The sequence below is a fragment of the Stylophora pistillata genome, chromosome 11, assembly GCF_964205215.1.
Source record: "Stylophora pistillata chromosome 11, jaStyPist1.2, whole genome shotgun sequence".
Classification (NCBI taxonomy): domain Eukaryota; kingdom Metazoa; phylum Cnidaria; class Anthozoa; order Scleractinia; family Pocilloporidae; genus Stylophora; species Stylophora pistillata.
Window position 1 is genome coordinate 30,156,754 of NC_142529.1, and position 141,488 is coordinate 30,298,241.

Below are 141,488 nucleotides of genomic sequence, written 5' to 3' on the forward strand. Positions count from 1 at the left end.
TCTTTCATATTCAGATGCCCTTCAGACAAATTTAATTTGAATTACTTAAAAAGTCTGAACTAAAAGAAAGAGATTTGCCTTTGAACCCCTCCCAAGCAACATCTACCAGGGTGCTGTCTTTGAGCAAAGCATAGTCACGGCTGCTTAGATTTCCCGTCCATCTTTCTCTGTTTTTTTTTTTTTTTTTTTTCTTTTACTTCTTTTTCTATAGATAAACCCTAACAATTATTTTAAAGGCAATCGGTACATGTACTAATAATCGATCACAAATATCATTTCATGACAAATTGGGGCAAGGAAAACTCGTGGACATATGAATATTTAACATTACTAATGATTGGCTAAAAAGGATGTGCCGCTAGACAGGGTCGCATTTTCACGACTAGATCGCAAATAATGGGGCTGCATTTTAAACAGGTTTACTAGAATGGGGTTGCACATTTTAAAGATTTTGGGGATAAAAAATTTCTGGTAAATAGGGATCTAAACAATTCAAAGTGTCTGCGAGCCACTCAACTCAGAAGAAGAATTGTGAAAATGTAATGAGGTGGGCGATGCAATTGAGTTCGTTTGGTTCAATTGGTAACTGAGTTCAGCGCTGGAAGTTATTTTCCCCTTAATTAATATGTACATGCACATTCTTGTTAAAGCGGAGAGCGTTTTAGTTCTTTCTGGTTTTGTGATACTGTGGTGCAAATTGGGGAGTTCAGGCACAAACCCAACACCGTGAATCGCTTCGATTATTTACGACCTGATGTGAAACGAGAAATGTGGGAACAGTTAAAGTTTTTGGCTGATTGATTTAATTCGAGTATCTTATGTGAACATTGGCGGCTAGATCCGTCAATAAAACTTTTGCGTTCGAAAATGATTCTGGGCTTTTCGGAGATGAAAGAAAACTCGTTGAATTCACTGCCTCGTATCAGTCAAAAACTTTTGTGTTCACATAAAAAAAAAAGGTTTCTGAGGTACATAGTTCCGAGGCAGAAAACTGATGGTAGTTTGTTATCACGTGTAAGCGAGAGATACGATCATCGCATTACAGTGAAAATGTTATTTAGCGAATGTGACATAGGAAGACGAAGAAAGATTTGGATCGCAGCGTCGTATAAATTTGAAGATTTTTCAAACCTGTGTACTGTGTATAACCTTCCATAGACCAAGTGAGAGCTTAAAGTTATAAAAGTGAAACCCCACATACACACGAAAACTACCACTTTAAAAGCCCTTATGCACAGGTCTGATTATTCATTGAGAAAATTAACATGAAGTAGTGGATGGAGTGACATTCAAAGTCCCAGGGTGGGAGAATGGCTCTGGAAAGCCCTATGGGGGAGTGGTCATATAACCTACGTGGTTATCCCTGATAACTGACAAGCCGAAGGTAGCCTACCAGACCATAGATCCTATTTTTTTCTTCCAATGTCTTGTTCACTAAAGACGAGAAAAACTCTCGTATTAGGTAAACTTTCACGCGAAAGGAAAGTTATTGAAATTTTTTCGTTTGGTAATGCCGACAGTTATTTTCTAGTATTTAAGTAAACATGACAACTTATTGATCGACATGGAAAATAAAGGGATGGTTGTTTTTTTACTTGTGTATGTTGAGTCTGTTAATTGGAGACCATTCCTGTAGTTGGTACGACTAGTTTAGAGTCATCTTCCCAAACGACCGCCGCATACGGGAAAAAGTTTCTAAGATTCTGTTTCTTAACCTCTGTGTGTCTTCATTCACAGGATTGGACCCAGAACTCTTTATTTACGTTCTAATTTGCGGCGCTTAAACGAACTTCGCCATCATCTGTCCTGGTGTTAGCTATCATGAGGCTCTTGTCATTATAAACTTTAAGAAATTAGGCGCGCGTGACCTTTTAACATACCGCGTTTTAAAATCGACCGTTTTGAGAATAGCTTTTCTATCTCTTCATGTCTCAAAGCAAATAGTTTAAAGTTTAGGGTATTACGAACTTCGCAGCTTGTATTATTATAACTTCTTTTAGCTATAGAACATCTTATCTCCCATTAACCCTTTTTATCCTTCAAGTAAGATAGATTAGTTAATGATTAGATTTCTAAATTATATCAATCCAGTTTTCGAACTGCTGTGGTGTATTTATAAATTAACATACTTCAACAAAAACTTCAAACTTCAAACTTATTTTCTCCTGAAATACCTTTAAGTAAAAAACCGACACAACTTGATGTGTCGGGACCGCTCAGGAAATCCAACTACTAAGGTAAAAATTTAGAACCTTCGGAGTAAACCTGATAGTTTGCTGTGGAGTCGGCGGCAGCAAACAAACAGAATACAGACCGTAGAGAGTTAGAAATTTTGGATGGGAAAATCTGCCACCATTTTCAAATTAAGTCGTTCCGATCCAAGTCAGCCTTGAAGTTCCAAAAATGACGATTCCTAACGTCATATTGATTTAAATAAAACTATATATGACTTCCAATCCCGCCCGACGCGACCGAAATGGAACAATATCTAGTCATAATTCGAGAGATATTACCAAAACAAAAAAAAACCTACAAATACTTAAGCGAAAACGAATTCAGGTGTTCACTCCTGCTCTATGTGGCACAATCAGTGCATGATCTCTACCTGCGTTGTTCAAAAATATCATCGAAAATATTCTACGTTTGGAACCAGTCATTATTTCCGCCTGAGAGGGAACACACATGAATTTTAGGGGGAAACGGAGGGGGATCAATCGTCGCCAACAGAATATAAATGGGGGAGACTATTAAACATTGACTCCCAATTAATAGCAAATAAGCGACGATCATAAGAATATTTCAGGGCCTAGGGAGGAGGGGTATCTTATCATAGCGCAACCAAAATCCTCTTTCCCCCTCTTTCCAGTCAATAAATTAATAGACGGTCCCTAATGCATTGTAACGATGACAATGATTAGAGAAGGAATTTCATTCTAAATGAAAGAACCTGCATGTTACTTAGGTAAGTGTCTACGAGAATACGTTTTACAAAATGGCTCGCTTTAAAAAACTGTCTTAGCACTCGTACAAATTCATGTGCGAACACGCTCACACAAATTCGTGAGCGAAAACGAAGTAAGTGTTCCTTTCTAGAGCTTTCATCACGAACAAGACTTCGGGCGAGCTCGGATTTCATAATCAGAAATCGACCCGAGATGATCTCGTTCTAATCGGCTGCGAAGGGCACGCTTTATTCTCTTTGGCTTTGCATACCACGTATGACAAAATAGACGTCAAACATTCATCAATTTTCCAGCTGTCCCACATTAAATCTCTGACGTTATGCTGATATTACTGTGGAGATAACTTTGAGGCAGTTGGACTTAACGAAAAAAGAGAGTGTATCCATCACATAGGTGAAATGTCAGCGAAAAAGGTCGTTATCGTCGTTATCTTAGGGTTAGCTGTATCAACACAGGGTAAGTGGTACTTTTTTGCAACTACTGACTGTACGAGAGCTCTTTAATGATTTCTCCCATGGGTGATCAATATTCGCGTTCTGATCAGTTGCCCAAAATTGAAAAATTTCTTATTGAAAACAGAAAAGACGAGTCATACGGTTAATGAAAGTGAGATAAAATGTGAAATTAAATGTTTCGTTTCAAAATAGACCCTTTGGAATCATGTTAGGCTGGTGTTGACGCTATCATAGAAACAACGATAAACAATATTGCTCAGTAGATTGTAAATGATCACGATTGTGTTAATTTTTAAATTTCCGCTCATATTATGTAATCCTTCCACGTCATAATATTCATACTTCGTAATATAAGAACAGGTTGTCGGTAGGTTCTCTTTACATCTTAGCATGGACCGAATGTTACATGCGAATTTATCAGAAAATTTCCTTTTCTTTCAAATGGCACGGCCACGTTGACTCGACACGGCGTTTAATTCGAAAGGTTACTATAAGCGATGAAGGTATCAACTTCTTTCATCAACTTTTCAGCTTGTGAATTTGCTCATTCAACCAACGGATGTGGTCACAGGTTTGTTCTTAAAGTATGTTTAGAAAACCCTACAATGCACTAAACTGAGACAGGTTATAGCTTTTGTTTCAAGATAATTGAGACACCTTGGCGTTTTATTGATTGACATGGAAAATAAAGGGATGGTTGTTTTTTTTCTTGTGTATGTTGAGTCTGTTAATTGGAGACCACTCCAGTAGTTGGTACGACTAGTTTAGAGACATCTTCCCAAACGACCGTCGCATACGGGAAAAAGTTTCTAAGATTCTGTTCCTTAACCTCTGTGTGTCTTCATTCATAGAATTGGACACAGAACTCTTTATTTACGTTCTAATTTGCGGCGCTTAAACGAACTTCGCCATCATCTGTCCTGGTGTTAGCTATCATGAGGCTCTTGTTATTATGAACTTTAAGAAATTAGGCGCGCGTGACCTTTTAACATACCGCGTTTTAAAATCGACCGTTTTGAGAATAGCTTTTCTATCTCTTCATGTCTCAAAGCAAATAGTTTAAAGTTTAGGGTATTACGAACTTCGCAGCTTGTATTATTATAACTTCTTTTAGCTATAGAGCATCTTATCTCCCATTAACCCTTTTTATCCTTCAAGTAAGATAGATTAGTTAATGATTAGATTTCTAAATTATATCAATCCAGTTTTCGAACTGCTATAGTGTATTTATAAATTAACATTCTTCAACAAAAACTTCAAACTTCAAACTTATTTTCTCCTGAAATACCTTTAAGTAAGAAACCGACACAACTTGATGTCGGGCCCGCTCAGGAAATCCAACTACTAAAGTAAAAATTTAGAACCTTCGGAGTAAACCTGTTAGTTTGCTGTGGAGTCGGCGGCAGCAAACAAACAGAATACAGACCGTAGAGAGTTAGAAATTTTGGATGGGAAAATCTGCCACCATTTTCAAATTAAGTCGTTCCGATCCAAGTCAGCCTTGAAGTTCAAAAATGACGATTCCGAACGTCATATCGATTTAAATAAAACTATATATGAGTTCCATTCCCGCCCGACGCGACCGAAATGGAACAATATCTTGTCATAATTCGAGAGATATTACCAAAAATGTAAAAACGTACAAATGCTTAAGCGAAAACGAATTCAGGTGTTCACTCCTGCTCTATGTGGCACAATCAGTGCATGATCTCTACCTGCGTCGTTTAACAATATCATCGAAAATATTCGACATTTGGAACCAGTCATTATATCCGCCTGAGAGGGAACACACATGAATTTTAGGGGGAAACGGAGGGGGATCAATCGTCGCCAAAAGAATATAAATGGGGGAGACTATCAAACATTGACTCCCAATTAATAGCAAATAGGCGACGATCATAAGAATATTTCAGGGCCTAGGGAGGAGGGGTATCTTATCATAGCACAACCAAAATCCTCCTTCCCCCCTTTCCAGTCAATAAATAATAGACGGTCCCTAATGCTTTGTAACAATGACAATGATTAGAAAAGAAATCTAATTCTAAATGAAAGAACGTGCATGTTACTTAGGTAAGTGTCTACGAGAATACGTTTTACAAAATGGTTCACTTTAAAAAAACTATCTTAGCACTCGTACAAATTTGTGTGCGAAAAGGCTCTCACACAAATTCGTGAGCGAAAACGAAGTAAGTGTTCCTTTCTAGAGCTTTCATCACGAACAAGACCTCGGGCGAGCTCAGATTTCATAATCGGAAATCGACCCGAGATGATCTCGTTTAGTTCTAATCGGCTGCGAAGGGCACGCTTCATTCTCATTGGCCTTGCATACCATGTATGACAAAATAGACGTCAATCATTCATTAATTTTTCCAGCTGTCCCACATTAAATCACCGACGTTATGCTGATATTACTGTAGGGATAACTTTGAGGCAGGTGGACTTAACGAAAAACGAGAGTGTATCCGTCACACAGGTGAAATGTCTGCGAAAAAGGTCGTTATAGTCCCATTCTTAATGCTAGCTGCATCAACACGGGGTAAGTGGCACTTTTTTGCACCTACTGACTGTACGAGAGCTCTTTAATGATTTCTCGCATGGGTGATCAATATTCGCGTTCTGATCAGTTGCCCAAAATTGAAAAATTCCTTATAGAATACAGAAAAGAAGCGTCATACGGTTAAATGAAAGTGAGATAAAATGTGAAATTAAATGTTTCGTTTCAAAATAGACCCTTTGGAATCATGTTAGGCTAGTGTTGACGCTATCATAGAAACAAAGATAAATAATATTGCTCATTAGATTGTAAATGATCATGATTGTGTTAATTTTTAAATTTCCGCTCATATTATGTAATCCTTCCACGTCACAATATTCATACTTCGTAATATAAGAACAGGTTGTCGGTAGGTTCTCTTTACATCTTAGCGTGGACCGAATGTTACATGCGAATTTATCAGACAATTTCCTTTTCTTTCAAATGGCAAGGCCACGTTGACTCGACACGGCGTTTAATTCGAAAGCTTACTAAAAGCGATGAAGGTATCAACTTCCTTCATCAACTTTTCAGCTTGTGAATTTGCTCATTCAACCAACGGATGTGGTCACAGCTTTCTTCTTAAAGTATGTTTAGAAAACCCTACAATGCACTAAACTGAGACAGGTTATAGCTTTTGTTTCAAGATAATTGAGACACCTTGGCGTTTTATTGATTGACATGGAAAATAAAGGGATGGTTGTTTTTTTTCTTGTGTATGTTGAGTCTGTTAATTGGAGACCATTCCTGTAGTTGGTACGACTAGTTTAGAGTCATCTTCCCAAACGACCGCCGCATACGGGAAAAAGTTTCTAAGATTCTGTTTCTTAACCTCTGTGTGTCTTCATTCACAGGATTGGACACAGAACTCTTTATTTACGTTCTAATTTGCGGCGCTTAAACGAACTTCGCCATCATCTGTCCTGGTGTTAGATATTAAGAGGCTCTTGTTATTATGAACTTTAAGAAATTAGGCGCGCGTGACCTTTTAACATACCGCGTTTTAAAATCGACCGTTTTGAGAATAGCTTTTCTATCTCTTCATGTCTCAAAGCAAATAGTTTAAAGTTTAGGGTTTTACGAACTTCGCAGCTTGTATTATTATAACTTCTTTTAGCTATAGAGCATCTTATCTCCCATTAACCCTTTTTATCCTTAAAAAACTGTCTTAGCACTCGTACAAATTTATGTGCGAAAACGCTCACACAAATTCGTGAGCGAAAACGAAGGAAGTGTTTCTTTCTAGAGCTTTCATCACGAACAAGACTTCGGGCGAACTCGAATTTCATAATCAGAAATCGACCCGAGATGATCTCGTTCTAATCGGCTGCGAAGGGCACGCTTCATTCTCATTGGCCTTGCATACCATGTATGACAAAATAGACGTCAATCATTCATCAATTTTCCAGCTATCGCACATTAAATCTCTGACGTTATGCTGATATTACTGTGGGGATAACTTTGAGGCAGTTGGACTTAACGAAAAACGAGAGTGTATCCATCACATAGGTGAAATGTCGGCGAAAAAGGTCGTTATCGTCCTTATCTTAGGGTTAGCTGTAGCAACACGGGGTAAGTGGCACTTTTTTGCACCTACTGACTGCACGAGAGCTCTTTAATGATTTCTCGCATGGGTGATCAATATTCGCGTTCTGATCAGTTGCCCAAAATTGAAAAATTCCTTATAGAATACAGAAAAGATGAGTCATACAGTTAAATGCAAGTGAGATAAAATGTGAAATTAAATGTTTCGTTTCAAAATAGACCCTTTGGAATCATGTTAGGCTGGTGTTGACGCTATCATAGAAACAAAGATAAACAATATTGCTCATTAGATTGCAAATGATCATGATTGTGTTTATTTTTAAATTTCCGCTCATATTATATAATCCTTCCACGACACAACATTCATACTTCGTAAAAAAGGAACAGGTTGTCGGTAGGTTCTCTTTACATCTTGGCGTGGACCGAATGTTACATACGAATTTATCCGACAATTTCTTTTTCTTTCAAATGGCAAGGCCACGTTGACTCGACACGGCGTTTAATTCGAAAGGTTACTATAAGCGATGAAAATATCAACGTCTTTGCCGAACTTTCTAGCTTGTGAATTTGCTCATTCAACAAAAGGATGTGGTCGCAGGTTTCTTCTTAAAGTATGTTTAGAAAACCCTACAATGCACCAAACTGAGACAGGTTATAGCTTTTGTTTCAAGACAATTGAAACACCTTGGCGTTTTAGGAGCATGTGATACAGATTTCCTGTCCGGTTTGAAAATAACTAGAGCAATTGCATCGTCTCGTGCTTAGTTAATTTCATCAGCATTCTGGTTGTCAACGAGTGGGTAAATAATGCATTGTTTGTAGTTGCGGGTCAGCTTCCGTCATATTGCGACAGCAAATTATTTAAATTTCCATTTGGAACTCAACGGCTCCTTTATACGTCATGCTGAAGTTGAGCTGTGGCGCTGTATGAGACAGTAAGCTCCTGCAGCCATTTTTGAAATTCTAACTAAGAGTAGAACTCATTTTTTTATCGTAGTCTTCCTTGGCGTCGCCGTCGTGGTTTCTTAAGGTACCTATTATTCATCGCCTGAGGGGAGGAGGAGTTTTGGGGTGATCACACGCCTTTCAGGGGGAACGGAGGGGGAGCAGTCGTCACCAACAGAGTATAAAGAGGGAATATAGAAAATTGACTGCCAATTTATTGGCAGGAGGGAGTCAGATAAACGTTACGAAGGGGGTATCAGGTAAATTTTATCGAGACACAAGCGACATCATCCGACCCTCCCTCCAGCGATGAATATTGATCGATTACCTATTGACGACTCTTGATATAACACCCACGAGGTCGCTATTTCTGGGCGAAATGTTTTAGGTTAAGGAGTTTAACTGCAGTTTTGAGACCCAAATACTGCGTTGTATTGGCGGCCAGTACGGAGCGTGGGTTAATTGTCATCCACCGATGCACTTGCGTAAAAGCATTTATCAATAGTCATAAATTTAATTTGTCAAAATCAACGCTTGAGGAAAGTAGTGTGATTTGGTGGCTACCAGCGAACTTTCAGTTAGATATAACGAATAGCTAGCTAGTGGCAATACTTTCATGTGACGAATGATGCGGAACTCGCGAGATAAACACCGGTTAGATGGACCTCTAAGCTTTTAGATAACATTAAATCACCTTCATTCAAATATTGCAGGATTGCTTTTTAACCGTGAGCCCAAAGAGGTCACTTATGGAAAGTACGGCACATTCAAGGAACAACCAAATGTTCGATGGAGCATCTTCATTCGCCGCCCAAGTTTACCAGAATCTCCATCCACTGTTGGCACAACATTTCACTTGTTTACTCGAGGTGGCTCTTTGACAGTTGATGATGAAGATTATACGAACCTAATGGGCTCAGACTTCGACATCTCACGACGCACGATATTTATAATTCACGGTTTCAATGGTGAGTACCCTTACTGCCTGCAGTACAAGGACTTATATATTGGCCGTGCTTTGTACAGCATAAATTGACCAAATTCTAGCATACATGCATATAAAAGCCAATACGTAAGGCACAAACGAGCTATAGTGACAAAAAAATAATTCAATATCTGATTTTAGTATTTATTCTCTTCTTTACAGGTCTCTGGATATTTTTCGTTTATGTTTTACTTTTTTTCTGGTTTTGTTTCTCATGTGTTTCCGTTTCGTTTCGCTTCGCTGTTTGTTTTGCTTTTAAATTCTATCTGTTTTCAAAGTTTACATAAGTATTCATAACGACATGTTATTATCCAACTATGCTTCAAAGGGTACAAATAACGCCCAGAACGAGTAAAAATATCTCGCTCTATTTCTACTCCAGAGAATATCACGCACCCCTCGTAAATCAAATATCCGCGAAATTCGCTCACACTGAAATAACAATTTGGTGTGTTGAATGATAAATCTCTTATTAAACGTCTTGTTGTGTAGTATCGCTGAGTATTTTTACTCGTTGTTTGTATTTTGACTGGCCTCACTGGCTCGTCAAAATACGGCACAACTCGTAAAAATACTCAGCGATACTACACAGCAAAACGTTTCAAGAGATATCAGTTATTTACATATAATATCATTTTTCAAATATTTCTTTTTTAATTTTTTTTGTAAATTACTGTATATATAGAAGGTAAAGATACCTGGGCAGTGAGAATGAAAGACGCCCTTCTAAATCAGGAAGATTGCAATGTGATTTTGGTGGATTGGTCTGAAGGAGCAAAAAACCAACCAAACATTGATCTCTTAAAGAGCTATCTACAGGCTGCTGGAAACACTCGACTGGTAGGGGCTCAGGTAGCAGAGCTGATAAGGTTCCTGATTTCTAGCGATGCTAGATCACATGAACCGGAGTTCTATATTGTGGGATTTAGCCTCGGTGCCCAGACAGCGGGGTATGCAGGGAGCTACTTAAGGAATAAAGCCGAGATGACACTTAGTCGTATTACAGGTAGGTTTCTGGGAAAAAACTGTTTCAGACTGTGACAGATACTAAAATCCTAATGGAAAACTTCTCTGCTGAGATAAGTTGCCATTAATTAAAACATAGAAACCGTCGTTTTAACCTGTGTTTTCCAGATCTGATTAACATTAACAAACTTGCGCTTAGTTAAGTGATTTTGGCCTTTGCATTCAGCACTTGTCGCTGTTTTGGATGCTCAAGAGAAAGCGGTCACCCTTGCAATCCTCTATTTTACTGACCTGAGCCCGTGGTGAATATCTCTCTTCACAGGATTAGATCCAGCTAATCCTTTTTTTAGGAACGCCGATGTTAACTACCGATTGGACCCAAGTGACGCTGAGTATGTTGACGTCATACACACAGACATGGATGTCGCTGGGACGGACAAAGCGACAGGTCATACGGACTTTTATCCAAATGGGGGAAAAAGTCAGCCTGGTTGTAAATCCGATCGGCTAGGGCTAGGTATGTGAATGAGTTATAACAAGAAATCATAACCTGCGATCAAATGTGGTAAGACATGTTGTATTTACTCTTACTATAAAAAGGCAACAGTCATTATTTGTCGCCTAAGAGGGGGAACAATTCACCTAAGTGGAAAAATTCGGCCACGATTTACCTTCATACGCCGTGCAAAGTGTAAAAAAAATTATGAGAGTGTAAACTAACAAAAACTGAGTAAAGTTTAGAACAACAATGCGCGTAAATCTCGACCTTAAAAACTTATACTGAACTTAAAATTCTCCCTGTTTACAATAACGAATTATCCATCTAAGTGCGCATGTGCAGTCATTTGACCGCTTTGTTTCCGAACCGGCACCAGGCGGTGAGAAATGAACAGTCCCTAAGCCTAATAGCGGAGTTTATTCAAGTAACATAATTAATTTTTCGCTATGGGCATAGAGTACTGAGTTCAATATGGCTAAAAATGTGCGGTTTTTCTAGTTAATAATCACATTGCGATATTCATTAAAACTCAAACAGTTATGCCTGACTGTTCTCCAGACTCCTTGAAGAATCTCGCCTGTGACCACATGAGGGCTACAGAATACTACATTGCAACAATTGAACCAAAGAAAGACGAACCAGATTGTTCCTGGAAAGCGTATCCGTGTGGAAGATACTCTGACTTTGAGAAACGAAGGTGTATGACCTGCAATGGGGAATGTCCCACTATGGGGTACCTTGCCGACAAAACCAAACGAACTGGAGAATTTTATCTGGACACAAACCACCAAGCTCCGTTCTGTGGTATGTGGGTCTCACTCGTTCCTTTTCGTGTTTCGCCATAGAAAACTGTTTAGCATTTGATCATCCTTGATTTATGGTTCAACCGTATCACTTATATTTCCGAAATTTAAAGTATGTTTCAGTTAATGACACTGGCATGTGCAGTTTGCAGAACAACCGCACGTGGACGAATTTTTTTGATTAATTTGTGTCATAATCTTCTGTGGTCCGTAGGGTCGCTTCCATGGTAAAAAAAATGCTGTCTGATTCGCTGGTGAAGAAATTCTGCTTTTACTACTTTGGTGAATAGAGAATTATGATTACGGTGTTGTAGTAGTTTAGTTCTGTTTTTAGTTTTACTTTAACGAAGCCCAAGTCGTGCACAATGTGCCTCTGTTTTCGACAGGGACATTTTTTAGTCTTTTGTAACTGCAAATGAAAAATGCGATAGTTTGTTTGTTTGTTTATTGGATAAGTAGGCATTCAAAATGAATAAAAACTGGAGGGTTGGCTGAGAGACTCTCTTTGATGGAAACTTTAGGTGAACAACACTGGTCTGGGCGGATCTTTTAAGTAAACCCTGCGCGATGGTACAGACCATTGAAACCTAACGTCCAATAGCCCATTTCCGAACTACACTTGGCCTCTTTTTCAAAACGAGGCCTGGTGCTCAACCATTCTTGTGAAAATGAGTTTAATTTGGATGTGAATGAAAGCTTATTATCATATGAAAGGATGAGCACCGGGACTCGTTTTGAAAATGAGGCCAAGGGTAATTCGGAAATGGGCTATTGTGGAAAGGGGGAGGGGCAGACATAAAGATCGCAAAACACTTCGCTGCGACAGACAATTCTCGACCTTTAAAATTCTGCCAACTATCTATTATCTGATGCAAAGAGCCTATCATTAAAAATACTGACCACAGAAAACAAACTTAAGACAACAAAAGCTTCTATAGCTATCATAAGCAGTTCTTCACGGTACTGATGCATTTGCATTAACGTTACTATTCGCCTAGATTTTTCCTAGTGGAAAATAAAGGTAAACAACAAAATAAGAAAAAAAAACGCAGATAAATGTCTGGCTCATAAAATTTTGACTCGCAAACAAGAAGAATAATAATAAAAATAGTTTCATCATACTAAGTGTTAGACAATTTCAATTCTGGGCCAACACGAGGAAACTGATTGCTCAGCTGTTTCGTGTCTTTAATGAAGTAAGTCGCGCTTTGCGAATGCGTATTGATATATTTAGCTTGGTTTACTTTCTATCCGATCAAAACGTCTTGGTGTTCACCTGATAATTATAGATTGCCTCAACCCAGAAGATAAAGAAATAAGATTATTTCCAGTTGCTTGTAGAATAAATTATCCCATTAAAGGTAAAACCGATACATTACACAGCCTCTCTAAAAAAAATATTTTTGAAATGTTCTTTTGTCATTTCTGAGTGTTTACGTTTCCTAGGCTGATCAAATAGATTACACGATGAAGTTTGATTTTGAATTCGGTATTGATTTCCCCGACTGAAAATTAAACTCTCTCCAAATCGACAGTAAACAGAAATACGATTTAGTCGGACTGAGGAGGCGGCTACATAAAAGTAGAATCATATTGAAATCCATGAAGCGTCAAATAATCAACTGAAATATCACAAATACAACTTTAAAAAGCAATGATATGAAGGGATCTTTGGTTCCAGCATTAAGACGAAAATTTAGGCATAAAAAATTACTCAAAAGGCTTTTGAAAATTTTATCTCTATTTTTCTTTTGTAATCATTGGAATAAAAAAGATATTGTGTTGAAAACCGTCTCACAACCAGTGATGTAACGGAAACGAAAATCAAACAATATCTCCTACTGAGTTAAGAATAAGCTTTTTATTTTTAAAACAATCGATTTGGTTTGTTTGCACAGCTGAGGTCTTTCTTTGATAAAGTACTGAGTTCAAAATAAGATTACTTACCCAGCAGACTTCATCTCTAAATCGCAATAAGTCAATCAGGAACCACTACTATACATTAAGGCTATTGTGGGGCCAAAAACATGAGCGCTTTTGCATTTATAATAGCTTTCATAGTAGCAGGGTTGACGAGCGGTGAGTATCAAGTGTAAAATTTAAAACTTAGGTTTCTTTTCCTTTTTTTTAATCATTTGCACAAAGCTAAATGACGCAGCTAAAGGTAAGTGTACATACTTTCCCATAACAATCCCATTCTTCTATTCTTTGAGTAGCTAACGTTGCATTCGGACGAGATAAATTAGTCCTCGTTTAAAACATGGCTGCAGAAGTATATTTCGACCAGCGTCTTCATTTATCTGCTAGAACTAAAGTATTAAACTCATGATCGTTGCTTTGATGTTTAAAAATTCGTCGATGAGACCTCACCCCTGTGTAAATATGTTTATTTGGAAGTAAGATATCCACAACTACAATTGAAGACACAGATGTCTTTTGAAAACAATGTTTTGTGACACAAGGGAATTTTTGAAAAACAAAACGGCCTCTTTAAGATCGAAAAAACTTAGATATGTATTCAAGTCAAAGAGAATCATAACTTTTGACTGCGCATTTCTAAATATCTTAGCGCTTTATAAAGAGGTTCGTCTTTAGTTTTATTTATTAATTTACAAAACCGATATTTCGGTTTTGCTGATCATGGCCACGAGAAAGACTAGTGTCACATACTCACTTGATAAATGGCTAAGTTTTCGTAGCTTTCTTCAGCTCTTTGTAGTGAAGGAGTGTAGAAATGGGTAGAAAACCTATTTTCCTCCTCCCACTTTCTTGACATTACGAACAACATCTTTATATCCTTTTATATTGTACCCGGATCAGCTGAAAGTTCAAGGTGCTATGGAAAGTACGGATGCTTCAGCAACAAAGCACCATTCAACAGAATCGTTCTACTTCCTCTCCCCCCCTGGATAGTGAGTCCCAAATTTCGCCTTTACACCAGATCTCATCTAGATACTCCACAATTTATCGATGATAACGATTTGACCAAACTTCATCAGTCGAACTACAACGGGACGAAAAAGACCGTCTTAATAGTCCATGGATATGTTGGTGAGCTCGCTACGGTGAATTTATAATAAATTGTTTAAATGTGCATCAAGAAATTGTATTTGTTGGAAGCATACTCGTGGATAAAAATTGGAGAATCTTGCAAGTGAAAGTCGCAGTGACATGGCTTTTAATAAACCAGTCATTATTTATAATAATTTTTTTTTGGGGGGGGGGAGATCACATGGTTTTAAGGGGGAACGAAGGGTAGATCAGTAATCAACAAAAGGGTAAACTATAAAAAGTTGACTGCCAATTAACTGCCAGTGAGGGGGAATCATAAGAATCTTACAGACCTCCTCTCCCTACATCGTCGATAAGTAACGACAGGTCCCTATGGGAAGCTTTAGAGCTACAAGTAAAATAAGAAGGTCATGCTATGGTTCGCAGAAAGGATAAGGGGAGTGGGGGTTGGGCAGGGGATATCAAATTGGAGGGAAGATTATTAAGGTTCAACAATAAATGGTGAGAAATGAAAGCTGCTGTTTATGAAGCTCCGAGAAAGAATTGAAAAAAGAAAAAGCTCGCCATTTGGATTAGTGCAGATTTATCTCTTTCTGATTTTTAATTTTTCATCGCTATTATTATAATTCTTGGCCAAATTTTTAGAGATCAGGCCTAAATGGATGGAATACATAAGGGATGGCTTGCTAAGGAACTTCGACTGCAATGTAATATTAGTAGACTGGTACACTGGTAGCCTTCCTCCCTATTTGCAAGCAGCAGGGAACACACGACTGGTGGGGGCCATGATAGCAGAGCTGATTAAGTTCCTCATTTCTGAGACCCATAGCTCCGTGGACCTATTTCACGTTGTGGGCTTCAGCCTTGGTTCTCATATCGCTGGGTATTGTGGGAGAAGACTAAAACAAGAGGGGCTAATACTGCCAAGAATAACAGGTAAGTTCCGAATAGAATGCGCATGCTCAAATCGCCTTTCAATGGAAAAAAACTACTTGCGTTTCATCGTGTTTGTAACGATTACCAATCGTACTGTTAAAATGTGAAACTGTGTTCAGTATCGTATCTAGCCGAGGGATCGTACAAAACTGTATTACAGTTACAATTAGGGACTTTAAGCAAACCACGACTGCTACGGCAACGAGAACGTGGAAAAACAATAAATTTAATTGGCAGAACAATAGCCCATCACGTGCGTATTAAAACTTTGTACATTTCTAAGCCGTCTTTTACAAAACAACAACGTGAAATCACCAAAATTTGCGTCGTCTGCGAAGCGAAACCGCGGCGGCAAATTATTTTAATTTACATTTGGATCTCAACGCTACTTTTATGCGTTATGTTGAGTTTGAGGTCTGGCGCCCTATGAGACGGTAAACACATGCAGCCATTTTCGAAATTCTAACTAAAAGTAGAAACTCATTTTTTAATCGACGTCTTCCGTGGCGTTTCCGTACTGACTGCTTAAAGTCCCTATTGAGAAAGTTGATACGTGAGAACTTTATGGCCACTTCTGAACAACTGAGGTATATCATATACGGACAAAGCACAGAATATTATCATTTCCTTATCTCAAACCATATCAATACTTTCTAGCTGTTTGTAATGATGCATCATTTTATTTATTCATATATTTATTTGATATTCACCTCTTCTACATGCAAAACCCACGAAGGCCTGGACCCTGCTGGGCCACTATTTTCAACAACACTCCCCGCGGTAAGACTGGACCCCACCGATGCTCATTTTGTCGACGCCATCCATACAGACGGTGACCGCTTTGGTTTGTATCAAACTTCCGGTCATTTGGACTTTTATCCTAATGGCGGATTGGACCAAACAGGCTGTTCAAGTTTCAGTAATGGTAAACGATTATGATTTTGCATGATACAATCATTAATTATCCAAGGAAGAGCGGCCTGCAACAACGTTGTTGTTGTTTTTTTTGTTTGGCACTGATATCGGTCCTTAAACTGTCGGATTATACAGACTATATCATTGTGTGCTGTTTCTCACGGGTTGAATTTCTTTCCTTGGCGAATACTTTATAATTTATCATATATTTTCCTTTCAGGTATCCTGAGTCCCCTTTTGTGCGATCATTTTCGAGCCACAGATTACTTCATCTATTCACTGTCCCAGCAGTGCATGCATTCCATGAAAGGATTCCCTTGTAGTGATTCCAACGGATTTGATCGCGCTCGCTGTCTCCAGTGCAAAAATGGAAACTGTCCCGAAATGGGTTATTACGCTGAAGAGTACAGTGCTGGTGGTAAAATACTGGGAAGACATTTCTTATATACTACAAAAAGTGCACCATTTTGCGGTAAATATCGTGTTTATCGTCTTCTGCTCGGGCCTGAAAATCTAGGCTCCATCATACACAAGAATGATCATCGAAGAGCAGCTACGAAACGTTTGAGGCCAAGCCGGAGAAGAATGTTCTGAAATTAATTTTACACCCTGGAAAACCATCACCGTTTCAGTGTTGGTCATGCATGTTTTCCTAATTTTGGTGTTTTTCCAATTGATAAGCTATACTAAGTGGTTTATACGGAAAACGATTTAATCTGTTCCAGATCAGCTCGTCAGAATTAAAAAACAGTCGGCCTCGCTTTAATTTGTGTAGAAATTGAATTTTACAAGGCTACCAACTAAACGACTACTACGTAACTGTTCGTCGTGCTATTCATATTCGCCTCCCAATTTTTTTAAAAGAAATTTTAAAATAGTTTCTTTAATTTTCTCATTGTAGTTCCTTATTACACCGTAATCACATTCAAGACGTCTTGGTCCTGGCCTGTGGGGCTATTTCGGGCTCGCATTGTGGTCAAATTAATTGGATCAAATGGAGAATCAGATTTCGTGCTGCTCCAAAGGTATTAGAACTCAGTTTAAAAAGTATGACTTTAGTACATTATAACAACGACAACTTTATTGATATTCCCGAAGATGGAAGTACATTTGTTTGTAAAGATTAGTTTGTTTTCTTTTTCAATTGACAGTCGCAGTCTGAAGCGCGGAAGTGATGAAACCTTCGTAATGCCTGGATTAAATAATCTGGGAGCCTTGCAGAAAATTCAAGTACAACAGAAGTATTTATCATGGTTGTTAAAATGGAAACTCGTCAAAATAACTGTGATGAAGCCTGGATGGACTGGAACTCAATCAGACAAAAGCAACACACAGTCGTGAGTTCATTTCAGATTGAATTTTTTACAACGTGAAGGTGTTATAACACAGATTAGTTGCAAATCTCTTGTCCACTCTTCGTCCGCTAATGACTCGTTTGAAAATGGCCCTGCCATGTTCTTCCCTGTCCTCCATCTCACCGCTTTGAGTTGCAATTTCGGCTTCAATCGCCACGTATCCCGGAATACATGCCAAATAAACTCCGAATCATCGGAGGAGAAAATTTCCGTAGAACAACACGAAATATCAGACATAGTTACATGAAAATATCACTGAAATAGCCAGGGAAATTACAGAGTGCATACACCACTTTCATAAATGGCTGCCGGATTAATATTCTTTTGTTTAAATTTAAATTTGCCTGGGTGGCCTCGCTTGAGATAATGTATTCTTTTGAATTTTGTACTGGAGAACGAGGCCACCTAGGCAAATTTAAATTTAAACAAAAGAATATTGATCCAGCAGCCATTTATGAAAGTGGTCTCTTGGCGCGCTCGTTTTTATGATAAGAACACATGCTCGTTACCGTGAAGTAACGGTGCCCAGTCCCTCATTGCTGGGCCCGACATTTTAGCTGCGGATTATAGAGCTTCATAAAAAAAGTTAAGAAAAGGGTAAAATAACGCAATTGTTGCGAAAACATGTTTTAGAGCATTAAATTTTTTAAGTAAAATAGATAAAAAATAAGCGTCATGGGGACTTTAACCAATTTTTGTCCCATCCATCAATTCATCGATGTATCCATCCATATATCCATCCATTCATTCAACTGTCCATTCATTCATCCATTCATTCATTCGTTCAACCATTCATCTATTCATTCATCCATCCATCCATCCATCCATCCATTCATCCATTCACCTATCCAGCCATCCATTCATCCATCTAACTATTCACCCATTCACCCATCCATCCATTCGTCCAAACAGTTGATGTTTAAGCGAGATTGGTTAAAAAGGAAAGCAACCAAAACCGGTATGCTAGAAGATTGGACGGCTTATAGAACTTGAAGAAATTTAGTCAACAAAGAGATTAGACTAGCAAAGACAAGATTTTATCAGTCACGCTAAACGAGGCATCTGGTCATCAAAAGGGACGTGGAAAGTGCTTAATGATCTCTTAGGAAAAAAGTCGTGCGCAACAAAGATAAGTGAATTGAAAAGTGACCGTTGTGTGACAATCACAAATCCTGAGGACATCACAGATTACATGAACAAACACTTCGCAGCGATCGGCCCAAATTTAGCTTCAAAGATTCAAGTCAATGAAGATGATATTACTCCTACAGAATTCTTGACTAAAAAAGATTCTAATTTGAAAAAAGTGGAAGCTTCCAGTGTGCTAAAATTATTGAATGGGGTAAAAATTAACAAGGTAACTTGAATCGATAAAATATCAAATATAATTTTAAAAATAGCTGCTCCTGTTATCTATAAGAACTTAACAGACTTATTTAATTTATCTATCCCCTCTGGTGTATTTCCATCTGATTGGAAAATAGCAAAGGTCTCTCCACTCTTTAAATCGGGTGAACGCAAATAATTACAGACCAATTTCTGTTTTAAACAACAAACATATGAAAATACATATATATGAACTGCGGTTATGAAACGTATATGTGCACGATCCTTCGCAGTAAAGCACTATTTAAGCAATAGTGAAAATCAGACCTGAAAAAAATTCAGGCCTGTACGGGATTCGAACCACTGACCTCTGCGATACTAGTGCAGCGCTCTACCAATTGAGCTAACAAGCCAACTGGGAGCAGGCCATCAAATTAATTCGACATAAACCCGTAGATGATAAATCAAACAACAAACGTATGAAAATACATATATATGAACTGCGGTTATGAAACGTATATGTGCACGATCCTTCGCAGTAAAGCACTATTTAAGCAATAGTGAAAATCAGACCTGAAAAAAAAATTCAGGCTGGTGCTTCCTATTTGCAAAGATCTAGTGATATTCTTTGTAAATTAGGCTGGATGACATTAGAACCAATGAGAAAACGTCAAAAAGCCATTTTGATGTTTAAAATACTGAATGGTCTCACTCCCCCGTACCTGTCTGAAATGTTTACCCATAGCGCCTCTTTTCATGATTATGGACTGCGATCTTCCAGAATGAATCTTGCGCTCCCTAAAAGTCGCACAGACTTTTACAAAAACAGTTTTGCATTTACGGGAGCAAGAATCTGGAATGATTTGCCAAACAGTTTAAAGGAAGAAACTTCGCTAAAAAAGTTTATGGGTAAGCTGGACTATTACTATCAGCACCAGCAAAACTAGTTCTAGAACATTAAGCTTTCTAATAGTAAATATATAACTTGTATTGCGTACGGATTTTATGTAAACCAAATTTTAATATCGCTATATATTTTAATTTGATAAAATGCCGTATTTAAATAAAGGGTTCCATCCATCCATCCATCCATACATCCATCCATTCGTTCATCCATCCATATATCCATCCATTTATTCATCTATCCATCCATCTATCCATCCATCCATTCATCCATTCATTCATTCAACCATCCCTCCATCCATCCATCCATCCATCCATCCACCCATCCACCCATCCATCCATCCATTCATCCATCCATCCATTCATCCATTCATCCATATATCCATCCATTTATACATTTATCTATCCATCTATCCATCCATCCATTCATCCATCCATTCATCCATTCATCCATATATCCATCCATTTATACATTTATCCATCCATCTATCCATCCATCCATTCGTCCATTCAGCCATCCCTCCATCCATCCATCCATCCATTCATCCATCCATCCATTCATCCATTCATCCATATATCCATCCATTTATACATTTATCCACTCATTCTCCATGCGTTATTCATTTTTAATTAATTTGTCATCTCTTCTTTCCTTTTCCATATCCATGTCGTTTACTTAACGTTGATTCATTACACGTTCTTCCCCTTTCCATCCACGCATTCCCCTTCCTTTTAACATTCGTGTTTCGTTATTTGTTGTCCAGTCAAGTTTATAATTCAATCTGTGGCTACTTCTTTCAGACGTTCCTTTATTCGTTCGTACGTCCATCCGTCATTTTATCAATCACTATTTGTATCTAACTTTCCTGATAGATATTCAGCTTGTTTCAACGCCTATATCGGAAGTAGAGGAGTTGTACGGGATCTACAGCAAGGAGATGTATCTTGTTGAGTGTTGTATCTATTGAATGGAGTCTTCCGAATAATCATCTTTGATTCATGATGTGTTTTTGGTAATAAACGGATATAAAGAGGGGAGAATGAAAGAGAAAATGTATGAATAAACAGAAATAAAAATAGACTTGATATGAGTGCTACAAATCTTATACCTGAGTTTCAGAACGATACTTGGTTGGAGTAAAATTGATAAAAGTCATTCCAAGAGGTCAACTTTTTTAGATAAGTCGTTGTTTCCTCATCGTGTCTTTCATGAACGTTGAGCACGTGAGGTTTGCGTCTCTAAAAGATCAATCATTTTCCCGTTCAAAATTCCTTCTTATAATAATGAACAATGAAAGATAGATCTCCGCATGGTTAGGTTGTAATGCCCCTCTTTCTGCCCCCCTACTGAGTGTGGGAAGCAGAGGAATTTTTTTGACGACATATCCTTTTGTTAGGAGCAGCTACGTCACTGATCGTGCACTGATCTTGAAAAAAAGGGCTTCTATCAATATCTCGAGTTGGGGTTTGGAATTCGTAAAACTCTTTTTAATTCCTCAACAACCCTGTTTCTTTTCTGTTAATCATCCTGTTTTGATGTTTTTGTACCCGACTAAACATTTATTTTGTGATTTTTTGAAGGCGTAACCTCTTGACGTAACCTCTTTTCGACTATGTATTTATAGATTGATGACACACAATTGTGTTAACTGAGTCGAAAAGTTCGCAGCCGTAGGAGAGCCAGGGAACCTTTGGCAACGCGCTGTTTGCCCGTAATCTCATTAGTGACCAATCGTTTAGTTAACCTTTCTTACAAGGATGGAATTAGAGCCAAAGCCGCGCTTTCTAAGCTTTCAAGACCCAGTCCAATCAGGTTCAGAGGATGATAACGCCTCACGTACTTCGGCGAGACGTTTGTCAGCGATGTCCGAGGCAAGCACAACATCGTCCTCGCGACGGATTTCGGTAATTCAGCCGGGACGGAAAACTTCCAAGTCGACCTCGTATGTTTCGCCTTATCGCCTATGGCGGAGAATGTCTGATTCCATACGCGATCAGGCTGGGAATATGTTTCAAGGAGACGAAAAGAAACAAGAAGTCGAAAACACCTATCGAATGGAGCCAAAGAGAAAGTTTCCTGAGCGAGAAGTAAGGGAGATTATCAAAAACAGTTTGGAGGCGTTGCTAGGCGAACTGACTTATTCAGGCTCGGAGTTTGGCTTCTTGACGAAGCTTCTGAGTTCAAGAATTATGGAGCAAGTGAAAAGTCTTAATATTGAGCGATATAAGCTTGTCTGTGTTGTCAACGTGGGGTCGAAGCATAATCAAGGTCTGAGAGTTGTGAGTAGATGTTTGTGGAACCCGAATTCAGACACGCATGCCACAGCAAGTATCGAAAATGGCACGTTATTCGCTGTGGCTACTGTATACGGCATTTATTTCGAGTAACTGAACGAAAATAATTGAGAAGTAAGGGATCAACAGCGCCATGCCATTTAAGACTTCAAATTGAAGACACAAAAGAACAGCACGCTACGTCCAGAGTCTAATTAATCATGACTTAAGTCAGTATGTCACCCTGATTCTTGTTAACTGATATTAAGTTCTGAACGATTTAAATGGATCATACTTCTTTTATCGACCCTTCTTAGCGCAACAGCGTTCACAAACACCGCGCTAGAAAAATATTTTTTATCAGAAAAGCTATAAACTAATATAAATGTAAACCAGCAAAACATTGTTTCAAATACAGTGTTTATCTTTGTTACTATGCACGCGAGATATTACAGTCTCAGCAATATGAATGATTATTTAATTTATATTCGCGAAAAAGATAAAAAAGAAACAAACTAACAAACGCCAAAAGAAACTCAAAAGTCTGAAAAGAAGACGAAATATCAATTTTTTGAATGATCAGAATAGAATTTTGACGTGACCAAAAAATCCGCTATGTAAATTTTTTTTGCCACAGTTCGCTTCACTGACCCGGATAAATAAGATTTGCAAACCACAAATTAAACTAGCGACATCAGAGATTTTGCATCAATAAACTTAGAACTACTTCTTCTCGAGAAGTATTTGGTGGAAAAAATAATAATTATAGAGAAAAGAAAACTGACCCACTATGTTTTATAACTAGTATCAATGCCCCTCTATTTTGATGTTTAAAGCTAATGCTCATAATTCATGAATTCAAGAAAACATGAATTAGAAAAAATTTATACATCGCATACCCAGGCCAAATGAAATGAGCAATATTTTTCTGTGAGTTTTCTTGAAATTTTTTATCTAATCCGAGCTCATCAGGCGAGAGAAGTGCCAAAACGGCGAGAGAAGTGCCAAAACGGCGAGAGAAGTACCAAAACGGCGAGAGAAGTACCAAAACGGCGAGAGAAGTACTAAAACGGCGAGAGAAGTATCAAAACGTACAACTGTTAATGTGGGTAAAGTTAGTTTCGTCGATTTGGGAACTTTTGATCATATATGAACTAATTAGTTCAACTAGGAATGGCAGGGTCGAAGTTAAGGTGCCCTGTGTTTTTTGAACAAAACACGTCTCTGAATTCACATTGAACGAGTAATTGAAATGAGTTAATCGCTTTTTCGTTCATGTAGCCGTCTTCTCTGTTTCTGTGGGTTCTAAAGGAAGAGGAAAAAACGAGCATATATTTGATTTTCCAAACAAAGGTACTCGTAACGTCAAACTCGATCGAGTTAGTTATTGCTTCTAAGTTGTCTTAAACAAAAAGTGCTGTTTTTCTCCTTGTAAGTCTGTCAGTACGTATGACTGAATGTGTCATGATTGCTAATAGACGTGTATAATTTTGACATAGTTCCTAATATCATACACTCAATTTTCCATTTTGAATGATTTTTTTACTAGCCAAACAGTAAAAGCTTAGAAAGGACACTATGGAAAGCACCCGTCGTTTCAATTAATCTAAACTCTAAGGGAGCAAAATGATGTTAATGATAATAAATATTTACGGAGCCTTTTCGTCGTCCTTCATACTATCCCATGTGTGTGTGAAAAAACCGTGAAGGCTTTGCGTGAAACAAAATGATCGTAATTGTAAACTTCCCAGATGCTCCAGAACAGAATGTTCCCACGGTAATCAACTGCGTAATTACATTTTGTTTGGTTTCATTTGCAACAAACTTAAACAGACATTCAACACTTCACAAACTACTTTGATCCCTTAGAAAGAGGAGTCCTTTTAATTAATTCTGCTTCTCTTCCTATTTTAGGTTTTTGGGGATTAAAGTCGTGACATGAAAGAAAATTGTAGATAAAATTGGCTTTGTTTCAGGATTCTATCGGATACCAATTTTTTTATTCAGTTTTATCTTTTCTTTTAGCCTAAAGTTACAATAGGTTTTCAACCTTTTTGATATGGTTTTTAATTGTTCTATTTAGAATCAACCACTTTGAATGGATAACAAAAGGTACTCAAAAGGTTCTGATACGCTTCGAATGATATCCCTTTTTGAAATTTTAGAGTACAAGTTTTAGGAGTGCAATCCTTGCGAATTGTTAAACGTTGTTTTAAACGAGATCGAAGGAGGCTTTAAATAGATAAAAGACAAACATTTTCACAATCAACTGATTAGAGAATGAGAGAGACCAGGGAAATCACGAAATGAGGCAAAATATTAAAGATATTTTTGAGATATCAACTTAAAAGAAAGCCTTTTTACAATTTTTTTTAAAGAAAAGAACAAAGAAGTCATACTGGTTTAACAAAACGTGCCACGAGACCAAAGAGACAACTACGCACAAAAAACATGGTATAACTGGTTTAGTTTTGTTGATTTTCAATATTATCAACTGCTGGCATCGGATTGCTTGTTCGAAGTTCTTAATTGAATAAAGAGGTTTCCACGATTGTAGAGATACTCCATTAATTGAGAGGCTTTCAATGAATTTCCTCAGCTAATTGCGTTCAAAGCCTGTTAATGGACCCCGCAGGCAAGAGGATCAAATATCAAAGAGAGCTTGTTTCCCAAAGGATTTCCTGGGTGTCTTCTCGCCACCGCTAAATAGACATATAAAAACAGAGTTTACGAAGTGATTTCCATCTTATGATTCGGGGTTTCCTCAGATTTGATTCTGTTCAAGGCCTTGACCGCAGAGAAGAAGAAATGAGTCGATTTTTCCATCTTGTTGTAATTCTAGTCTCCTTCCTGTATCAAGTGAGTAGGGTGTAAATACAACCATTTTAACGAACGTACTTTCGACAAAAGAAATCAGTTCCTTGAAAAGCGGTGTACCTTAAAGGGACCTTACAGAGACCTACTAAGATAAACTGGTTTTCCCTTTAAAGGTAGATCTTTTGGGAAACTATTCCGTTGGAAGTAAGACAATCCAGTAGAGTTTTGTCATTTAAGAAAAAACTCAAGACCTTTTCACTAAATTTATTAAGAGTAACCCTTTATCATATTTTTAACTTTTTAGCCTCTAGTTTCTAGAAATATCGCTAGTTTTTTATTTTCTATTTTTTTCCGAGTAAACTTGATGATTTTAGGATCAGTTTTGTAAAGCACCTCGAGCAAGAAGTGGATATGTGCGCCATATAAATGAACTGTCGTCATTATTATTATTATTATTATTATTATTATTGTTGTTATTATTTTCCTAATAAGAGCTGTCCCAAAATAAGGTTTCACTATACTTTACCTTCGAACAAACACCTTAAAAGTAACACCGAATTGGCGTATAGCTAAGCTTTCCTTGGTAGGCCGAAAGACAATTTTTTTTTCAGACTGAAAAGTTTTTTCTTGTTCTATTTAACTCTAAATAGCTGTAACTATTTCAGAATCCCATTTCTGACTTTGAAAATGGGCAGTTCGACTTATACACGAGTAAATGCGGTATTATTTTCGCTGTTAATGGGTGCACAAGAATGCATTTGAAAAGTGTTGATTTGATAGGTATAATTTATGTTTACAGAGCATAGCCACTGCCAGACAAGACCTCCACACTTTTCTATCAAAGGATGAGTTGAGAAGATATTTACAAACAGATTCCTACGAAACAGGTCAGGTGGCTCACTTGTTGCTTCCCTCTTTCCCAACCAGCGATTGTCGACGCTAGTAAAGCAACCATTTTAACATTAATGTTTATCCTTAGTTCCAGAATACGATGTCGTTAAAGTCCATAATCACAGAAGTAAGCGAAATGAATTTTCCACAAAGCAGGACTACAGGCTGTCAGCATTTGGAAAAGACTTTGCACTGACGCTGCAACCGAATGATGACGTCATTCCTGACACGGGACTGCCAATAGAGAGGCGAAAAAGAGACGGTGTGGTTGTCAAAGAGATCCATCATCCACATGGAAGATTTTATGAAGGCCAATTGACTTCGGATCCAAATTCCCATGTTACTGTGCGGGAGACTGATAAAAAGGGCCAACTGGTAAGTATATGTAAATCTGTAAATGCTTCACCTTAACAAGAAATAAGATATTTACTTTTTTAGAGATAGCGCTTCCTAGCATGAGAGAATGAAGGTAAGAGACTGTAGGCTTAAAATAGTTTTTTCTGTTAATGGCAAGGAGAGTTAGGTTACTTTTAGACTCACGGTATCCAGTCCCCAGGAATAATCATCTGAGAGTGAGCTATTTGGTGATTGCCTTATGGAAGAAAGAATAAAGGCCGCATGTGATATCCACGTGAGCAGAATTTGCGTCGTGGGATTAGCTTCTTCTTGATAATACTAGGAATGGCGCTGTATGAAAGATTAAAAGAGGAGCAAGGCTTATCTAAAGATTAAACCTTGCAGAGCGGTGCTATAGTGAGTGATGGCCATCTGTACCACTTAGAACCTCTGCCAGATCATCTTCACCGACGAGCGGCATTACAAGGACCTGGGTACCATGTTATTTCCAAAAGAAGCGCTCGAGATCTGCCAAACCAAAAATTTATGTCGACTCATAACAAAGGTATTTACATTTTCTTTCACATACTGATCTAGCTTAACTTACATCATAATACTAACTTCACCTAGAATATCGGAAGCTTCCTGTTTTCCATTTTTATTTCTTTCTTTCCCTTTTCTTTATTGTGATCACAAAGTCGCGGTGAATTTGCGGGAGGGAGGGGAGGGGATGTATTTCTGGGTTAATGTCAATCTTTTGAAACTGAATTTTCTCTCCATCCAAGTCGATCGCATGTCCTCTCCGGTCCTTTATCTCGTGCATTCAGTTATTTTAAGATCTACAGGACAAATTATAAAATTTCTTTGGGTGCTTTATTTTCCCTATTTTCTAGAGGGGACACAAGAACACGAGGAAGTCCAAGATGATCAGAGTGAGACGGAAAAGACCAGGATGAAACGTGACGACGTTTATAAAGGCAACATATACATTGAGGCCATGCTTACCGCTGACAAAACAACCTGTGATTTCTATGGCAACGAGACACTTGACTACCTCCTGAATATTGCTAACCTGGTAATGATGAGATAAACTTTCAGTTACTAAGGAAACACAAAAACAAATAAAATGGTTTTCACTTCTGCTCTTATGCTGGTGGTCGATCTTAGCTCGAGTCTAATGGCTTACTGCGCAAACTCTGAATAAAGTCTTCCAAATTGATTTTTTCTGATTTCTAATTGAATTAGGTTATACTATAATCGAAACCACGTTTATCGACGCAAGTCATAGACCCGATCGGGATCAGCGCCCTCGATCCTTTCCGCCGGCCAAAAAGATCAAGTTGGGAAGACGCAAAGTCGTTTGTCTTTCCATTTCCATTTCTATTTTTCTTGCCTTAATTTTTCTGTAGGTCAGTCGGCTTTACAAGGATAAGTCCATTGGAATGCCAGTGTCATGGGTGCTCACGAAAGTCTTCCTTATTGAAGGGTTTGACGTAAGTGGGAGCTATCAAAATCTTCGTTTTATACATCACTACATTTTATATTATTTTTGTTTGGTTTTGATCGTTTGCTTGTTTGTTTGTTTGTTTGTTTTATCTTCATGATCAGCCAGACTTGGACTTTGCAGCAAACAATATACGTTCTGCAGGATCGTACTTTTGGAAATACAAAAGTTGGACCTTGAATAGGAACACTGCAAATGGTAAACAAGAACATTATGATATTGCTGCCTTGCTTACAAGGTAGGTATCATCATGAGCATTTTTAATTGAACACTTAGAGGTAACCTGGTTTGAATTATTTTACTTATGTGCGCTATGTGATTGGTCCATAAAGCGCGCGACACCCCCTCAACCAATTAGGAGTAAGGCTAAAAAGAAAACTAACTGCGCGCTTTTGTTTCTATCGGCTGTTTTCGGTTTCGTTGCACCATGGTAAGGCTGGCACACATAACTAAAAAACATGATAACACGTGCAAGTATGTTAGAGCAAACACTAACTATATGTTCTTTTTTGACAAAGTAATCTTATCTTTTGTTGGAAACAGGAGCGTATGTGGTCTGAACAGCTGCTCTATCAATGGTAAGGATGAGTTTAAAACTGCCTCACGTGAACTTATCAGATAACTAATTTACTTGTGTTTTTAATTTTTTTTTTCCATTCAAATATATACTTGCTTCGTTGGTATCCTATAGAGACCCAGTGGCGGATCCAGACCTTGAGTTAAGAGGGGCGGTGGGCAGTTTTTTAGTGTGTGTTCACCTGTCGGCTTTTCTTCCTTCTGCAATTTCTTTTTACCCAAAATAAGAGGGGGCCCGGGCCACCCAGGCCCTTCCCTAAATCCGCCTCTGAGACCTCACAGGCGCATCAAAGAAATTTCTCCCCACTGCTGTTGTCCATGTTCAACTATCGAACCAAGTAGAGGACATAGAGTTAATCTGTAGTCGATGTCACTGCCTCAACTATTTAAATTTTCTTTGACCTTTGTGGTTTTCTTACCTATGTGCGCATGCAAAACGCCAAATCCCAGTGCGACCAGGAAACGTTGAACTAAGAAGCACCTTGTGAATAAAAAGCACTGATATTTGCATTTTGATTTTAATTTTGTGATAGTTTTTAACGTATTTATCCTCCAATAGGGGTCGCAAACAAGGGGCTTTGTGGCAAATACCCTGGCGTTAGCATAAACGTGGCTATTGGACTCGGTGCAGCGTACACTGTGACACACGAGATGGCTCACAAGTAATTCTTATTTCTAGTACTGTTGGCACCCTTTTAATTTCTTCCCTCTCAACTTTGTCAGAAAACATTACTTGAACAAGCACCCTCATAACGAATATTTTCCTAATGATACTACTAATAATCTGAGATCTCAAGATTATCCGTAAAAAATCAATGGGATAACCTAGATTGATTCTGTTTTTATCTCCCATAGTATCGGCTTAGGGCATGATACTGGAGACTGCCACAAGATGGGAGCGATCATGCACAGGCAACAAGCCTATGGCCCCAACGCATTCCACTGGTCCCCTTGCAGCATGAATGAACTGAAACAGAGGTTTACGTAAGTATATTCATTAATTTTCTTCAGTGCTGTTCCTTGTCTCTAGATCTGCTCACAAAGAGCAAATGTATTTCGTATTCAATTTGGGAGACATGGAAGATTTGTTTCTTTCTTTTTAGTTTGAGAGTCTGTCTTGTATGCGGAAAAGCTCAAGGAAAAATATATTATTACAAATTATTCGGAAAGAACTAGATTAGGAATCTTGTGTAGTGTAAATTTTAATTTCAGTAATTAACTTTGCATTTTTACTTCCAGTTTACATAAATGCTTGCACAACCAGCCATCTGTACAGATCCCTCTGCCCAGTCTTCCTCCCCTCTTTTCAGCTGACGAACAGTGTCAAATGGCTTATGGGAAAGACTATACTGCGTGCGGTGCAACACTTAGAGTAAGTACGTCGCAGAAATAGACAACCCATATTATAATTTTAGAATGGAGAAGTGTATATCGTATTTCAACAGTTTTGATGGATGTAGCCATTGTAAAGCCGATCCTACAGTCGTTCATCCTGTTTTAGTTCGCACTAAGTGTGATATGAGGAATAAGCTATAGCGACTTTCTAGCTGAGTTTCTCTCGGTGACGCCACGGTTCGCGGAAGTTACTAGCGTTGATCCATTCAGGAACGCTGAGGAATTATAGATCAAGTTATGAGTTCTTGGTTGGCTTCGATGGCATATTCAGCGACTATTCGACTTTTATTATAGAAGTGTAGCCATCTGGAATAAACTTGACTCAAGATTGAAACTATGTGAAAAACCAGCTTCTTTTAAGAGAGCTTTGAATAGGCATCTCCTGAATGACTTTTTATTTAAATTACCATTCTATTCTTAAAGTTATAAGTAACTTATATTATATTAAACGTGTTATTAGTTAGTTTTGTATGTATAGTTATTAATGTTATTAGTTAGCTTTGTATGTATAGTATCAAGTATTTAAATTATGTAATTGTTCATTGAAAAGCCCCAGACGAGGATGTGTTCAATAAAATGTATGTGTGTATGTATGTATTTCATGCGCGTACGTTGGATTTGAGATGGTAATTTGTTAATTACATATACTTGTCAAAATCAGTAAAAATATGACTAACACATTGTATATGAGCTCAGATATCAAAGCTTGTGAGGTACTACACATTTATAACGGTTTTCATTGTTTCAGGTGAGATATGTTTGTCCGTGAATTTGACCAACCACTGTCAAACATTAAAGGTCGTTGATAAATATTTTTTTAGGGAAGCTGCGGAGCTCTTTTCTGTGAAAGAAAAGGAGGCAGCTGTTTCAGTAGGTCTTCACCGATCGCCGAGGGAACGTTATGTGGCGTCAAGAAGGTAAAACTTCTCTTAAAATACGATTTTAGAAATCTTTGATATTTCTCAATAAAGAGTAAGCGGTTCAATTGAGATTTGAAATTTCGTGTTTCTTTAGATTTGCCTAGCCGGACATTGCAGACATGAACCAAGAGTACCACTGCCTATTGACGGGGGGTGGGGCTCTTGGGGACCGTATGAAGTTTGTACACGAACTTGTGGGGGAGGGGTGAGATACCGCAGTCGACAGTGCAACAATCCTGTGTAAGTATAAATACTTATTTGAAGACCAATGTTGGCATAAAATCCAGAATTATAAACTTAGTGAACACACCTATCTTTCTTTCTTTTTCTTCAGACCTAAATTCTATGGAGAAGTGTGCGAGGGATCTACCAAAGGTCACTTCGAACTGTGTAACACTCAGGTTCGTTGATCAGTTTAAAAATCATCCGTAACTGTAATGTGGACCTTTACAATTTCTCTAATCCTGATAATAAAAAGATACAACGTATGGGAGTGTTCTCACCTCGGTTTCAAGATTCTTGGAAGATCTTACCACTGAGCCAAACTCGTCAGTTTTGAAAGGTTTACCAAATACAAGCTAGCTAAATCGTTGATAGACTCAAATAGGAAAGCATGAATTTACAATTACTTTGTTTCTTTTTCCCCTCAGGAGTGCAGTGTTGATCGTTTTCGTCATCAGCAATGCGAAGCACACAACACGGATAGTACAAAATACCATCCTCACTTTTTAGGAGGTATTGACATTTTATTTGCTTGGGGAACCTTAAACTGACAGTAAACTACAAGGTTCTTACTTGAAATAGCGAATTCTATCTAGGAAACCTGGATCTGAGTTGACGCCGCTGAGTCAAGCGCGTCCCTTGGACTTGGAGGGCACACCACGCTAATCGTGTTAAAAAAAAAATAATAATAATAATAATAATAATAATAATAATAACAGTTGCAAAAACCGCTGATCCAGACTCCATATTTTGAGATGACCTTAATTTATCATTATAACCAAGATGGACATATCTTATACAGCACTACCTATATACTGTATTTCTATAGAAGTTCAAAATTGTAAGGAACTACAGTAATAAAAACTAAAAACGAAAAACGATATTTCTATTCTTTCCAATCAGGAAGTAGCAAGTGTACTTTGGCTTGCGTGACTGGGAGTCGAGGACATTATTTTGGTGACGTCAAGGATGGGACGCGATGTGAAGGGAATAAAAATGTGTTTGATGTCTGCATTGGAGGAAAATGTGTGGTAAGTACATTGTTGAGGTATCGATTGATTTTTGGATTGATCGTGCTATGAATGAAAAACTTGCCGACTCCGTCCCGCTCGATTGTGAGCTGCGTCACTGACCCAGAGACATAATTACTAACAGCTGGTTGATCACTGACTGACCGACTTATGGACTGGTTGAATTACTGACTGAGCTGACTGACTGACCGACCGACAACAGACTCTTTGACTGATTGAGTGGCTGACTGTGCTAACTGACTGACGGACTGTCTGGCTGGCTGTTTGACTGACTAACTGATTGTCTAACTAACTAAGTGACCAACTGACTTTTCACCTAAATGTTTCTCTAAATGAATTAGTAGATGAATGAATGAACGCAAACAGCAAGCATTTATATTGGTTTCCCCAACTATCTTGTAAGTCAGATGAAATGATTTCTTTTCTTTTTTTTTCAGCCGGTCGGTTGCGACAAGAAACTAAGATCAGGAAACGTATTCGATCGATGTTTGAATTGTGGAGGGAACGGTGGAACGTGTGTTCTGGTGACGGGGACGTACACAAAGAACTATCGAGTATATGGTAATTAATGATGTCAGATTTTCTAACTAATTTACAATATTTTAACTAATAATGAAAATGAAAACTATGTCATAGATTTGAACACATTTTCCTCCCTTCTATTTTTCATCTCAATACCTTGGAAATATGAATTGAAGCACTAGGGAAACTGTTTTTTTACATTTTGGAATAAAAAATTTGATTATTACGGAAAAATTTCAAAAGTGTGCGTCACACTTTGATTACATTGTGTCTTTAAATGGTTCTTCTTTTCTTCCTTATCGGTGGGACATGTGCATCTGTGATGGAAGCAAGAGAAGGATAGAAGGGTTGCAGTGTTTGCAAAAGAAATCTCTCTCATATTGAGAGGAGTACATAATGTTAATAGTCAGACAGATTTTAAATATTCTCTTTCTTTCGATATCTTTCGCTAGGTCGCAACAACGGAGACATCATGTTCACCATTCCAAAAGGAGCGACAAATGTCCAGATTCAGGAGAGGAACAAATCTCTCAACTTCCTGAGTACGTAAAATAATATCTTCTCGCCCCTCCCCGGTAGAGAGGGGATGGGTAAGGCTCAGTAAAGTGTTAGAGGGAGTTGGTCCACCCTGACCTACATCTATCATTTCTTATACTTTTCAAAATCCGTTGAGAACCTTCTGTCAGTTCATTTCATTTTTTTGTCATTGATTTTGCTTGTGTTAGCTTTCTGTTAGGGCTTTGTAACACCAACCAGTACTTACAAGTCTTCTGCTTAGTTTGGATATCAAGCTTAAAATCCTGCCAAAAGCCAAAAGAGGTAACCAGGCAGAAATTTTTCATCTTTGAGCTCTGCGATTGGTTGGGAAATCACAGCGTCCTCTTAATCAGTCGGCGTAAAGCCAAAACCAATATTGCGGCTTAGTCTTTGCTCTTCTCCTTTTCGTTGTTTACATCAATTTACTTGAGTTCTACGAGAATCCCTTTAATGTTTTCCTTTATTCTAATGACTTTTGCGACTACTTTTTCTTAAATGTTTGCTAAATGTTTTTACGAAGCTCATTCTCTTAGTTCCCTGGATCACAACATTCACAATTTGTCAGTAACTCGTATTTTCAGGTATAAAGTCAACTAAAGCAGTCAAGGCGGTCGATTATTATGTCCCAGTCCCCAGCTGGACGAATACTTACGCGGCTGCGGGCACTTCCATCTACCATTACATGAAGGGGTATATTGATGCTGAGCTAATAACCATCCGAGGACCAACAAATGAAGACCTGGATGCTATGGTAATTATTTGATTTTACGACTTTTTTTATATCATTTCTTTTTTTGAAAAGGTGTTTAGCAAAAAAAATGAAGTACCTTACTGTCTACAGCGTTGAACTCTGGACTGGGGGATCTAGGTTCGAGAGTCGGTTCGAAAGTTGGTTGTCTGTTATTTAATGTCGAAAACGTGGGAAGTGCTTGCGCAATATTCCGAGCCAGAGGCTCATGTTCGACGTAATCTAGCATAAGCAGGAGGGAAAGCAAATCAAATATTAAGCAAGGAATTATTTCTGTATGTACGCTGTGTAGTTTTAGATCATGATCAACAACAATTAAGAAAAGTCAACTTTGACATGCTATTTCACATCCAAACGTTTACCTGACTGCCTTCAGCCGGGATTTTTTTGCACTACACATATGGACGACTAGCTGTTTTCTTCGATTTTCCCATAGTACGTTTATTCTGGAAGACATGGCAATCCGGGTATATCTTACAGTTACTATGTCCCTGGAAATGGGAAAAGTACAACCTTCAAATGGAACCAAACGATCGACAGCGAATGCAGTACCACATGTGCCGGAGGTAAACATGTTTTTATTGAAACTTTTATTTCGCTTTTGAAGGGCAGCCGTGTGGCTTAGACGACTCTCAACTTGGTAAAGCGTTGTTATGTACGTGTCTATTGGCTAGGGCTGCTAAGGCAGAAGGTGTTGGCTTACGTAGCTGAAAGAAAGAACAAAACGCGTGTCGTTTTCAAATTTTATTCCGAGTGCCATTTTGGTAAATGAAATTAGTTGAAAATTGACAGAGGTAATTTTTCATTTTGAAAAGAACCACTTCAACTTCACGCCTCTAAGTGGAAACACGCACGTCCCGACGACGACTGGAGCTTAGTCTTCCTACACCGAAAAGAGCCAGTTCTTTCAAAGTGGCTCAACTGCGCATGCGGGGATAAATTAAAAGCGCCCAAAATGAAATCGAGCCATTAACAAATAAGTAGAGCTTTGGTAATGTATCAATTGTGTAGAACGCCAGTTCCATTTGCTGCTAGGTGTTCAGTTCATCAAAGCCACGTGCCACCGTGAGGATGACGCAAGTGAGGTGTCTGCTGTTTACTGTGACAACAACACTAAGCCAGCGGAGTCTAAGCCATGCAACCTGGCCCCTTGTCCGAAGGAGTAAGTATTAGCTTAAAACATACTTTGACGCGCATAGCTTGGCGGGAAACCATGTTGGATAGGAGATAAGCACCCCACCCTCTTACGTTTCTGTGATATCAAAGTTGCTGTTTTCCTTAATTCATGGAACTTGCCGACCCAAGCATCCACCAAACTAGTTCTCGAGATTAACACTTAAAGAAGATATCAAAGAAAATATGATAAAATGCTTCAAATTTTAATGGAGTTAACGTCTTAAAAAAAAGAAAAATAGTTATTTGCTTCCTTTCAGTCGCCTCAATTGTTTGGTAAAAATCATTTCAAGAAAATGAACTTATTTTAGCCCATAATTTACCAGCCAAAGTTTTTGGTTGAAATGATAAAGCTTTGCAAATAAAGAAAGAAAAAGAAATCACCAAATCGTGCTTCTATTTCACGTCTAGTGTTTCTTGTAGTTTTTTTCTTTTCTCATATTCACACAGATATAAGTTGGGGGCTTGGAGTCCATGTTCTGAATTTTGTGGAGGTGGTCAACAGCAAAGAAATATTACATGCGTACAAGTCATAACACAGAAGTACACCAAAATTTTACCAGCTCCTAGTTGTAACCATTTGTCAAAACCGGGCAGTTCGAAAAATTGCAACAATATAGATTGCATGCCTCAATGGGTTACTGGTGAATGGACACAGGTAAGAATCAACGCACGCGCATATTTTTAAAATCTTTCGATTTCCACGCGATATGTCATTATCATCACTATTTTTTCAGTGCTCGGTTCCTTGTGGTGGTGGTGGCACCAAAACACGTCGGGTGGAATGTAAGAGAAAGCTTAGTGATGGTTCCTGGATTGCTCTGCCAGATGATCAATGCACTGAGAAGCCATCTTCTCAAATATCATGCAATCATGTGCCTTGTTACAAGTGGCGAGTTCAGTATCCGTGTGCCAGCTGCGGAGGTAGGCATCTTCGTTTGGTTGGACGATTGAGATTGAGATGGGGAAATGGGGTAGAAGGGGAGAGATAATGGAGAGGAGGGAATTGAAAAAAGAGAAAGTGGTTAGAGCAGAATGGAAAATGTGATGAAAAAATAGGAGTAATAGGTTAGAGGGGACCGGGAAAGGAGGAAAGGAAGGGGAGCAAGAGAAGAGGTGAGCGAAGTCAGGAAATGAGTAGGAATAGGAAAAAGATGTGGAGGAGATCTAAAAGGAAAAGAGGAAAGAAAAAGAAGGTAAGGAAGCGGGGGTGAAAAAGGAAGAGGTAGGAAAAGGAGTAAGAAGAGGAGCAGGTGGAAGTAGAAGTATAGGATAGGTGACATGGGAGGAATAAGGAGGAGAGGGAAGATACAGGAAGAGGATCAAGCAGAGCCAGGAGGTACAGGAGACAGGGAGAGACAAAGGAAGAAGAGGAGGAGCTGGGGGGGAGCTTGAGGAGGTTGTAGGGATAGGAGGAAAGGGGGGACTAAGGAGGAAGGGAAGGGACCTATACAAGGGAAGCTTGAGGAGGAGTGGAAGAAAAGTCCTAAATTCAGACACTTTTCTGGTCAGCATGAAACCTTTTTGAGACTGACACCAATTCAAGTACAAATCCAACCTTGGTGTTTCTCTAGGTTTACATGGAGTAGGCTAAAACTATGTACGTTTGTAAAGTAAAATGCTCAAATGCAACTTCTGATATAAATGATATTCAATAGCAAATTGTATTTACCTTATTCTCGACCTTTCAGGTTCGAATATGAGTTACTTTCCGATTGGCTGTTTCAAGGACAAACACAGCAGTGAACGACCGTTAGAGAAACTGGTTGCAAATCTTCGTGGGGGCATTGACTGGTATCACATGGAGAAAACAATAAGGAAATGTGCCAAGGATGCTTGGAGTAAACACTATGATGTCTTTGGAATCCAGTTCTACGGAGAATGTTGGTCGGGTGCCGAAGGCTATAAAACCTACGATAAGGATGGTTTTAATTTGCAAGGTTGTTGGGAAGGAGTGGGGAAGTCAAGTAATAACTATGTATACGCCTTCACTAGTAAGTGATTCTGTCATCATCATCATTACTATTATTGTTGTCACCATCATTATCGCCATTATCAATATTTATTCTCATCTTTATTAATATTATCAACTGTCTATCTCTTTGTAGCGCTGTCGGTCTGCACATGAGCCTCAAAATCGTCAAAGGATGAATATTCACTCGGTTTAACGAAATTTCGTCAAATCTGTCATTTTTGTTGTTAAGTACATTTCTGAACATAAGTGGAGATATGTGCTAATTTAAGCACTTTGCTAGTATGAACTAACTATTAAAAAATATACTTACCTAAGAATATTTATTCCCAGGCATGGTTACCCAGCCACGTGTTGATTGCATCTACACAGCAAATGGACAGATTGTCCCGGATGACAAATGCACTGCCTCAAGGCCTTCACCTAAAATGAAACGTTGCTCTGATGCGTGCAGGACTTAGGGAAAATACGAAAAAACAGTTCTCTTAAAGGAATAAGGTATGATAATCCAAAATACTCTAAGAGATAAAATGGTGCATGCATTGTTAGTAGATTTACTCGAAGTTCACGGAAAAAATGGAAAACATTCAATAAGAATGACTTCAAGAGACGTTCTAATATTGTGATCAACATTATTCTTTTTGCTGCAGGTCGTTCCCGATGATAGAAGAATCCTAGAGGCCGCAAAGACAAGTTTGATCCAGTTCCATAATGATTGTTTCTTCAATGATATAATATTTTTTTTAGTTTTGTAAAATGGGAAATAACTGATAATAAACTGCGAAGTAAGGTGTAACATTTCTGTGCCGGTCTTCGACTATTGATTACACCGTATGTCTTTTACTACGCTTTGTGATGGATCAGGCCGCTTTTCTTCTCCAATCAGATGCAAAACTTACATCAGTCAAGAGTTTGTCTCTAGCGTTTAAACTCGATCATTTATATCGAATTGTCGCGATAATGCATGAACTTTGGTAGGGTCCACCTCGATGAAATAAGCAGCGAAATGAAAGGGTTAGTTGTAAAAAAATTTAACCGTCCAAATTTTCCTTTTGACCACAATGAAAAGATATTAAGATATTAAAGATATTAGCCGTAAATTAGCCATAATTTTAACTGTTTAACCACGCAAAACGTCCTGCGGGCAATATCACAACGAAGACTGCTTTTGCGTAAGCCTGCATCAGCTGTTCCCAGGCCATCTCAACTGCGCAACCCTTGCAAGTTAAACATTATAAAGGCTTTAAGAGAATTCAAATAATTACAAGAAAACAATAGGGATATAACAGGTGTGTCTAAAATGACACATGTTGGAACGTTAATCTAGTGTGGATGAGTTTTTTTCGGTTGAGTTGATACGTCCTTCGGTTTGGGTTTCACAAAACTCTTTCCTTGCCTTATTCGTACTTGTCGCTTGCCGGATTAAAGAGAACTCGTGGTTACGAGACTTAAAATGTTAAAAGTTGTTAGCAACTGGTCATGGATGACTTGCAAACCGTTATGAAAACCTCTAAAAATTCGGCGATTATTTCAAACAGCACTCAACCCTGACTGAACCCTAGAGCTTTGGCTGTTAAGTGGGCTCTTCTCTCAGGAGAAACTTCATGGCAATAAACTAAGATCATCCCGTTACCCGCTTATGTAATAGCACTATTTATAAACCATTACCGCTGTCAAACAAAAGGCTGATAGAAGGTTTTGACGACTAAAATAACTAATCAATGTGCTTACAGGTAATTTAGCGCTTGAGTAATCAATTACCTGCTGCCTAAGCAGTGCGTGCCAGATTTAACCAATGAGAAGCACGATTAGATCAAACACGCCATGAATTCACGCCACTTTGTCCAATACCAACTAATTCAAGCCCCTTTTTACACCACTGTCACTGACTCTTGTTAATCAGTGATGACGAAATCTAGGAAATTTGACTACTTCAATTCAAGAGCTTGGTAGCTCTGAAGAAATTATCTGCAAAACGAAACAATGAATGCTGCAAATATTCGTTCAACGACATGCCCAGGACAAAAAAAATTGTTGACAAAGCATGTTTTCCAAATGTTCTCCGCAACTGTTCGTTGACTTCGTTAAAAAGGGTTTTTGACTTCTTCGTTGTCATGGTTTTAGTTATGGTGTCATTAACTTTGATCTACAGACCCGCCAAGATATTTCGCCGTCATAAAAGAACGTTCGCTTACCAAGACCCTGTTGCAGACATCGTACTGTCCAGCGATTTCTCGGACGATGGATTTTTTTTCGTTCCATTCGAAGAGAAGGAAAAATACCTGTCGTATGAGGCACCAGTAGGCAGTTGGAGTAAACAGCTTCAAGCCTTCGAGAACGCCGTCATAATATCGAAAATGCTTAACAGAACTTTACTCGCTAAACCTTTGGCCAGTGAATTAGAAATCAAGCGACTTTCGCAAGTAGTGAAACGCACTTTTCAGCCCCACTCAAAGGTCTATGACATTTTGGACACAAAATTCACCGTTCCAGTTTCCTCCATACTGGATTTGAATCACTTATCCAAGCTGATCAGAGTTCAAAGTGTACCTCATCAACAGTTTATAAACAATTTTGAAAACTTGTCACGGTTCGATGTTTGTCATCGCGACTCGGTGGGCTTCTGGGTCGATTTTGTACCAGCGGCAACTAATAAGAACGCATGGAAAGTCCTCGAAGCGCAAAACTTTGCTCCTTTGTCATTCTCTATTTCTGCAGTAGACCCAGCTTGTGATTCTGGACTAGAGGTCAAAAGTGATTCTCACCAGCCCAAACCTGTCATTAGAGGTATCCTCTCCGAGTTAAGTCGCGTTAAGGAGGATTTGTTATATTTCCGGGCGGGATCCATGGCAACCACTGAAATACGATTTCTGTCCAAAAGACGGACAGCACTAGCGCAAGAATGGACGGATAACTACATTCGTTTCACTCGATATGTTCAGGAAAAGTTTCTGAGAATCATGGCTAAAATAAAACAGCCGTACAATGCAATGATGATATCTCGAAACGAGGAAGGAAATCTGAATAATACAATTTATTACAGATTAAGACAAATGGAAAAGATGAAGTTTCGTAACATAACAAATGTCTTGTATATAATTACTCATGTAAATAACCTGACACATTTTGAACCATTGAGAACGCTGGGATATGAGATGTACTTATCTAGGGACTTAGTCCCTTCAGGGATAAGTTCATTCGTACGGCACGATGTGATAGAACTCTTTGGATTAGTAATTTGTAAATATGCTAGGCTATACGCAGGCTCGACGGAGCCGTATCTCATTCGACGAGGTCGCATTCATGAGGCCGAAAGGAAAGATGGTCTACTTGTTGATCACGTGACTGTCAAGTGGGCGGGGCACACTGTCAAGAGAAGACATCGTATCTTGCCGCCTCGCAACGTGACAAGCTACGGGCAGCTAAATTTGAGAACTCACAAGCCAAATTACATTTCTTGTACAGTTTGTAAATTCATGCACAATACGCTCAGACACAAAATTTGCGTTCCAATAATGAGTGAATGTTCTAAGTTAAGACTTATTTAGAATAAAATTGTTTAATAAAGATATAAACCGACGTTTCGGTGTCATCATGACGCCATTGTCAAGGAGAAATAAAAATAAAGTTTGTGGCAAGGTGTAACACTAAATTAGCATAAATATGTTACGAGCTAATTAAACAAATACTTTTGCGCGAATTGAATCGCTTTGCACGTTCAGAGTGGGTTTTAAGTCTCTGATGAAAAGTATTTCGTTCACCAAACAATCGAACTTGTTACTACACTTTTTCAGAATGCTAAAACGTTTCAGTAGGTCTTTCGGGACTTCGCTGTGCCGTTCGTGGTAGTGTTTAGATATTGAAGATGCCTTTCGTTTATGTCCATCCACGCGTGTGTGTAAGTGTCCGCGTGTATAGCCCACATAACCCGCATCACACAGGTCACATTGAAATTGATAAACGACGCGTTGTTGGTTGACAATCTGTGGCTTGATTTCTCGTACTTTAAGATCTTGGCCAACTTTGCGGCTAACAAATACTGGCTGGACAGTTGTCTGCACCTTCATGCTAAGATTCTTGAGCTCTTCCTTAACATATTTGCTGATTCCTGATCTTTGAAAGGTATGACCACACGAACAATGGATATTGGTTCTTTGGGCGTCTGTGTGGGCTGCGTACCAACAATTCTTGATTGTAAGAAGGTGTTAATGGTAGAATTTACCAGGCGTTCCGGGTATTTAAGCCGTGCGAAAACTTTCTTTAGGCGATCACACTCATCAGAGAAATGGGCCCAGGAGGAAGATAATCGGTGTGCACACTTATCGTTCACGATTGTTTGGTGAACGAAATGCTTTTCATCAGAGACTTAAAACCCACTCTGAACGTGCAAAGCGATTCAATTCGCGCAAAAGTATTTAATTAGCACGTAACATATTTATGCTAATTTAGTGTTACACCTTGCCACAAACTTTATTTTTATTTCTCCTTGACAATGGCGTCATGATGACACCGAAACGTCGGTTTTTATCGTTAGTTTTTGCTAGTCTTTGCATTTCTAAATCTTTATTGATAATAAAGAGATGTTTTTCTAAGTTGGTTGAAGCGCCACGCTGTCATACAATGGAAGGATATTCTTTATAATCTGTGAGATCTTAACTTTCTTTTTATTTTAAAACAGGAATTCTTTCGTGGAGAAAATTTGTTAAGCGAGATGACAATTGTACAAAATTATTGCTTTATTAATAACAATCTAGAAAACTCTGGTGACTATCTAATCCTCAAAGGATACTGAACATTTGAAGTGTTTTCCTCTTACCCATCCCCCTACCCCCCCGGCTCGTGCTTCATACATAGTTCAAGGCTCGCATAGCCAAATTTTGAGTAGGGAGGGGACGGGGTTTAAGGACGAACACGTAAGCTTCAACAAAGGGAGAGAAAGGTGTGCCAAATATTGGTTACCTTGGTGTGATCTTCAGGCTCTATTTGCATCCAATGTGCACTGATTTTCTTTGTACTAACAAAAGTTTCATGAAACTATTGTTTTCCAGGCTGACAGACTGAACCTTTCACGATCCTCATGCATGATTAGGGTGATCCTTCAGTGATCTAAGATAATATCCAATAACGTGCTTCGAATTTGGTCATGTGACTTGGACGTCGCAGGTGGCATCCCGCCGTTCTCTACCAAAACATTTGGTCAACATTTTTTGGGGCACGTGACATTAATCTAGGGAGCCCAGATAACTTAAATCAAGAAATCACTTGAGATGAACCCAGTTCAGCCAAAGGCTCATACACGTGAGTTTCAGTCTCCTAGCTCAACTTTCTCGTAAATACGTGATATTGACCATAGGGGCATTTCAAAGTGGCTAATGATGAAAATAACATGCACTTGATCAACCTTGGTTCTTTGAACAGATTTTACGATTCTATATCAAAAAGGGAAGTACGTAAGGCGACTGTTCCACTTTATCTCTGCACTCTTCCACTCTAAGTGAATTTTGTCAAAATATATTTCCGCTGCATTCGAAATCATTCCTATTTGATCTAGTAAAATGAGACCCACATTCCAAACTCCGTTAAACGAACTTTTCCAGACAAAAATATCTTAGAAATGAAAACCGGGAACAAAACATCCCACCACGGTAAAAATTAAAAAGACTCTTGAAATTATGAAATAAATTGATTCTGAGGTCGATATCCTACTACTGTGCGCATTGTTTCTGTGGGTCGGTCTTTCTCCCTCAACAAACGCGATCCCTTCGGAAGAACTCCTCAATTCCTGTGGGCAGCCCTTATGGGTGCCGCAGAATTCTTCACAAGAAGGACAAATCAGTGATCCGTTTATCTTCCAGTCGTTCAGGGAGCCGACGATTTCAAGAAGTTGTCCCTTGCGATGACAGGTGTAAAACTCGCCCCCAACCTCCACCTGTAATCCTCCATCGCAATGGAACCTATAGCATCCGCTTCCCCAGTCAACCATTGTTCTCGTTAAAAATCCTTTCTTGGCCAACCATGCGCGACCTTGCTCGACGCACTTCGCGTCTGAACCGTAATGCTCTAAAGCGTAGTTATCAAGGCGGGCCGGTGCGTTCTCTGGTACCGTGCACGTCGTTTCACGTTTCGCGCCATCCGTTTCAGTTAGAGTAAATTTCTGATAGAACGGGCAGTAGTCTGCTAATGGAACAGCGCCACCGTACCATGCCGTGTCTCGAATAACCACGCCGCGCGCGCTGCCGAGTTCTCCCCAGCCTGCGTTTGTTTCGCTGATTGGTAGATGATTAAAATACTGATATTCCTCTGGTATGGCCCGGCTGTACTTACGAAGGTTACACAAAGCTACCGACAGCTTGCTGTGGGTACACCTCATGTGCAGTGGAGTTTTCTTGATGGTGTAGCAGAAAGGCACCGCATGCTGCTTTTCTCGCAAATGTTTCTCCATCCATGTTTTACAGCTCGCTTTGGTAAAAAGACAACCAAGTCCCTTTCCCCAATCGAGCTCATCCGCCAGGCTGTAATTTGGTTTGTACCAGCCTGTATCTTCCATAAGAGCAAAGGTTATCCTCGAGAAAACAGGATTTTGCGTGTAAGTCCCTGTCATGGCTTCATTCTCAAATAAACGCTTTTCCCAGTGAGTGTATTCTGTTCCTATACCACCCTGGTTCTCAATTTCGGCTCCTTCTAAACTCGGGCAGTTAAAATGCCTTCGTACCTCTCGCTTTACTCGTGGCGTCACAATCATGTGTACCTGATGAGAAACGTCTCCATGCCGCGTCGCCCAATGCGTTCTTTCCATCCTTTGGACTATTTTGGAGCTCCATTGATACAAACCGAATTTCTCGTTATACGGAGGTAGACCGTGTTTTTCTCTCGGCGTGTATGGCACACCGTTCTCATTTCTGTAAAACGCGAAAAGTCCCGCGCTAAATCCCAGGGCGTGGAATATTTCATGCTTTACGGTGGACAGCAAATTTGGGTAGTGTCTGGGATCCGTGTCTAAGCGTTTAGGGCAAATATTTGCAAACCCAGCAACAGGTCTGTCTAGTGCATGCTCCTGCTGACAGTAAGACGCGTATGCTACCGCGTTTGCCGCATTGCAGTGGTCCGTTTGGATGCAAGACACATACAGTATAAAATCACGTGACTCTACACCCATTCCAGACTCCCACTCCTCACCCGGGACATTGAAACATTTGACGCCATCCTCGTCACACACGCGACATTGATCAAGGTGGTCAGCAGGCACATTCACAGGCCCGCACTGCGTGTTAACACAATTTAGCTTACAAAACTGAATATCGCCCGCAGAGTCTCCTTTGTGGTTCTTAAGGAAGTAAGCATTATTTTGACACGTCCGCTGTAATTTTATAGCTTGTTTAGTCGGCTTTACGCTGAAAGCTTCATGGAAATAATCCACTGCCTCAGGGATGAGTTTTCCTGTAATTAAACCGTACTTTTCTTCATCCAAATCCCCAATGCTGTCGTCATATACAACTTCGAAGCGCATTTTCTGCGAAAATGCTTGTCGTTTTACAATGTGTGCTGGTCCAACGTGGACAAAGTGGTTCATTTCGTGTCTCTTTGGTATCCAATGATGCGCATGCGCCACAGGTTTCATTAAGCATAGGGCATATAAAGTACAAAGGATCAGCAGTCTATCAAATGATATCCTTTTCTTGTTCTGCCTCGACCTGTGTGTTACTCCAGTTCTCGCGCTAAAACAGTGGACGCAATCTACATTTAAAAATAACACATACAAAAGCTTTTAGTGTATGAAACCCTCAGCGAAACCGTTTCAGTCTGTTCAAATTTTGTGTGATTTTAAAGTATCATTTAGTATTCATTTGCATATTGTTAACTTTTTCCCGTGCCATAAAGAACCATCATCTTCAAGATAGCTCATTTTTTAGAAAACTGCGTTTGATTTTACTTTTAAAAGACATCGTTTGTATCAAGAGAACTTAAAAGATAGACGTATGTTGTAGTGAAAAAAATAACAAAAGAAAAAGAAAATCACATGATATATCGTTTTTAAATTCAACTAACCACAATGCATGGTATAGACCGTGGACACAACATCTCTTTACTCATGAGTTATTGTCGCTCATAAACCGTGAATAAAAAAGGATAAGGAAAAAAATGAACGAAAGTAACTATTGCTAAAACTTAAACATTGATCTTATATGTAAACAACGTATGAACACACAAAGCTTAAATCCGTCGCTTAACAAATTAAAGTGAACAATACGTTGTTATTATGAGTACATTTTACTGACAATAGAGATGTTTCAGTATTTTCTTTGCTTGTTGAGGTAGACAGATTGTAACGAATTGACTTTGACCGAAAATGAAGAATTTTCATCTAAAACTTAATAAAAGATGCAGAAATAATGTTGTGATAACTTAAGAGTCGACACCTGAATGAGCGGGCCAGGGCTAAAATTAATTAAGTCCAGCCTGACTGATTGTTCCATAAAACCACATGTAAACTATTGTACTAACAACCACGAAAGCGACACAAATCACCGTAGATAACACACCTTTTTTCGCCATCATTTTCGGTGGTAATTTCGATCGTTAAAAGCATGGAAACTTAAATGATCTTTTGTTATTTCCATTAGAGCAATTGTTCCCCTGTTTTAAGGTACGTGGATACGAGCGAAGCCTTAACAGGTGGTGTCAGTGTGTCTCGATAGGTGGTCACAATGTTTCCAATCTCAGAAATGATGAAATAAATTAAATATTCTACAAATATAAATTTTCATTTTAGGATCTCTTTGTATGAAATTTTTAAACAAAGCAATCTTACTTTCAGAATCTCGCCACTAAACTCACTCTTTCTGCAAATATTTCACTTAAGAGGGAGGATCAGTCTTATTACTGAGACGACAGCTCCTGCTACCAAGATCTCGGTAACCATGCAAGCTAAAAGTGCTCCCGTATGATAACTCTGATTCAGCCAAACTGAATTCCCAGGATATGTATCGTTCAACTCTTTAAGTGAGCTTTGATATTTTATTCTAACCTTGTAATGATTTGGCTGAAATATTAGCTGAGTAGCCATGGAAGAATTATCTTAGCCTGATAGTAAATGAAACAAAATTAGTTCCTTAACAAGGCCATGTTGCCTGGTTACCTCGCTCGAATACGTTGTTCCTTAAATGTAATGCTTTCTTTTACCTCGTTCAGGATATTTTTTCAACTTCGATGCGATAAGAAAGAAAAAAACGCTCACCACTAAACTGTAGCTTCTATTTAATCGATCATAAACCATATGCATTGACTTTGCTTAATCGACCTTGTTTAGGACTAAAGTAAACATGACCTGTTTCTTTCAACGAACAATTGAAAACACTGGAAAATTAGATCTATTTCCTATTCAAGAGGCTATTCTGTAAAACAAACGTGCAACTCTTGGATTCCAAACTTGGCATCGTATCATTTGCATTTTCCCTGTTGACATACAACTGCTTTCTTAGTTATGCTCCCTACTGCCCCCAGTGTAATCCTCAAACACATGCATGTCAGTGTCATTTGCCCCCTAGATTGCTGCAGCGCCAGCAGTATACGCCGATTGGCTAAGATCCCTCGATGGTCCGTTTGAGATCCATCAAGATCCACTAAAGACAAAGCTAGGAGAACGGGTCCAAACCCTATATAAATCCTTTCTGAGGGTATCGCAGTCAAGTTATATTTAGATAACACCCCTTCCTTAAAATACGGGGAAGATCAAGAAAAAAATTAAAAAGCAAGTTTATGTGTACATCGAGCTCTGCTGGCGGATGAATAGAGAGTCTTTCAGGGAATTTCTTTGACAGGTGAGTTTCTTTTGATGTTTTGGCCATTTTGTATCTCACGAGCATATAGCTTCTCTATTATTATTAAATGCGGTTCTATTTTCATCAAATGCGAACAATTTTTCGAAACAAGTTTAAGCCTTTCGAGGGAATTTGAAGCAACTTCTGCAAATTTCCCTCCCGTTCAACTATAAAAATTATCGATAAGTGCCACCTTGTTTATAGGAATCGCTTATTGCCCCGAGAAACAATAAAATTTAAAAGACGCAGCAAACTGACAACAGGAAAAATGTGTCTCCAAGATTGAAAATAGCAGGTTGCAAGACAAGGACGTTACCTTCTCTTCATTTCATTGGTTCAATCGATTACAGGTAATGATTCTGTCAGCATCCGTGGTTATTCACCCATGAAAAGTACAGAGATCCTAGCATCCTTACTATTTCGTTAATTTGTAAAATATTGGTACCTTACTCAACAATGTGGATACCACAAAAACCTCACTGACTTTAGAAACTTTCCAACCCTAGTGTTAAGATGACCTGTGCGTCACCATTATCGAACAAAATATAATTTCCGTGACCTCACAATGTTGAGCGGTGCAAGCATATTTCTATTATTACCTGCTTATAATATCCTTGTCTTCCTCGTAACGCTGGTTAATCGTTTTGTTCACTTGGAAATTGGTTTCACGTTGTCGTCTTCAATCCGAATCTGACTGTTAAGACATAAAGCGCACTGTTAACTTCATGTGCTATTATGAATCCGAGAAATCCACAAAGACCATGGTTCAAGGTTATGTTTGTGATGGAGTTCGCGTTGCTTACCAATTATCTTTTTCTTTGCTTCTTTCCACGACCGTCATAGAGTAATAATCAAACCAGCAGGAGCAGCATCCTAAAGTGATGATAATTGTAAAAAATAACACAAAAAGTGCAAAACAGAGATTTAGCGAGGCGCAAAAGACCATCTCTTTGCGCCGTTCTCATGTTCCCAGGCTATGAGATCATGGGAACACCACCTCACATGTTTACATTCAATGACGTAATTAACAGAATAACCCGCTATCTCTGGATGGCAGACAAGCTGACTACCGCTGGCATGGTTTTATGAGGGTGCCAAAGGTGACAAAAATGTCGTTTAGCAATTTTTCTTTCCAATTACAGAAATATGTTCTAAACTCAAGATTTTTGTCCTCAGTTTACATATTAGATGCTAACTTAGTGAAATATTTATGCTCTTTTTGGCATTTATTTTCTAAACTCTTCAGTTGCATTCTAATTGCAAAGAAAATGCGTTACAAGTACAGAAAAAAATTATTCTAATTGAAATGTGTTTGAGATGTCCTAATGTTCTTATTACCTTCTATTTTAAAAAAATAAAGTATTCTAATAATGTTCTTTTCATGCCAAATTTGAAAAAAAAACGCTGCTCATAGGAATGAAAAATTATCCTATTCTCAGTTAGAAAATACATTGTATTTGCAAAAAATACGTTCTAATTAGTATGCGAATTATTCTCAGTTGAATTTTTTCGTGCTAATTAAAACACGTTTCTAATTAACATGCAAATTTATGCTACACAAAGCGGTGTTGGGTAAGGGTATCGCGGACGCCGATGTAATTGACATTTCCTCCTTTTTGCGCTAATTTTAAAGCTTTGAATTGAAGAATATCTAGAAAAGGTACGATATGCCTTTATACCGTCGAGGAAGAGGCGACATGGAGATAGCTAGAGAGATTCTTAGAAAATACTCAAGCAGTTCTCGTTCAAATTGCTAGCTTCAGTCAACTATGAGAGACCCAGAATACAAACCTGGACGACTTAGAAAATGTTGTTGATTGAATGACCGAGATCTGTACAACGTTTAGCGCTTTTCATCAGAGTGTACCCACTAACAGCGCTGTAAATAATTCAGTCTATTTTCCTCATCATTTCGCGAACCCTCCAGTGCTGCACGTGTAGACCTCTGCTCCTCAATGCACCTAGCATGCGACTCTGGCTAATATTGGGAGTAAGCAATTTCACTGATTGAACGACAGCTGCATTTTCTTTGCAATTAGAATGCAACTGAAGAGTTTAGAAAATAAATGCAAGAAAGGGCATAAATATTTCACTAAGTTAGCATCTAATATTTAAACTGAAGACAAAAATCTTGAGTTTAGAACATATGTATGCAATTTGAAAGAAAAATTGCTAAACGGCATTTTTGTCCACTTTGGCGCCTCATATGGTTTTAATGATCATTTCAACGTAAAAATAAATGTTAAGTTTTGCGAAATGCGAATAAACAGACTGTAACACATGAAAGTACAGCTCTGTAGCTTCGCTTAAAAAGTAAACCAAAAAAAGATTTCTTTGCGACTGAACTTATATTGCAAACGACCTCGTTACAACATAAATATCACAGTACCACATGAAAGGAATGCTTAGAAGGTTTCAATTGAAAGGTTCAACTAGTGTCTCATTGGCAGACAAAGGCTCCTTCTAGCTACCTCATGGTATGTCTTCATTCCTCAATTAAGTGTTTAGATCTTTAACCCTTTGCCATCTCCTTCCAATATTGCGTGACCGTGATCCGTGACCCTGAATCTTTACAAATAAACCATATAGTTACGTGACGACAACAGGTACAAGTTTTGGCCATCCAGTAAACATTTCAGACAATAATTGGCAAATCGATGCTGAAAATTCAATCTTTGTCCAACAAAGTTATAAATTTTGGATATTAGTGTCCGATTTTAGACTCTAGTGTCCAACTTTTATAGTAGATACAAGTGCCCGATTTTAAACACTTACGTTCTATTTTAGCCATGCCGTTGTGTTCAGCTTTAGTTGAATGGAATTGTACGGCTATGATGGGTGCATCTTTGGATTGGGTTTCCTCTGCAGTCCGCTCCCGCATATCTCTACTGCTGTTGTGTTTCTTGAACGTTAGCATCCAGGCCTCTGGAATTTCTATTTTACTGTCCCTGTTGATGCTGTTGGGGTAAAGTTTTACGTGAATTGCTTCTTTCACCCTTCGTGTGTAGAAATAGAGGTGGCGATCAATAATTAAACTTTACTTCGTTCCAGAGCGGGCGATGTCCGGTGTTGTGGGCGTGCTCTGAGATGGTGGAGGTCTGCCTTTTAGCCAATCAGACATCCCTTTCGTCCTTCTCGGTGGTGATTTTAGACACTAGTGTCCGATTTTAGAAACTAGTGTCCGATTTTGAACACTGGTGTGCGATTTTGGACTCGAGTGTCATTCTTTTTTTGACACTAGTTGCGATTTTGAATTGATGCGTATTATTTTTACCCGAGATTACCATTGAGGGCAAGAAGTTTAAAATTTTGCATGCCGTAAGACATGATTAAATTCCCTTAAAAACTGGCTCAGTTTTTTTTTTTCAGGCTTTGCTTGTTGCAAGTTAACAACAGAGGATAAATTCATTTTTCATCATCCGCAGTTCAAATACAATTTGCAACACCTCAAAACATGTATCTTCATAGATCAATGCCCGGCAAAACTCAAACAGTATCAGAATTAAAGGAGCAGTCCCTTCAAAGTAGATCTGCATTAATTACCTCTGAATCTACCCCAAATGCATTTTTTTTGGGAGGATTGATTGGTCACCAAACTTGATTTTTTCACGAGCTGCTGTAGACAGAATTTGACCTAATGATTCAGGAAAAGTAAATATCGCCACCAGAAGTAGGTGGCAAAAAGGCAACCGTCTGTGAAATGAGGTCATTGTTCGATAACTCTTATTTGCTTGTATCTCTCGAGAATCACAAAGCAATTCAAATGGAGAGGAAACAAACAAGGCCTGTTTATTTACCGTTGCTCACAAACCAAAATGTTTTGGTTCGTTCGTTCAGGAAGGTAAACAGGTGTTATCTCGCTTGGTTTGTTGCCATACTTCGCTACGTGATGCGTAAACTGAAAATTTTGTTCTTTAAAGATCAACATACTGTGCTGGGAATGAATCTGAGGGTTAAGTTCCTGTGTTTTGTTTTTGTTGGTCTAATTTTCGTCACGATTATGATAATGAAATTTGGACCCGCTACTTCAGGTCAGTGGAAAAGATCTTTAGACTACGAGATTATGTGTTTACCTAAACAACAAGTTTATATCAATGGGCGATTCGTATGTGGAAATAGCCTTGGAGTGAAATATTTGTCTTATCAACCTCCCGGCGGGGGATGGAATAACCAGCGCGTTGCTTTCGAAAATGCAGTAATTTTAGCCAAGTTGTTAAACAGAACTCTTATAGTTCATCCATTAGCACCACACCAGGAAATACTTCGTTTGAAGAGAAGTCGAAAGATGTCTGCTGGCTATGAAATATACAACATGTTACCCGCAGACAAGTTGCTGCCACTGTCTAGAGTCATTGACCTGAAGGAGCTGTCTAAACTACTTCCAGTCAAGGAAGTCATTTCTAGTCATCAACAGTTTGTAAAAGACTATCAACATTTAACTTGGAGGCAAGTTTGTCACAACAGTCTTGTAGGGATATGGGTTGACGCGATTCCAGAAAAAAAGGATAAAGAAAAATGGAGACTTCTTCGACAGTACATGGACTCGAATTTGCCAAGTCCTGGTGAGTTACCCCTCTATCGTCGAATCTGCACAAAAGAATTGAAACAGTTCGACAATTCAAGCTTTCGACCTGTGTGGGGAATCTGGGATGAGCTGTTGGACAAAACAGAAGAAATGCTGTATTTTTCCGAAGGATCCTTGTACAATAGGGAATTGTTATTTTTCGATAAGAAAACTGTTTTAAGCATTCATGATTGGACCATGAGATTCGTTCATTTTGCGCCTGACATTCGCAAAAGGGTCATGGCCGTTTTGCGAACAATAGGTCTTCCTTTCAGTGCAATCCACGTTCGAAGGACAGATCATCCCTCCAGCTCTGGCGTGGGGCAGGAGTTCTGGTTAAAACGTTTAAAGGTGCGCGATGCTCTGAACTTAACAAAAACACTTTATATTGCAACTGATGAACAAAACAAGACTTGGTTTAAGCCCTTCACTGACGAAGGATACAGCTTATTTTTCCCTGAAGATTTTCACGCTCATCTACGCTTTGAAAGTGAAAATTTGGCTTTCGTTCAAGACTTATTGGGCTTGTGTGAGCAGTTAATTTGCGCCTATGCAGATCATTTCGTAGGATCATATTATTCCACGTTTACTATGTATATTAAGCGATTAAGGAAACAATTCTCGTGGAAGAGTAGAATGTTAAGGAAGCCTTACACCACAATAGTGTGGATTGGAGCAACTGATAACAAAACATAATTTTTACCTTTTGAAATACTGGAGAGGGTTTTGTGGCCGCCATCTTGGATAGCATTAGTCTAGTGCCAGGCCTCCCACGTCAGCTTTTTCTTGGTAATTGCAGTTAAACTGCATGCATAGCTTGACGTACAAAACAATTAAAGAAAGAAAGAAAACTGCCCCTTGCAAGTCTACCGTATCATTGAGGCGTTTCGGTGAAAAATACCCAGGCTCTCTCTGAGATTCATGGAGCTAGGGCCCAGTCTTAGGATGAACTTTGGAAAATTGTTTTATGATTTAGAAAATTAACTAGCGTTTTATACATTGAATTGAGTTTTGGGAAACTGATTTGTGTTTAGGTAAATGGTTTTCTGTTTGACCTTTTTGGGCCATCATAATATGTGTTGAAGTGAGAACTTATATCCGAGAGGCAAATTGAAAATATCATTTTTCAAGCCTAAGTTCAAACTATAAAAATCCAAAAGGAATCTAAACAAATACAAATGTAATAACAAGAGCCAAAGTTTAACCAATTCCTCTGAGATGATACTCTCGTCAGCTTTCGAGTCACGTCGTAGTTCAAAAAAGACATCAAAAGCGCAACGACCTAGGTCTTATCACTTATAAATTTACATGACAGTATGAAAATAAAAGATCACAAGCCTAAACATCCTTAATGCAAACTTCCAAGGCTAAAGGAAAACAACTTCTCTCATGTTTAGTGGCAGGGCGCTCATAATTGAGAGAATAGGACAAACAACCACATGAACCCAACTTTTTCACTGCTTGTATTATTCCTCGCGCCTATGTGGTTTGGAAAAACAATACGCAACTCGCAAAATATCCGCGCGTATTATATATTAAACCACCGAAAAAGTTGTATGTAATGATTCTTTCACTCCCACAATAGAATTAGTGTTTGACTTCTCCTAACTAAAGGAGTTGATGAAAATACATAACGAGAGAGTATTAACTTCATAGAAAGTTTCACTACTTTAAACAGAAATTTACCACAGCTACAACAAAGAATTATCAACAAGATTTTGGTTGCTAAATGAGTACTCTATGGCAAATGAAAAACTTCACTCTTGAATGAGGCTTTTTTAATTACAAAACAAAGTTAGAACTATTAGCTGATTATAAGTTAGTTAAACAACATAGAAGATACAACGGTCAACAAGATGAATACTGCTTAGACTTTAAGTCACAGTAGTCACCACAACAAGAAGGTGTTTGGGAACGCATTCAAAGCCTTGTCCGTCACAATACACTCTACCATTCGGTCTATTTTTGAAAACCATACCCTCAAGTTTCGGACAACTAACGAGACACGCACAAGACAAATATTTTAGTTTGCACTGTGTTACCAAGTCATCCATGAATTTGTTTGGACGTGTATCGAATACTTCGTGTATGCTCAACGAATCCGTACACTTATGCTCATAACCTCGGCGAATGGGCATTAAGGAAGGTTAGTGGGGTGTCACATAAATGCACAAAAACAACATGCAGCTTTGCTATGGTACAGATGAAAACCTGCGTACGGATCACATCTCTGACATATACCAAGAGATCGTGTATACATTTTGAGTTACATTTACCATGCAGTTATGCGTCGGGCAATTCGAACCTTCAACGTTCTTCTTCCCTGGCAACCTACATATTGTCCAAGCATAAAACGTAGAACTCGTTGACCTTTTCTTCTGAGCCAATTGCGCGTGAAATTAACTGTTTACCTTTAAAAACCTCCATAGTGATAGAATTTCAAATCTGACCCCCCTCACCTCTTGCAACCATTAGCTGAGCCTTTGGCTCGCAGTCCTTATGGCTCTGTCCCCTTCAAGGCTGCATCGTCTTTCAATAAAACCTCGTATCTTACGTTTGTGTTTATCGCGTCTGTGAAGCGAACACGTTCGTTTTAACTTTCCTCTCCGCGTCAAAACTTGCCTGAATCCCGCTGACCGCATAGGATCGCTGTAGTTCGTAAAATGTGGCGCCATATGCTGCTGCGATTCAAACTCAGAACCGGTCAAACTTGGTATACCGGACTGTAGATCGCTATCGGTAATGTTGGACAGCGACTTCCTAATCTGACGCATGCGTTTCACAGACGGGGTTGCGAGGTACTTTTTCCGTTGTTTTTCAGCGCATTCGGGTTTCGAATCGAAGGAAACTGTGGCGCCCTCGTGAACCCTTTTCTTAACTGTCGGTGCATCCTCTTGTTTTCGTAGCGTAGAATGTCTCCGAATGGGAGAAACTTCGGTGGTTATCGGCCGCTTTTTCGGCTTTGCAGCTTTTTGTGGTCGCGATACGTTATCGATTTCAACACTTATGGTAATATTTGTAGATAACCCTGCAAAACGGACAAATCTCTCTCGGCCTCCTCCATTGAGATAATCGCCAACAGACAGTTCATCGCATGAGTGTTGAAACCGCTGAATCAGTACAAATGGATCCGTGTAAAGTCCAACGCGGTTAGAACCTTCACCCAATTGCCGTTGCCGAAGAGATTTTTTCCGGCGTGGATTTTGGAGCACAAATTTTTTCTGATAGCAGCAACACTTCAAAGCTCGTCGGATATCCTTGTTTGTAAAGCCATAGAGGATCGGAGTTAATGCACAGTACGCTTGTGCAAAGCAGTTTACCGAATATTTAATGACTTTGGACATAGCAAGAGAAAGAAAGGACGTTAACAGACTCTCCACAGTAATGGGGACAAGGCAAACAAAAAAGACAAAGACTTGTATAATGATTACCAGTTTCGTTTCACCATCTCGTCTTCTTAAGTTAACCTGCGCCTTTGCCGCGCGAAACCTGTTAGGTTCTGTATCTCTTCTTGCACGCTGCTCGTAGCTTCGAACACGAGAAAATATCTTGTAATTTGTACCGCAAATAAAGACTACAGGTACTACAGTCAAGACGAATCCTGCAAAAGTCGAATGTGATAATGAAACAGTTGTTGGAAGTTTGTTGAACCACAGGAGCGACCCCCATCCGAGAAATGGGGGTATTGCCACGCCCACTCCTGTACACAACACTGTTATCAAGAGGACGTAAGATAAAATTCCTGTCATACAAATTATGTACCGGTGAGCCCACTGAGATTTTAATAAAGCTACACTCGAGATCACGGGAATGCATAGCGCTGAACAACTAAATGATACATTGATAATGCGTAGAAAAGCATCTTCATGTTCTCCCGAAGAAAATAATATAATCGATGCCAGCGTTTGAAAGGTGTTTGCAAGGCAGTGAGTGATCAAGAAGATGTTGCTGAGACGACGCACTCGTCTGCAACAAGCGTGAAGGACACACAATGAGGAGTTCATGAGAAAAGCTGTGACAGCAATGGCTAGGCAGACCATCTGGTACCAAGGGATAATCGAATTGTCTCCTCTTTCTTTGCTCCCGGTTTCAAGTGCAGTGAGTAGCAATTGATTGTTAGATTTGTTCATCGTCAGACACACTCTTCAGTAGAGCAACTAGACGGGATATTACTGAATTCTTTTTAGCGAACAAAGCGGAGATGCTTGAAAGAAAGGTTTACTCTGCTGCGCATGCCCTGTGAAATGAACATTGAAGAATAGCTTTTAATAAGCACGGACGTTACTTTCATTACGTAATTATTATCATTATTATGATCCATTCATCATCATATCATCCCCATGACTGTTATCATCATCATCGTTACTAATCATTCCCAAGTAATTGCATCGCTTTTAATCAGGTCATGTCTGTCACTTGCACTGGTGAAAGTCGTAGAAAGGGAAAATGCAATGTGTTGATTCTTTTTTTTTTGGCTAAGTCTGTCTAGATTTCGTTGTCTTGCTTTAATTGAGCCTGTAGCAGTTGATTTTTAGCACTTTGTGTCGGACGGTACGATACACAATTTCACTGCATACCTATGATCATAACATTCTACCGTTTTGTTAACGAATTGCCAGGCCTTAGGACCCTCGCCTTTAAAATGCTGATACGAGTATGTGATGAAACTGTGAAATATATGTTATTAACCAAGCGCGTGGGCCGTACTGGGAGAATATCGGCCCGAGATCTTGACAGTACGGACCGAGCGCAGCGAGCTCCGTACAAAAAAGACCGAGGACCGATATTCTTCCAGTACGGTCCCGAGCAAGCTTGGTTAATAAGAGATTTATTATACGACTGAAGTTCAAAGGGACACAAGTGCGGTATCATTCGGGACAGTGCCCGGTCCAATACTGAGAGAATATTAGCCGGCAATAGAGCATTTTGATTGGTTGATTTTAGTTATTGGCCCTCTGACTGCCCGAGTCGTGTAATAAAAACAACTATTTCCTGGTCAGTTGGACACGTGAAACTCAACCTAAAACTAAGACCAGAAATTACTTCGTTAAAATTTCCCCTCCGACATTGGGAACAAGTCTCCGGTTCACGGTTCCCCTCAGGAAGGAAAGTTAAACAACAATTTCTTGCAATTACGAGACACCCTCTAAATGACAAATGACGTCCCCTGTACCGTACGCCATTCAAATAACAAGCTTTCAAGGAAATATAGTTTCACGCGAAATCGTAGCTAATAAATTCTTGAGTGTTACCTCTTCGTTTTTCAAATAGTGTGCCTCTTCCCCGTGCGATGGAAATGTTATTTTTTACTTTTTGTAAGTTAGTTGGATTAATTTTTGCAGGCTTTTAGTTCAGGCCACTGAGTATTACATCAACCAGCTTGCTTCCTCTTTTTTCAAAACCTCACACGATTTAATGACTAAATCATCTTTTTCTTTTTTTTTTTAAATAAACAGGTGCCATATGTCAAAAATTACATAATAAACATTACAAAGATTAACTGGAACTACAAATGAAATCATAAAAAAAGACAGGCACTATAATTCATTTGCATTTCAGTCTGTGTGGATGACAAATAACCAATTCTTCAACCTCGTCCAAATCGTATGCTCAGGTGTGTTCTGATTTCTCGATGTCTCGGTGATTTAGAAATTACACGTTGACCCGAATAAACTATTTGCGGCAAAACACAATTTTGCGATTCCTTTAAATGGGCAAATTGTGCATTAATGAAATTGTAATTACAAATCTGTTAAATTGAGTTTTAAACATGTCCAATTAAAAGTGGCAAATTTCCATTCTCTCAGAAAAATCAAGAATTTCTGTGATCAAATTGGAATAGATTTTTTCCACATTACAATATTTTACACCTGTGAAACAACTCATCGAATTTAAAGCAGTATTTAAATTCATGCCGCCATGAAATACCTCAGTCAGGACCAATTAACATTCGTTGAGTAGCAATAACATGAAAGACAAACATGCACTATGCATTTCCCGTAATAATATCACGACATAACCAAAATATTTCAGACTGATATCTTCCGCATTCGGTAAGAGCTTAAACTGCTCGCAAACAAACACCCCATAACCGTAATTTTCGCTGCTGCATCACGGCTGTCGAAATACAAACCGACTGGAAATGGATTATCAGCGATGAAAGCTTGCTGACTACATCATTCAAGTTATCCCGATGAAATTCTTCTATCATCGACATAACAAATACTATTTCGAATGGCAATGTTACCACAGAAAAATTGATTTCCAGCGAACATCGATTTGGAAGAATGAGTAGTTGTAAAATGAGCTGTAATCAAATGAGATTTTAGAACAGCTTATGGCCTTACCTTTTGCCCTGCATCATACACCAAGTAAAAATCAAAATTATCTTGCACAAGCAATTGACTTATTTTAGTGTAGCAAATAAAGCTGATAGAGGGTAACTTTTTCGCTCTTTGATAAGCGAAGGTTGGATCCCATTGATTAGGTGATTTCATCGTCTAATGACAATAAATACATCACAAAGTGACGTCAGAAACAGGTAACCTCGTTCCCAAGCCCTTTTTTTTTTTGCATCGGCTGTCATTAGACTTAAGAAAGAGACTCCTCTAAACAATTATTTCCTGATTTAAAAAAGTAATCATAAGGCACTATAAACAAAACCAACGTAACGCACACTGAGTACTCAGAGAGGCAAAAATGTGTTGGGAACAAAAGTTCTTTCATAAGTGCATTACATTATAACTATGACAAATTATTGCACGAAATTCAACTTGCAAGCAAAAATCAGCGATGGGGCGCTTGTTATAGAAAGTAAAAAAAAAAACCAGTGACTTGTTTCCTTTTTAATGTTTAATATTTTCTATCCTTTTTCCAGTGCTGAAAAACTTCCAAAGATTTCTCGAAAACTCCTGGTAAACTAAAACTTATCAGGGAACAAATATATATATCTCTGCTTTCCTGGCTTTACATATGTAATCTCCACAATGAATTGGATTGAACTGGAAACAACTTCCCATTGCAATCATTGTGGTTTGGAAGCTGTTACACAATTTTGTGACTTTGCAAGAGATATCTCCTGAGATATCAGCCCACTGTGACGAAGAAAACTTGCTTGAGTCTAGCGCGCAAAACCAAAAGGCTGTCTTGGGTCCCAGTCTCCCTCGGCGCTTCTTGGCTTGCCTCGTCATAAATAGTAGTCGTCCGCGTGATATAACTCGCTCACGAGGCGGTAGACATAGGACGGCGAATAGCCACCGCTAATAAAAAAAAAAAAAAAAAAATTAAGTTTATTATCATCATAACTTATGCGAGACGCTGTGGGCTCATGGTTTTTACCCTGGACTCCGGGTAGAGGCTTCTGGGTTGGAGACCTTGAGCCCATTTCTCGAAAGTCCCGGTATCTTAAGGGGGCCATAAAGCTGTTCTGTTTTCATTCAGGATAGAGATTTCTAAAGTTTTGAAAATGATACAATAAAACCAACAGGTAGAGAAACAAAATGGACTGGTTTGGGGGACAAAACCTGCTTTTCTATCCTTTAAATTTTGATTTTAAAACATAGCTTCGGGCCCGTTAAGTCACAGGGACTTTACAGAAACGGGCCCTTAGTCGGGTTATGGTGTTGTGTTCTTGCGCAAATCTCTTTACTCTCACGGTGCCCCTCTCTAACCAGGAGTGTAAATGGGCACTGGTGAATTTTCAGGGAAGCTTGATAAAATGCTGCGGGAGTAACCAAATGGTGAAATACATGGCACCCTATCCAGTCCGGGAGATTCTAACAAACTAACGGAAGCAAACATAGACTTACATATTTGAAATGCAGAGGTTCACTAAATCTGGCGGTATGTAGTCGAACACTGGATTGTGGACGTCAATTTTGGACAGGATATTTCCTGAAAAGGAAATCAGGTCAATGGTCATTCTACAACATTAGAAAGTCTCTAAACATTTCGATGATTTAAGGAGGAATTTTCGTCCGGTTTGATCCGTACCTTCAGAGAACTTCATGACTTCGTGAGGAACGACGAATTTATTACAGCTGTCCTGCAAAATGAGCGATGATGTATGGTAACCAATAAAGATTTTTTAAACCTATACTAAGCACTCAGCTATACTGACCTATACTAAGCGTTATGGTCAATTAGTGGAGTTAGCGCTGTATAAATTATGTTAAATTAAATTAAATCACTGACTTCACAATCAGGAGCGGGAGCAGACCACAAATTAGCAATAAACAGATATTCCATTATAGAAATTCAGCGGGGTCGAGCGGTCATAGCGTCGGACTAGTCACCTGGTGGACACAAATTCAAGACCATCCTCTTTCCACTAACTGCCTAGTAGTTGCTTGACCCGAGTTGAAATGGCTATGAAAACAGCCAGATCATTTTAGGCATGGTGCTTTTAATCAAACAGGCATTTCGGAGTATGTTTCGTAGTTATGTTGAATCTACTCACTAGTGCAAGGCTGAATTTCATATAGATATGTAGACCGACGTTTGGCGAGATGCAGCGGTGAGAAGTCTAGAGTTACCTGATCATACGCGACAATGTACTGAGGTGTCAGTTTGTACATGGCTGCACACACAATAAGCTGTAAAATGAAACAATTGAGTTAGTTCGGTCTGAGTCGATATCGACGACCCCTGAAGTAAGTATCCTGGGCGGAATTTTGACGAGCGAGTGTTGAGAGTGCTGAGAATTCTCTTAGTGAAAATCATGGTTTCTATGTTTGACTCTCACGGAAGTGAAAGGCTGGGGAGAGAAACAAATTCCTACCATGGGGGTGGGGGACAGTCAAAAAGGAGAAGGGAAGGAGTGGGGTGATGGCAAAAGTCCGCAACTACAGAAAATAGTGAAAGCCTCGAGAAGGTTTAGGCATTGATCACACAAGCCTGGTTTCCAGGAATGTTGCGGAAATAACATTGGTTTTCGGTTGCGGGGTGTTCTAAGGCTGATTAGTCTTTTTATTTTTTTTCATTTGAAGTGAACTTGTAGTGGTGAGAGAGTGGAGGGATGGGGAGGCAAACTGGGACTGGGGCGAAATCTTACACAGCTACTATTACATCGCGTACACTCGAGTACCTATTTGTTGTACACATAGTCTTACCGGAACTGAATGGTGCTTGGCAGCAAGTGCGAGGGCATGGGAACCAACGATGGAGCGCAACCTAAAGAAATATGTGAGTCCCAGGTCACACTGTCACTTACTCACGAGCCGTTCTAGACACTGGCGAGAGGAAATTAGCGCCTTCACACACGAGGAAAATAATTTCTTCAAAATCTTGACTCAAATTTTTTTAAATAGAACATCGCTGGTCTCCAAAGGAAAACGGGCTGAGAACTACCAATGACGGATTTTGGAGAAGTTTTGCCGGAAATTAAAGAGCCGAATGGTTGCGTTATTCTGAGATTGCGATTCTTTAACATTTGAGAGGGAAGGGGGGAAGGGGGGGACGTAGGGGACGTGGGGGTGGGGCAACAGGGGCAAAATTATTCCCCAAAACTAAAAGAAACAGATCAGATAACTCACCCACCATCCGCCATTACAGCATGAGTGCCAATAATAACCTAAACAAAGACGACATCATTTTTACTATGATAACTGGCAATACAGCTGTACGTCAAGGCCTTCACCTCGACGTAGAGAAATGATCCTTGCAGGTGAGCCGCTATCATAGAAATTGCAGACAAGAAGCCTGAAGGTCCTTTTGGGTAATTTACTGCCTTATTGGTTTTTGTTTTTGTTGTTTTGTTTTCTTTTTTGTTTTGTTTTATTTCTAGTTTACGAAGCTTTAACATAAAGTTTTCCTTTTAAACGACAATTTTCGGTGACTCAAAATATCACGAACTACTCCTTGAGGAAGATACAAGCCCCGCGCGAGTGTTCAGAAATTACGACTGAAAGGTTGACGATTAACCTCCAACATACATGATTTTTCGATTGAAAATTAGTCACATTTATGTCCCCTCGCAACCGCCAGGCACCCCAAAAAGTATATGTGCAATTGAGGCAAGTTTTAACTCCAAAAATGATAAATTACCTTATTTACTCTTGACATAATGGCGAAAACAGCTGAGTCTGTAATAACAGTTGTTTCAATTCCATCTTGAGCTAGACTTTTAGCAAGCTCTTGGCCCTGTTCAAATAATCAATACAATTTAAACAACTTAATTAAAAGGATGAAAGAAGTACTTCAAATCGGAAGTAAAATAAGTAGGCCGTTTCATGTACGGTAACATGAATAATTGCGGACGTTCGTGACAGAAATAAGAATAGCTTTGAAGAAGCACTTACCTTATAGAATGGAGCTCCCTCTGCGACAATCACGCTGAATGTCCGCCTTCTTGCTGCATTCTTGACAACGAAAGAAAATCATGTACTTCATTTAACGCTATAAACGGCAATCTTACTCTGTTGCCGAAAACTCACGACATATTACCGACACATATCCGACTGTCCACCATCCTGCGAATTTTGATCGACAACTGGCCGATAATCAGCCGAGAGTCGACCGAAAGAAGACAAGGAAGTTTTTCTCTTAGCTCGGTTTTCGACCCTGAGGTGGGTTTCTATTAAGATCCCAAAACTTTTCGGGCCAGAAACAGTTCCATAGAGCCTCTTAATAAAATCTTATCGAGTTTGTTGAAGCATACCGCCATCAGCTGTAGCTGAAAACTCTTTCAAAATATAACTCACCTTGAGAAATTGTTCTACAGTTCGGGATTTTCCAATTGTCATTATTACTTCGTTAGAGTGTATATGCTCCAGAGCTTGAGTGGCAATGTTATCAGTACTATAACAAAGAAACAAATTAAATTTGATTTAAACAAAAATTAAATGCGTGCAAGGGTTTAAACGAAAATTTGCGTATGCGTCTTTTGTCATTCACAGCTCGTAAATGCGTGTACTCTTTCACACGGATGCGACCGCTGAGGGAATTTTTATTTCAATCGACTTGACGATTCTCAAATGTGTTCCAGGTGCTACAGAAAAAAATGCGAAGTTGATCATTGACACATGTAAAGATGTAAAGATAAAATAAAATACTCATAAAATAAAGTGTACCTGGACTCAATCTCTGACAAGAGTTCATTTAAAGCATCAATGACAGTTGCCTGTAGAGAAAATGGCAAAATCAAAGCAAAATCACTTCTCGCTCGTTTTGAACTGAAAGGGTACATGAAAGAATGCTGACTTTCCTTTCCAATTTTTCTTGTAATTCTTGGTGAAAAGAAAAGACTCCATACAATAATTGAACGCATAGTGTATGAGTAACAGCACTGAGTTTCTTGTTTCTTATGTCAACGACTTCATAGTACACATACCTTGAGTCCATGAGCAGGTTTATTGAAGTCACTTGTGGAGGGTCCACCAGCCATTAACAGTTTCTAAAGAAAATAATATTCAAAGTATCTACGTCAACTATACATCTACATATTTTTAGCTTCTTAGACATTATGATTTCCAGATAATAACTCACATTTAAAAAAAAAATGTTGTTTGTCATGGTCTTATTGATAAATGAATAATAATTTAATAACTCACATGTAAAGATTCTTCTGTTTCCCCTTCTTCTGTTTTACCACTAACAGAACTAAACCAAGATAAAATGGTAAATTGGCCACCGTAATGATTACAAAAGCTGACGTTTCGAGCGTTAGCCCTTCGTCGGAGCGAATAGAGGAATTGTGGGTTGTGTGTGCTTTTAAAGGCAGAAAATGGAGCTACGTTATTGGTGGGTGCATGGCAACGAGAAAAACATGAATAAATTAGTGGAATGAAAAGCGTTCATTGATCCCTGTAGGATTAAGATAAAATTAACAGCCAACAAAAATTCATGTCACAAACAATATGCAAACTGCTATGATAGCTGTACATTTCACAAATAGATTCCATTTTGCCAGGCATCTCTCAGTCATAGATCCCAGATAATGTCAAAAAATTTAAATGTTGAAGAACAAAAACATGGCACACAACGACCGGCAGCCAAGTGTGTCACTATAGCCTGAAGAGCAGGGATAGTTTGGTTGAGTGAGTGCTCCATATTTTCTTTGGAAAAAATGGCTACCATCTTTGCTTTTTAATGGCAGTGGAAGGTTAGGGAGAGAAAGTCCAAATCAAACATGGCATTTGGATGAACAATCCAGAACTTATAACCTGAACTCACCCTAATAACACGCCTGCACTACAGGCTAGTGCCACTAATGACCTAATCACATTTTTACATCTTCTGTGATCCACATGTATTACTGAACAGACCCATAGCAAAGTGGAATCTATTGGTTTTCATATTAAGAGAGAAGCAAAAAGCTGTGTGTAATTAAGCTTATTGTGAATGTGAATATTTGAAAATCATAAATGCGAACTGAGGTTTAAGAAATTAATATGAAAGTCATCTTCACAGGAATGAAGACCACTAAAGCAGTACTGAAAATAAGGCCTGAAAAAAAAATTCAGGCCTGTATGAATTTCTTTTCCACTACTGCTCAAGCAGTGTTTATTACTGTAAAGATTGCTTTCATATTCATCAGCTCTTCACATAATTCAATATATTCAATCTCATAGAAGTTACAAAATTTCACAGACTGAGGAAAGTATAGCATGTGCTTCTTAAAAGAAAAAAAAAATTAAAGAAAAATTCATACCCTGCATATTCTTCTCTTATGATCTTCAAACCTGAAAGGAAAACAACTCATTTAATATTTTATTTAAGCTATAATACATAATTAAACATCAAAAACTCTTATATACTTGATTAATTCCCAATAAGTGTCGATCAATTTCACTTGTGCACAGAAATGTTGAAGTGTGTACAGAAGTTTAATAAAACAAACACATTATTTAAAATGACTGTACTTATAAAACAGGTATTAAAATTTTAATCATGAACACACCTCTCCGTACCATATTTCCAACCACAGAATCTATAAGGATGAAAAAATACAGTCACTGCAATAAATCATGAATATTAGCTTACTTTGCTTTGGTATTCAGGTGGAGTATAACCACATATAACTGAACAAATAATCAGAAATTTTAAATAATCTGACCTGTTGGCTGAGCACTTGCCATTTTCTTTCCCTCTGTTTTCATATACTGCATCAATTCACTGCACAAAAACATTCAGCAATTAAACCTTTACACCCTAACATCAGTATGCATATTCTCCATACTTTTCTCTTTACATTTCCTAAGGTGCTGACAAGGAGAATTTGTTTAACAATCAAGAGCTTCTTTAGTTGGTGATCATTTCCTGTATTCTCCTGACCTTAATGAATGTGTGATTCAGGGGTGATATTGTAAGGAGAAATTAGATTCCAGTCACTCTTATGGGTGAAAGGTTTAAGAATATCACAGGAAACTGTTCAAAATTCCCAGTTGGGAAATAACTGGGAACATTCCCAATGATTGGGGAAAAATTGAGACATAGAATTCCACATTTGGGATATTTTTGGGGAGCTGTAGACACCCAAGATGTAATAATGGGGTTTTTCTCGGGAAAAAGTGTTGCTTTCTTCCTAATACCAACATTGTGAATATCATGGGAACATTTTCCCATAAGACTCCCAAAATTCAGAACAATATGGGAATATTTCCCCATAACATTCCCAACATTGAGAATAATATGGAAATGTTTTCCATGTTATTCCCAAAGTTGAGGATAATTTGGGAATATTTTCCCATGTTATCCCCAATGTTGAGAATAAAATGGGAATATTTCCCCATAACATTCCCAACATTGAGACAAAGGTGGGAATATTTTCCCTGTGATTCCCAAAGTTGAGAATAGTATGGGAATATTTTCTAATATTATTCCCAATGTTGAGAATAATATGGGAATATTTCCCTGAAACATTCCCAACATTGAGAATGTAATAGGAATATTTCCCATAATATTCCCAAAGTTGAGAACAAAATGGGAATGTTTTCTCGTAACATACCTAAAGTAGTGTGAAAACACTACTTAATTACCGGTAGTTGTTAGTCCTAGCCTTGAAGCTTAACTATTATGTTGTGTTAATAAAATAATGAAAACAAGTTTTTTGTATATGGGTTTATTTAAAATCAAAAAGGAAAGAGATTTTCCATGTTCTTTTAAGACTTGGGAAAGCAATACCCAGGCGTGCAGGTATATTCAAGATACACAGAAACAGTCGAGACAGTGAAAGCCCAATAATGGGAAAAAATGGGGACAACAAAATCACAGCATTGTAGATTATTTGACACAATAAAATCCCACTACTGGGAATAACTTGTGTCTGAAAAATACCATTGTTGGGTATATTTTGGGTTCTTCTTGTCCCAGGAATGGGAATTGTTGCATTTTCCCAAAGTGGGATATTCCTGTAAAAGTCCAGTGAAATCCCATTTATTCCACATGTTTTCCCCTTTTTTTTTTCAACTGGCAATTTTGAAAAGTTTCCAGTGTATGAAATAAACTTCAGAAGGAGGCTTCAAGCTGGACATGTTTGATATCTCAAATGACATCAGATTTCTGTTCGGTTTGGAACCTGAAGTCAGCACTACTAAGTTTAAAATTAGAAAAAAAGAGTTATTTGCTGCAATCTGCTGCATCACATAGTTGATTGGGTAAAAATCTAGTTTGAAGAGTTCTGTAAAACCTTTTTTACATATTGTTCTTATGTTACCCTGCAGTGCTCCAGCGAGTCTGGGAAACGATCCTTCTTAAAAGCTGCAGTGTCTGAAATGCCACATCATATGATCCATGAAGTTGACTGAAAGAAAACCGATAAAGAAGTATAAAATAATATACGAAATGTATACCAAAGTAATTTTTCAGTAAGCTTACATGTCCAGGGAGAGTGGAAAATTTCCATTGAATTTCATATGTTCATCACACTTTCAGAAACACTAACCCTTGCTTGAGGTAAGAAACGAAGCTTCCAATTCTTTCGTGTAAATCATCTCCTTTGGACTCGGGAGGAGGCATTTCATTGAAAAATCCCAGTCAAAACTGATTAATTGTTTAGCCAAATGGAATATTCGATTTTCTTGGAGACGAGTGTCAAATCGGTGACAAAAGCGGCTACTTTCAGCAACTGATGCTCGCGCACAATTTTCGCGTGTTTTTGTCAAGCGAGCGTGGGCTCACTATCAAACGCGGGTTTTACAAAATGAAGAATGAAAATATTGTAGCAAAACTTGCATTACGCGAAGTAAGTATAAACTTGTTCATCCAATACAATGCTTTTCGTTTGCACGATAATCATTTTTTACCACTTCGTAGACGAGAGGATGTTTGCAGCCGCATTTACGTGGAAACCGAGCTCGTTTCTTCAAGAAATGCCCTAGACGGTTTTGCATTCCGTTGGACAGCATATTAGATGTGAATGGTGTTATCAGAAAAGGGTAAAATTTTCCTTCAATCAGTTTAGATGTTTGATTTTAAAAGAGCCTATCCACAATCTTATAATGCAACCAATAAACGGTATCATCGTATGTGGTTTTTTGGCTATTTTTCAGTGTTCAAATAGGATGGTGTGTGAAAATGTTTTCCTTTCTCCAAACAGACATATTATTCTTGGTTTTAGTAAGAATGGCAGATACTTGATATCATATTGTCTTCATATTGACAATGATGACACAAGTCCAATGCCAAGGTATATATACTCTCTTCACTGGTGGAATTTCAATCTAGGGAAGCCCTTGGTTCAGGTTTGTACTGAGATAATTTCCTTCTTTTTTTTTTTAAATAATTTTGTTCTATTATGAAAGTGCCGGAAAAGTGAATTGATTTACTTAATGTGGTAGTCCAATAAAATATGCAATTTGGGTAAGAATCTTTGGAAGGGCAATGATTACAATGCTGTATATACAAACAGTATGTTCACTGACAAGAGCTTTAGTACCTTTTTTGCCAAGAAGTCAAGGGGACATAGCTGGGGAGTCCCTAGGCTATCCCTGACCCTACCCCCTCCAATTCAGGTTTGTTAAAATGCATCAATTTGAAGAATGGTCATGATGGCATAAACCTCTCTTGCAGTTACTGAAGGTAATTTATTTGTTGGTCCTTTTTGGAGTGTGATAGTGACACCTGCCAAAAGACTAGTAAATGTTATAGAGCAGGGGGATATTGACCTCTTCACTCTTGGATTGAAAAGGCACAAGTAGTTATATGTAGACTGCATGACCCAGGGCTGTGGTCTAGCAGCGTCTGGTGGCCCCTGGCACCTTACTTCAGCTCTTGGGTGACTCAGGAATCTTAGTTTTTTCATAATAAGCATATGCTGGGCAACCTGGATTTCACAGTTTCAGAGCACTGGTCTCCCTTCAATTTTTCTTAGAGCACAGCCTTGTGAACATATGAAGACTTAACCCAATGGACATGTGGCTTACAGTCGTTGAATTAATGCGCACTCAGTCCATTTTGCAGTTGCATGCTTAGTTGACAAGCCTTTGAACAGGAGTGAGGCTAAGGGTTACCTTGTTATGATGCAAAGGTTGCTGCTTTTCAAATGTAAATTACTTTGTTATCATGCTAACTAGATACTGGTCTCTATCACAACAAGGTCACCTTAAGCCTAACTCCAAATCAAAGGCTTAGCAACTAAGTACACAATTATAAAATGGCCTATTAACACTGATACCTATCTGACTTACTATATTATTCTTCAAGGTCTTTTCAGTGACATTGTTTCAAGGAGAGGAAATTCATGAAGATTTACATTTAATGGTGGCACAGAGCCCAGATGAGGCACATGTGGTGGTTTATGGTGAAGTGTAAGTGAAAAACTATATTTTTAGCTTTCCCCTAGAGTTTTTAGTGACCTAATGATATATTCCAATTTTTTCAAGGCATGATTGTATTGAGGTCAAACATTTTTTGAGTGCATGTTTGTTTGTAAGTTTTAAATTGCATAGACAGTTTGCAAGAGGCAATCAGAGTCAACAATGAAGTCTCCAAGTCTTTAATTACATGGATTTCATTTGTTTGCACATCATTGACAGTCAAGTCATATGTTGTTGTTTGCTTGTTTGTTTAAATCACACAGACGCTCTTCAAGAGGAGATCAGAGTCATCAGTGTTATGTTACAGTTTGTGCTGGACCCACCAGGCACCCATGTGCAATTTGCAAGAACTCTTCCCTTGGTGAAAGAGCAGAGCCATGTTTGGAACATTCTTTTGTTGTTCACTTTAAGTATGACCTTTTGCACCCATTTCCCTTATTCAACCCTTCAATAAATCTGAAGATTAAAGATACAGTTCTTTTCAACACTGGAGACTACTTGATGGCATTACAAATGTTTACCTCCAAGAGCACAATCAAGAATAAACAGGAAATTCTCAACAATCTATTTGCTCATGAAAAAGACCATGCTTCAAAGTTGTGCACTTTTGTACCTAGTGATATTGTACAGGATACATCAAACACAAGCAGTGATAGAGGAGAATATTCCAAGTCATGTTTGGTAGCAAGGAAAGTGCAGGTAGGTACCCAGTCTACTAAGGACGAGAAAGTGAAATATATTCAAGAAGTTAACTTTGCAGCAAGCTCTGGAACAGACTGTGGTGCCAAAGCTGAGGTAATGAGCTTAAATTGCACCATGCAAAATAATGTTGAAAGGTGCAAGATTGTATCTGCCTTTACTAATGAGCTGGAGGGAATACATGATGAACAGATTAAAGTCGGTGTAAGTGGAGATTTTTCACCTACTCATTGTTCAATGGGTGTGAAAAATTGTCATGACCTGTGCAACAAAGTGCATGGTGCTCAAGGGGATTTTTTTGGTGAAGGAAGTAACCAAATGAAGTGTAATGAGTCTCCTAGTACTGCTAACCTATCTTTCAACTCAACTCGAGCTTTGGGAAACATAGGTTCTGTGAATTCATCTCAAAGCTTGACTAAGACAGAAGGCTCAAGCACATGCACCAACGTTTCTGGTGATTCATCTACTACTAGTCGTGTCTGGAAAGAAAATTCATTTCATCAAAATTCTGAGCCTGGAAAGTCTGATAATACACATTGTGACTTTGCATTCTCACGTTCATACAGTTCTTTTGAGTACAATAGTGTTACAGCTACACCAGTTATGAACAACAACAATCTCACCTCATCTGTTTTCAAAGTGTATGAAGAAAGTAGCAATGATTCCCGTGACAATGAACTTCCTGATCTGGCAAATGAGTTTGACATGTATGATGGCTCCCTGGCACTCACTGTTAAAAAGCATCATGGTAGAGCCCCCTTAAAACAAGTGGCCAAAATAAACCAAAGCAACCCAAATGTAGAAATGTTTTCAGTCTTCAAAACAACTCTTAGAAGTAAAAAGCAAGTAATGGCTATTCAACAGACAACACTTGACATAGAGCAATGTATCAGTGAATTAATTCAGTCTCATGAAGACCTGCGGCAAAGCTACAAGTCCCTGAAGGACTATGATGTGCAGGTGATCACCATGTGTCCGGACAGTGGAGATGTCATCACACTTGCCAGGCTGCTGGTGTTCACACGCGTTAAGCAAGAATCAGCAACCTGTGGTCTGTCTGTAAGTCCAAGGTGGGTAAACTGAAATGATAATTGTACTTGTTTAACCTTTTTTTCGTCTCCACCTGCTTCAATTCTAATTTGTTGGTCTTGTGTGGGTTAGGTAACTGGAGAGGCGTCATTTTTTGGGTCTTTAGGCGGCCGGAAGAGAAGGCGAGGGACTGGACACGTGCAAGTCAAGGAGCGCGATAAAATTGAAAAGAATTAACGCTTTCCTTTTTATTTTTTCACGCTCCACCATCTGCACTTGTCTCACCCTTTGCGGTTACCTTGCGCTTGTCTGGCACCAGAGAAGGGGTGCGAGAAAAAATGGCGCTTAGTTTTTTCGCACTCCTCCTCTTGCGCCCCTCTCCTCCCTCGTTGTTGCTTTGCGTTCGTGTCACGCGAGAGTAGGAGTGTGACGTAACCGACTCAATTTTCGCCCTCCTCCTCTTGCTCGTGTCTGGCGGTTACCTTACGCTCGCCTTGCACGAGATGAAGAGCGACTCAGTCTTCCACTTGAGTGGGTATGAGTCCTCGCGCTTTCCTCCTGCTTCCCTTTTCTCGCTTAAAAAGGCTACTGCATAGCAAATAACCCCTGTTTCGTGACCTGTCGTAGTCCTTTTACGTCCATTTTACATAACTGTGCAGACCAGCCTTTTAAAACTCTTCTGGTGTTTTATGACAGTCTTTTCAAGCCCTTAAACTGTTATAAATAGCTAACCCGTCGTACCTCCAGAAGTGATTACATATTACTTCCCTAGCAATAATAAGAAGAGATAAACTTATCATTTGGAGGATTTGTTTTCGGGATGTAAAACCCAATTCTTACAATTAATTTTTCTAGGGAAGTGTAGAAAAGCTGCACGTACAGTAAGAAGTACCAATTAGAGTTTAGACCGGAACACCAATATAGCGTTCAGTAATTACCCTTTTTGATTTTATCTCACCTTCCCTGTGGCCCTTCTTTTCTAGCCCTGTATTACAGAAGGTAGGATTCATATTTTCCTGGAATGTATGGAGTGGTGACGTGAAGATTCTTCAAACTCTTGAGCTGGAAACCTGCCCTGAGCGAACTCGATACACCAAGTTTAACATGGCTGCTAAAGAGGCTTCTGAGCTTCGGGCGAAATTTTCCATCCCTCATAGCATTCCTTCGCTTGTGCTGGCGTTTTCTAATCACACTGTATTTACTGGAAAGTCTCTGAAGTATCTTGGGCATCCATTCCTCCCACTGGTTTTGGTGCTGTGAAATGTTGGTTAGTTACATGTTTCTTCATTTAGTTTTCCCCGGCTAATGCTGTGACAATTTGTTATCAAACGTTCTCCAACTATTTTGCACGTTACAGGCCTTCAATCGCGCGATTGATGTGACTGAACACTGTGATTTAGTTACAAAACGCGCGTCACGCGACACAAATGAGCCAATCATGTGGCAGGATAGGCATCTAAGATGGCGTTTAGATATCACGTCATAGGATCAGTTTATCTGTACCGCGTGATACACAATACTTTACTTCGTATAGAACTTTTGTGCCCTGAATACTGGTTTAACCAAGAATTAATCAAACCTCGACTCGGTTAATTGAGTTTTCCCGCCCTTACGGTAGTATGTTTGTGTTAACCTCGAGTTTTCTTTAGCTCCATGTGGTACTTGCCAACGTGTGGAGTGGACGTTGCGATTACCCAGCCCATACTTGCTTCCTGTTGCTTTGCTTCACCACTGCAATCGCGCCATTCGTTTATTTCGCTCCGCTTTACTAACTTAACACTTGGAACAGGTCAAGATGTGTCGTTGATTTCCATCTAGTAGTTGTTTAGTTTCAGCTGTAGTTGTTTTAAACCCGGCTTTACCCGGCCGTAGTAAATTGAAAGGGTTCAAAAAAAATATAATAATTTCCTTGATTTTGGTGATATTTCGGGGTTTTTTTGTTTTGATTTGTTTTGTTTTTCATGTCCTTCATGCTTTCTAGAAGCTAAACAAGCAGAGGAGTGTAGGCCAATTTCCAATCAAGTGTCAAAAATCATCTGGCATCGCATTAGTTTTGCGTTATTTCGCTGATTGATTGCCTCTCAACCAATCAAATGCGGAACTAAAGCAAATCCTGACCAGGTCATGTGCGTTTGTGATCCGCCCTTGGCGGGGAGGGTGACGGGAAGGCGGCACTCTCTTTAGATTCATCTGGGGACATGTCGCGTTCAGAGGAAACAAACAAGAAGACTATTTAGTACCATAACTTCAACAAAAAGAACGATAGCTCCAAAACATTTGACATTGATAATATTTAGGGAGTACAAAATGTACTCATTAGTCAAGTTACTACAAGTACATTTTCAATTTAACTTTATCGTTTCAACAAAACGTGTTCTTCCACATTTCGTAGTTGCTACGTACATAAAATCTTCCCTCCGGAAATTCCATCGTTATAATTAAATACCAAATATACATGTGATAATTCATTAGAGCGGACCCATTGGTAATCGACAAATACTGGCGGCAAAGCGTTGAAGAAAAGTTGTTCCCTTTAAGAATATAAAAAGTTTACTTGTGCATGAAGAATATGGCGAACCGCTTGAACTATATCGCATTAAAAAAATGCTCTGAAGTTAATGTACTTTTCCGCATGGCTTTCCGCTCCCACAAAATTGCGCTTTGCACCGGTTCGAGCTTCCCGTGCTTAACACAAATGTTTTGTTTTCTCTCACTTGATACAAGCTGGCGTTTTCCGTGCTTTGCACAAGCTGGCGTTTCCCCTGGCATTTTCCACACTTGATAGCTCAGCATTTGATAGTTTTACCAGCATCGGCTGTGTTATTAGAAAATGTCTCAACTACACTGAGTTTATGTTATCTTATAAATGCATTTGAGTCTTAGAGAAACGTATCTCTAAAGAGGAGAGGGTATACAAAGTTTTAAAAGATGGTGAAATAACTACAAGAGCGACTCCTAAATTACTGCTCTTACAGCTGTTTGAATGGGTTCGCCCTTTGGTAACCTCTTAACATGCATGACATGATCGCGTGACGCGATGGTTAATTAGTCAGGAAAGCTGAAATTCTCAAACGAGGCTTTTCCAAATGGACTTAGCTAACCTACAGCTCATGGTAGCAAGTACTCCATAATTCAAAGTAACATCACATCCGCTTATTTAGTTTTACACAATTGAACTGAACAATTAGATTTACATCTGTAACAAATCTTTATAATATTTGACAATGATAGTGAGTAATTTCTGCCGTCGAGAAGCAGTTCCCTCGGATATATCTTCCCTCGCAATAAACTTAAATTGTCTTCAATAACACTGTTTGCCTTAAAAGTCTAAGAGAAGAGAAAGATATTCCTATCGTATCCTTGCTTACGACGCAGGAGACCTGGGTCTGTTGTCTGGATGACGTAATTTTGTCTTTGACTGGGGCTGCGTCTTTTCGTACCAGTCCACCGCGTACTTGGCAATGTCGGACGAAAATTTCATGAATTCGTTGAATTCGATGCGTCGACCTTCGAGTTTTTGTTTTTGTCCAAATATTGTTAGTTCTAAAGCAGTGTCCAAGTAAGTCTGTTCAAGATTGGCTGATGTGACATTCGTTTTGAACGAAATGGAGTGGAGTTGTAGCAGTTCGCTGTACATACGTCGGTCAGCTTGCTTGACCCATCTCAGTCCCCTCTCCAGGTCTTTTTGAGACTTTGCCGCACCACGGTAAGCTGCGCATGTCTCGTTCAATTTTCCTCTAACGAATCTGCAAACATTATGGTACCTGGGGTCGACTAGGCAGCGTTTCATCACAACCTGCTGACAAAGGTCAAGCGGTGAGCCGATTCTTTGTGTATCTTGCTTCTTCTGCGTGGAATTTTTTGCACCCGAGAAGGAACTTGCGCAGACTCCGAGGTTCATGCACTTGGAGCATTCTCGTTTGATTGTTTTGTTACATTCTCGTCTGAGGCGTTGTACTTCACCTTTGGCTGATTTGAGTCTCGACATCTCTGATTCAAGCATGGATACCACGTGATCTGAAGCCATACGTGTCAACTGAGAAGAAAATATACTAGATCAATAATGAAGCTTTCAAGGATACGAATAGTTTTGAAAGCGAATTCCAGAGTTTCTCTGCAGTTCAGGTAAAAAGGAAGGTAGTTGGGTAGTAGATCTGATGGAAAGATTATTTGGATCTATGCCAGTAGGTGAGCAATTGCGTACCCATCCCCTCCCGAACACGATATAAACTCCAACTTGTTGTCAGTTGACTGTTGTTGGGTTTATAGGGGTAAGGAAAGGTGAGGTAAGGTAAGCCTAAGAAATAACAGAAGATGAGGCGGATGGAGCTGGAAAATTAACAATCTTGAAAAAAATAGTGACGTTCTCTTTAACTTGAAAGAAAACTGAAGAGGACATTTTTAAGATTACGCTAAAAAAAAAGCTTCAATTTTTATTCCTCTTTTAAGCGCCCTCTTACCTTGGACAAACCATTGTCGAAGACAACCATGGCATTAAACTGGGTGTCGTTGCGATTCGCGCTGTAGTTAGTTACTAGGTGAACATCGATTTTGTAGGACTTGTTAATGTCACTGGCGAGATGAATCTGCAAAGAATCACGGGTAGCAAGCATCTGTACGTCCTTGAATATACCAAACAGCCGAGGAAACCCGTCAACGTGTGCCTATAGAGAAATTAAAAACGTCACTATGCGTCGAACTGAACGCAGCACTCCCACAAAACCCGCGCATTGCGATCTGAGAATTGAGAGACGCCTAGAGACGAGGAAAGCTTAAACCTGCTTAGCGAGGCTATATTTTGTGTTCAGCGGTGCTTCTTCAAGGAGACAAATAATAAAAATGTTTCCGCGGAGTGACCTCATAAATGTTTTAATAAATCTCTTCAGTTAATTTCATCTTTTCTTCACCGGTTGGTTAGAGAACCAGGTGGTATGGACGGTCGACATCTAATTGAAGCCTTCGGTTGTCTCCCGCTTGCTGCTGAGCAGTTACAGTTACACTTAACAGTTTCGTAAAGGTGCATTACTGCTTTTAATTACCTTCACGAATGGAGCTGAATCCATTCGAGCTTTCAGGAAAAGCTTAGGATTGGGATTGGAACCCGACGTCGAGGAAGATAATGGAGTGATATCGTCCATTGTGGCAGAATCTTCATCTGATTTGATTTTAGCATCTATTACAAACTGGAGTAATGAGAAAAACTGATTTTAGAAACGAAACGATTTCTGATGACAAAGCACTTCAAGAAATAACCGAGTAAGCACTTGTTCAGTCAAATCAGTGTTCAAAAAATGGCACTCATAGGAACGGAACAAACTGTGAGAACAGGCTAGCAAGTTTCCGCGCAAACTCACAAATGTCTTAAAAGCTTTGCGAAAATACCTCTTCGGGTAACAGCGAAATTGCTCCCGTGGTCTCAATTCCAAATAAACTCATCTTGCCAGACAGAATGAACCCTGGTTTTATGGTTGGTCCTCCAAGGGCGCTAAGGTCGTGCGCTCCTTTTGCGACAGAGATCTAGAGAGAAAAGAGATATAGTCAGGGCTTGCAAAACCATTTTAAATACTTGGGTAGCACTGGAGTGCTTATTCCAGTCAATGTGCTGGACTTGTATCGAAAGATCCGTGCAAACGCTTTCGCCAGGTTAGTGCGTTGCGTTTTGGAGCAAGGCACTCTGCTCCCCAGTGATTTTCTCCATCCAAGGGTATGACAGGAAAACTTTGAGGGACGCTGGAAGTAACATGCTGTGAACCAGCTTCGAGTCAAGGAGAAAAGTACTGCCGAGTACTTCTGCCAAACTCTGAAATACTTGGGCCACAAGCGGTCTTGTGCTGTTTTAAATAAAGTAGTTGTGTTTTTACCTGTAGACCTGCAGGAAATCCTATCGTTGCCAGGGCGCCAGGTAACTTATGTTTGATGTTACACACTTCAAGTAGCTTTTGAAGACTAACAGGAGACAGCGAACCGTAGAAGAACTGTTCAGCGGATTTATCAGACAATCCCAAGGACAAATGTCCAGTGACACAGCTTTGCTGAATAGAAAGTGATCGAAACGATGCATCATGGATGATCAAAATACTTTGATGTTTTGCACGAAATTATTTTTAGTCCCTGTCTAGTTTATGTAACATCCGTAGGGGCATATCTCTTTAAAAGAGAACACGCACTTCAAAACTGCAGAGGGGACGCTATCTCGTTAATAGTCTCTAAGTACGAACAGAGCAAGAATCGTAACATGAGTACAAGGTTTACTTCGGGAAAGGAATACAGAATTGTAAGTACAATTAAAACATATTTGCTGTTTGAATTAGTTCAGGGACATTACGGCGCAGTGCCTGAAAGTGATTGTAATTTGTCCATTTCGGTTTGACTCTATAGTGCTTCTAGAAAGAAAGAGTGCAGAAATAAATTTCACATATTTCCTAAGCTGCTGAGGTCTAATACAAGTTCAAAACACTTTGATGTTACACCTTTTTTTCAATTTATCTTTCTTTCATCAATGTATGCTTTACACACCTTGATAGATTCGTTTTCTCGATTGCGCGCTGCGTCGCACAGGGAACCCAGCTCAAGGTCAGCTTGACCAGTAGCGCTGCTCTTTTGTGATTGGCCAATAGGTACTGATAATCTGAAATAAGAAGAAAAAGTACTTGCAATTATTAACCTTTCCCCTCCAATAATCTCACCTATCGCGGGATGTTGTATATCCGGAATTATGTTAGTATGTAGCCTTCAGAGCAGGCCTAATTTGGCGAGTGAATGCTCAGAGTTTTCTTTGTAAAAATTAGAGTTGCCATCTTTGTTTTTATGGCAGTAAAGGCAGGTGAAGGGAGTGGGTGGAGCAAAAAGGCTCTTGAGCATGACAAGGTGGCTTTTAATTAACACAGAGAAAACAATTCCGTGTTAGTCAACTCACTGACTGTCCTCCGTTACATGTACACCACGCCTCTTTAAACTTTTCCTTAACTAATCCGAGTTAATCTTCCCCAAACATTCTCAATCCTCATATTTCCCTTTTTTTTTGTTATGTTTTTTTTTTGTTTTTTGTTTTTGTTTTATTTTGTTTGTTTTTTTTTGTTGTTTGTTTGTTTGTTTGTTTTTTTTATCTTTGGTGACTGGATACTATGTAAACTAATCATTTTACGTTTTGTTTCTATTTGATCATGGATGTCCACTTTTTTTTTCTACTACGAAATTACGGCGAAATCCCGTGACACCTATAGATCCTTTACATCCAAGTTAGTTCTATCCGTCCTTACCCTAACTGCAGATTCTTTAAAGACAAGTACTCTATTCCAAAGGCTCTTCTCCAAACAGATCGGGTTTCAAAGTTTGCTTCAAGGTTTGCCTTGAGCCCTCTGTATGTTAACTGACCGCTGAACTCCCACCTGTCCAAACGCTGACCTTTCTTGTAAAGAATTCCATTAAGAGGGATGTTCATTTGGTGCAAAGGCTTCACCTTTAGTAACCCGGTGTCTTTGATCTTTAAAGAAAAAAATAAAAAGAATGACTAAAAAGTTATTTAAAATATTATGCAAAGGAGCTAAGTGTAAGCTCGATTCACCGCCATAATTGGAGCCTGGTTGCGAACACCGAATTCAGCGACAACAAAAACAAAACAAAAAAAACATAAACAAAAAAAAAAAAAAGAAAAAAAAGAAAAGCTGTGTTAGAATTGAGTGTACTTTCTCTACGTCTATTACTTTACTGCTTTCTGTTCTTGAAGTTCTTTCTTTTCTTTCTGTTTTTTCTGTAAATGTTGTTAAAAACAGCTTTTTATCGCTGCAGCTGATAAAAGACATTAAGTAAGGAGAAATAAAAAAAAAGCCTGTGAAGTAAACTAACTGGCTTAAAAATTAAAGACTATTAATGAATGGAGCACCGCTGGAGATCCCTTTTTTCATCGCGTAACGTGAGGCAGAATTGATTTGAGGAAATTTGAATCATTATCGACGACAGTGTATTTTAGTTGTGAGATCGAAATCTGGCACTCTTGATAGTACCTTCATTTTCATCTCCACTTGGTCAAACGGTGATACTGCTCCTTCTGCAAGATTGTGAAAATGCCAGTCGAGACTGATGGATGCCCAGTTTGTTGATGCCTTTAGTGTAAACTCACTTCCACGGCCAAAAATAGTCTAAATGAGTGAAAAGAATAAAGAAATTTTCAAATGTGTTTCGTAAATAAGTTGGCATCATGACTTTGCTTTAGCTTCAATATTCCCCGTGATTGGTTCAGAAAATTCGCGCTCATTTCTCAGCCGATCAGATGCAAAACTTAAGTCAATCGTGACTTGGCGTTTTCCCGCGCTTCGAGCAGTTTACTGGTTTTGACTTGGACTTTTCGCTGGGTCCATGCCATATCTTGTTTTGCTTTGACTGGCTGCTGTTGATACTTCTTCTGGCGCAACGTTCACCATGTACAAAGCCAATCCATTCCAACACAAAGAAATGCAGTATGGTATACAGTTTCTTTCCGTTACTTTAACATATTCTAATTTTTCTTTTATTTTAATGACGAGGAACCCCTTAAGAATTTTATTTAGAAATAATCCCTCCACCTGGAAAAGCTGGCACATTTGGTTATCCTTGTGCGTTTCCACGGGAATTGATCCTCTAGTTACCAGGCTTAAACCCTTGGGGACAGTGTCTGTAAATGCATGCGCCAGTGGCTCTCCTTTGAATATTTCAAATAGACTTTTGCTAAGGTCTAGAGCATGTGCAGAGAGCACTATTCCAACCTGTAAAATTCAAGAAAAGTGTCAGAATGTTGCTTGCAATTTCTGGAAAAGCTTTTGATTCAAAACTCAATAACCCGTAAGATTTCGTGTAATACTTACTCTTGATTCGTTGGAAGCATGCATGTCCAAATAAGGAAGTGATAGGTCCGTGAACAAACGCAAAGCTTGGTTCATTGTGACCCGACTGCTGGTAATTCCCGCCATAAGTACGTCTTCTCTTCCCCACTTTCCGCCAAAAATTTCCAAAGTGATAGGAACAGCCTTGACTCCAGTGTCTAAATATAAGTATGACTCTCCAGAAAATTTCACGATCAGGTCTTTATTTATATAAGCTTCCATAGAGGGTCTCATCAAACGAAGCACAAATAAGTTTATTTTTTCGATCGCTCTGACCAACATAGAAGACGGACTCGCGGATACGAAGGCCGTCTCGATGGTGCTGGCATCAACAGGTGTTTCTGAGTTACCGCTGAGCTTGACATTCCCATCCGGAAGTGATTCCACAGTCATATCAAAAACAGTATCACAGATGTTGTACTTCCCTTTAGCGATAAAGGATCCGTGTCCAGATTGGTGTCGATAAAAGAAGGTCACGTTTCGCAAGGTGATTTTCCTGTGTACTGTGTATATTGCTGCGTAGCCGAGAGGAACCCATATTGTGTCAACGCTCGAATTAACTGTAACAATTTTCAATCCAGGAACTGTCAAGTTGTATGGCCGTGGGAAGTTGGGGAGAAGCGGTGTCCTGAAGTAAGCTGTCCAATCATGCACCAGTTTTGTCACAGGAAGAGAAGCAGTAAAGCAATACGTGGATAGCTCCATAGACTGTGAATCTAGTGCCATTTTACCATTACGTAACTCTGCCTTTACGTCTTTAACAAGACTGAATACTTCCTTGTTGTAAATTTTAACGTTTCGGCTTAATCTTTGATTGCATAACGAAAAGGTCCTCTTCCATGGCTTGATATCTACTTGAAATGGATCTGCATTATAAAGAAATATTTTTAACGTTTTTTTTCCAGTTTTACATCATCATCAGTAACGTTTGGTCGCTTTCAACTGGGTTTCCTAACCGATCACCTTCACAATCAACATCTCATGTGTCTTCTGGGCATCTTACAAAAAAGATATAAAAACGATTCCATTTTTCTCCTGGCTCACCTTTCGAAGTCTCACACGATTGCTTTTTGTTTCCTTGAAAATAAAAATAAAAAGGTCAAATCAAAATGTTAGATAACAAACCTGAAAGTGCGGTTAACCCAAACAGTATGCTTCTGGTTAAGTACACCCCCACACAAACAGCCGCCCACCCAACCTTTTCACGTACACATGAGCAAATTGATAGAGATTATTCCATAGAAAGTGGGCACGAACAATTTTTATTCACGAGTTGCTATGCATAAAAAAAACACGCGATCGCTGCGCTCACTTGTTTGTTTTGTGATGCATCACAATAAATGAATAAAAATCGTTCAAGCACTTTCGATGATATGATGGTTTTGTTTTTTTGTTTTTTTTTTTTTTTCTTACTGACCAACACATTTCAAAGGCTGGAAACGAGCAACTGGGAAAATACATCATTCATCCAATCAGAGACAAGAACGATGGTACTTAACAGCGTAAATCTCAAAATTTATGAAATGAAGGAGTTATCTCAAATTTTCACCAAAAAAGATTCATGTAATAGAGAAATTTATTACATCGCTCGCAGCGCCCGTAGGCAAGATGAAGCGAATCCTCAGGGGTTTCATTAAGGGGCCTGGGCACCGGGCAAATTGACCGGTTGTGAGGACGGCTTTGCCCACCTGATTTGACAGTCTGGAGGAAAGTTTATCTTATAAAGATCAGTTCAAAGAGTTTTGCCCGCCTGTGAAAACCAGTTGCCCTCCTGCAGAAAACATTAATGAAGCCCCTGGAATCCTGTGTTCTAATTGGCTACCCGAGCAGGCAAGATGGGCCCATCTTGGCCGCTCAGGATGCCCGCACTGATACCGCGTATGAAAAAAAAATTGAATTGAACTACGTTCGTAATTCTTGGGCAATTTCGGTGATGGAAACGCAAAAGGTGGCGATGTTAGCAAGATTGAGACCAATCTGTTATCTATATTAGATAGTGTTACTCAGTGGCTGAGTGCTAATTATATAATACTCAACTCCACCAAATCTAAAGTAATGCCTGTGGGTACCCATCAAAGGCTTGCCTCTAAGTCGTTCTCCATATCATGTAACGACCGTGACTTAGAGGGATTAGGGTATCATTTTGTACAACGCAATGATACTCCTCCTTTTTGACTATTACTCAGTTGTATGGGATAGTTGTGGGGCTGTATCTAAAGGGTACCTTGATAAGCTTAATAGGCGTGCGGCGAGTATCATCTTGAATAGGGCTTTGACTGAAACAGATATTGTTCGTATTCTTGGTTGGCCTAGCCTTCAGTCTCGTAGAGACTATCTTAAATGCATGCTGGCCTTCAAATCTATGAACGGCATGGCACCTTCCTACTTATTTACTGATTTTACTCAAGCTAAGAAATATCATACATATAATACCAGGCATAGCGATTTGATTCGTCTTCCTTTGGCCAAAAGCAGTAAATATCAAGGCAGTTTTAGATATAATGGTGGGTGCACTTTTAATAATCTGCCCAAAGCAATAAGGTCGCCGGAAAGCCTTGAAACTTTTAGTTATGTAGACTTTGTATATATTTTGTTCAATGAGTTTTACCTTTTGTCTGTCAATTTTTTGTGTAAACTTTGTACGGTCAAATTTTTTTTCGTAGGGCTCTCTTTAAACTAGCTATGCTAAATGTGATGTCCCTGTTTAAATATTGATTAAATAAATAAATAAATAAATAAAAATAGGTCAATAAATAAAGCGGCAGAAGATAGCCAAAACAAAGAAAACAGAAACGACTCTCGTGAGTTTGTTGTGCTACAAACACAGCTGGCTTTCTTTCCTGGCTCTCAAGTAAACAAGTCATTACTAATTCTCAATAAAGTTAAATCTTTTTGCGACATTATAAATACTTTATTAACCAAGTTTGTTCGGTCAAGATGGCTGGATATCAGCCTCGTTCTTTTTTTCGCATTTTTATAGACCTCAACTTCGTCTCGGTCCATAAAAATACAAAAAAAAAACTCTGCCAGTATCCAGCGATATTGACCTCGCGCTTGGTTAATAACGCTTATATAACACCTAGATTCATGAATCGCATTTATAACTTACATACATACATACGTACGTACGTACGTACATACATACATACATACATACATACATAACAAATGGTAAACAACACAGCGTACACTATTGAGTTATGGATGCACGCGGGAGGTTGCTAAGCACGAAAGAAGTGTAAGAGTAGCGCGAGGCGATAGCCGAGAGCGACTCTAGCTTCTTGAGTGCTTAGCAAACCTCCCAAGTGCATCCATAACTCAATAGTGTACGCTGTGGTGTTTACCATTTGTTTTATAACATAACATTGATACATTGTAGCTAAAGAGTTCCCTTTTATTTAACAAATCGTACGTGACCAGAAAAAACAAGCGCGCGCGAAAAAATAGTCTTTGCATTTGCTCACGTCAGTAGCGTACACCCGTGGGCAAATGGGGGACACTAAATTGACCAATCAGAGTGCGCGCTTTACTTTGGTTATGTTATAAATGTTAGTTGACCACTCTCCATGGGGGCTTTTCAGGGCCAATTCCCACCCATCCCACCCCAGGGGAAGACATCCACAACACAGTAATCTCGTGCGTGGGAAATTAACGTCTGCTGCCCCTTACCCTGCGGGAGACGGGGCCTACGATGTATTCGTCCTTATCCGAGAAGACTAGAATATTCATCCATTTCTTGATTATAGAAAGGTAGCAAATTCTCCCCACTTATTTTAAGACCATGAGTACCGGTCCGGCCGGGGCTTGAACCCTCGATCTCCCGCACAACACTATCCGGCGCTCTAACCAATTGAGCTAACCGGGAGGCGATTTTAATGATAATCACTTTAAACGCTTATATTTCAATCGAGTTATCTTCGATCGAGTGTCGTTACACCGATCAAGGTAATAAAAAAAATAATAAAACTTAGCCCTCCACACCCTAACAATAATATCCATATTCCCCAAATTGTTCTACAGTAACTACACATTTCCCATAATGCTGATAGGGAGAGTTTCTTTAACAATCAGGGGTAAACGAGTAAAGGTAGCTCTGTTCCTTTAACAAACTGATCAGTGTGAATGGTCGAGGAACGTATGCGAATTACAAATAATCATCAACCCAGAGCAAGCTACCAAGATATGGCTTCAGACTATTGAATCAACCATGCTTCATATCACCTTTCCCTATTTTTTCGCCAGTCAAACACAACTGCAAGCTATGAAAGTCTTAAAAAAGTTCTAATCACTAAGCATTGCTGAATACTTACTTATCGGTAAACAATTCTTGGCCTCAACCGTGCTCTGAAACGGTAGCAAGGAACAGTTGGGAACAATTTCTTCGACATTTTCACCAAGCCTTTCGTTAAGCAATTCAATTTCTTTTGAACAGGCTCTGCCTTGAATAACTTCACAGTCGTCCTTGCAAAGACGTCTAGGAGACCTTTTATGCTTTCCGCCTTGGCACGGTGCGAAGAGGTTATAACAAAGGGCTTGTAGAAGCGAATCTTTGCATTGAGGACTCATGTAGTCCGTTAGGACTGAAGCGGCATGAACGATTTTCTTTTCTGATTCGTGTTGGGGTCTGAGTTGTTTAACAAACACTTTGGTGTCCTTGGAGATGTATCTTGAGCAAATGGATCCGTTGTATGGCCTGCACGTCCCATCACTTCAAAAAAAAAGAATGTCAAGGCCTGTTTAAGACATTTGGCCAGTTCTCGCGGATCAAAAGGGTACATACTGGATGTTTTTCCTTTATTAATTTCAGCATGCTTTGCATTTTAAGGTACGTCCTTAACAGAAGTGTCAATAGTGTGTGCATGTTCTGAGATTAAGTTCGTGATTAATTAAAACGTAAGGGTACTATAATCCAAACAGACTACTGGCGGAACAGATCTAAATCAATTTTGAATTGGATTTAAAAATAATTTTTAAGAATGAATATCCTTCAATGCTCAACCCCTCCCCTTGCGTGGAAGAATACCTAACCCTTACCCTTGCGGGAAAGAATGCCTAACCCCTCCCCTTGCGGGAAAGAATGCCTAACCCCTCCCCTTGCGTGGAAGAATGCCTAACCCCTCCCCTTGCGGGAAAGAATGCCTAACCCCTCCCCTTGCGGGAAAGAATGCCTAACCCCTCCCCTTGCGGGAAAGAATGCCTAACCCCTCCCCTTGCGTGGAAGAATGCCTAGCCCCTCCCCTTGCGGGAAAGAATGCCTAACCCCTCCCCTTGCGGGAAAGAATGCCTAACCCCTTCCCTTGCGTGGAAGAATGCCTAACCCTCCGGGGATCTCTCGACCTCACAGGCAATTTAGTTCTTACGGATTAATACCAATGCTTGTTTTTACTTTGTATTGTGATTGATGAGTGAAAGCAACTTAGCTGAGCGACTCTAAAATTATTCAAGGACTATGCATATCAAAGGTATAGCAAATTGGAAGTTAAAGTGCGCATCGAATCGTGTGCCAAACTGATATTTTTCCCGCATGTCAAAGGCACGCCAAATTGCATGTTAAATTAATTGCGTATCGAATCGTGTACCAAATTGATTGCTTTATGCATGTCAAAGGGCATACTAAATTGCAAGTTTCCGAAAAAAAAAATGAAAATCTGCGAAAGCGTCCGAGTTATTAAGAAAACCGTATTTTCAATTAAACGTTAATAAATCAGGAAGGTGTCATAATCTCGACCCTGGGCGAGTCCCTTGGGGCCAAATTGATAGCTTTTGTGCCTGTCAAAGGGCGTACCAAAGAGCATATTAGAATACGCACCGAATCGAGTGCCAAATTGCTTGCGAAATTGAAATTGATAAGCTTTCTTACATTATCAACGCACCTTATGACTGTCACCTTTGCTTTTCCACTGTTAACCTGTCCGTGACGGTTCTTGGCGAAACAATGATAGATACCACTGTCTTGAGGACCCGCATTTTTTATCCTCAGTCGAGTTTTGTGTCGAATCATAACTCTCTTATCATCGGTTGAAATGGACCGGCCATCTTTTCTCCATTTGATTCGAGGCTTGGGTTTCCCTGTTGCTTCACAAATAAGGGAGAGTCCTTTGCCCTCTCTGATCGTTTTATTTACGGGGGACCTGACAAATATCGGAGATCCTAGAAACAAACAATTATTCATTAATTTCAAGTGCATTAAGTCAAATTTTTCTTGTCACGGGGTGTAGAAATAAAAAAGAGGTGTCGACACAGTAAGGCATTTTGAAACAATTTAGATGGATCCTTTTCAAGTTTATTACTTGTTATCGGATTTCTTGTCCATTGTGGTCTTCTATCGTACCGAGAAAGTATGATGTTATAGTCTTGTTCATTTTCGGAGTAGCTTTTTAAAGGCAACAAAGTAATGAAATAAAAGCAATCGGAGTTCTTTTCTTTGGGTTAAAAACGTTTCTTTCTCCTTTGAATCATCGTTCTTTTGTTTTTGTACCGTCCGTTTTCCTAATTCCTCGCTCCCGCCGAAAAAACAAAGAACTGGACTAACATCCACTGACAGCTTTAAAGATTGATAAATTTCTATAGTACAGACGAAGCCAATCACTTTTTTTATGTGACTTGGCAAACTGTGATGTTCATTTGAACTATTCTGAGACTGTCGTAAACAAACAATCAACCGGACATGGAAGAATTCGGCTGGAGTGTAAAAATGTCCACCATTCTTGGACCTTGGATGGATCCGTGTTATTTTCTTAACAACATCAGCACACATTACTCGTCAGCTCTCAAGGGTTGAATAAACTGACAGACATATTCCGATATAAGCTAAACCACAAATGATCCCGGGTCAAATCGTGGGATTTGTGCGTGGGGTGGGAAGAGGTCATTGGGAGTAGAGAGTAGAGAGAGAACTCCAGCTTCCATAGTTTAAATGACTTAAACAGACCTATGCTGATATGACTTTGCAGCATAGCAAAAGATCCTAGGTTAAGTTTAGGGGAAGGGAAAATATTTCATGAAAATCGAAGTGGACACAGCTTGAGTATGTTGATCACGATTGGGGAGGAATGAGGAACTTTTTTCTTCAAGATCAGCACTTCAAGAAGACGTTTTCGTTGGATGCAAGATTTGCTGATCCAAATCCATGATATTAATTCGTTGTAAGGATTTCTTGTGTGAAAACTGTCTTTGGAATCTTTAAATTCACAGCTGATCCTTAAGCTAAACTCAGTTTGCATAGCACGAACAATTAATCTTGTTCGAAGCAAGCCCCCAAAATAGTCATCTCTTTAATCTTCTTTAGATATCTAATAAATCCGTATTATCGCAAAATTAAGTAAAGCCAAGGGCGACGGAAGTCTGAGAGCAGCAAATTCAATTTTCAGGAATGACTCTACATGTTTAGTGTTTGTGTTTGTGGTTATTTTGTTGTTGTTGTTTTGTTTTGCTTGCCCTAGGCTCGCTTCGTACTTTATCCGGACGCTGTATAAGTTCGCGTGGTTGATGATCCAGTTGCTTTCGAAGTTCACTGTTTGAACACAAGCATGGCGAACTTTATAAAATCCGATATAGATTATGTTGAACTATTTTTGTCCTATTTCATTTTCCGAAAATAGAGTTTTGTATTTAAGTGTAGCGATCTCAACCAAATGCTGGCAAGTGAGCATCACCGCAAAACGATTATACGTAATATTTGTACCGAAAAATGACAGCATGTTACATGAGATTTTACACATATGACGTTTAATATGAACTATTGAACTTACCTTTATTGTCATGATGAACAAACTGCAAAAAAAGAAAACACTGATCAGTGATAGGACTTAACAGGACTTATCTTCAACGCCAGTATATATATATATATATATATATATATATATATATATATATATATATATATAATTAGAAACACACATGATTCCCTGTTACTCTGAGTTTCGTGCTTTCGCACTCGTCTGACATATTTCTCGAGTGCGAAAGCACAAAACTCAGAGTAACAGAGAATCATGTGTGTTTCATTTTAGCCAGATCAAATTGTATTTCGCTCTACATTCATGTGTATTGAGCACTTTCTAGCAGCATTTACGACAATTTCCCACAATTATATATATAGTCGTTAATGAAACTCTCAGGCCAACAAAGGTGCACCGCGCCAGGAGGATCAATAAAGATTCGCAGTAGCAAAATTTTTTATATTTTTTTACGTCAGAAGTTGTCCATCCTCGCAATTTTTTAAACTTTGTATATATATATATATATATACAATACAATACAACATTCTTTCTTTAACGAAGGTGAGGTACATATAATATATATATACAACAATCTTAAAAATGAAGAAAACAGAATTCGATCGACTGGGTAGCTATAGTTACTATGGTTTGTCATCTGCAGAATGTATTTTCTCCCATCCTCGAGTAAACTTCGTTTTTTTGTGGTTAATTCAAGTTTTTATTCGACAGTTTTAAAGCGATCACTCTATTCCTAGCACTGGAATGAACCAACTCGGAAACATCGTAAATTAAAATCTTCGCAAGGGTGGTTACTCTGAGAACAGATCTTTGGTATCTGCTTCAGTGATCATGAAGAGTAACCCCTATATAACTAAGAGTTATTCAATGTATAAGTTCATTAACAAACTGTGATAATGCATTAGTGCCGGTGGGTATCTGCTCCGTTGAAGGTCCTAACCCTTGAAACGACAGTTTTAGGAACTCTTTACGATAGCCACTCAATCTACTATTATTAACTCTGGTAGTGGAGCCAAATTATATCACGAGAAAGCCCCAAGAAGGATAGCTCTATCCTTTTCAGTCTATCCTTGAACCCTATGTGATTGCTATCATGAAATCTAAAGCCCTCTAAACATACGCGACAACTCGATTTTTAAAATATATTTTTCGATGACTGAGTTTCATTTCAAGCTCTATGTGTGCTTCCCAACAACTGGTTGGAACCTATTTTGTCTTTCGGAAAAATCCAAGCCAAGGTCGAGAAGCTCTGTCATCCACGTAGGAATTACCGCTCATTTCTCTACATTGTCTTCGGTTTTAATTTGGAAACTTCAATTCACCAAATGGAATTAAAGATCTGACCTCGAGCAATCAACACGTAATGGACTACATTGTTTATTCAGTGTATAGCCTGAATTCCCAGTCACATTACAAGTACCACAAGTATCCAAAACTATTCTGTCATTGTGGTTTCCGTTCCTTCCTGTTCCACACAAACTACTCTTTTGAATTACTATAAAAATATCGTTACATAACGTGTTTGTCTTTCAAGATACTTCCCAAGGTGCACGTGTCTGGAGGTTTTGTCGGTTTGTTTGTTTTTCTTTGCAGAGTTTGTCTGCGCTCATTGTTTGGTAGAAAAGCAGTGGGATATTGTAAAATAATGGACTTTATGATAATGACTCCTTGGTGCGTTATCCGGTCTGAGGAAGAGAGCTTTCGAGAGCATGTACAACAAAAAATCCTCTTATCTCCTTAGGAAATAGCAGAGCGAAAAGATTCAGTCGACTGTTTTTCTGAAGGACATCTACTACGAGAAGATGATTAGGGCAAAGACGAGCTAATGTCTGTTCTTATTGGGAGGTGTATGTCTGCTACAGTTGACCCTAAAAAGCGTTGGCAGTTGAACTGAGCGAAGTGTTTGTGCAATGACTGTCATTAATGTTAATTTTTATTAGATGCGTGCTAATTTACACGGTTTTATTCCCTAAAACTGCGAAAGGCAAATAAAAACGGATGTGGCGAAGTCTGTGATAATCAACGACCTCTGCATGTTTGAACCTCCGGTTCATAAAACACTCTCAACTTTCTAAAAATGTTGGCGGCGTGGTTTCCGTAATAGACTTAAGCGATGGGGGTAGTGTCCCTGGCACTATGTTTTGTGTTTTCTTTATTATTTCTTCAATCTCACGTCCGCACTAGTACCAGGCGAAAGCGATTTAATATCAGAGTAATACTTCTGATGCCGTATCCGAACCTTACGAAAAGAGGTAGTGTTTTTCATGGAAATAAGAAAGAAAATGATCCAACGCTTCTGAATGGTACGGTTAATTTAATACATGAGATCAGAGTGAAGAGGCAGGAATTACGTGATAAATTATTAACTTAAGAATTTCCTTTCTTTTAGCGGAAGGGGTCCCCTATTGTCTGAAAAAAATACAAATAAACTGTCACCTTGCTGTTTGTCGTATTTCAGGTCATTTGAGACACGAAAGAAGAAAACAGGAAATAATCGCAAGTGTCAGTACAAGGATGACTTCCTGTCTTATCGGCAAATTACATGCACATGTTTCATGGTGCATGTCTTACACCCCACGCACGAGTTGCAATGCAAGGCCTGAAAGATGAAGTTCACCACGGCAATCGCGGCTCTTTAACAAATTATTCTGTCGTCATTCAGGGGAACAGTTTACCACAGTAGGCTAGAAATCCTTAGATATTAACGTTAGAGACAACGCAGATAAAAACGTCCGCCCCAAAAATGTTATCCGACCGAAGGCACTAATCCTCCAGTACAGCCATTGACGAACGTATCGCGTTTCTGATCTAATTTCCGTAATAGCGATAATGAGCGAGAAAACATGACATAATTTGGTTTAAATGCTTGGTCGCCAATATTCTATGTGGGGAGTAACGAGGTCTCAGCAAAAAAGCTACTAAAAATTTGGGCTAATTTTTCAGACGTTAATTAAATGATGAACCTCGCGTCATCAATCTTATTTAGGGGGAAGTGTCTCGCCAAATACCATCGACCAAACAAAATGATTGGTTTAAATTTTCGCAAAAGACATTTCAAAGTTTTGTTCAGTTTTAAAGTATGTTTTTGATGTAGAAGCACTTTCAAATAACTGATATTTTGAGATGGCTTTGGGACAGTTAGGAAAGGTCACTCGCAACAGTGGAAATTGAATAAAAGTTTTAAAATGAGAACAAATTGATAAATTAGCACCATGGGCGTAGTAAGTAATGAACAAACTTGGAATTAGCAACTCTAAACTTGTGAATAAAAAGGTGTCATCGTCCCCATGCTATGTCTAAGTGAGTTTGGACCACAAATATCCCCATCGCAGTCTCGTGAATTGGAACCCGCTGTTTACGATGTAAACACTTCTAACGCTTGTGTTTAATCTTTCATTAACTTAGCAGTAATCCTTGCGATGTCGCTGTCAGCCATTCAGCACAAAATTGTAACCTTTTGCACTTACTTTGAGCTCACAGCTTGGCGACAAGAAACACGTTTTGTTTTCGGAGTATTTCATCGTAGAGACAAAATAGACAGTAATTCACGGAAATTATCTGATTTCGTGTTTGTCCTTTGACTCAGATATAAGAGTAACCTTGGCTGCTTAGAACACCAGTTTAAGATTATGAAGCGTAAACATCCTTCCAAATTTAACTGTCACCAATGTTCGGGGATGTTTTCACAAATTTCACCAGAGTTTTGGAATGAACGCGAACAGGCGTTGAGTCGTGCTGGGAAAATATGGGAAAGTATGCACTTCCCAGCAAAGAATTTGATATTGATTTCTGCCCTGCGGCGTTTTTTCATCCAAAAAGGATAAAAACGGAAGAAAAACATATTTTGACAAGCACTAGAAAAGAAATTTTGAAACATTGTGCATACAGCGAATTTTGCAAATTAATGCTCTTTCATTCACTATATCCTTCCTTTTTAAAATAGTTGTTTTTACTCTTCCTGTCTTAGGCCGAGACGAGGAATCTAAATTCAGCTACCAAGACAACATATTCACACATTCCTTGCCTAGCATGGTGTTGATTGTTGTACGGAGGAAATGCGTCTTCTTCGTAGAGGCAGAATACAGCGACCTGAGTGTTGCCTCGGTTTAGAATACTCGGACAATCCTCATCAAAAATAAGTTTGAAAAATGTTTTGTATGTTTTGACCAATTTTTTTCTGTTTCTCATTGTCACAGGTTGTAATCACTTCCATTCTGGCTGATTGCCTAACTTCCAGAAAAATCTTTATTTCTAGTGTCATTACCATTTTTTTTCCTTTCATTTATTTGTGATTTCTTGAAATTTAACGCTAATTAAGAGAAATCCTCAAATACCAGTTTGCAAGGGTAGAGAAACACTTAAGAGATGAAGATAGACTGAATATTGACATGGATTACAAACGACAAGTTTACAACTTTTTGGCTGAATCTTCGACATACACAAATCATGAATAGCCAAATCCTTTAAGGCCTCTTGTGACCTTCTAAGGTGTTAAGACTTTTCATTAAACCACTCCATCTTTATTTTAGACATGAGTTTATCTTCACTACAAAGAATGTGGATTGTAATTGATGAGCCAGGTAAAGAGGTCATGCCCAGATCTTGCAATTTACAAGTCAGTGAAAGGCAATCTGTGTGTCCATAGATAACCTTGATGATTCAATTCATTTTACCTTTAAAAGGGGAGAACTGTGATATTTTACCGCAAAGCTTACAAAAGACGTTGAGGACAATGAAAAGGCCAGAGTTTCTATTGCGAAATACTAACAGATTGTTTCGATTCGAAGGCAAAACTATCATTTATTAGGAACTAAAAATGAATCATGTGATATGTGGGAAGGGCAGGCGAAATGGAGCGCTCGATGTGCGAGGTACGTGCGTGGCTTTAGAGGCCATCCGATACGTGAGTTCCCCTGATGTGGCGTGGCAAGACATCTTGTTATCTTTGTTAGGAAGAGCGAATGACGAACGACCTCTTCATATTATAAACAATTCCTCAATCCTTACTCTCTCGAAAGAGTTGTTTTAACATTTAAAGGCCTCAGCTGTAAACATCAGGCGATGCTTTTTTATGGGGTAGAAAATAGCATCCCTTCTCCTAATTCAAACAAGACATCACGCCTGTAAGATTTGTGGTACTGATAAAGTAATTCGTAATTCCAAAATGCTCCCACACATGTGGTTTCCATTAAAACGCTAAAATGCTCGTTTTGTTCACCATGTGCTGCAGAAAACTCCCTACCTCGAAATAAAATGTCAGTTTTAGAGCCATCTGCTGTGACGTGGTGAGATCCACACCGAATTGCGACCATTGCTTTAAAAATCTGCTATTAATGTAACTTGGCAATTTGGACACAATGGGAGCATTTTGCCACGACGGATTTCGCAAAGCCTCTTGATAAACATTACCATCGCATTGTTTTCAATTTCCTTATTCTACGTCACACAGTCCACTTTGTTTTAAGTCAAGCACAATCCTGGGCGCACAAATGGCAAGCAGTGATAATCATACAAGCAGATTTAATCTCGTTTCTTCATCTTTTCACACCGTAAAAGGAAAGCCCTTGATCTTTCCTTTAGATTTACAATTTATTCAATCTTCAAAGATCATGGTCATTAGTTTGATTACAGAATACGCCAGAAGTTGATTTCATTTTGCAGATCAAAAAAATCATCCTGCAAGAAAGTTCTCGATGGATCAGCTGCGCAACACACCTCAAGAGCTGATTGAAACATGGTGAGTTTTTGTGCTATTAAGGAAATATGAAACAAAAAATGAGTGTATGACATTTTTCATCGTTTTTGAGAAACTTAAGGTATAAGTAGATTGCCAGATTGCAAAGAAGGCATTCCTTGCACTTGAAGAGCTACAGTCGGTGGAATGTTTCCGTCCTTTAAAGCGGTATAGCCTCTTCATGACACACGTGACGAATAAGAGAGATTCGGCATGATTATCCTTTAAAATACCGAGTAATTCTAGAGTCGTTCCTTTGCAATGGATAAACTGTTTCAATCAAGTTAAAGCCTCTTCAAAGAATTTTTAAATTGGCTGACTTACAAAAGAAATTTTGCTGTCTCTGCCGATCGGTGTTTGCGTGCAGAATTGTCGCACGGTAGTGTGTTCCCACGTTGCGATGGCATCGTTCAACCATTTCGGCGGATTTCCTGAGACTTGTTCGCTTTGGGGCCGTTTCACTGGTAAATTACACCAAATACAGCCTATCTTCATTCCAAAAGAATGTAAAGTACTCACCTTCTGGAGAGTTTTGCCTTCTGCCAATCTTGAGTTTCCTTCGATGTCGAACATCAAGAGAACAACCAACAGGCTCATTTGGAGAAGAATCTGGCCCGCTCTCATGATGTGTCGGAGATATGAACGTATTTCTTAAGCCTATAAATAAATAAATTGTATCGAATTAATGACCGTGACAGCTTCCACTCCTAGAGGCACGCGCTGAAGAATGAAATCGACGCCTATCCTGAAGTACAGCGTTCTGATCTTCCTTAGTTCGATGCCACCTGGTAAATGTGGCCTGCTCGATTGAGATCATGTTTACCTATGCGTGGTGGACCACACAAGATGACAAGCTTTTTAATGACACACCCCTCGGATTAATCAACTTGAAGTGATCGACTGGTAAGACAGAAAACTAAAACGCAATTGAAAAAGACAGCTCGGAGTCCCACTGACGAGACATCTAATATCCTCAACGCTGTCATAAGTCGCTTCTAAATTTGGCTAACAAGATCATTACAATGTACTTTGCAGTTTTTCTGAAGCAAAATCTTGTCTTTCCATGCATGCGGTTTTTCGAACAGATAATGACTATCGTGGTCAAAATTATCATAATTTTGACCATGATCACGGTTTATCATTACTGATGATTTAAGTAACAGAACTCGTGAAATGGTCACTTTGAAAACTGTTAGTTTGTTATTCTGCGACTTGATTTAATCTACCTACCAGAGGACACGTGCTGTTGTTAGTATTGTCTTAGTATGTATAAAACTGTAAGATAACTTCCGACAACTCGGGCCATCTGTTTAAAGAATTATTTCACGTCAGAGGAAGTTTTGAACATAACAAGATTTTTCCGTACTGGCAAAGCCTCAAAGCTGGCAATGAGGCCACGATAGATGACATTTGACCGCACAAGCATCCTCAATAAGAGACATTTACCGTGAGAATATTCTTCGGACATAAGCCGTTGCGGGAACCAGACCCACAATTAACGCCAAACCGACCTTATCTTATCTTTTATCTCATCAATTAGAAATATTCTTAACAAAATTCTAGTGTATACTCTCATTACACTAATTGAGGAATATTGGGAAAGCTGGACAACCGCAACGGAGAAGTTTTGGATTCTAACAGCTCTCTTTAGAAAGGGAACTATTGCGTTCCTGCATAAAGGATTCATGAATATTACAATGACGAATGTGATGTGACAGTTAGGGTCATTGTTTATTGTGGGAACCAAAATTCTTCAGTAATGCAGACAGCAGCGCGTCTTTCATTAGCAGGATATTAGCGAAAATTGTTTTTCTAAAGAAATGAATAGCACTGATACTTATCTCCTGGAGACGCACGGTATGTACGAATCTTAGCAGCTCAAATTAGACACACGAAGGTTGCCAAATTTGTTCTAGTAATGTCCTAAGCTGTCACTCTACGGCATTATTCTCTAGGCGCCTGCGAGGCGACCCGCTTGAGATCCATTTTGGTCTTTAATTGAAATATTATTGCATGCAATTCACTGAGCTGTCGACACTCTTCGGGTTGTTAGAGGACAAAAAGGACAGGCTTTGGTGTAATTCTAGAGTAGAAGTTCACACGCAAGTTCGACTATCGATAAACGCGCGACTTCGACTCAATTGGGATAGCCATCGTGTATTACAGCTGCTTGACTGCGCCTTCCCTTATCATAAAATAGAATTTATGAAGCACTAACGTGTCAGACAAACTCGTCAGGAAATGATTGACAAGTCGTACAAATGCCTTTCAAAATAGTACTTATTTCAAACAAAAATTGACAGTTACGTGGTGAGCAGGAATTTAAAGTTTTAATTGTTTTAACTGAACGAGCGCTAGAAGTTCCCCGTGTCTTGATGAAGATCCTTCTCTTTTTTGACGCGTATTAGATTTTCTTTCTTTCCTGGATGCATTTTTCCAAAACCCCTAATCCTTTAATTTCATTCTGTTACCCAAACGTATCGTTCTCACGTCAATAAATGAAGAGTCATTTCCTTAGTTCACTGACTTTTCAGTCCACCGAGTTAATCATTCCGATGTCTGAGGTATTGCTATATCAGTGATTCATGTTTAATGAACTGGGTGTGCGTTCTCTGACACAAAAATTATGCTTTAAAAACCCTTCGAGCCGTTTTGTTGGAGTAGGATTTTAATTCAAGTCGACAAAGTGCCCGTTTACGTCAAAAGACGGGTTCATGATGACAGGTACGCATGAGCAATGCGTATTAATCCTTCTCTGATTTTCTTGTCCTTGTCAGAGAGAACTTATTTGCACCTGGAGGCAACTAAATGCTATCCAATGTAAAATATGTTCTTGTTATGTAACTTTATATTTTCTTTCTCAACTTTTCTTAAATAAATTTCTAAACAAACACTGGTATTAGCTCTACTTCCATGCAATGTATGAACGCAATGATCCATTGCCGATTACTCTGTTACGTTTATTCCGTTTTTGGGATGGAGTTTCACCCATGTGCGAATGAGTCGAATGCGTGGTTGGCTATAGTCAGCTACGAATATCGTCCCGTTCCACATTCCTCATGGCCCCTTGATGTATTAAACGAGCCTGGTCAATTCATTGCTGAGCCCAATCACTGGGTTGTATTAGAAATTGTCCAACCGATCTGATGGTATATTTGTTCAACTGAACGAGCGAGTCAATCAGCAGTTAAGTTGATCGAAGGACAGCTGATATGACCACATACGATGACTCAACACTAAAGCTAGCTTTTTGAAAGAAGGAACATGGTATATTATAAATGAAAAGAGTCGTATTCTGGTCTAACTGGTTGAAATTATCGCATGGAGCCTTTAGCTCTTTCACTCGAGCATTTATTTTTGAGAGGGAGAATTTTTCTAATCTGTCTAATGTATGCATATACATTAAAATGTATTTCCAAAAACATGTGCTGACTAGATGCAGTCCAAAAAATGATTAGAGACTCTATGGATGGAAACAATGGATCCGAGTACAATCCCAAGTAAATTTGGCTGGCTCGCCCACTCTACAATCTGTCTAAAGCTTCTGAAGCTAAGCACACACCAAATTAGGATTATCCGTGGTGTAGAAAAAAGTGTATTAAATAAACTGCGTTGTTCTCATATATAGCAAACACATTTCTAGAAAGCTTAGAATTGCGATACGAAAATAGACAACCCAGGTGTTCTAAAAGCAAGGGCTGGTGGTGACGAGGCTTCGCAGGCCTTATCCAAATTGCCTCCTTTGTTTGATCCAGATATAAGACGATTTACAGTTTCCTCAGGCACAAATTGTTTTTGTTTTGTTCAGTTTTAAAGTACGGAAATTGTTTTGGGGGAATTCTTGGATTGTGTACTATTTAAAACAGAGAAATCTGGCCAATTCCTTGTTAGTTACTGTCCGGATTCTATCACCGCCGTTTGAACAGTAGGTTCCCCGATCCATCAATGCTATTCGAAGGACATTCTTGTGATGATATAATTTACCATTTAGGTTTAACGAAAAATCAACTCAATCGATCTTGTTTTCGTGCCACAGTTAGGTTTAGGTATCTTTACATGGCATTCCTTTCTGATCACCAAATATTATTTATTTGCTTATAATTTGTAAGTTCATAGCATTTGACCACTAATATTTCCAAAAATGTGTAATCTTCTCCGCGGGTAGTATTGGATTGATTGAGATTTGATAAACACATCTTAAATCTAATTTTCACATCCCAGGCACGTGTGTGTCAACACGAATATTCTTCATCCATTATGCTTAGCTGGACGTTCGTTCGACTGTCAATCAGCTAGCCACGATGAATAGAAAAACTTAACGTGAGGATTGATCTACAAGTTTCATGCGTGCTGGAACGCCCTAAATTGTCGACACTCAATTGAATATTCTTCAAACAATTCAGCTTTTCTGATCAGCATGTGCTTTATCGCCTGTTTAGGTCATTTTGAGGGGAAGGTCAGTTGTGATACGCATGTTCAAGCTATAAGGAACATCATTCGTGATCACTTGCATGGTTTTGCAAACAACCAAAGTTATGAACAGACAACAGAGGGCTTCAGCTTTGCCCTTAAGATTAGTTTGGTGATTAGTCCTGAAATCATGCCTTTTTTTTCTCCCCTTACAACTTCTGTGATAATTTTAAACCTTTAATTTTCTCGTGAACGCTTCACATTGAAAGAAGAGCAAACCTACAGGAATTTTTTACGAATACAAAACATAATTTGAGATGAATAGAAAATTTATGCCAAAGATTCAAGGAAAATTTCAATGGATTTATAGTGGTGATCGTTATTTTCACTTCCAAACGTTCAACTTACTCTTGGCCGGGCCAGAAAGGAGAAATATACTGCTCAAACATTTGTCTCTTGACAGCGCAGGCAAACTTCCAAGACAAGAGGACAAGACATCACCTTTCTTTATCTTGCGTGGACCTTCAAAAACAACATTCTTTAAACGATGACAATATCTTCCGGTTGCCTGCACTTGGATACCCATGTATATGGCAAATTACAAAGATCACGTGAATGCTTTCTCTCGCCAAACTGCGAGTGACAGCTTGCATGTAGCTTGTTGCTCAGAATTCGCTATCCCTCTAACTCTGTTTAAAAAACGATCGCTTCGGCATTATTGGTAGTTTGAGATGGCCTACTTCATTCTAGAGTTCACTATATAGCTCTGGGTCTGAGCACCAGGGCGCGAAGTCCGAATTCGAAGGTATGACGTTCAGTTTCCCGTGAAGAACTCAAATCTTTCTTTGTACAAAACTCTTTCTCATTTGACTTTTGAGCTCAAAAATCGTCATGGTTCTTTTTCCTTTTTAATTTAGCCTTTCTACTCTGAGAGTTTTTTTCGTGTGATATGCCATCTTTGTCTTATTTTAGTCGTCGTTCTTCATAGATGACTGTGTGAACGTTTGGTAAATCTATTGCTTGATAGCAGACAGAGTTTGCATGTCATTCAAAGACAATTTACTATAGAAAGCTTAAGGTAAGTGTGAGATTTACAAATCCTCTGGACAGTTCATGCCCTTTCATTTTCCTTGCACGAGAAATTGAATGCTTTCGCACAGTTTTTATCACGAGTGGTTTCACTGATTTCACTTTCGGACAGACAAAAACAAAGCAAATTGCTCTTAGTTAAAAAAGGAAGGATCAAAGAAAAACTTCACACGAAAGAAAACTCGATACTCTTCTCGGCACGATATATAGTCAATTTCGTTAAGTTCAGGTAATTTGCTGTACACATAACAGTAGCTCTCTGCAGCCTTACTGATAGTAGTATTAAAGCAACGGCAGCCATATTTGACGAGTAATCTGTTCGAAAAAGCCAAGTCTTGGATCCCCGATACAAAAAATAGTCAGTTTAACATCGTAATAAATTAGCTTTAAGCGGTTGCTCATCTACTCCCATACAGCTTGGAGTGTTATTCCCCTGCTAAAATATGAAAGATTTCCGTCCAACTTCATGTTGCAAGAGCATCGTTGTCTGTTCACCCGCATCTTCTGATCCGCGAACTTTCACTGAAATGATTGATCTATATCAATGATCCTCGCTGATCTACATCAAACATCTACTTCCAACATTCCACTTCACCAGTTATGTTAGATCGTATTGCTACCCCATGTTGCGTGCAAGGAACACGATGTTCAGTGATAAAAATACTTTACCACTTATCCCAGGCAGCAGATGTGGTCAGAATGAGAGGAAAACCGCAGGAACGAGAGAGAGTCCCATAGAGCAGAGGGGACAAGAAACAAATTATATTCATTCCACAGGCAATACCTCGCTCGCAAAACTATCGCGAGCCACACTAGTACGGGGTGAGCCCTTTCCGGTGAAACGATTTGTTGGGAAGGAAACCAGTAATATTTGTCTCTTAGAGTAAGGGGGCACGTCAAAATTTCCCTGTAGTTCCAACAGACATCAAACGATATTTGAATGTTTAAAAGATTCGGTGCACAAAATATATGAAAAGAAGGACTTCATACTCATACCTTCCAGTATACGCTATGCTGCCGAAGACGGTGAGTTCTTAGCTAGAAGCTGGAGCTTCTAGCCTCGTGGTAAATCAGTTTGAAGTATTAACAAAAGTGTGTATTCCACAATTTATTACCAAAATGATCACGGACGGAACATAGCTGAAGGGGCGGATTCCACTGGAAGGTTCTCAGCACATCTCTAATAGAATTCCTGGGAAACCTTATCAGTGGAGTCCGGCGAGACACGAGCAATTGATGTAAAAAGTACTTATCATAGAAATTGCCGCCGGGTTTCTTCTGAGGTCACTCAGGTTGCCTCATCGAGCCAGTGATACGATATAAAAAGCGGCGCACTAAAGAGACATCTTGGAGCCATGGATATTATTTTGTCCTTCTGATATCAGGGTCAATAGGAAAATCGAGAGAGTTCAATGTAAACAATAAACGTCTTTTAACTTTTTTTCTTTGTAAAACAAATGGAATACTGGTATTTCCGTCTTCTATTCTAATTTATTTGCTTTTTAATGCTATTACCGTTTGTTAAGGCTTTAAACTTGCCGACGTCACGATAGAGTCGGGCCGGTTTTTTCGCCGACGCTCTAAATCCTTCATTTATTTATTCAGACAGGACCATTTAAGAACACGAAGGAGGCAATTTTAAACTAAGCTATAAGAACAGAGATGGTTAAGTATGGAAAAAAAAATTGAATGGTAAGCCAAATTTCTCATGTCGCTCCCCTGAACTGTGGCCTGTAGCGAAGTCATATTTGATAATTATCCTTCCTGGCGAGGGATGTAATTTCGTGTATTTTTCTTTTAAGCTTTGAACTAGTCAGACTTGGGTGGATTTTTATTGATGTAAACCGTCACTTCACGTCCCTAAATGAAACCTTTGAAAGCGAGAAGCTGCACAAAAGCGTAACCGAATCAGGAGGCAACCGGCGTACTTGTGAAGAAACGTACAAAAACCAGTACGCGTGTCGGACTTCTTTAGGCCTGTATTTGATTCAGTGGTACTTATGATGAAAAGAAACCAAAGTGAAATACCCTAAGTTGAATCTGAGCTTATGAAAAAGTTTTTAAAAATGACTGAAAACATAAGGAAACGTATGGAAGTTTTAAAGTTATCTTTAGACAGCGTGGAGAGTCCGAACGTGATATTTTGAGCGGTAGCAAATTGTATCGTTAATCGCCAAGGCCGGACTTAGAAGCTCTTTAAAAGAAGGCTGAGCCGCGGCAAGTGCCATGTTTATCAGTAAACAAAGCCCCTCAAGTCTCCGACGTAAATCTAACTCCTTAAAAAAGCAGATTAAACTGATGATTACAGCATTTTGATTCAAATGAGTCACCTACCGACATGTTAGAAATCTTCGTGGCGGTCGATATAGCCCTTCGCTCCGACGAAGGGCTAACGCTCGAAACGTCAGCTTTTATAATCGTAACGGTGGCCAATTTACCATTTCAACTTTGTTGATATATTCAAATCATATGGTTGAAACGAGCCTGAATAATTTTCAGCGGTGCCATTGCTCAAAAAACAGAAATTCTTTACTAACCAAATACGTGATGGTTTTAAGAATACCAAAGAAAAAGTATTTAACATGATTGATACCAATGCAGTGAATTTAAAGCAAACTTTGTAGCGGTCGACCTAAAGCAATAATATTGTTTTGCCGTTTCGTAACTTTAAGAAAAGAAGAATCTTGACCTTCCGAACTAAAATAAGTAGAGATTTCAGAACAAGAAAGGCAAAGGCATTGTCTTATTCTGTAGTTTAATCTGATTGTGTACAAAAATACCAAGGATTGTAATTCGAAAAGGGAACTTGTTTCATGACTGATAAATAGAGACCAGATACCTAAGGTCATTCACTTCTCATTATTGTCATTCTCATTGATAATGATTTCAGCAAAGTGCCCACACATAGTTACATCCTGAAAGGTCACACTGTGGGTGGTCAGGGGGAAAAAAGCGTGCACTTTGATGTATGCAATATTTTCGGTGAACTATCTGCAGAGTCTATATTACGCACTAAACGACAATCACCTAGCTCGATAAAGGTCTTCAACATTAAATACTGATTAAAAATAGACCATCAGCTTTCAAGGTAATTGATAAGTGGTGACAGACAATTTGGTTGAAAGTCTTGAAACTAGTGCAAAGGATAATTCATATTGTTAAATGTTAAACATGGATACGAAGCGAAACATAGCACGGGCCGGTAACTTAGCCGGCGAAGTTTGAGTTTTTGTTCAGTAAACGCACGTTTTAAACCAAATAAGATTTTCTTCGAGTCGGTGTACCAGAACGAGGAGATTGCGAACAATGTCAAGAAGGCTTATAATTTATACTGGAATAAACATTTATTTTCTCAACAACCCACTTTTAAAGAAATATCTAGGTCTGCAGATAGGCTAAAGCAACAGCTCGAGAAACAGCTTGGAATTTATAACAGCCCGCAATGTTTGCGTTAAACGTTTCTGAAACGGTGAAGATGAACTAGTGTTTGGAAAGACGCAAAATTTATTTTCCAAGAGAGGTTGCGGTAAAAGACACCCGCTGCAAATTTAAATGTCAGTTTAAACATTTCCTAACAGGACTAAAATTCCAATGAGGCTTGGAGTTCGTGATTAGCGACAATAAAAACAAATTGGGAAAATACATGCGCACGTGAGTCGCCGAAAGTAATTTTGTCATGCCAAGGTTCAAAGGTTATAAGGGGGTAAAATGACTAAATGAGATATTTCAATAAAATACCATCTTGCTTTTCATCATAGCTGATGAACAATGAAGGTAATTTAACTTGATCTAAAAATCCAATATCCTATCACCAAAAGGTTATCGATAGCTTTAAAAAAATGAGAATTAAAAAAATTGACAAAAGTTATAAGACAAGACAAAAAAAGGAAGAAGAAAAGAGACGCAGTTTTCTAACTATCCTTTTCCGGTAACAGCCTACCTTTGCAAAGTGCGCACGCGCAGATACACACTTCAGTGTACAAGCGGTGTTACAAGCCTTGTGCCATTATGATTTTTGAGTACATTTACCAACCCGCTTATTTTTCAGAGAATTTGCACGTCTTCAGAAATAAATACTCAGGACTGCGCCTATTTTACGGCGCGTTCCAGTTAAATACATTTTCATCGAAGTTTTCATACAAAAAGAGGATTTTGATAATCCGATTTCTATTTCCTATAACTGGATAGTTATTTCATCCAAAACCGCTTTTTCTCAGCGATATCATGAACGCTTAGCAACGGCTCAATCAAGAGAATTTTCATCTGATAGAGTGGCAAGCTGAGCGTACAGAATGGACTCTTCTGTAATGTTATATACCCAGAGATACCAGAGCCGTGCAGTCAACGTTAATAACAGACAAAGCCAGATAAAAGCTTTTCATAATTCGTGAGTCTATTAGCCTTAAGCATCTACAAAGCCAATTAATTAAAGTTTTAATTACCCACGGCGTTTCGATTTCCTTGTCTCGAAGGTCTATTTTTCTCCAGATTCGAGGTTGTAGCTTAGTATTGTCTTGATCAATTTGAAATTTCATCAACATGCGTTTAAGATTTTGGATTCGGTTCTTCTCTGATCAGAAGAAAGAATAATTTTACATGGAAGAGACAGGGAAGTGATAAGATATAGAACTCGTTGAAAACAGTTCGTGTGTGCTAATTTCGAAAGAATAACTACATTGCTTTGTTAGAGAACATCATTAATCCGCTTACGGATATCAAAGGAGAACGCTGTTTGAGTGAAACTGGTATTTTTCAACGAAGACAGTTATTATTTTGATGACGGTTGTCGGGAATTAAGAGTACTGCATGCGCAACTAATCGGCGTTCAAGATCCTCTCCAAGAGAACCAAGAGTTATCTCCTCGTGTTACCTGATATACTTTTATACATTCACTTAAAATCAGCTTATTCAAACTTCTAATATCTCCACAAAACATAGTGAAGTTGTCATAGTGGTCGGAAAACAGGCCGTAAAATTTATAAAGTTAACAACAGACACAAATTCCTTTCCTGGTCTTCAGAAGTTTATTATCGGCATTTGCAGTTGAATCTTACAAATGCTCTCCAGCAACCCGAGTCTTGCTTGTTGCTGGAAACTCTAGTGTCTCGGTGAATTTTGGGAACAACAACTAATTTTTGTTCTCCCATGTGAGTTCTAGTTAGCAAAACGCAAACAGGAAGACTACGCGGCGTTGCATCAATCTCAGAGAGATTTAGCGACTTTCATTATGGCGTCTCGTGCCCTTAGAGATCCAAGCAAAATAAAAGATTTATTTTGTTTTTCAAACGTTGTAGGAATGTTTGAATTGTGCCAAGACATCGGATCTTCTTTAGGGGAATGTTTACAACATCAATAAACTAATATACAAGTTTGTCAGGGCCGGCGGAAATTCAAAATGGTTACACTGTTGATATCTAACTGCTGAAGCTCATACTGTTCCTAAACGACGAGATTACTTACCAGCCAAAGGTGGTTGTCAATGTTCTCACCCTGGGATCGATCGACGAAACCAAGCAGATGATTTCAGTCATGCGAAACTTCTCGGCGACCTCTTTCACTAAACAACAGGTTTTAATGAGCAGAATAATAATTGTTCACGTGCATTCTCAATTTTTGCAGATTTCGTTCGGCGTTCCTACCATACTCACCAAAACAAGGTTAGAAATTTTCCGCCTATTTCAGAAGTTATACCTGGACTAAGATGCTAGCATGACAATTTGAAATAATAAACGCCATTCATACCTTTAAATCAGAGATAACTGTCGATGAGCAATCATTGAGGAATGGGGTGACAGCACCTTAACAAAGAGAAGATATCAGCATGCCATATTTGTGAAAAAGTGTTTCCTAGAAAAATTATAGGCCATCAGATTGCTGGCTAAGGTTTTTTCAAATAACATTCAAATCATTCTTAACATGTTACTAAAAAGGCTGGCTTTCTTGACTAAATCATTTCTACTGAGCCAGTTTTTCAAAGGAAGTGAAACTTCTAACGAACACGAAGAAGCACAGTTGTTTATTTGCCAAATTAATCATGATCCAATTAGGTAAAACGGGCAAAATAAACAAAAGAATTGGCAGATACGTGCACATTAAAGATTCAGCTGATGCATGAGTATGTGGCACGAAAATCAGGGTGAGGTAACAAATTGTCTTTTTGCCACAGGCTAAACACCATGAAAAAAGTATGCAAACAACAGATTACAACTGAAGCGCCGACCAAAAACCAAGTGACATGATACGCTCAGGATTATTTGAATTATTTAAACAAAAAAAAAAAAAAAAAAGAAAACCATCGATTCAACAGCCATGATAAAACTAGTCTGGCTTTACTCCGTTTTTTTCATTTATGCATCCCCATATGATTTCCTTTGGGTGGGACAGCCATCATAAGGAGCTTTAATTTTCTGCAACAAATTGGGTGGGCCTAGAGGACAGTCGCTTGCCCTGTTCAAATAATCATCCCAGCTCTTCCTAAAAATCATCAAAGGTTCACATGGTAAATTGCTTTTTGATCTGATAACCTTCGATCTCAAAATTTCAAAACTCACCTTGAAGTTATGAATAAACATTTACTTTCCCGAAAATTGTGTATGTGGCTTGACATTTTGGCCCCAAAACACACAAAGGAGCTATTTTCATTAAATTTTTGCCTTTAAACGGAAAAAAAAAGAAGGCCAAGAAGTATGTAGATCTAGAAAAAAGCAGTGTTCGTTGTCTCAATGTCTTAAACTTCATTTACAGCTGCGGGAAAAACACGAGGCAATGATGGAGAATTTGATCGTGGAAATTATCATGTTTAATATATCATGGTCTGACGGTCAAAATTATTTTCTACGCTTAAAGTAATGTGCCTTGTATGAAGCTCTCCACAAACATAGTCAATGTCCATAAACTACAGTTATGCGTAAACGTTTGAAAGTGTGAAAGTAGAGCACTGTGATTAAGGTCTCTTAGACAGAAACATTAAAAGACATTTAAGCTCATGAGCGAAATATTACTGAGTTAGATGGTACTGTTAGATGGTATAAATCTCACCCGCGCTTGATCTACTGCTGTTCAAAAGACTTCAAGAACATGACCGAGAGCATGAACCCTTAACGCTGGCGTTGAGCTTCGGTTTGCTGCGGGAAGTCAAACTGGTTTTCATTTCGCATGTCGAACGGTTGGGTAATCCTTATTTTCATGCTTCCACTCCAGCAATTTTAGCATTGTAAACTAGTCGTTTTTTAAACGTTTTGCAAATAAATACTCGAAAACATTCAGCAAATAACAGAAAACAAGAAGATTGTTTTTTAAAATACCTGTTACGCTTAGCTAAGTTCTCAAGTGTTATGTAAGAGTTGAGTTCGAGGACCTTGCTTTTTTTTTTGCATGTAAAAATCCTAATGACGTTACCCGGTCAGACGTTATGTCCTTATAACGATTTAATAGACTGATAAACAGGAAATGACTCCATATTTTCATAACCGGGCTCATCACGCTATTTGAAGCTTGTTTTGCTAGGCTAACAGTGAAGGAGGTCTATAAATAAAACCTAATTAGTCAAAACAAGAAAGGGGTGTTCGATGGGTCACGCATATATAGATCGATTGGGATAAAGAGGGTATGTGAGCTGAAAACTACCCAGGGGACCTGTGAGTTTACTAAATACAAAGTTTTACTTTGTAAGGCTTACTGGCGAAAGTCATTGAGAAAAACCTAGCAAGGCGCTAACTACAACAAGTGCGGCAGCGGTTTTAACGCGGGAATATTCGAGGGATTATAAAACATAAAGAATTGGTTTACCCAGCCCAAAAATGTATTTTCTGCACCTAAATGCAATTTTTCTTTCAACTTGAAAACTTTTCAGTTTCACAACTTCACACACTTATCCTTTTATAATGGGAATGTTTGCCAGCCAATAAGTCTTTCTCACCAGAAAACATATTGGATAGGCCTTGCCTTCCTTATATTCCAAGTCATAAGTCTTAATTGTGAAAGAAAGAAGTGTATTTTTGGGAGAGGATTTACTATAAAATTACATTTTTGCCATGATTATTTTAAGCTTAGAGCACGAAACGCAGGTGTTTTTCCTTTTTTCTATAATTCAATCTGCATTAGCTTTCCTTTACTAAAAGTACTTAGCATGTTATTATAATTAAGCAACACAGGAATTAATCCGTTTCTTAGTATAATAGTAGTAACGGTTTAAATCTTTGAGGGGAGGTGGGGGTAGCCTTTGAAAATGCAATTACCAACTGCTTAAACAGGACAATGAGAGCCATAGAAAGCCAAATTGCAGTAGATGGACCTAAGGACCGTTAGGTGAAGTTATCTTGTCAAAATGGTCTGCCAGACTGCTGAACTGGTCACGAACTGAGATATCTTAACAATACCCTTTAATTAGCCTTTGGTTGAAAGCAGCTCATAGCAGTTTATGTCAAGCTAATACCTAGCACCTTGTTCTTCCTATGCAGAAATTTAGCCTTAGATTAGAAGAATTCCATATCATGTTTATCTTTGTTTGCTGGATGACAGTTAGATTGTTCAATAAAGATATCTATGCCCTACAGGATTCAAAGCTTACCACTGCAAAATCAGAAGAATTTCTGTAAGCCAGCCTTCTCGGCTACGAATTGTTATGTTCATTTCTTCGAAAACATCACAGCTATAGTAGGAATTTGCAGAGACAAATGATAATTCGTCCCAAACTTCTGATGTTTTGAGAAACATAATTCTTTTAAAATAGGCAGAAACATGGGTACAAACTTGATTTTTCCTGTGTTGATTTAGTGTGCATAACACTCTTCAGAATTGCGGCAGAACGACAATGAGCCATTTAACCTCGTTTATCTTTTATTACATGACAAGAATTGGTGCAAAGAAGTTAATCAGTGTTGGAGTGTAAAGCAATGACATTTTAAGATTGACTGATCAATTTTCCTGAATTTCATATCGAAAGTTAACGAATGTGACCTTCATCTCAGAGAGATTCGAAGAAACTGAGCTATTTCCTCGTCCATTGGGTAAGCCTTACCATGCAGAAGTGATTTAAAAGCTGTGTATAAGCAAGTGATACAAAGCTTTCGACTGCCTGAATATAATAGATCACACGAGAACAATACTTTTCCTTGATCAAGCAAAGAGCAATATAAGAGACAATGAAGCAACAATTAACAAGTCATACTACAGAGAAAAGCACCTTATGAACTGTCTCTGTTGGTAATACATGCTATATTGATGTATAAGTATCTAAGTAACAGAACTGACACCGCACTTACAAAGTTTAATCGTTCGCTGCTATTGCTATGATAGGGTTTTCAGTTCGATACAATGACGGCAACTCCGAGAAAACATTGATTAAAAAAGGAACTTACATTTGTAATTAAAATTTTTGCGTGTGACTCGATGTCCTTTACCGGCTGAAACGGTATCAGACTTCCTTCTAGTTGTAATATGTGAAGGTGTCGTCGTGTTTCAAATATAAGTGGTACAATTTTTTCGTCTGGGGTCCTATGCATTCTCAAACTACGCAACGTTTGGTGAACTCACCGACGTTGTCAGTATCGCAGAAGACAGCCTGGAAATGTACATGGTTGTAGAACATAGCTGCAAGTCTATTGTTCTCCGCTTTAAATCTTTTGTTTCACCTCGTTGTCGCCGTCCCTTGTCTTTATGTTTTGTGAGTGGTCCCTGATAATGGCGGTCGCCGATCAACAATGCGAAGTAAAAGTCTCAAGAGCCACAAAGCTTCTTCTATTTGTTTACTTTGAGGTCTCCTCTGATGTTTTCGGCGATGAAGCAATTTCCAGCTCTTTCCAAAATCGCCGGCTTATTCTGGCAATTGTGTGATCGTAGCAATGATTTATATGGAGTGAAATAGCACTATGCCATCCTCCTCTTCGAACTCAGTTCACCAATATTTAACCCTAAGCTTGCAGCTCTTGTCTCGTAGTTTCCTTGTCGTAAGCGTCCTCTTTTCCACTGGAAACTATCTGTGCGAATCATTCATGTAGTAGCCTTCTTGAAATATTTACATTTCTACATCTAAATATGCGGCGAAGTACTCGTTCTTCACTCGAAGGCGAAAGTGTAACTCGGCTGCAAGTTTTAATAGAGGGCTTTTGTCTTATCAGTCAACCAGTAAAATCATCACAATTCAGACATTCCGCTATTTCAAGGTTGTATAAGTAGCCGGCTTTATCGGATTCTTACCCCCACTAACAGCGCCTTTGATTCCAAGCATAGTTCGGGAATAAAAAGAATTCCAAAATAAAAAGGGAATGATTACGGGAAGTTATTGCACGTTGCGTTATAATAGATATGGACATACGGAAGCACTAAGCATGCTTCATCCTTTTAGTGAGGACGTCAGAAGTAAGAAAGTCCAGGTAAGAAAGACAGCGCGTAATATCGCGCTTGCTAAATGCAGAAACTTCTGATTTGTGTTCTATGTGAATAACTGACAAGTTTGTCTTCGACTTCTTATTACCCAAGAGTATTTATGGTACTTCAGTTTGCGTTAAGATCCAACTACATTAAATCACTGTCCTTGCGGGCTATATCAGTTAATCAGTGATATCGAACTACATGCTAAGGTTATTAAACAAGCCGAGTATAATTTCATTTCTTTCCATGTAACTAAGGCCAACATCATCGGGAAGGTAATGATGAAAAGTGGTCCCAATCGTAACTTGATTTACCCTGATACTAAAGATGTCCATGATCAGGATATGATGATAAAGATTGTTTTAGAATCAAATTTTGTTAGCTGACAGATTGTTGCCTAATTTCACCAGAAGCAAGGTCTTGAAGTCTTTTTCAGAACCATAACTCCGCTAGAAAGTCATCTTCATTCATTCATTCATTCATTCGTTTGAATTTTAAAAAAGTGATTTGTCTGCTGTTAATTTTCCTGTTACCACTCATAGATGCTCTGTTGTTCATCAATGGGCAGAGCGTATGTTTAATTTCCATCTATAACTAAACCTAGCCAAGTAAGCCCACAAGGAGACATCGAGAAGTTAAGAAAAACATTTCAAGAACAGAACTCAGGAAAATCATCAAAAATTTTCTGTATTTAGACCTTCGATCCAAAGTGACCCAGCTCTAATTCCTGATCGAATTACCCGATCCAAATACACCCATTTTTTACCGATAAAAACAAAGACGAAAGATGCTTAATTTCGCCAATGATTTTCGCTTTCTTGAACACAGTCAGTTTGAAAATTTTCCCAACGATCAGAAAGTTTCTAAAGCCTGGAATACCCATTTCATCGATCCGTTTTCAATGGACGTAAAATGCAGAGTCATTCACGTAAATTACCGACAATTTTCAAGTGCATCAGCACTGAAGTTTTATAGCAGAAACCTCTCAATAACTAATTGCTTATCCTTTGTAATCTGTCATAGAACATAGTCAGTTGCTTGACAATGAGAATCCATGAGACATTACTGGAGCTAGTGCTTGTACCGTGAGACGATTCAAACTGATTGGACTCGATCTTCGGCTCAAATCATCGGTGGTCATAGGGGTCGGTTATGTTATCAGAATTATTTTAACTTTTTGTGTACCAATTCCAAGAAAGGATTGGATTTCAAAATGTATCCATCGCCACATTTCGATCCAATCAAATATCTTGAGCACAGAAACTGTTCAAGTTAGGAATGAGTAAAGGCTTCGAATGGCTGCACAGAGTCCATCGTAATAGCTTCACGTTTACATCTAGCGTGTAAATGATACGTTGTTTATTTTCGTAAAAGCATTAACAAACTACTGTGTAATGGTTAATAATATAAGGATTTTTGTGTTCTTAATATTCAAATTTAGAGAATCTTTGCCTGATTGTTGTGCATGGGATAAGAAGAAAACAGATGAATGAGGAACCTGCAAAAGGGCATTTCTCTCTCTCTTTTTTTTCATTCGCAGATGTATAAATCCTTCCAATACATCAAACAATGCAATAGGAAAGGGAAGAGAACATTTTGTTACGTTTGTTTGAAAAGACGTGAACCAAAGAGGTGCCCTCTGCCAAAACGACATGACTGGGAAGAGCAACGATAATTTGGCCGACTAGTGCAGAAAGTCTCATTACATACATACATACATACATACATACATACATACATACATACATACATACATACATACTTACTTACTTACATACATACATACATACATTTTATTGAACACATCCCCGTCTGGGGCTTTACAGTTAACAATTACATAATTTACATACTTGATACTATACATACAAAACTAACTCATAACACGTTAAATACAATATAAGTTACTTATAACTTTAAGAATAGAATGGTTATTTAAATAAAAAATCATTCAGGAGATGCCTTTTCAAAGCTCTCTTAAAAGAAGCTGGTAATTCACATTGTTTCAATCTTGAGTGAAGTTTATTCCAGATGGATACACTTCTATAATAAAAGGTCCTCTGACCTGTTGTAGTTTTAAAGAGGGGAATGTTGAGTTGTTGAAAGTTCCTCGTTACACGCCCAGATACGCTGCCTCTTGTTACAAGCTCGGATGTCAAATATTCAGGCGCTAGGCCCGTTTTACATTTGAATGATAAGGTAGCGTCACGATAGTACAGGATTTATTTTACCGGTAGCCAGCGTAGATTCCTTAACGTGGAAGAAATATGATCGTACCTCTTTACATTGCAAATAATTCGGGCGGCAAAATTTTGAACATATTGTAGCTTATGAACATTACAAGCTGATGTGGAAGACCATACTGACGAACAGTAGCACATCTTACTAAAAACGAGGGCGTTAATTATAGTTTCAAGCAGATCTTTGATAAAGGCGAATCTAATGCGACTTAGTTGACGGATAGTTTCGACATCAGATGAGACAGTGGCAGAGATATGATTGTCAAAGGATAGTGTGGGATCGAAAATAATACCAAGATCCTTGACTGTTTGAGCTGGGATAATTTCCTTTCCGAGTAGGGACAATTTAAAGTCTGGAACTTTAAGAGACATTCTTCGACTGCCACAGACCATCAGTTTAGTCTTCTCAGGATTAAGCATTAAGCAATTGTCGAAACAGCAATCGCGTATACGTTGTAGATCAGAGTTCACTCTTTCTATAGCTTGGGCAGAATCATTCGCTTTAAAGGATAATAGAAGCTTTGTGTCGTCCACATAGCATTCAGTTGAACAATTCTGACAGACGTTTGGTAGGTCGTTTACATAAATGCTAAATAATGAACACACCTCGTACTGAATATCTTCTGGATAACTTTTTTTGTACCAAGATGGACTAGAAATGCATTGATCGTTATTACAAGAAAATAAAATTCTTAATTACATGCCTCTAGTTCTGTTCCCTTGTCCTCTTTCTGTGCACTAATTCACGGAGAACGTTATCCGAAGTCAGGAACCAGGTTGAACAACCAGTTTGTGATTTTCGAGTTGGTTAAAGAGTTTTGGACGACCAAATGAGGCCTAGAGGTGCAAATTGGAGCAAGCCGTAAAGAGCTAACTGGTTTAGAAAACAAGTAAGTTCAGTGTGTATTCCTGGCGTCGATGTAAGAACTCTTGTCGGAAATCTTTAAGGAGCTTAAATGCATCATAATCACTTGGGTCCTTGCCTTTATAATTAGAACATTTCCAGTCTTCTGAAAGTAATAATAAACAAATTCGAATCCATGCTGCAGAAGACCAAATTTTTTCGAAACTTCCTTTGAGAAAATATTACAATCAACTTGCAATCTCAATGTTGTGGAGAGATATTCTTAAAAATACGCCTTTCATCCATCATGTAGTGGAATTAGGATAGGTCTGTAATAAGAGCCCAAGAATTTTGAATGCCGAGAATGTAGCATAAAAAATATAATGGAAGACTATAATGCTTAATTAAACTTTGACAAAACACTTCATACTCACAAGGTTTTTGAATGACAAGGTCATTAGTATGGATTAAATTGAAACAAAGTGGTTCACGGCTCTTCCTTTGTGATACAATTTTTTTATCATCAAAAAGAGAAATGTTGGTGATTTGCAAAAATGATACAAAAGCTGCAAAATAATGCACTTGCATGTCTCTTAGATGGGCTGAGATAGACGACCTCAATAAAACTTCCTTTGGATTCACGATTAACACTGTATGCTCCCATAATTAACCAATTAATGAGGAAACGATCTCTAATTTAGAATTTGACCCAGCCTCAAATCGCGACATAAAACATCCATAATGACTGTAGCCCTAAAATAGATGTCATGATAAAGATAACATATTGAAGGTCAAGGTCTACAATGTTATATCTTTCGTTTTCTAGAAGATTCCTGAAAGATCTAGTGAGTCACCCTTCAATCACCACTTCAGAGTAATTTTGGGATGGTAAATGAGCAAAAATAGTGTGGAACAAGTATCACCTGACAGAAACATCCCGCGCTATTGACTTATCAGTCTTGCCTTTTCAGCAATTTTCTGCGCAGAGGCGCGTTTGGAAGATGCACGAAGGGCACATGATGATGAGGCACAACAGCTTCAATTATATCTCCTAAAAGGTCTGAGCGACGAAACCAGATCGTTCTGCCATGTGCATCCTGCACGCTCAACGCTTTTTCGCGTAAGAGCGAGTCTTAGCTTAGAGGGTGCAAGCAAGCTAAGGCACATAAGTAGGCACAACTGCTCCAATCTACGCTCATCTCATGAAAGATCAGAGGAACCAGAACTTTGGTATGCTTACGCAACTTACTCAGAAACGATATTGGGACTCCGTCACCTCTTGAGGATGATTGCATCCCAAATTTTTGTACGGAGAACTTTTCCTCAGCTCCGTTCAATCCATGTCTGCCAACGGGACACAAAGCTGGAGGACATTAGCCCAAACACTGCAGAATACACAGCAGATAGTGACGACTCATGGAGGGCCATTTCAATGGTGTTCAGCACCAGGAGTGGCCAGCTCGATGACAATAGAGCTAGGAGGGAGACTGGAACTAGTTTAGAGAGGACATATCGTTGCATGCATGGAATCAAATTTAGGGGAGGTTTTATTGTAATAGATTTTTCAATTTTGATTGGATTTCCGATGTGTAATGTACAGTGTCTATATATGGTTTTTCATTAAATTAATTGCATTTAGTGGATGATTTTTCTTTTGATCACTGTGAGTAAGGCAAGTTGCCAGCATTCCGTCAAAGGAGACTATAGTCAGCAAATAGCTGCTTTTTTTGGTAGTGAGCAAGCATCGGGCTCTTGGATTATTCATCAAGAAAGTTTTGTCAGATCCAGGTGCTTTTTTGGCCTGTCGCTTACTTAGAAGCTTTAAGCTCAGTTATGATGCCATAAAGAATAATTTTCTCCTACCAAACGACCCGGTGTCTTTGATAGGCATGTTCCGAATGGGATATTTTTAGTCCTGGCCGTCGACAGCGAAAATAGAGACCGGAAGCTTGTTAAAACAATAGTATAGATAATATGATATAGGAGATGAGAGAAAGGTAAGTTAAACTCTTTGTCTTAAAACGTGGGACAAAGACATAATCTAAATCTCACGGCGATATATGGAACCCACATTTCCGGTACATTGATCGTGCCCCGCTAGAACGCACAACTTTATCAGAGAAAGGATCAGTCGTCTGCAAAAAAAGGAGGGGGGAGGAGGTGTGAAATGAAGGATAAGACTTCTTTTCTACAGTCCATTTTTCAAATTTTGGCTCTTTGGGAGTTTTACTGATTTGATGGTGGCGCTGATACTGGTGATGGAAGTGATTTGGAGATTTGGGGCATCTTTTCCATGCAAATGCTAATATATTTCGGTAAGAATAAAAGAAGAAGTATCCTCCTAAAGCTAGAGCGGACTTTATCCTCGCTTGTCTAAAGGACAGATAAGTCGTGTCCCCGCCATCAGATACATTTATGACGCTGTTCGTGTTTTCCCTTCAAATATGCCACCATGATCTACCCTTGACTTGGCGTAACAAATCCTTCTCCTCTTTTTTCGATCTCGGGGTGATCTATTTCAACAACTAGGAGCCTCACAAAGAGGTATTAGAGACCTTTTTGTAATGTCAAGAGCAACAGCTGCTCAGCAATTATAAGCCACAAAAAGAAACATTACAGACCCAAATAGTGATTTAGGTGAGATGCAGCCGTCTAACGATTAGATGCTACACCAAGAAGCACTATTGACAAAAGTTGTATATATATTTTTTCTTAACTCTTTTTTGTTCTAAACCGCACGGTCGTGGTTTGGCATCTTCCACCAGGTTACATAGTTACAACTTCGTTCCCAGGGTCTCTCTTCTTTCCTTCTTTCTCTCGCTCCAAAGGAAGGGAATAAGAGAGACCCTGGGAACGAGGTTGAGTAAGTTGCTTTAAAATAGTGGTATCTTTAGTCGATGTTGAGTTTATTTCAAGCCAAAAGAGCAATCCATCACTTGCTCTTTTGACTCTCAATTCACGGTACTCAGGAAATCTTCATCGACGATTTTCGATTGTGGAGATAAAAGTTGTTTGGTTTCTGGCTCATATTTCCCCTTCCAGTGCAACTGAATTTTTCCCGGCCTTATCACACTGAAACAATCTAGCACAGTACAGAACACATACTTATTCCGAAGAAAAGGGTAAGTTTCTAAAGAAACTGTGGTGCTGCGTCGGCGGGGGTAACAAGATAATTTGGTTATATCAGCTAAGTTGAAAATGTAAATTGGCCACCGTAAAGGGTTAAAAAGCTGACGTTTCGAGCGTTAGCCATTCGCCAGAGCTCCATTCGCTCTGGCGAAGGGCTAACGCTCGAAACGTCAGCTCTTTAACTCTTTGCGGTGGCCAATTTACAATTTCAACTTAGCTGATATAACCAAATCACCTTATTCCGAAGAGATCAAGTATTGAAGAGAAACTTCTCCAAAGAAAACCAAAACATTTACTTGTACTCGCTTGTTACCTGGTTTAAGCTAGGCACTAGGAACTAGGAACACAACAGTTTGGATTGAACAATTTGATTTTAAACCATTGACTCAGGAGCCCAATTTCCACCCCCCCCCCACCCCCCCTGTCTGCACACCAACCCACCCCCCTTTCCACCCGCTGATACCGATTGTGGCTTCAGTGATGTTAATATAATTTTTCAAGTCTACGTATCATATTCACACTTATCTAGTAATTCTTCGTCTGGTAGGTTACCTTGTCAGTGAGGCTTCCTTTGCTTTAGACGTTTTAGAAAACTCGAGCAATTGTCGAAGAAAACTTTCCAGGATAGAATTTCCTTTCAGCCTTTTTACAATTTCGGTTTGGGATAAGAAGAATTAAGTAGGAAAAATTGTTCAGGGAATTGTGCTGCAGCACACTTGGCTTGACAAACTGGATACTTTATACAAGAGCAAGATAACTTTGAAAGTAAGAACATATATTCACGCACGAAATAGCTGGTTACTTTTTATACACATCTTTACTAAGGCAGTAATGGGTCTTAACAGAGACTTATAGGTTCTTTGTGCAAGTTTGAGCTTTGCCAAAAGTACTACAGTGGGCATGCGCGAATCTGCGTTGTTTTGGCTGGAAGAAAGTCTTTGCGAAAATGATGACGGGGTAAAAACGCTTGCAGTTTCATAGTTTGACAATAATGAAAAGGGTCAATTTGATGCCGAAAGCCCTACAAACGTTTTTGCACCTACAATGGAACTGTGTGGAGTATTTCATTTCATGCGAGTATTTCACCAATGACTTGAATTGAATCCCAAACTCGCTTTCGAACTCGTCTTGGAAACTAGAGGTCTTTAACAGTTGCAAAGTACATAGTAAACCTCAAAAATTTTCAGAATCTCATCACCCTCTTTTTATACAATACATCTCTTTCTACAGACAATACGTCGCTGACATGCATCATTTCAAACAATCTAATAAATATTAGCCTACACCAAATAGAAATACTGAATCTATTCGCCGTCTCTGTTCTCGCACTATTTACATATAGAGAGAAGAGTTGCTTCGTTACATGTGTAGCGGTTTTTTTTTCTCCCAGCTGCTTTTAAGCTAGACGTTTTTAATGAAAACTAGTGAATTTTAAGAAGTAAAGATCAATTGAGCATAAAATGAGATATTATCATGGTAAGTAAAGTTGATTGGTTAGAAAACCGGCAGAAATAAAAATTGCAAACATCGGTGTTGCCATTTACGTTTAAAGCTTCTTGACCGGGCACAATTCCTTGCCCAGTTTTCTGTTCACACATTGTAACTAATAAAATTATTGGGACTTATCTGATGATCAGACAGTTCGAAATAATTCGAATGTTATTGAACAATGTGAGCACCTAGAGCAAAAGTTCACATAAAACAAAACAAAACCAACGGCCGAGTTTTCTAACCAATCTCCTTTTCTAATAAAAATCGACCTGACCACAACGGCACTTGCATATTTGTAAACTTTCTCCTTTGCGTTGATAGACAATATTTACATCTCTATCCTCTGCCAATAAAACTCGACAAACTTTATTTGCAAGAAAGGAAAAACTAGGCATGCATACCTGTAGCTATAAGAGCAGAAGAAAATCTTTGCAGCAATTAAAGGTTCCCAAAAGACTACTTTGGATACATACTACGAGTGTTTATTTAGTGTTAAGCTACACCAATATGGCGAACGTGACGGCATGGGAATGCACTTAATCGCGGAAAGTGGTTGTCTAACGCTAATAACCTAGACTCTCCCGGTTGGGAGATTCGGAGCTTTTTAGGGGCTGACCATTTAACTTTTGAGGGGGGGTGGGTGATTTTGAAAATAAATTTCCTGCAAGCGCTTGTTGGAAGAAAAAATTGCATGCAGCCCAAATGTAACAGAAAAAATGTGCCAAAAACTCAGAAAAAATATCCTGCACAGCAGATTGCTAGAAAAAAAATTTCTTGATGACCAGAAATCACTCACCCCACCCCCGTCAAAAGTTAAATGGTCGGCCCCTTAGATCGCGGAACTGAAGAGAAAAACGGTAACTTCGGCGAAATGTTTCGAAGTTGCTTTTGTCCCTCTCCTGCCTAGAGCCTCAGTGAAAATGAGGTTTTTTAGCCTTGTAATCTTCCTTGATGATTCATGGGTAAGATGAACCAAATGGTTATAAATATCAGAACACATGCGTCAGTTGGGTTTCTATAAAACAATTTGCCATCCGGAAAAGATTGGCATGTAAATTCTCTTTACAGAATCAATACATTGTCCAATAAACAAGTGAATGTAATTAAACCTATCCGAATATTTGAGATCTTACCGCTGAATTCTCTTAAAAATTTACAAGGAAATCTATAGCAGTTAGAAGGGAGAAACCGGCACTAACCCGACCTTCATTTAGCAGGATGAAGTCCTGATTTTAGAACTTGGCAGTGAAGCCTGTTTATCTACAAAGTCAAAGCTGTGTTTAATCTCAGGACTGTGCTTTTCGCTTGATGTGCTGGAGTGCTGATAGCCTGGGTTGTTAGGCGACCTCACCGCTGTCCCAGTGCGTGATTCGCAATTCGGGTATTTGGCGCCGCTGCCACTCAAATCCCGTGGCTCTTTTCGGGGTCCAAGACGCAAGACCTCGCGAAAGGCCTGCCGGAATGACCGATTAAGGGCGTTGTAGATAAACGGGTTGTTGGCATGGTTACTGACTACGAGCAGAAAAGAGACCATATCCAGCCAATGAGGAATGTGGAAATCAGGGTCAATCATCTGCACAATGTTGACCACACTGGCGGGGATGTAACATACTATGAACACTAATATTACAATAAACAATGTGGTGGCGATTTTAATGTCTTCCACATGAACGGATGGTTGGCTTCGGCGAAGATTTCCCATCATGGCTCCATGAGTTTTGATAATTTTGTAGATTTTTAGGTAGCAAAAGAGGATGACGGTGAAAGGTGCTATGACAACAAAAAAGGCGAAGATCACGGTGTAAGATATACTGCGACTGAATAGGAAATGGCAGACGCACTTTCCAACTTGATACTCGTGCTCAGACCAGCCAAGGATAGGCGCAAGAGCCAACACAAATGGTACCAGCCAAGTAACAGCCAAAATTCGCAGCGTGTTTGTGTTTGTGTAGATCCTGTTATACTTCCCCCCTTCCACGATCTTGAAATATCGATTCACGCTGATTGCGCACAACGTAAGCAGCGATGTGGCTCCAAGGAGTACGGTAAGGACTCCATTTAGTTTACAGACATACTTTCCAAAAATCCATTCTCCATGATTGATAATGGTCGACAGCATGAATATCAAATTAGCCGAGCCAAAAATATCCGCGAGGGCGAGGTTTATTAGGAAATAACTTCCTGTTGCGCGGTGAGAACGGCGCTGCTGTTGCCATAGAACGATTATCACGAGGATGTTCCCAATCATACCGCACAGAATGATAACAGCGACTACGGGTGCCAATAAACTGATAGCCAGAGTGGACCAAAGGAAATCGGGATCTACGGGTGACGTCATTATCCCACGAATAAAACAAGATCTAATCTGAAAAGAGTAGACAAATTATGACATTTATCTCAATTTATCTTGGATCAGGGTAAAGACATATTATCAGGTGGTTTGCCACGATCTGGGTGGTTTCTTGGCAATTTTGTCTTGATACATAGACATATTAGTAACATGCGATACATTCATGTCAAGGAATTCCTAATTCACCTCCAAAATGACTAACAATCATTTTCACAATGTTTTCGTGAAAGCTGCTTCGTGGAATGTAATGCAAAATTAAATTTAAGTCAGATAACTCGATATTTTCGTAATATTAATACTTCTGCGAAATAGTATTTCATTGTAGGTAATATGATGTTTGTCCTGTTGCATCGCAGGATGCCTTCTTCTTTAAACTTCAGATTTAGTGAGTGTGTTCTGCTTACGAATAGCACATTGGGGAGGTTTGATACATTTAACTAGATCTCAGAGATGACCTCGTACTGGCTGGTTAAATCTGTGGACCATAAGTTAAGAACAGCAGAAAAAGGATATCATTTTAACCAGTTCTGATGCGGTAAATGTGACGCAAGATTTAATGTAGATCCAAGCGAAATAAGGTGAACTACTGAAACATAGTTACGAAACGTCCACGGCATACTTTAAACTCTTCCAATATAAACTGTCGTGTTATGTGCCGAAATTACAAATAAACGTACCAATAAAAAAATCACTTCTTTTTTCGGGCTTCGGGCCTCTTACAGAAGAGTTTGAATCTGGTGATCTCCCTATATACGAACAAGCAGAAGGGATGTCTCTGAAACAGTTTTTAACAAAAATTCTGGATCGGCAGACTGTTAAAAAGTTTTAATGCTAAAACTACTGATAGTCTCCGGCTACAAAGTAGCCGCTGAACAATCATAATTCCCTTAACAAAGATTTCACGAGCTGGTGTCATCAGAACCAATTAGTGAATTCGGAGTGCTGCAACCTACAGAAGAACCTAACTGAAAGTACAGAATCCGAGATGGCAAAAGAGATGAAAACAATGTCAAAGGATAAAAAGAAGAGAAATTTTGTTGAGATACGCAATAACCTCATTAAAATGAAACAGAAGAGTGCTGTGCAAAAAACATCAGAACCACTTACTTAAACTTATAACAAATGCGTTGCAATGGAGGTCAGGTGCTACGGAAGATTCGTGAATGGCGTATCAACTTAACTTGTTCACTTCCACTTCTTCAATTTTTAAAAGAGGCCAAAGGGCTGATTTCTCGTCTGAAATATTCTTCTTGCATACTCAGGTATGCTCAAACAGCTATAGGAATGTAGTTAAATACTATATATGCGATACCGTCTGGGGCATTTGCCCGGGCTTGGCGGCGATGCGGCCGTTTCATCTGTCAGCTTATGTCATCTTTTTCGAGTACCGACTTTAATTCCAACGTAAATATAGAATAACAGCGATGACACTCGATTTGAACATTCTTTGCGTCTGGCGCCTTCAAATAATTATTCTTGTGATCAAAAGATTGATTAAAAGAAAGCTCAGCTAGAACGGGTAAATCCTTTTCGTCCAAACAGTTTCTCAGAGGGCGCTTTTGTCATGAAAAGTTCGTACATCGGAAATGCCTTCTGGTTCAACTTGACCAGACAATTGACTTCCTTCACCGTTTTCAATAAAGCCAACTAAGTACACGACCACGGATGTAGATAAATTTTCCGACAAAAGAGTTGATAATCTGCTTAAAATTATCGGAGACTGAACACTGACAGAGGAAGACAATGCTGGAATTTTCTGGAATCGTTAAGCAATCTCATTTACTGGTTTTTAAAGTCGCATGCAAAGGCATCGGAAATTCGTTCTAGGATGCGAATCAAGCATTGTGTTCTTTCCGTTGCTTTGAAAAATAGCGGTGTTTTTCTATCGCCCATCTTTTCCTTTCCTTCAACGCCACATTCTTTCATCGGAAAATACCGACCAGTCCTAGATGTACATCTTCGCCGCGTAGACATATTTTTTCCGTTTAATTAGCTAAAAAAGTGTGCAAAGTGGTAATGACAAGCTCTATAAAGCGAACAACTCTCGAAGCCCAAAAAACAATAATTCCTTATTAGGTTAGGTTTGATAAAAACATACGAAACTGACAAAAAAAAAACCCTTGTATCGAGCCCTGTTAAATATTGAGTGATATTCCCTTCATAACGAAACTCAAAATTCGCAGTTCCACTGTTTAAGATCTCCTTTTGCCTCGTTCCAGTTGTGGAACGTGCGTCTCAGCCAACATAATTCAACTGTTCCTCAGACCCAAAAGGCTCAAATCTATACTGAACTTCTGGCCTGAACTGGACGAAAATTAATTTCCCTTTTGCGGCATGTGGACCTATTATGTTGGGAAAACTGCACTAAGTTCTGTTATCGGTGCGCCTTGTGCTTTTATCAATGCTTTGGGAGAGGGTGGGAATGTGAGTTTTGTTTTCGTTTTTGTTTTTGTTTTTGTTTTTGTTTTTTTATTCTTTTCACTCTAGCCCCTCCGATTGTATTAGTACCTCGTTTGTAGGATTTTCGTAGCACTTTCAACTTGGGTTAAATGTCAAAAAATAAACATTTGCTCCGCACAGATAACAATCAGACGCAAGATGCAACTACAGATTAAAGAAATCCGCTTAAGTACGAAGATATTTCTACATGCGGGTGCAACGTCATTGGGGCTAATTCCATCCGCAATGAAGGGGAGTTTGCTTAATTTAACGATAGGTGATGTCAGTGATAAAAAGCTTGCTGACTTGCCAGGGAAATTGAGGTTTGCCTGATAAAAAGATACAGAAGATAAAAACCTGGCCCTTAATTGTCCATTTTGTAATTTGCCACAGCAGTGGTTTAAACGTACTGCAAATCACGTATGTGAGAATTTGTGAACCGATTTAAAATGGAGTGATTTTGTCAAGAACGGCAACGTTTAAAAAACCGACATATTACTAAGCAGGGATGGATCTGCACTCAAAGAGGTGCGCCAGTGGATTATACAAAAGATATGTCAGCATCACCGGCTTAATTAGACAAGGTCAGGTCACACGACTGAAAATCTATTACAATTTTTTTGGTTGATTCTGTCAAGTTAGATCCATGAGTCGATGTGTGCCTTGTGTGGCTCTGGGATGTTTCTTTGATTCGTGTAAACCTCCTGGAGTTCTTTAAAAAAAACTTCGTTTCTGCACAAGGCCAGCGGTTTGCTGACTAAACAACCGTCTATTCTTACCGAAGACTTTCGCCCCAAAATTACTTCTCATCGCCCAAAGCTCTTTTAAAGTATTCGATCTTAATGGTATCTAATTGAATAAGCTAAAATGCTGGCTAAAGACCGTGAAAAAGCGAAAAGAGTGTCTTTTGATGACATGAAAACTGCCTTCGGGTTGCGTTTCCTCGTGGGGCCCGCCGCCGATTTTGCATGCAAATTGAAAATGATATTCGGCAACAAGAAAAACAACGCACCGCAGAGTAAAAATAAACTGTTATCACTCTTAAAGGATTGCTCTACATTTAAAAAACAAAGTAATATACCTCGACCTTTGGTAGAAGACGTAAACTTCCTTAGCTTAATAAGTTTGGCAATAATGTATCATCAGTTCTTTGTCGCACAATACAGACAAAATCATGGCGGATTGCAGTTTTAACAACACAATGTCGGTCTTTCTTGGACGCCTAAAGAAGACTAAAGACACTATAGCACTGGAAGAACAGCAGGTAGTAGGAGGCAGGTCACAGATCGTGTTCCCCTCATGAGTGATTAAATTGTGAGACCAGCGATAATACATGTACATACTTCATTAAGACGGTTTTCACTACCATGAAAAAACACATACTTTTTTACGATGGTTTACGTTTGGCTGTGAAGTGAATGTTAATTATTACCACAGATAAACAGCTGGGGTAAACTATTACCGCTACGTGACGAAACGATTTTACACCAATATCGTGTTTTTCCCATTATTTCAGAAGCATAAAATGAAAATAAGTACCGCTCTTAAGTTAAGAAAGGCTTACCAATTTCTTCGTCAAGTTTTTCGTTTGCTTTAGATCCTGAGTTTGTCCAAATAAATGGAAGGTTTTCACCTCGTTCTCTAAACTTTTAACAAACAATCTAAAAAAATCCCGCATTTAATAAGGTTCTTATATACTGCCCTCTTGGTCGGATAAGAAGTCTTAATGGAAAGTTCTATCCCGCTATCAATTTCACATTCCACGAAGGACTTTAAAGTGCTTAAAAGATAATCCCTTCCATATTTCGAAATAAAACTTATAAATACAATGAAGAAACCTTTCCGGTAACTCAAGAATCGACTGGTTTTTTTTTGTTGTTTTTCGATGATGTTTCAAAGAGTCTTTTGATGCTGTCACGTAGTCCCCTGGGGAAAAAACTGAGAGCTCGCAAAATATTTATTGATCTCATTAAAAGCTAAGTCCCGGAAACTAAACCGAAATATGTTAACTAGCCTTAGGAGACGACCTTACCATATCGACAGACAGATTCTCTATACTAATCTCTATACATCTAAGTGGGCGCACATTGGGAGAATTGATAACGACATTTTCATAGTAAAATATCCTTTTTTTTAACGGCTAACGCACTGAATGGCATTAAGATTAAACCTGTTTTAAAAGCATGCTCTAAGTCTTGATGGAATCAGCTTTTTTAAAGACTTCGGATAAAACCATTGTGAAAGGCATACAAAACCGACGCAAGATTTGCGGTACTTTTGTACCTTTTTACGTATGGCTTTTCGTAACAGTTGTGATTGTTTAAAATGCTCAGTGAGGTGGTTGTAGGGAGGTATAGGCAAATAAATGAACGTTTTGCCTGCGTACATTCGCATGAAAGCTTCTAAGCAGCACTTTCTTCATGATGATGTGGTAAGCATTTTTTGTCTGTCGCATGAAACCTGAGTGTGTGACGATTCAATTCTGATAGCTACATTAGCAGCTGTTCCTTCGCGTGGCACTGTAGGTCTATGTGACACAAGCTAACGTAGCTCTAACATTTAGTCTGTGATCATGAATTATGAAAAGTATTTCTATATGGTGCTGTGTGTTATGCTCATAAGTTGGTTCTAACTTTTCATTTTGTGGATTAAGCCCTAATGTTTGACCATTCAAATGAAAGCTGCAGAGCAGAATTCTATTTGATTCCTTTTATCATGCGGTATATGATAAATCTAACTCTTCATGCTACGAATGAAGCTAGTATGTGACCATTTAAATGAAACTACGAAGTGGCTTTTTCATATTGCTGTTTAATATACTGTTTAAGGTAGTTCCAAATTTTCCGTCCGTGGATCAAACTTTGGTTGCGTGACCATTCAAATGAAAGTTTTAAAGGAGTTCTCTCATGTAGTACTATTTTGGAGGGCTCGGATAGGGGAGGATCTCTGTAAGGAAAACACCAAGAGCGTGTTGCCATTGCAACATTGCTGTTTCTCAAACAGGGCAGGCGGAATTTAAAGTGTTCGTGATCTCTTTCTTTCTTTCGTGAATGAAGTAAATGCGTTCAATTCACTGTGAATTTTATCTGTCATCACAAAAGATGCAAAGTTTCAATTTTTGTGCTCGTGTCTTTCGCTTTGCTATCGGAGCGCTTGCAATGTTATTGTACCTACGACTTCTCATGCGTTTTTTGGGCACGTTTTTTTCCGGGACTCAAGGACTGACCTCGAGAGGTCGAGCACTGCATTCTCCTGGGACCTGCGGTATATGTTTACGATCTGGCTCCACGAAGAGCAATTCCTCTGATAAATAAGGGACCTATCAATCAGCGTAGAGAGTACCCTAACTATTTTTACCACGTTAAGGGGCTTACAAGGATAATCTCCCTTAACATATTATGCACTTCTTAAAACTCTCACTTTCACTAAATCCCCTTAGTTTCTGTCATTATCTTCCAACTGCAAAAAGTTATTCATGTTGACCTGATTTTACTATGTTGCCTTAAATAGAGGTGCGTACAGTTTTATCAGATGGCTTGCCTAACTCGCTCGCTACCTTTTGATACGATAGAAAACTTAATTCTCCTTGGCTGTTCCATACATTTTCCTCAATGTTAGTTTTAAGAATTTGTTTCAGTATTTATCTACAATAATCCAATTTCGTTTATTCTCATCACCTCTTTGAAATCAAATCAAACAAAATTAAATTAAAAATGAAACAGGATTTGGCAGTGCCTCTACTACAGAAAGGCCCCGTCAATATTCCAGATCAAATTGGAATTTAGTTTTTGTTTGTTGCTTCCTACGCGTAGGACTGGGAAACTGAAGGAATCTCGAAAAAAAGTCTTTGGCTGTAGGATTGAGAAAAAACCTAAAAGGAATCTACCATCTTCTGATTTTATGATGTTCCTGGAATAGCCAAGACCTAGAGACGCCAACAACTCTTCTACACTATGACGTCACTCACTGAAAATTTACTTCTAAGCTTCATTTGCACTAAAATATTTCTTGAATCTTTGCCACTTTCTTGATGTTTTCATGTGAGTATCGTTTTGATTTCAGTGATTTGAGAGAACTCTCTTATTAAGACTGATCAGTCCGCTTCATGAGAGCGGGGTTATAGGGGTTAAAAAGACGTAAGTTCTATCACGTAATAAAGACAACACAGAACTATAGTTACTTGTACAATCAAGTGATTTTTATAATGAGGTCCTACTGTTTGTCTCTCTATGTGGTCAATTCTGATATGCAGCTCCTACTTGCAGCGACTCTTCTGTTTGTGTTCTTCATCGCCAGAAGACGATAATCAGTGTCAGTGAAGTCGAAACGCCGAGATCAAAATCTGAAATGACTTCCCCCAACAGATTATTCATAATCTCTTGCTTCAGTCTGGGAGAAACATTAATTCTTCGTAAAAGTTTATTCACAACGATAAATTATCAGCCTCTTTTTATGATCAGTGACGTTGTTGTATACTTGATGTTTCACTTTTTTTTTTTTTTTTCTTTGTTTGTTTGTTTGTTTGTTTTGCGTTATTCACATTTCTTTTGTTGCTTCTCTAATGCGGAGTTGATGTTCGTTGTGGTGAAAAGTGTTAATATATATTGCTCTTTTACCGAATAAAGGTCTGTACGATTCTTTTAAGAAACTCCTATGGAAAACTGAAAGATTTGAGAGTAATGATATTACAAGTATACACAACCTCTATTGTATTTCATTTGAAAATTCTCGAAATTTGTTACCGGATCCCGAAAAAACTGGTGAATTTTGTTATCAGTCTATCAGTAATTTAAGAATTGTTGCAAATCAAAGTGTGGAAGTCGCTTTGAATCCAATTAATTTTAATCCTGAATAATCTTAATCAAAAAAAATTTTCCGGTTTTGTTTTTTTTGGCTGCTTCAGGAGCTTAAGATTCCAACAAGAATCAAAGAAACCTCTTTTCAAATATACATTAATATAGTTATGTTTTTCTTCATTATGATTCAGTATCTAAAATTGTCAGTGGGGATATATACGAGAACTGAATAAAAAAAAATAGAAAATAATGCTTACATGCTGTGAAGTTAACTGTAATTTAACCAAAGATTTCCTTGCTAATAATTTGATTGTCAGTAGGCTTTTTTTCTGGAAAATGTAACACTTAAATTCTGTTATCCTATTATACTTGAAAATATGAAGATTTCGAAGAATGACATAGCTTAAATTCTAGCAATATCGGTCTGAAAAGTTGTTATGCAAGCAAAAGAATAATTAATTTCCTGTAAAATGAGTTGTGTAGAAAGAAATGAAATACTGCATTGCGTAAGAGTTTCTATTCCACTGATTAAAACCGAAAAACGAAGGCCAAAGATAATCGCATGATGGTCTGATGATATTACAATCAAGCTGCTGGGCGGAGTGGATGAGTTTTCATTGAATCTTTGTAGTCCAGCTTTGGCCGATTAAAGCTTTGATAAAGAAAAAAATATTTGATCATGGAGGGAAAAACGTGGCCAGAGTCAACAATGGTCAAGTTTAAATCGTTCTTAAGGAAAGTTCATCCTATGTTAAGCGAGGGCCGGGAAGGTGTCTGCAAAGTCGGCCTGAAAAACGACTAAATTAATCACTGTTTTCCTAAAACCATTGGATAAGTAGCTATTTATTTCACGTTTTGTCAAAAATGTCAGAAAACACATTGCTGTCTTCGATAACTTTTTCTTTTTCGCATCTGCCAGCATAAGATTTGGAAATTTCTCAGCTCTTCTCTGTACTTACTGCTTCAAAAATAAGTTGTGAATTTATGAATTGCACATATGTGAAACTGCTGACTCATTTACCGAATTTAACATCATTCAGCAACTTAACCTTAACGTTTCAGGTTTTAAAATGACATTTAAATTTGGAACACACCTGAATATAAAAAAAATGTTCTCATCTGCCGAAAGTTTGTGTCATAAATGTCAAAAGTTCATTCTACCTTCTTTGAGAACACATCTGCACCTGTTCCAAGAAGATTCACAACTCAAGCGCTGGTCAAATCTGTTTCCTTTGCTCATAATAATATTTCCTTTAGATTATTGACTGAAAGCACTTTTAAATGTATTCTTTCGAAAACCGTTCGGGCAGTTGTTCAGGCCAATGGACTGTTCTTAAGATACTGACAAAGACTGTGAAAGCCAAAAGCTTAAGCTCGACAGAAATCTCTTGTAAAAGACTTCTAAAATTATTTTCATGACTTGACAGTGTTGATCGCGGTGGAATAAACGAATCGCTTCCTCGCACTTTCCTCGCTTCTCGATTCAAATCTTCAACCTTTTGCTATAAAATTAAATGTGAAATTTTGAACTGCTTTTTGAGAGACATTTTCAAGGGCTAGACGCCGAAAGTGTTTCTTTTCCGAGTACAGAGGTCAGAAAAGGCATCGGAGTCATCGAAGAAATTCCGAAAAACGCCCCGTCGTTCATTCATCCAATCACTGACGTAATTACGTGACGCTACAAGGGGTAAATTGCGTAGGAAGCAGTTGCTAAACCTCGGAACGGAAACTTAAACAAGAAAAAGATTTCCAACTCACCAAGACCCATGCGGTTGTCCAGCCTTTTAAAAAGTGAGGTAAAACCTTTAAAAATTCTGCTCGAGGTTTGACAATATTTACTTCATAACACTGCTGGCCCCTACACCCAGGTCAAAATAAACTAATTGCTGACGGAAATGAAATAGAAGGAATATCTAATTGCTTTCGATATCTTAATGAATTCGAATATTCCATGTTCGATTGTTGGATGGAACCTGTCGAACGACTTTCCTTTTTTTGGCCAAGAAAAAAAATATACTTTCTGTGAATTCGCTGCTGTTGAACAAACAACACATAAAGTGTTTCGAGTAATGTTCGATATCCAGTTCTTCTCGGCTGACCTAAAATTTTAACGGTTTCTGGAAGTTGAGGTTAGAATTAGCAGTTATTTCCCCGAAGCAGATTTGCATTAAAAGAAATAAGATTATTACATATATGTGGATTTGTTACAAGATGAACATTAGTGAAAGCAGAATGTTACAACGTTCTCAATCGATTTCAAAGGAATTTTAACAAATAATTTTTTTCTGAAAATTTTCCTCGATTTGTTTAGAGATGGCATTTTATATATAAAATATATAACAATATATATAACAATATATATATATATAACTAGTTAAAAGGCCTCGAGCCAACAGTGACGCCGCGCCAGAAGGATCCAAAAGGATTCACAGTCCAAACCTCGATAAATGGCAGGAGACGTAGTGTGGCACACGAGGACGGATAACTTCGAGAGAAGGAAGACATATACTCAATAAAAAGTCTAAAAGGTTTAATAAAAAACGTTTCGGTCCGAGACCTTCATCAGTTGTAATACAATGACTTAAAAATTCCTTAAATAGATTTATATAGGGCGTGGTAACACATGTAAACAAACACAGTAATTACTACGCGAAAAATTATCACTATAAAAAGAAATGGAAAAATTGTCGAACCCACTGAAAATGTAAAGGAACCAGCGTTGACTTCAAAGGCGAGAATTGCACTAAAATTCCCAATTAACGCTAAGACTGGAACCTTTGATGCCTGCCCAATTTGAAAAAATTCTCCTCGTTAATTATAATTTATTCTTTTTTTGGAGTGAAATTCCTGGCGCTTATTCAAGCTGAAGGGTGCCAGAGAGAACAGCTGTGCGCTCCAATATGCTTCTTTAGTAATTAGAAGATTCTCGATGTTACCTGAATTGTTTACTGTTGCCTGCACTTGATCAATGCATTGGAATGAGAAATCGCTTAAATCATGTGGTGTTTTGTTAAAATGTACCGCTACTTCACAGGTCTTTTTCTTAGTGACCATAGTAGACTTGTGGTTGCGAAATCTAACCCTAAAGTCATTTGTTGTGGAGCCAATGTATTGTAGGCGACATTTCTTGCACGAAGCCAAATAAATTATGTTCTTAGAATCACAGGAAAGTTTCGATCGTATCTTGTAACTTTTGCCTGTTTGAAAACTTAGAAAGGAATTAGATTCAACCAAGAAGTTGCGACAAAGATCGCATCTTGTTCTATCCCTTGACCTCGGCAACCCCTTCGCTTTCAGTGTTAGGGCCATAACGGGATGGCGCCAACAATTCTTTAAGGTTTTTAGATCTGCGGAAGGATGCTATGATGGAATTTGAAGGAAAAAGCTCTTTTAACTTGGGATTGGATTCCAAAATACCCAGATGTTTTTTAATGATGCGACTTACATCAGGTAAATTTGGATTAAATGTGGTCACAAATGGGAATAATTTCTTCTTAGATCTGGCCCGAGTCCTAAGTAGATCACTTCTAGGTATGGTAGAGGCCTTACGAAACTGGTCGTCCACTAATTTGGAAGGGTAACCCTGAGTAACCAGATAGCCCTTGTATTCGGTTATTCTCTGGACAAGAAAAGCTTGTTCGGAGCAATTTCTTTGTAACCTCGTCGCCACACTATAAGGGATAGCTTTGAAAACGTGTTTAGGATGAGCACTTGATGGTGGGAGATACAGGTGACTATCAGTTGGCTTTGAGTAAACGTCTGTCCTAATAAAACCCTCGATAAGATGTAGAGTTAAATCTAGCACATGGAGCTCTCGTTCGGAAAAAACTAATTCGAATTTTGTAGTGGGGTACAAAGAGTTTATAAATTCAGTAAACTCATGCAGTGCCGGAAGGCCTTGTTGCCAGAGATCAAAAACATCATCACGGTATCGCCACCACAAAGCCGGCTTTATGTGGCCAGAGAACTTAGCCTGAAAATCTATTTCACCCATGGCAAGATCTGCATAACTGAAGGCGTTCTTAGGGCCCATGGCTGTGCCATGAACCTGTAGAAAGAATTTTTCTCTGAAAACCGAATGAGTGCTCTTCAAACAAATTTTAACCGCTTCTAAAATGCAATTAGTGGATGGAAGCTTATTTTCTCTGGCATTCAGTGCCCTCTTCACTGCGGTAAGACCGAGTTGATTATCAATGTTAGGAAACATTGAGACAACACCCCATGAAACCAATAGAGTGCCCTCGGAGAAAGGGCCATTCCGATTAAGCTCCTCAATCCTGTTGAGCAGATCGGTGGAGTCTTTAATGAACGATGGTAATTTACGAGCCAATGGTTGCAGGTAAAATTCAGTGAAGGCCGAGAGATTTTCTATTTGCGTACCGCAGCAAGACGTGATGAGCCTAAGTGGATTCCCTTTCTTATGGGTTTTGACATTTCCGAAGGCAACCCCCAGTTTTGCTTCCTTGTTAATTATCCAATTAGCTATTTGGTTTGAAATTTCCCCTTTTCTGACCCATTTGTCACACCAGCTCTCAACTAAATTTAGTTGAGAGCTGCAAGAAATGTCGCCTACAATACATTGGCTCCACAACAAATGACTTTAGGGTTAGATTTCGCAACCACAAGTCTACTATGGTCACTAAGAAAAAGACCTGTGAAGTAGCGGTACATTTTAACAAAACACCACATGATTTAAGCGATTTCTCATTCCAAAGCATTGATCAAGTGCAGGCAACAGTAAACAATTCAGGTAACATCGAGAAACTTCTAATTACCAAAGAAGCATATTGGAGCGCACAGCTGTTCTCTCTGGCACCCTTCGGCTTGAATAAGCGCCAGGAATTTCACTCCAAAAACAGAATAAACTATAATTAATGAGGAGAATTTTTTCAAATTGGGCGGACATCAAAGGTTCCAGTCTTAGCGTTAATTGGGAATTTTAGTGCAATTCTCGCCTTTGAAGTCAACGCTGGTTCCTTTACATTTTCAGTGGATTCGACAATTTTTCCATTTCTTTTTATAGTGATAATTTTTCGCGTAGTAATTACTGTGTTTGTTTACATGTGTTACCACGCCCTATATAAATCTATATAAGGAATTTTTAAGTCATTGTATTACAACTGATGAAGGTCTCGGACCGAAACGTTTTTTATTAAACTTTTTAGACTTTTTATTGAGCATATGTCTTCCTTCGCTCGAAGTTGTCCGTCCTCGTGTGCCACACTACTTCTCCTACCATTTATCGAGGTTTGGACTGTGCATATCAAACTCACGGGGTACAAATAGTCTCTTACTGAATTTCGTGACCACACCCACTTCATCGGCCCACTCAAATCGAGTGCGATTTTTGGATGTTATATCATCTTGCCGACTCTCTGTATTAAAAGTTGACAATGTACCACCGAAATATTGAACTATAATATCATGGCTTTCCATTTTGTGTATTTTCGTACTACAAAGTAAAATTTTTCCCTCGTCATTTTCACCTTTTCCCGAGCGGGTCCGTCAAAATTAAGAAGGCGTTCGTGGTCAAAACAAGACCGAGCAAGGAGTCTTGGGCGATTTCTCTCTTACGCAAGCGCAAATTGAAAATGTACCGCCAAAATCAAAGAGAGGAACAAATTTCCTTTGTTTTGATATGTAAATTGTCGAAAAAGGAGCAGAATGAACCTCGTCAAATGGCTAGTCAAAACAGCCACACCTTCCTCCTTTTGCTCGTTTCCTGTTTTATAAGCGTGAAAGCAGTGGGAGAAGAATCGGGTAGCTCGGAAAGCGCTTCACCATCGTTTACTTACGAGATAAACAAGTAAGACTTGTAAAGTTATTTTCCGAAAGAGTCGGAATAAATACATTTTTTTCAGGTTAGATTGCTGTTTTTACCCTAAACGTCGTCCAATAAATTTTTGTTGCAGCCTACTAATCTATACAATTTCGAAGGAAAATATTCAGATGCTTCACCGTCCCCGAAGGGGGTTCTTTCCTGGTGTACCGGTTCACAAGGGAATTACCATTGTTCTTTCTTTGTTTAGGAGTTATCGGTTAGCTATTGTGCATCGTTTGGTCTTTTGTATTGGCTCTTGTGAACCGGTACACGAGGACAGAACCCCGAAGGGTCTCCACTCATCGAAGTGTGTACTGTAGCCATGTAGTGAATTTTCAGTCTCTTGTTTGGTTTGTCAACCTCCGTGACTTCAATATCATACAATTTTGTATCTTTTCTCTGTGAAGTGACCTTTTTAACAGGGGTGTAGGCTGAGTATTCGTTGCAGAATCGCTTTGGTTCTCTTATCTCTCTCTTTGGCTTGTCCGCCATTTTGAAAATTTGCGCAGGAGGGCATCTGGTTTAGCGGCCGCGCCAGGCTGGAACCGACAAAAACAAATGTCCATCGCAGTGGGGAAACAGTTTAATATACCCTTTGGATCCTTCTGGCGCGGCGTCACTGTTGGCTCGAGGCCTTTTAACTTGTTATATATATATATATATATAGACTTTCGTAAAACAGTGCTCAATACATAGGAGTAGAGCGATGTATATATTGTGGGAGGAAAAAGACAAATAAACTAGAAGTTTATTCCTACAAGCCTGTTTCGTGGTTGCCCACACATCTCAGGGTATTTCATGAGAATAATCTCTACCATCGCTTATAGACAGTATGATCTAATTTATGCAGCGCGAAATTTCACAGTTTAGTTGTTGCGTAGGAGGGCTTTGTTTCTGTGGCGGCAGGGAGACACGAGTTCATTACGTTTGTTTAGTGTTGATAGTTCGGGTGGGCAGATGATTATGAATTTTTCTTTGAGGCAGAGATTACATCTTTTACTTGAGCTGTTGTACGGCGAGTGTGATGAGAGAATGCACCAGGATAAAAAGTGTTCGATGTTCGAATGAAGTCCGCATTTCGATTTTTCCGTGTTGCAGCACTCCATATATAAAAGTAGAGCGCAATATATGTTCAGTTAGGAAAATACAAAAACTACGCAGTTCATCCCCACAAGCCTGTTTCGTGATTGCTCACTCGTCAGAATATAAAATCTCTATATATATATATATATATATAAACACCTATTCGTGCAAAACCCAAGTTAAATAAAAGTTAACAATTCAGGGAAACTTAAAAAATATTTTCGAAGTTTCGCTCTCTTAACGATGTACATTTGGCAGTCTAATAGAAAAAAAAAAGGAAAAAGACATGAAAAGGAAAATAGCAAACATGGTAAACAACAACAGTTCTATAAATCATATGTGATTAATCAAAGTTTGATGAGTTTAAATTTCTCATTTATATCAAACACGGCGGCACACGAAAAACTTGTTTCTTCTTCAATCACAATTACTTTTTGAACATCTGCAATCAGTATAATTTCTAGCCAGACATGGAGATATTTGACACATTATTTGCAGAATAATGAAATAATACGACTAAAAATAAACAGCAGAGAGTTGATATCGAAACTTAGTGTTACCTGTATAACTTTTGCTCTGAGATATTGAAAAATCATTTTCTAAAGCAGACCATGAACATGGAAAGCTTTCCGCTAATTACATCATAGCTTTGCGTTATTCTCTGGTTTGATGTTTCAGTGTCTTAAAAACTACATTCACGTCTTTTGTGTGTTTTTCTTTTGAGGATTTCAAACATTGAGGAAGTTAGTTAAATTTGCAAATCTCTGGAGATGTGGTGAAGAAATTGATCAAGTTGCTATTACATTCTTCAACCAGAAGAGTTTCTTACCTTCTCCGACAATTTGGCGCGGTTTAGTCGTGATAGAGTATCAGCAGTTGAGCTTAAGAGATGCCTTATATCGGGCGTTTCAATGTTACTCGTTGACTCAGTTGATCGAAATCATCTAAATGCGCGAATAATCTGCTTATATCAAAACATACAGTACTGATCTTGGCAGCAATACAGAAGCTGAAAACGTTACCATTATAAGGGAACACATAGGAGATTTGTAGATTTGTTCTTCACAAAAACTGATCCTGCAGAGTTTAATTTTTGAATGCATGATTAAAAACTGCGTTCTTCTCTAATTGATAATTCGTAATGATCAATTATTTCATTCAAATCCAATCTAGAGGTTTTATATTTTCTTCTTTTCCGGCAAAACACGACTAACTGGGCGGGGAAAATTTGGGCGGGCGCGAGAACTGAACAAAACCTCGTAAACAACCACATTACATATATGCAGGGGCTGAAAAGCGGATCACAATTTCATTCTTAAAATATAAACATCTTGATGTTTCTCCTGAGATTTTTCAAAAGCAATTTATTTAGCCTTAAGTCAAAGTTCAAGTTATTATGAATGAGCCGATCAAGATAATGTTTTGAAAGCATAAATCTGTACAGAAACATTCTACTAATATTTTTAGCGGGTTTCCATATACATCCGCCATGCAACAAGTTATGACATCGAATAAAACAGCCTACGCTACATTCATGTGTGGACGATAATGAACTGTTCAAATACCATCTATTGTTGACTCGCTTCATTAGCTATACACCCTGCAGTATTCTTAATTTAACTATGAGGCCCCAGTGCGTGTGTGTGTTCAAATGGTCCTAAAACGTTTTATCTACTCTGCACTAGTTACACGACTTGTACGCCCAGAACGTGCCGCGGAAAGCAAGAAAAAAATTGGTTCAACTCGGTAATAATATAGTGCTTCTTTACCCCCATAAATGTGTGGATGAATGAAAAGTAGATAAAAGCTCTTCAACAAAAAGCTCCTGTGGTGCATAATATTTTCTGCAGAACTGAATGTATTGCGGCATAGTGTGAAAGTTTAGTCCACGGTTAATTAGCGTCTTTGGGAAAGAGTTCTTTGAGGGCTTGACGTCTTACTTCGCTGGATTGCGCTTAAGAGCTCAAACACGAACATTTTTAAACTTTAAAGCACTTTATTCAAAAGACTTGTCTTTATGCGCCTTAAGGTCGAAATTTCAAGCTTTGTTACTGACGAAGATTAGCAGAAAGCTGCGGTGTATCAAAAGACAGCAGAACTTGAACCAATATCATCAGGCTCAGCTATGTAGCTCATGCATAACACCGTTAGCAATAAATTCGAAAAAATATAACAGCATTGGAAGAAAATCGGAGAGATCTCTAAGATAAATGCAACGATTGAATCCATGCATGTTTACTATTGCTGTTTACTCTATTTGAAAAAAAAAAAAATGTATTCATATCAAAGAGGCGTGGGCTGTTGTTGTTGCGTTTCGTCGATAAACCAGTATTCTGATTGCAAGAGCTGCCACAATTAGATCGTTTTATTTTACCATTCTAGTTTGCTGAATGTAATCAACTCGGTGGTTTAACAAAATAATCAGTTTTCAAAAACTTCGCATATTTCTTAACATTAGACCATAGCTTCAAAGTAGCTGTCATAACAGTTTACACAGGCAGAGAAATTTGGGGTTTAGCAGATAGAAAACAAAGATTAATTCTTTACACATTTCAGTAACTGAAAACAAGAATTTCTTATTGTGACTTTACCTTATAAAATAGTTCCGTTCCTCTAAAGCTAACGCCTTAGGACGCAAAACTTCAGTGAATAAAATTGGAAGATGTGCAAGGCATTCGCGAAGTGAGCCGGACAGTTGGAAAGAATGATTCTTGGCGTGAAAACCTGACTCTTTCGTGCGTTGAGAAGGCTCTTTAACGAGCAGTTAAATATAATTTCCGGCTCTTAAGCTTAGGAGGGGATTAATAAATCAAAACACGTTGTGGTTTATCTTGGATTGAAATATTTATTTGAATCTCCTTGGAGGGCTTTTGGAACAAAAACGATCGGGATAACTAAACAAACTCAGCAAAAATTTCAAATAGAGAAGTGCAGTTGTGTTATCTCATCAAACGTTTCGGCAACTGAAGTCCTTGAGCAAAGCTTGAACCAATATTTACTACAAAAAGTCCGTGATAATGTCATTTATTTGTTGTTTATCGGTACAGTTTTGCATATGAATTCCGCTTTAATGAGTTGCAGATCTGCTTACACAAAAATGTGAATAATTTTTTGTCTCTAGGAAATTGCCGAACACAAGTTTTTTTTAGTTTTCGCCTTATGTCGAAATCAACTGGAAAAAGCCTGTGCATGATTTAAACTGTTTTTAACGTTCAAAGTTCAGAACTGATCGTTGTTAGACTACAAATATACAAAAAGAGATTCTAGATTATTTGTAACTTGATCTAAGCCAGATATAGTAATGTTTTAATTGAATTCCCAGCAAAGAAATTACTTCCAAGTAGATATCTTTCGCAAGTACGACATGTGCTCACTATTTTATTGTAGTAATTCTCAATACAGTCAGAAATTCGTCGTCAGAAAAAGGTTGAAACTTTCCTGGAACAGCTTGAAACACCTCTTAGATAATCTAGCCTTTGAACAATCTAGCTTTGCTAATTGCTCGAGCTAAAAAGATGATCATTGTATTCGAACTGAATATCACTATGATTAAACAAAGAATCCAGCACCTTACGCCAGATTTCAGGGGCATCTAAAAATATAAAATCATAGCAATAAACAGTTGAACTGATAAAGAAAACCCTACTTTTTAGCTAGGTACTTCTGTCGCCCGTTCAGTTTCTGCGAGGACATTGATGCTAGAAAGAGGTTATCTGGTGAAGACACACTGTAAACCATACTTGAAGTGTAGTCAAACGTTATTTTAAGAGGGTCTGATAAAAGGCCTGGGCAGTTTAAGCAAAGGGGTTCCTATAAAATCATAGTCATAGCCATTTTTTCCATAAAAACCTAAACAAAACATACTAACCTCGGAACAAAAATAGCCAATTCTATTAATATTGAATATGATAGTCATATATCACAGCAGCATTAAAAAACTAGGGTAACTAATTTATCAGTCAGCACCGAAAATAAGAAAAAAAGTATAACCCATTTCAGCTGAAAAAAAATTGATGAATTTTGGCATATTTTTACGTCAGAAAAATTATCAGTAATTTCGAGAAAATCTAATTGTAATCTTTGAATTGAAACACCTTTGCCGCCCACAGATTTATACGTAAGCCTAATACTGTTGATATCTTTGTGAGCGAACTTACAGCCAGTATCAGTGTTATAATCAAACTTTATTTTGAAGAACATGAAGATGATTCTCCCCTGTACTTCAGATATCGTGATCCGCCCAATATAATGTATTGTGCTCTTCACTGTCTCTCTTCAAGAATTGACTTTTATGAAACTATATATCAGTATTGTGGAGGCGCGGTGGCCTCATGGCTAGTGCGCTCGGGGGTAGAAATACTCTTAGTCGCTTCATGTTACAGAAACCGGAGTCTAATAGGCCACTAGGCTCGCAAACAGACTTTACCTTATATCAGTATTAGGAATTCCACCAATAACAGATAAAGATATAATGTTTACTTAGACTAGGATATAGTAAATCAGAGGTGAAAATTTAGCAAATTACACATAGTAACCGTCAATTCAAAACTAAGCCAGTTACGATTACAGAAATCGTGCTTTCTCAATGTCAGAACGTAACTAATCAGAGCCTGAGCTACGAACAAAGGAGTAGGCTTTCTCTACTTTACCCAGAACGTAACTAATCAGTGTTAAAAATTGAGCAACTTATAAACAACTGTGCTCTCTCTTGCAAGACATATCTGATCAGAAGTTGGAGCTTACCGCCTCCAATAAAACGTACCTTCTCTAGTTCACACGTAGCCAGTTAACCAGTATAGAAAGTTAAACCAACATAGAATAACGAAACCGTGCTGTCTTTAGCCAGACGCAGCTTACCACTATTAAAAATTGAGCCCAAACTACAAATAAAAGAACCGAGTTTCTCTAATTAAGAACAGCTGATCAGTATCGAAAATTGAGCTTATTTAATATTTACAGAGGACCGTATATCCTCTAGACAGAATGTGACTAACCAATAGGCCTTGGATTGCACTGATGTGTCTCTCCTTTTTAAAGACTAAGAATGGTACACTGGAAGAAAAAATAAAAGATTAGTAGTAACGCTATCAAATGTTAGTAAGGCGCTAGTGTAGAGTGCAATCAATCCGGCCTAACAAACACAGGTGCGCTTTCATAACCTCTGATGTAGTGGAATTCTACCCTTCCATATCAGAGACACTACTCCAGCGTGCCCTCGACTTCGCAGCTGATTATGTGACCATTTCAGATGATGATCGTCGAATAATCATACAAGCTAAACAATCCCTCCTTTTCAACAACGAAAACCCTTGGCAGAAGAGAAACACCGACACGCTCTTCGATGTCACCATGGGTAGTTATGACAGAGCTTAAACATGCGATTTAGTAGGAATCTACATGCTCTCGCAACTTAAAGAAATACCTCACGGTATGGAAATTGGGCTTTACAGAGATGACGGCTTGGCAGTAATCGACCAAACTCCACAAACTATTAAAAAAATCAAAAAAGAAATCTGCAAAGTGTTCGCCAAAAACAACTTACGCATTACTAATTTGGTTCAACCCACCATTTAGTAAAAATGTTCAAACCAGTTACCAGTTTCCTGTTTCGTGGTCGCCCACTCATCGCCCCTGACGAGTGGGCGACCACGAAACAGGCTTGTAGGGATGAACTTGTATTTTACTTGTCTTTTTCCTCCCACAATATATATATATATTATATATATTATATATATATATATATATATATATATATATATATATTATCAGCAACGAGTTGGGTTATTTGGTCCAAGAAATTTAATTGTTACTCAGAGTTTTATGCTCCATCAGAAGCAATCATCAGACAACTGCCTGAAAAACGTGAAATTCAAAGTTATTTGAAAAAACGTGTGCTGTGTAGCGCAGCGTGCGTTAATAAGGGGATGAAATTTTTAGCAGAAATTTCCTAGTGTCTACATTTCGGTTGTTTAAGGTTGACGTCATTTCGGGCTTACACAAAATAGAATTCTTCTCCCACAAACACAAATTACAATTCTTGGTGACGTTTGAGTAAGATCTTGCCCGTTTTACTTTGCGCCACTTTGCGCCATTGTAGCCGCCTATAACGTGGTGCCGCTCTTTCAGGCTCTGGTGCCGAGAGATATCTGCCATCGGAAAAACACACTTTTAGTTGTTATTACTGAGTTTGATTTGAAGTTTAACTCATCCGGCTCACAAACAAAATTGATATCTTGGTGAGACCATTCGGAAATTTTTGGCCTTAAAAATTACTAGATAACCAAAACAGAAGAAATTGAAGGTGGTGCATGTGGGTGTTTTGGTAAAACTCCCCCATTATGCAGCTGCAAATATATATTTTTTGGTTATTTGTCAAGTATTTATTGACGTAAAGCTTTCATGGAATAATCTGATGACTGTGTAATCTCAAGTAACTTCCGCTGGGAAAAGTTGGCTTGTTAGCTCAATTGGTAGAGCGCTGCACTAGTATCGCAGAGGTCAGTGGTTCGAATCCCGTACAGGCCTGAATTTTTTTCAGGTCTGATTTTCACTATTGCTTAAATAGTGCTATACTGCGAAGGATCGTGCACATATACGTTTCATAACCGCAGTTCATATATATGTATTTCATACGTTTGTTGTTTAACTGAATATAGTTAAAACAATAAAACGCTAAACCCGCATTCAAAAAGACACCTTCCTGTGAATCAGTGCTTCTCTGTTCATGAATTTGGCTTTGTTTTTGCCGCTGTTTACTATTTTATAGTATGAATGAAATATAAAATAGTCCGGACCAATACGCATGGTCTTAAGGTTACTTCACCCTTCGCGGGTGTCCTTCGGGAAAAAATTCGTGCGCGCGCTAGTTTGAAGAAAACCCCAACAAACTATACATCAAAAGAAAGCTTGATAAATGCAGTTTACGATAAAAATATAATTTAGGCGATTATTTCATTTAGGAAGTGTCAGGAGCCGGTAAGGCGTGAAACGACCGAGGGTCCTTCTATTGAATTAATCGGGTATCGGATCCAGCGGCACGAGAAAAATGGCTGCGCAGTCTCATTCACAAGGCATCAATCAACAAAAGTATGTCAGGCTTTTCCGATATTCTGATTGGTTGTCTAGATATTCGCATCTAAAGTTAGAGTAGCGAAAAATATGCGAACCGCGTCGAGTAAATGGACACCACGTAAAAAATCTTTCAAGTATCAAAATTTCCTGACACACTTTTCTTCGTCATCATTCCAGGAATCTTTTGGCGAAATTTCACGAAAATCGGTCAAATCTACATACCCAACTAATTCGCTCAAAGTGGATGTATTCCTCAAAAAATCAAATGCGAGATTTTAGCTCCTAAAGGTTTGTAAACAACTAGCGCCACACCAGGAGATTATCCCGTCTCATGAAGCCGCGAACCAATGAGAAGACGAGGCCTTCTGGCGTCAATGACAATGGATCAAGATTTTCCCGCGAACAGTATCGCGTAGCAGTCACGTTTTTTTATCTTGCTCTGTTGCTTATTTAGTAATGGACAAAGTCGGCGAAGGAAAAACCCGCGGCAGAAAGGGTAAATCAGTCGCATTCTTTTTCTCCATCGGTTTCGTCAGATTCCGACGAAGAATCTTGTTTACAACCCTCTATGGTGTTGACTTTAATTTTTAAGTTGCTAGCCCTAAGGATAATCGAATGCTGCCGATCTTCAGCAGATACCGAGCTTGTCGAAGACTCCTGGCCAAACCAAGAGCTTGTATCGCTTTCAGCAAGGACTGTTTTCTTTCTTTCTTTTTTTTTTTTGACAAAATGCTGGCATTTCTCTTTTCTTTAGGCCTGTTATTTTTTTCTTTTTCTTTACCCAAGGTCTCCTCTCTAATTTTGAGTTATGTTTTTTATCCATGAGAAAAGACTTTTCACTAGCAGGTAACTTCCACGTGTGAATTTTGTCAAGTGCGCGATGTAAATGAAATATGCAAACGACTAGCCTGCAGTGCCGGCGTATTTTGGGCGCACGAGTGCACATTTTCGTATTGGGCCGCCATCTTAGATTTGGTAACTGTGGAGGATTGGGGCGAGGAAATATTTGCCGAGGGCTTTTTCCTTCCTCTCCCTCTCCCCCGTTGCCCATTTTTTCACTTAACACCTACTCCCTCGGCAAATATTTCCTCGCCCCAATCCTCCACAGTTACCAAATCTAAGATGGCGGCCTAATACGAAAATGTGCTATCGTGCGCCCAAAATACGCCGGCACTGCAGGCTAGCAAACGACATGAAATTGCCGCGAACATTCCCCCGGGGGGTTCGCCCATTTAGGAGATTATGAGACCTTCCTGATTTATTAACTTTTACTTGAGACTAAGTTTTTGTAAATAAGTCGGACGCTTTTTGAGATTTTTAATTTTTTTTCTGTAAACGTTAGTTAAAATATCTAACTTTAATCTAGTCCAAAAAAAAACATTTTTTCGGCCTCTGAAGGTAGGAAGTAACCTTAAAATAAGTGAGGAGAATTTGCTACCTTTCTATAATCAAGAAATGGATAGATATTCTAGTCTTCTCGGAGAAGGACGAATAAACCGTAGGCCCCGTCTCCTGCAGGGTTAGGGGTAGGAGACGTTACTTTCCCACACACGAGATTACTGTGTGGTGGATGTCCTCCCCTGGGTGGGATGGGTGGGTGTTGGCCCTGAAAAGCCCCTATGTGGTCAATTAACCTATGTATGGATGTATGTATGTATGTATGTATGTAACTAGGCTTTCCACCAAAAAAATTCATTTTAGCTCGAGCAGCTATTATCCATAACAGAGAAAATCATTTTGACGGTTCTAAAAATTTATGTAATATAGGACATCGTCCCAACTTCCCCCTGAAGCACGGTTAAACCACGTTCGAAGTGCATTGTGGATGGACATCGGCGTTTTGCTTGGTAGCCTGGCTAACATTCTATGTTACTATTTACAAACGCGACGAATTCACAAATTATTTACCAATCGTTTGACATAATTTCATACTTGTCATTCGATGGTCTGGAAGCAGATGCTTGATGTGATTGTTCTGTTATAATCTATGACTCTTTGATACTGAGGAAAAGAGTTTTGAAAGTTTAAGGAACACAGGGATTTGTCACTTTTTGGAGAAAACAGCGAGTTATATTCGACCACCATGCCGACTTTAGCAGGTCAGAG

At 38.7% G+C, this 141,488-nt stretch overlaps 12 protein-coding genes and 2 long non-coding RNA genes across 30 annotated transcripts in view; 10 read left to right on the forward strand and 4 right to left on the reverse strand.

Annotated features, from left to right (window-relative positions):
• Positions 1-3,267: 3,267 nt before the first annotated feature.
• On the forward strand, positions 3,268-12,189 carry LOC111321240 (inactive pancreatic lipase-related protein 1). Of its 5 annotated transcripts, none has more exons than XM_088738868.1 (6): positions 3,268-3,419; positions 9,155-9,409; positions 10,112-10,432; positions 10,715-10,909; positions 11,429-11,695; positions 11,909-12,189. In XM_088738868.1, the coding sequence occupies exons 1-6, from the start codon at positions 3,362-3,364 to the stop codon at positions 11,923-11,925; spliced, it is 1,113 nt and encodes a 370-aa protein (XP_088594994.1). In that variant the 5' UTR covers positions 3,268-3,361; the 3' UTR covers positions 11,926-12,189. The 5 variants fall into 5 exon arrangements, with proteins under 5 accessions (XP_088594994.1, XP_088594995.1, XP_022779803.1 ...); XM_088738869.1 differs by lacking the exon at positions 3,268-3,419 and adding an exon at positions 5,815-5,954; XM_022924068.2 differs by lacking the exon at positions 3,268-3,419 and adding an exon at positions 5,819-5,954 and having other exon boundaries at positions 11,450-11,695.
• Positions 12,190-12,329: 140 nt separating this feature from the next.
• LOC111321150 (pancreatic lipase-related protein 2-like) lies at positions 12,330-21,485 on the forward strand. The gene is made up of 8 exons (XM_022923944.2): positions 12,330-13,773; positions 14,515-14,745; positions 15,352-15,642; positions 16,379-16,567; positions 16,778-17,029; positions 17,459-17,582; positions 17,709-17,894; positions 21,015-21,485. Exons 1-8 carry the CDS (start codon positions 13,722-13,724, stop codon positions 21,091-21,093), a joined length of 1,404 nt encoding a protein of 467 aa, XP_022779679.2. The 5' UTR covers positions 12,330-13,721; the 3' UTR covers positions 21,094-21,485.
• A 304-nt stretch (positions 21,486-21,789) lies between these two features.
• LOC111321137 (dynein light chain Tctex-type 5-B) lies at positions 21,790-23,143 on the forward strand. Its single transcript, XM_022923928.2, has one exon. The coding sequence runs from the start codon at positions 21,900-21,902 to the stop codon at positions 22,527-22,529; it is 630 nt and encodes a 209-aa protein (XP_022779663.1). The 5' UTR covers positions 21,790-21,899; the 3' UTR covers positions 22,530-23,143.
• A 2,012-nt stretch (positions 23,144-25,155) lies between these two features.
• On the forward strand, positions 25,156-37,857 carry LOC111321151 (A disintegrin and metalloproteinase with thrombospondin motifs 1). Its single transcript, XM_088739211.1, has 26 exons — positions 25,156-25,274; positions 26,032-26,119; positions 26,212-26,498; positions 26,865-27,024; positions 27,353-27,534; positions 27,869-27,952; positions 28,068-28,201; positions 28,507-28,541; positions 29,099-29,201; positions 29,395-29,523; positions 29,779-29,911; positions 30,756-30,851; positions 30,949-31,094; positions 31,189-31,255; positions 31,505-31,589; positions 31,980-32,107; positions 32,545-32,668; positions 33,082-33,171; positions 33,748-33,917; positions 34,351-34,480; positions 34,950-35,076; positions 35,538-35,745; positions 35,825-36,011; positions 36,779-37,081; positions 37,393-37,557; positions 37,710-37,857. The coding sequence occupies exons 1-25, from the start codon at positions 25,164-25,166 to the stop codon at positions 37,518-37,520; spliced, it is 3,435 nt and encodes a 1,144-aa protein (XP_088595337.1). The 5' UTR covers positions 25,156-25,163; the 3' UTR covers positions 37,521-37,557; positions 37,710-37,857.
• A 1,036-nt stretch (positions 37,858-38,893) lies between these two features.
• Positions 38,894-40,764, forward strand: LOC111321153 (uncharacterized). The gene has a single exon (XM_022923948.2). It carries the CDS (start codon positions 39,072-39,074, stop codon positions 40,605-40,607), a length of 1,536 nt encoding a protein of 511 aa, XP_022779683.2. The 5' UTR covers positions 38,894-39,071; the 3' UTR covers positions 40,608-40,764.
• Positions 40,765-41,517: 753 nt separating this feature from the next.
• LOC111321236 (leishmanolysin-like peptidase) lies at positions 41,518-49,821 on the reverse strand. 4 transcript variants are annotated; one of them, XM_088738025.1, is made up of 5 exons: positions 49,653-49,821; positions 49,349-49,439; positions 47,681-47,750; positions 47,477-47,571; positions 41,518-44,793 (listed from the first exon to the last, which is right to left on the reverse strand). In XM_088738025.1, the coding sequence occupies exon 5, from the start codon at positions 44,675-44,677 to the stop codon at positions 42,668-42,670; it is 2,010 nt and encodes a 669-aa protein (XP_088594151.1). In that variant the 5' UTR covers positions 44,678-44,793; positions 47,477-47,571; positions 47,681-47,750; positions 49,349-49,439; positions 49,653-49,821; the 3' UTR covers positions 41,518-42,667. The 4 variants fall into 4 exon arrangements, with proteins under 4 accessions (XP_088594151.1, XP_022779797.2, XP_088594150.1 ...); XM_022924062.2 differs by having other exon boundaries at positions 49,349-49,445; XM_088738024.1 differs by lacking the exons at positions 49,349-49,439; positions 49,653-49,821 and having other exon boundaries at positions 47,681-47,954.
• Positions 49,822-50,457: 636 nt separating this feature from the next.
• Positions 50,458-52,998, forward strand: LOC111321237 (uncharacterized). The gene has a single exon (XM_022924064.2). The coding sequence runs from the start codon at positions 50,578-50,580 to the stop codon at positions 52,135-52,137; it is 1,560 nt and encodes a 519-aa protein (XP_022779799.1). The 5' UTR covers positions 50,458-50,577; the 3' UTR covers positions 52,138-52,998.
• Positions 52,999-58,141: 5,143 nt separating this feature from the next.
• On the reverse strand, positions 58,142-66,490 carry LOC111321233 (translation initiation factor eIF2B subunit beta). Its single transcript, XM_022924058.2, has 17 exons — positions 66,323-66,490; positions 66,095-66,181; positions 64,496-64,554; positions 64,340-64,369; positions 64,091-64,121; positions 62,991-63,039; positions 62,771-62,833; positions 62,511-62,560; positions 62,142-62,238; positions 61,740-61,799; positions 61,486-61,581; positions 60,975-61,012; positions 60,552-60,612; positions 59,976-60,035; positions 59,434-59,485; positions 59,250-59,334; positions 58,142-58,700 (listed from the first exon to the last, which is right to left on the reverse strand). Exons 1-17 carry the CDS (start codon positions 66,394-66,396, stop codon positions 58,628-58,630), a joined length of 1,065 nt encoding a protein of 354 aa, XP_022779793.1. The 5' UTR covers positions 66,397-66,490; the 3' UTR covers positions 58,142-58,627.
• Positions 66,491-66,534: 44 nt separating this feature from the next.
• On the forward strand, positions 66,535-72,546 carry LOC111321182 (uncharacterized). 2 transcript variants are annotated; one of them, XM_088738022.1, is made up of 7 exons: positions 66,535-66,622; positions 66,694-66,815; positions 66,977-67,121; positions 68,083-68,186; positions 68,459-69,964; positions 70,907-71,190; positions 71,905-72,546. In XM_088738022.1, the coding sequence occupies exons 1-6, from the start codon at positions 66,581-66,583 to the stop codon at positions 71,181-71,183; spliced, it is 2,196 nt and encodes a 731-aa protein (XP_088594148.1). In that variant the 5' UTR covers positions 66,535-66,580; the 3' UTR covers positions 71,184-71,190; positions 71,905-72,546. The 2 variants fall into 2 exon arrangements, with proteins under 2 accessions (XP_088594148.1, XP_022779728.1); XM_022923993.2 differs by having other exon boundaries at positions 70,907-72,546.
• On the reverse strand, positions 72,259-103,342 carry LOC111321181 (uncharacterized). Of its 3 annotated transcripts, none has more exons than XM_022923991.2 (16): positions 103,211-103,342; positions 92,771-92,908; positions 86,533-86,554; positions 84,655-84,931; positions 83,092-83,489; positions 79,826-79,858; positions 78,764-79,647; positions 78,485-78,664; positions 77,927-78,061; positions 77,183-77,406; positions 76,440-76,551; positions 75,785-75,955; positions 75,306-75,440; positions 74,963-75,106; positions 74,384-74,587; positions 72,259-73,959 (listed from the first exon to the last, which is right to left on the reverse strand). In XM_022923991.2, exons 2-16 carry the CDS (start codon positions 92,873-92,875, stop codon positions 73,288-73,290), a joined length of 3,696 nt encoding a protein of 1,231 aa, XP_022779726.1. In that variant the 5' UTR covers positions 92,876-92,908; positions 103,211-103,342; the 3' UTR covers positions 72,259-73,287. The 3 variants fall into 3 exon arrangements, with proteins under 3 accessions (XP_022779726.1, XP_088594147.1, XP_022779725.1); XM_088738021.1 differs by lacking the exon at positions 103,211-103,342 and adding an exon at positions 97,070-97,202; XM_022923990.2 differs by lacking the exon at positions 103,211-103,342 and having other exon boundaries at positions 92,771-93,251.
• A 4,134-nt stretch (positions 103,343-107,476) lies between these two features.
• On the forward strand, positions 107,477-111,059 carry LOC148721128 (uncharacterized). Its single transcript, XR_015993395.1, has 2 exons — positions 107,477-108,123; positions 109,145-111,059. It is a non-coding gene; the product is annotated as an uncharacterized LOC148721128 (long non-coding RNA).
• Positions 111,060-115,085: 4,026 nt separating this feature from the next.
• Positions 115,086-135,047, reverse strand: LOC111321238 (melatonin receptor type 1A). Of its 5 annotated transcripts, none has more exons than XM_088738593.1 (2): positions 134,903-135,047; positions 115,086-118,187 (listed from the first exon to the last, which is right to left on the reverse strand). In XM_088738593.1, exon 2 carries the CDS (start codon positions 118,158-118,160, stop codon positions 117,033-117,035), a length of 1,128 nt encoding a protein of 375 aa, XP_088594719.1. In that variant the 5' UTR covers positions 118,161-118,187; positions 134,903-135,047; the 3' UTR covers positions 115,086-117,032. The 5 variants fall into 5 exon arrangements, with proteins under 5 accessions (XP_088594719.1, XP_088594722.1, XP_088594718.1 ...); XM_088738596.1 differs by lacking the exon at positions 134,903-135,047 and adding an exon at positions 127,166-127,182; XM_088738592.1 differs by lacking the exon at positions 134,903-135,047 and adding an exon at positions 122,176-122,332.
• LOC148721129 (uncharacterized) lies at positions 122,466-124,831 on the forward strand. Its single transcript, XR_015993234.1, has 2 exons — positions 122,466-123,042; positions 124,424-124,831. It is a non-coding gene; the product is annotated as an uncharacterized LOC148721129 (long non-coding RNA).
• Positions 135,048-141,246: 6,199 nt separating the features above from the next.
• The window catches only part of LOC111321245 (multiple PDZ domain protein), a 25,191-nt gene continuing 24,949 nt past the window's right edge, over positions 141,247-141,488 (forward strand). For all 3 annotated transcript variants that reach the window (XM_022924073.2, XM_022924074.2, XM_022924075.2), the window contains exon 1: positions 141,247-141,481. In XM_022924073.2, the coding sequence (XP_022779808.2) occupies positions 141,466-141,481 (16 nt within the window). In that variant the 5' untranslated portion in view covers positions 141,247-141,465. The remainder of the gene's footprint in view (positions 141,482-141,488) is intronic.

Bases quoted from the DNA above. Each gene is read 5' to 3' on its own strand.
- LOC111321150 (XM_022923944.2), top strand. From the start codon at position 13,722: ATGAGCGCTTTTGCATTTATAATAGCTTTCATAGTAGCAGGGTTGACG. The intron at 14,746-15,351 runs GTGAGCTCGCTA...CCAAATTTTTAG, and splicing joins AATAGTCCATGGATATGTTG to AGATCAGGCCTAAATGGATG. The intron at 17,583-17,708 runs GTATTAGAACTC...TTCAATTGACAG, and splicing joins GATTTCGTGCTGCTCCAAAG to TCGCAGTCTGAAGCGCGGAA.
- LOC111321240 (XM_088738868.1), top strand. From the start codon at position 3,362: ATGTCAGCGAAAAAGGTCGTTATCGTCGTTATCTTAGGGTTAGCTGTA. The intron at 9,410-10,111 runs GTGAGTACCCTT...CTGTATATATAG, and splicing joins TATAATTCACGGTTTCAATG to AAGGTAAAGATACCTGGGCA. The intron at 10,433-10,714 runs GTAGGTTTCTGG...CTCTCTTCACAG, and splicing joins GACACTTAGTCGTATTACAG to GATTAGATCCAGCTAATCCT.
- LOC111321181 (XM_022923991.2), bottom strand. From the start codon at position 92,875: ATGAGAGCGGGCCAGATTCTTCTCCAAATGAGCCTGTTGGTTGTTCTC. The intron at 79,648-79,825 runs GTGAGCCAGGAG...TTTATAATGCAG, and splicing joins ATCGTGTGAGACTTCGAAAG to ATCCATTTCAAGTAGATATC. The intron at 78,062-78,484 runs GTGGAGGGATTA...TCACTCATTTAG, and splicing joins AAATGTGCCAGCTTTTCCAG to ACTATTTTTGGCCGTGGAAG.
- LOC111321182 (XM_022923993.2), top strand. From the start codon at position 66,581: ATGAAGAATGAAAATATTGTAGCAAAACTTGCATTACGCGAA. The intron at 66,623-66,693 runs GTAAGTATAAAC...ACCACTTCGTAG, and splicing joins CAAAACTTGCATTACGCGAA to ACGAGAGGATGTTTGCAGCC. The intron at 67,122-68,082 runs GTTTGTACTGAG...TTATTCTTCAAG, and splicing joins TAGGGAAGCCCTTGGTTCAG to GTCTTTTCAGTGACATTGTT.
- LOC111321151 (XM_088739211.1), top strand. From the start codon at position 25,164: ATGATTCGGGGTTTCCTCAGATTTGATTCTGTTCAAGGCCTTGACCGC. The intron at 27,535-27,868 runs GTAATGATGAGA...ATTTTTCTGTAG, and splicing joins TCCTGAATATTGCTAACCTG to GTCAGTCGGCTTTACAAGGA. The intron at 33,172-33,747 runs GTACGTAAAATA...TCGTATTTTCAG, and splicing joins CAAATCTCTCAACTTCCTGA to GTATAAAGTCAACTAAAGCA.
- LOC111321238 (XM_088738592.1), bottom strand. From the start codon at position 122,289: ATGCGGGATTTTTTTAGATTGTTTGTTAAAAGTTTAGAGAACGAGGTG. The intron at 118,188-122,175 runs GTAAGCCTTTCT...TACTCTTTTCAG, and splicing joins AAAACTTGACGAAGAAATTG to ATTAGATCTTGTTTTATTCG.
- LOC111321137 (XM_022923928.2), top strand. From the start codon at position 21,900: ATGGAATTAGAGCCAAAGCCGCGCTTTCTAAGCTTTCAAGACCCAGTC.
- LOC111321237 (XM_022924064.2), top strand. From the start codon at position 50,578: ATGAGGTCATTGTTCGATAACTCTTATTTGCTTGTATCTCTCGAGAAT.
- LOC111321233 (XM_022924058.2), bottom strand. From the start codon at position 66,396: ATGCCTCCTCCCGAGTCCAAAGGAGATGATTTACACGAAAGAATTGGA. The intron at 63,040-64,090 runs GTATGAATTTTT...ATCTTGGTTTAG, and splicing joins ATAAGAGAAGAATATGCAGG to TTCTGTTAGTGGTAAAACAG. The intron at 61,582-61,739 runs GTAAGTGCTTCT...TTATTTGAACAG, and splicing joins AGGGAGCTCCATTCTATAAG to GGCCAAGAGCTTGCTAAAAG.
- LOC111321153 (XM_022923948.2), top strand. From the start codon at position 39,072: ATGCCCAGGACAAAAAAAATTGTTGACAAAGCATGTTTTCCAAATGTT.